The sequence below is a fragment of the Cyprinus carpio genome, chromosome A12 (genome assembly GCF_018340385.1).
Source record: "Cyprinus carpio isolate SPL01 chromosome A12, ASM1834038v1, whole genome shotgun sequence".
In the NCBI taxonomy this organism is placed as follows: domain Eukaryota; kingdom Metazoa; phylum Chordata; class Actinopteri; order Cypriniformes; family Cyprinidae; genus Cyprinus; species Cyprinus carpio.
This window is the reverse complement of record NC_056583.1, coordinates 26,550,475-26,678,937: the sequence shown is the minus strand read 5'-3', so window position 1 is coordinate 26,678,937 and position 128,463 is coordinate 26,550,475. Positions and strand designations below refer to the sequence as shown.

Below are 128,463 nucleotides of genomic sequence, written 5' to 3'. Positions count from 1 at the left end.
GTATGTATGTACAGAGGTCACATGATCAGTGTGCAGAATCTGAAATATTATTGATTTACATCATAATTTACAATTTAATCATTAATGTTTGTTTTACTTTTTTTTCTTCTAAATCCTGAAACTTTTCCAGGTTTAAATTAGATTCTGAATCCTAGATCTTCACTGTGATCTCAGACTTTTGGACTTGCATGATCTAAAATAAACTAATTACACAATAAAAATGCAAATCATGTAGAAGGAAAATATATTCTGATTACATTATCTTCCATGCACCGGCTCAATATCAGAAACAATCCTTGGGTGTAACGCTAAACACACATTGTGGAATTATCCCCCAAATCCCGGATTAGAGTAACTGGAGTGAAAATAGGGCTCAGCAGGGAGAGCTTCTACTAAATTTTTAGCATAATGAGTGAACTGGATTGATCAGAAGCTTGGAGATATCGTTGAAGTCTGAGGAGGCTGTTCGACACTGAGCTGAAAAGACGTCCACTGGACAGGAAGAGAAAAGCAGAAAGAGAGGAAGAGGAGGAGGAGATTCCGGAATGTCCTGGGGGCTCTCATCGCTGACAGAAGCCTCGAATTTCAGAGATTGGTGCCACATGGGGAGCCCCAGAAAGGAGCGGGTTGTGCTTTTTTTTAAGAATGACTTTTGTAGTTTCTTCACCCAATCCCCTGGAGGGCACATCAGATGTGCTCTCGCATACTGATCAGCCCACATTGGCCTCTGTGTTTATCTGCTCGGGGGTTAATATCTCTGGAATCGACATGGGGCTCCAAGTTTTTGCTCTGAACAAACATAACAAAAACGACTGATGGAGACTAAAACTGTTGTTGTCAGCCTGTCCGATGGAAGGCCAAAGAGTACTTGGAACAGGATACATGCTATCTCCTTTTTCGACATCCAAGTCTATCTACTATGTAAGGTGAACAAAACTGACAGCTACTGCACAAATATTTATCTAGATATATAGTATATATTATGATTATATATATATATAATATATATATATTTATATATGATATGTAATGTATATATATATATATAATAAACATGTAACATCATATAACTTACAATAAAAATAAATTACTGAATATACATCCAAGTATAAAAGTCGTAGCATCGAACAAGAACACTAAACGCGACAGATAGTCATAATTTTCCTTTTATTTAGACACAAAAATGGCTAAGTATTACTTTTTTATGTACATACTGTAGCTTTAACTACTGAATCTTGAAGTCCACAGACTAATGTCTATGCGAGAGCAGAATGTATCAGTTGGATTTTAACAGATGAGGCGATTCATATAAGCTGCAAATTTCACAATGTAAGCCTACATGAAATGGACAGCAAGTGCACATTTAATACTAGGTTATACATATAAAAATGACTGCGATATTTGCTCACATATATTAATATAGAGTATTATGTACAAAGAGTACAGTTTTTGCTTATTTTTTTTTATTATTTTTTAAAAATCCCCTGACAGAAGAAAATTGCACAATGAGACAAAGCAATGGAACAGACACAATTTTAAATGACAGAAAGTTAATGAGGTAACAGCAGATATAATATTAAATTGCATTATTGTCCGGTGTGACCCAGTTTGAGTCTATTATTGACATAATTCTATGCTAGTTAATGATTTGCATTAAGCACTAGTAACAAAACAATTGTATTGCATTATTAACTTCAATGTAACGTGTCATTAAATAAATAAATAAATAAATGAATAGATAAATGCAAAACAAATAGTTTTAGCTTATACTCCATTCTGTTAGCACCCTAAAACAGACCTCAAAGTAAATTAATACTAGCCAACAAATTGAGAGAGATGAAAATCTGCTGCTATGTGGACTGGCTCCTGGCCCAGGGTGCCATCTTCTAAATCACTGCATTAACAGAGCTTAATTAAACAGGCAATCTTTTAATGGGGACCCCACTGCGGCGGTCCCCATTGCAAGACAGAGACTTCCATCTCGTCAACTCTTGCAAGCTCACACATTCGCTTAGATGGACTACAAAACTGTCTCCTCAGCAGTCATTTTCAGGCTCAGCACGGTGTTTTCTCTCTCTGCCTGTAAATGCTGGAATTAAATATAAAATGGTGATTGAGTCCTAATATAGCTTGCTCTTAGATTAGTTTAATTGTCTGTGAATAGAGAAGATAGATGGAAAAATGCCTTAGTCAAGAATATGATAGGTTGTCTTGCATGAAAATTAACTCAACTAGATTAATTTTATAGTTCTGCATAGATATTTAACAAGGACAACAGCTTGGTTTATAAGGGCTAAACCTAAACGTGGGTTTAGAACTAACATTAATGTGTGCGGGAGGAGGAAGCACTGAACCCCAATGCATATTGTATATTTCAAAAGGCTCATTAAATCACCACTAGGTAAAACTGCCTTCAGAAAATTTTGTTGAATGCACTAAACTCAGTCAATTAAGAATTGTGTCTCCCACATAAAAATGAAATATGAGGGTCAGAGGGCAGCGTTAAATATCCTCCCGATGTTATGGAAAAAAGGACAGAAAAAAGAAAAAAAAAAAAAGAAAAAGAGGACAAATTTAAACAGCCTCAACAACACACAGCAAAGAGTTATTTTTTTATTGACTTCACCACATTATTTCTGGACCATAATATGCTCTCTCTTCTCTCCTCAGAAAAAGGTTAATATAAACAATTTTTGATTTAAAAGTTTATTATATTCTATTATATATAAAAATGTCACCACATAATATTATTAAGGGGTGTATATTAAGTTTACAAAAGGTAAGGAAGCAACTTGTACTTTGTATGTTTAACACACAGTGGGCAAGTGTTTTCATGTCACACCTGTCTTGCTTTTTCATTTTCAACTTGATACACACCAACAACACATTGTTCAAAAGTCAGACCTAAATAGTAAAAATGTAAAGAAAAATGTTCTTGAATAGAGGACACAAACACCACAAAAGTCAAAATGGTTATTTACAGACAGAGAGCCAGCCAGTGCATGAATAACACTGGTATTCCCATTCCCACAGCGGAGATTTAGCTTTTGCATTTGGGTTTTGGTAACCTTTTGTTTGGATGTTTTCAGAAAACCCATAATCTACACATATCATTTACTCACGTGTGTTCCAAACTGTTTGACTTTTCTTCTTGTTTGACACTAAACGCAAGACATTGCCTGTTTGGGTAGCCAAAGAGTGGCGCGTAGCCATGTGACTTCCATAGTAAGAACAAAAATGCCTCATGGAAGACAATGGCTACCGGACATTGTTTTTTTACCACCTTTCGTCAAAAATATCTTCTTTTTGGTTCAGCAGCAAGAAAAGAAATTTATATTATTTTCCTGTTTGGCTGGAATCTGTCTTTAAACTCCTGTTTTGCTCTGGCACCTGACAGACATTTGGCCGTGATACAGCTCCTACACAATTTGGTGTTTGGCCCCTTTTTTAGATCCAAACGTGAACCGCATGCTGCACGGAGGATGCAGGGACCCTATTTGTTTAGGTGAATATCATTCTGGTTGCGCTGTAGATTTCTCCCTACAACGGTAGAAAAAGCATGGCATCTAATCTACTGGTTTTACAATAGGCTTGCTGTGTTTACACACTCACAGTGGAACTGTGTGTCTAGGGAGGCAGCCAGCAACAGCTATGTTATAATATGAAGCAGACATACCGTCTGTGCCACTGGCTCCATGGCTGGCCTATTGTATCGCCAAATGGGATCATTGGTTATGGACTCAATGCTGTTTATATTTAATCTGTGGCGTAGGTAAATGCGTTGGATGCTGACTCTTTACCCTGGTTTTCTTTCACTTCTTACTATGAACTCATTACCCTTACAATTCATTTGAGGGGTGCTGGCTGCTAATTTACTGGCACGTGTGGTGTGTGGTGGTGTGAGACACGCGGGACCTGATCAACGCCCTGAGGACATAGGAACGAGGGTAGGCGCTATTTTTTCAGCTGGGAGGCTTAACTGCCACCTCCAACTGTTTCTCTCTCATTCTTCCTCTCCATCTTTTCTCAAAGTCCGGGAAGGATCTTATCACAGGCCCTGTAATCAGTGCTGGGCCCTAGGGAATGTTCACCTTGGGGGAAAAATCTCTCATATTAGAGCACAAGTGCTTTCTCCATTGGAGGGCAAAGAATGTTAAGGGAAGCATCTGCCTGGATCTTCTAAAAACAGATAGATATCTCAGATTGAGCGCTTTGTTTGCTAGTTTTTACACTTGGGACATGTGTGTTTTCAATTTTCCGAAAATTTATGTATTACTTTCTAGTACAGGCCATTTTTTTTAAACTTATTAAGGTCGGGTGAATTTATTTGTAATTATAGTAGATTTTATTGTAAATTACTATTTCTTTTCAGCAAAGGACCGCATCACCGATCAAAGTGACGTTCATACCATTAGAACGTAGAACAAATCTATTTCAAATAATTGTTCTGTTTGAATTAATATTCACCAAATGATTATGAAAGGTCACAGTTTCCCACAAACTATTAAGTAGAAACAATGTTTTCAAACAGGATAATAAGAAATGTTACTGGTTATGTTATCAGCATATAGAACGATTTTCTGCCGGATCAGTTGTGGGGGACACGGAAGGACGGAAGTGTGGGTTGCTGAAAAATTTCTGCTTTTAAAAAAATGACTTTTTAAAGTATATAAAATTCAGAAAACAACTGGAATGATATTTCACAATATTACTATTTTAATGCTATTTTTATTATCAAAGCCTTGGTGGCACCGTAAAAACTTGGGCTTTCAAAACTCCTTAGCCAACAACCCCCCCAACTTTTGAATAGTATTGACTACACATATTTATTATATGTCAGGGAGAATCTTTTTCATTGAAATATATTTATTCTTACTCTTGATTCATTAGATACATTTGGTTCTTTCTTAATCTTTCCCTACACTTTAAACATTAAGCTTCACCCAGACTATTAGAATCCTTAGGCTGTGGGGCCTGCTCTCATTACATACATTGTTGGGGTGGACTTGACGCAATAATGTAGTTAAGAGCTATGGCTTATTAACAACTTAACTCAAAAGAAAAATTAATGCTGGGACAGAAACGTATCACTCAAAACTGGTACAATTTTCCCAGGATAGTGGAATGGTTTGATTTTGTTATTTTTCAATCTATGAAATAGCCTACTAGGCACTGTAATATCTCTGTATCTTTTTTGTTGAGCTCAATTTAATTACACGTTATTTTTCAAGCGGACTGTGTCTTCCAAGTGTGATGGAGCATTTAAGCAAATGATCGGTAATTGCTTCCCCTATCATCTCTGTTGTTGTGCAAGTGGGAGTCTGGACATTCATCAGCTAGAGGGTGCAATAGAGTGTGTATTGGGGACGTGTTCTCTCTTTCCACATTCACACACTATGTTATTTACAGGAAAGGCTTTTCTGAGCAGCATAAGCGGCCTTGGGCTCAGTGTCTGCTCTTGTGTGACCTAGCTAACCAGATTAAAACTGACGGAAACCTGGCTGGAGGCCATTCCTCCATTAATACAATGTGCTTTGTATAATAGCAAGGGCAGATTGTTTGCATACAACGTTTTGTATCAAATAGGAATGAAAAGATATGTTCAACATAATAAAATACCTGGGACTAATATCTGTCAGATTATGGTGATTGTTAGAATATTTGTATGTATCTCTCTTGCACTTGTAAATAATCAATTAGATGTGCGTATTAGTAAACTGTAAACCGGATTTGCTCATTATATATTGCTGTGTAAAAAAAATCTTAAACAGTTTTATTATTGTAAATTATTATTCTTATTATTTCTGCTTTAAACATTATAATAGATTCTTTTCTATTTTTTATTTTTACATGTTTTACTTTATTAACAGAATAATATAAGTCATAATATTAAATAAAATAATAATAATAATAATAATTTATTTCTATGTTTACACAAAAAAAAATTTACGACCACACAAATATCACAAATCCCATAATGTGTATCTTCTCGTCCATCTTTGGCAATGGAATATTTTTTCCAACTAGTAAATAATACAACTAAATGACATCAACAACTGCATCCAAATCCCCAAATGACATACAATTGCAATATACCGACCATCACATTGTTCATTGAGTGATAGAAACAATATGTCAACGTTAAAAGAGGGTGTTGGGCGATCCAGAGTCCCACTTACTTGAAATGCCGTCATGAAGGGTCAGAGGTAGGCTAACTATAATTTTTAAAACACCACTACAATATTATTTTGGTAAACATCAAAGACGGCGCTTTTCAAATTAATGTATATATCAGATTTTCCTTTGATATTTATGGAGAAAAAAATAGTCCGGTATATTAAGTAGATCTAGCAGATAGCATTGTGCACAACCTTAGAGGTTTTTCTTTTCATAGTTTTCATTAAATAGCAGGATCTACTTAACTAAAGATCGTGGGGGTGTTCCTGTGGGGCCTTTAAGTGCAAACAAAGACTGCAAAATATAGTATGCGAGTCCTAGCGCGTGATGTTGTTGTTGCTCAAGTTGCTCATTGCTGTGCCACGTCCTGGCCACTCCTGTCTCCACGATAAATCAGCTGAGCTCAGGACCATTAAATTTACAGCGGGACTAAATGAGGAAAAACTCATTGGAACAGGCATCCCCTCTGGCCCCACTCCTCGCTCTGTCACTCAGCCCCTCCCCTACCGGACCACACATTTCAATAAAAACAAAACAGATTCAAAATCCATAGCCAAGCAACAGAAATGCTGGATAACTGCAGGTTGATAAGAAGAGCTTTAGCCCAAATGTGACTGTTCGGGGAAGGTTCGCTAAGACGCCGGAGATTTTTTGCTCCTATCAAATGTAGAGGCATTTTGGGTTGTTTGTTTTGTTTGTTTGTTTGTGTTGGGATGGATTTCCTCTCCTCTAGTAGGGTGTGAAGCGACTGTAACCTCCTCTGTAAAGGCTAGCCTGCAACCATCAAAGATGAAAAACAAAAAGGACCCAATCAGTGTTAAATAGATTCTTTGGGTTTGATGAACAGCTGTTGAAATTTTCTTCCCTTTTGTCTCACTTTGGCCTTATCTGTTTTCAAATTTGGAATGAAATTAAAATGGTGAATTTTAACTCAGGTGGGTTGTCATAGTTCAGAGCATTCATGGATTCAACCGGGTAACGACTAAACATCCCAGGTTATTCATCAGTCCTTTGTATCGAAACCTCTCCATCATGGCGTCGGGGGGGCCCCCCCTTCAGTTTGTTCTGAGTTGAGACATCTAACCCTCACACACCTATTTCTCAGACCTTTCCTTAACCGCGAGTGCAGGCATGACCCTAACTCTGCTCTCGCCAAATACAAAAACTTCAAAAGCCTCTATGGGCCGTTCTACTCAGCTCCGACCCTGTGCCACAATACACACGCCTTAAAAACGTGGCCTGAATTCTGTTCTAACAGAGAGCAAAGCAAACTAAACTTTTTTTCCCCCTCTAACCCTCTGAGGGGCCTCCTTAGTTAAATCCTTTTTACTTCGTGATCTCCTGGTCAACTAATGATTTAATGATAGTCAGTTCATTGCGTCAGCAGGCGCAGTGCAAGTACTGAGAACGAGTTTCCTGCTCCTTTGAGGGTCAGCAACCCGTTTCGGTCCTGGCATCATTGAGCAACGCTGAGTGGCCCACTTCGGCCCCCCTGCGCGCCCTCGTTCGACGGGAGGCAGTGCCGAAGGATATTTGCTATTCCTTAAGTGGTACATTGAAGTCTTGAGAAAGGGAGGAAAAATTTTGGAAAAAAAAAGAAAAAAGAGCGGCAAAAAAAGCAACACAGGCCACAGTTTTTTTATTAGTAAATGAAGAGGAAACAAATGGGTCTTAATTAATGAAAGCTTGTTAGCTAGCGCTGAACCGGGGAATAGTACGGTTTTGAGATTAACACGGAGGTTACTTGGTTAATTCACAGTTCATTTGTCTGTAGGCAGGAGTGTTTTGTCCAATAAGCCTCATGGGCAGGGGAGGTGGGTGTGATGGAAGCTTTTTTTTTGTTCTCTCTTGCCCTTTTTCCCCGGCGTGCTTCCTATGATCGCTCGCCCAGTGGCTGGAATCTCCCTACGGACACGCTGCCGCACGCGCTTGATTAGTCGGTAAAAAAAAATCTTGAGAAAAATCCCGACCAACAGCGCAAAAGAAAAAAAACCATTGCAGAAATCGATCTTTTCTCTTTTGTGTGCAGATAGGAGTTTTAGAATTGTTTCATCTTTTGAATGTTAGCTGCAAAAGCGAGCCTCAAAAAACAAACATTAACGGGGATTAGCGATCCCGCACATTTGCTGATATGCAAAGGACTCGGTCTCCTTTGGAAAGGTCTAAATAGAAGTTGTCAGTATCCTGGCTTGACCCAATGCATTTAATGAGATACCAAAGTGCCAATGAACCATCAACACAAAAAACTGGCACATACACATATATCAGCTGCCTGATCGTCTGAATATATTAACATATATCTATACTCCCTGACATTAATAATACCATTGTGAACAGGGTCCAAATTAACACTTCCAAGCACCCAATTTCAGCCTAAATTGTCTTGTGTAAGAAAATACAACCGCTTCGCGCAGTTGGCCACTAGACATCTGGTAGAATGTTTCCTGATGTAGCTTAAGACAAACAATAGTTAACTATCAAAAAGGTACTGGGCCATCTACCAATAAATAAAGTAACCCAAACATTGTTGTCACTTGCGTTATATTGAATACTGGTTTCTTGTCGTCAGATATTTACTCTGGGATCTTGTTTTCTGGTCTTCACAACTATATAGAGATCTATATATCTATATGCAGTAGAATGTCTGTATACAATAAATCTAAATTATGGCTGGTTATTTTGGACCCTGACTATGAATATTATAATTGAGAATATCAAAGAAATTAGCCACCACCCCAACTAACTATCTTTAGCTCATAGCCCATGCCTTCATAAAGTATTCTAATACTCACACCTTATTCTATTCAGAATTCAGTTACATTTAACAGATGTTTTTTTTTAAACCCCAAAAGTCATATCTTTGAGCATCAGTATGGTTTCACTGGGCTCTGTCTTGCATGTTGTTGGTGTGGCTGCGAGTCTTTGTGGATGTTTAGGGCATGGCATGAATGTTTCATGCAGCATGTTTCTAGACTCACCATAGTGCCCACGCGCTGTACGTGGCTTGCAGGGTCCAATCGATGATTTGTGGTGGATAAGGGTCTGCTGTTGCTAACGGCCTCTGCCATAGCTACAGGGAAAAAAAGGGCAGAAAAGAAACTGAGAAAGGGCATTTGAGCTTCGCTAAGACGGGTATGCTCCAGCGAACGCTGTTCATCTGAACTATATCCATTATCAATACACCCTTTCTCTATCATCCCTTGCCCTCTCTTCTTCTGGTTCTGTCTGATTAAAAATGCAATCACTGGCCTGGCCATACATATACGGTTTAGGACGAGGGTAAGTTTGTTAAGAGTTTAAGTGGTGCTCGTTGTTATTGTTTTGGAGTAGAAGTATTTTATCTTTATGAGGCATTGTGCTTAAAAGTTGTTGTTATGGTCATGCGAGGGACAAGAGAATCTCCGCCGTGTTAGATAAAGAGAAGAACCATGTGAAACCCACGAAATGAAGAACCAAACCGCCGCATTGTGCGGCTCATTTTCACCATTGCAGTCCACTCTTATTTCTTATTTCATACTGGAAATATTGTATAAACTCGACAAATTTTAAACGATCATAAATTATGTTAGTATACTTTATCACAAATCACCAATTAAGTGACCATTTGGTTGTGAATCTAAAACAATGTTATTAACTTTTTGTTGAGATGTATGTTTGCCATTTTTTTAAATAAAATCTGTAATTTTTTCTTTTTTATTTTTTTTCTTATACTTTTTTTCATTTCATCTACTCAAAATGTGGTTGTGTAATTGTTTGTTCTTTATGTTCTCACCGCACTTTTCCCATGTCATAAATTTATATAATTTTATTTTCCATGTTTATAAGCCCCGTTAAAAACTCAAAAGCAACTTCCTTACTGACATGCATCCGCCAGGAATTCACAATTTTGGTTGATGACAAAGCAGAGCAAACAAAATCAATAATTCCTAGCAATGGATCTGAATAAATTCTGTGATGGTTGATTGCTATCCATTAACATTTCTTATTTTGAAACATCATTTACTGAAATAGATATCATAAGTTTCATACATAAAAAAATCACAAACATAGATTAATTCAGTTAGTGTTCAGTGCATGTGTACGCAAGTAAATAATTAAAAGTGTAAAATAATTAAATAAAACATTTTTCTATAAAATCCTACTACTTCCTTAATGGACAACATTAGCAAATTTCAAAACTTTTAACGTTAACAAAGTCCTAAAATGTAATGGCAGAACAGCGCGAGGATCCAGCAAGGAAAGAGATGTTAGGGATGCTTTGGATTTTTTTTTGTGTGGGTGGGCGTGTGCATTAAAAAAGCGAGTGAAGGAGGCAGGGGAGTTGTTTAGTTCACAGCTCTCTTTATCCTTTTCATGCACCTTTGCCCGCTCATTGTTTACCCAGGCGCTGCACTGTAAAGCGCCACAGCCTCTGGTGGCTGCGGAGGCGTTCTCTGGCTCTTTTCATTGGTAACCAATTGGAAACTAAATTCCTCCCAAATGGGCCCTTACTTCTTCCTTACTTTATTTATTAAACCCCAACACTATCCTTCGTCATTGTTTGACTTTCCCTACAAAACACACGCTTGCCATGAGGGCCTGTAGGGAGCAGATAAGGCAGGCTGAGTCGGATGCCTAGGGCACAGACTAGAGAGCGTAGAGAAAAGAGGAAAAGAGGGGGGAAATCCTGGGCCCAGACATACTATTACCATATGGAAATACTATCGGATCTGACCAGGTTTTTGTCGGCCGGATTATTACAACATCAAAGGTCAGGCCAGCTCAGTGGAGTGAGAGAGCCAAGCGGGGAGGATTTTAACTGCTTGTGACAGACAGTGCAGACGAGGATGGCTGGGAATCCCCGTAACACCCCAGCTGGGCCGGGCTACTTAACCTGCAGCTTAACCGGGCCGCGGGAATGACCCACTCCAAAGTAAACCTGGATAGCTAGTTCCAGCTGGACTAAACAATAATGATTTTTCTGCTTTAAAATGGTTTTTCCGTTAGATAATTAAGGGATAGTTCCCTAAAAATGACAATTCTGTCATCCTCACTTTTCAAAATATCTTCCTTTATGTTCCACAGAAAAAAATGTTTTACAGGTTGGAAGAACAAGAGATGAAACTCAAAATGATTCATTTTTGTGTTAACTATCCCTTTGAGCAAATATTTTTTTTTAGAGGACAGCTATGCGCTTCTGTCATCATTCTCTTGCTCCAATCCCACATGACTTTCATTTGTCTGGGGAACACAAAAGAAGATATTTAGAAAGGTGTTACAGTGTTTGATTTTTGTTCATAACAATGAAATCAGTGGGATCTAATGTTGTTCTAAACTCCACCGACTTTGATTGTATAGACAAAAACAGCAGAAAAATTCTTCAAAATATCTTTTTTTTTTGTGTTCCGCAGAAGAAAGAAGTCATGAGCATGAGTAAATGATAACCAGAATTAATACTTCAGGAGTCTGTATCATTTAAACACTTACTTTTAACCCCTCCACCATGACATATCAAATTAGAGTGTGAAAACGCAGAGCTGGCTTTTGTGAAAGCAAGGAGCTGAACGACAAGTGATGCAGAAAGAGAGGGAGAGAGAAAAGAGAGCTGGAGCAAAAAAGGGGATGTTGGAAGGGGGCTGAAATAAGTGCGGTGGAATGCCAGTCTTGTCACCTGCTCTGATGTGGATCTGTGCTTGGCTCTGATAAATCTTACATTATCTGGGCTCTTCAGGCTGGCAGGCAGGGCCATGCCTTATCGGCACCTGACAACGCTCAATCTTGCCTAGATTAAACCAGTGCCTGGCCTGATCCAACCTGACAGGGTCCCCACAGGTCCTGGATAAAATTACTGACAACCCTGCACCACCTTCCTCTTCACACACACACACACACACACACACACACCCAAACACACACACACACACACACACACACACACACACACACACACACACCCACACCACACACACACCACACACACACACACACACACACACACACACACACACACACACACACACACACACACACACACACACACACTAACACAACCCTGTGGCCTGAAGGAGTAAGCTAAGTGGTTACAGAAATTCAGGTTTGAATTTCAAGTTTAAAGGGCGAGAGAGTATCGAAGATAGGAAGCAAAGTCTAAATGATCTAATTTAACCCAGTTTAATAAGAGAGCAGATCTGTAAACACTCATTCCAGGCTTTCAGAGCTGAGGAAACACTTTTCCGAATGACTTCAAAGCTCAGAAACAGTTAAAAGTTGCAGTGCATAAGGCCTTAAAACACATGGTCTGTATACTCATAACCATTATTCTTTGAAATAAGAGAAAGATTAATGTTTTTAATCTTAATTTGTCAAATAATGAGGTAAGACCCAATGAAGTGGCTTGATAAATGCATTTTTTTCTTACAGTATATCGTCATATTTCTTTTTGAGACAGGGCAGGACTTTTTATCTAAAAACACTTATATACTTTCATTTATACTGTGTGAGATAAAATATTAAGTACAATTTAATAAAGATTTTTTCCCAAGACTAAATAAATGGCTTTTTATGCTCTCACTGTGTAGAAAACAAAACAAATTCCTTGTCTACATTCATTTTTTTTTTATTCTTCTTCTTCTTACTTTTTAAAAACTAGGACTGTTTTTTAAAAAGCAGAATGAAAGAATAACATTATCAAATTTGGCAGAAGCATTTAAAAAACATTGTGTTTTTAATTTAAACATTAACTAATGTTGAGTTAACACGTTAACTATGTCAGCCCCACCCAATTTTTGATTTTTATTTCTTAAGTTAACCTGGATAGCTAGCTCCAACCGTATTCAAAAAGTGTGATTTTCCTCACCTCAGATGGTTTCCATCAGTTAATTAAGGGATGGTTCACTTTTTTAGATGCATTCAAAACTCATATACATAGCCACAAATCACTAGTGTTGAGTACATGGGGTCTTTTAAGCATCAACCAATTAACAAAAGACAAACAGAAAGCACAAGACTCTTACCTGTCACTGTAGGCCGCTGCAGCTGCTGCGGCTGGCTGGGCATATCTGTATGCTGCATAGCCACCCTGTCAATTACATAAGGGCATCCGTCAGACACAGGCAAACAGCAGGCGCATCAGTGACATGAAATTTTTAGAACATCTGTCCACAATACAACTGGACTGTTCATATATTAAACCGTCTCTTTTCAGATCCTAACAATGCAGTGAATCCCAAAAGCTTAGTTACAACCTTAAGAGTGCTGCTGAAAGGCCCTGTCAGTGCTCACTAAAATGAACGTTGAGTGATTTAGGTGGTATTTAGTTTGCCAATACAGCTTTTTATGAAGCCTTTTTTGTTTAATGGGGAATTGTCAGATTGACTGCATTAGCTCTTCATATAGATTCTCGGCACAGATGCCTAACAGCGCGAATCCGAAAGTGAACCATCTGAGATTCTTCACTTATGTACGCTGAGTGCACCAATAGCGGTGCAACCAATGGCTTGTCTTCCCAGTGTGCATCAATCCCATCAATTGAAATGGGAGAGCTGGGGCAACTATCGATCAGCATGGTAAGTGGCAATCTGGTATAAACAATTAAAATCAGTCATGTTTGCTTACTGCGAATGAACCAAATGGAAGATTTGGCTGAGCTATTGAAGGGCCTTTTAATTAATGTGGCTGGCCAATACGAGTATCCTGGCTTGATGCCCAGGGGAGCGGTTCTTGACACACACAACGTGCTCATCCCGTGGCTGGAGAACGGCACAAGACAACACTAAATATTGCTTGTATAAGCATAGATGACATCTTACAAAGCTATTAATTGCTCCCTTCAAGCTAGCTATTAATAGCTGCATTGTAAGCAGCATCAAATGACATTAGCCGAGACTGTTAGCCGCAACAACCGAGCGCCGTCTGCTAGTCTTCTCAGGGTGATGTTTTGTGAACGCTTACACTCCAAACATGTCAAGCTTTAAATGACAGGGAATATATTTGCTTTGAGCGAGTATCTAAGTGGCTGGGGTGTTTATTGGAGTGTCTGTTTTAATGAAACGCAGCTCCGCTCTTTTTTAGTTTAGCTCGCTGACATCACTGTTACATTATGTGAATAATCGCGGTGCCAGAGCACGTGCATGACTGAGGCATCGCAGATACAGGACTGCACGCTGAATTATAGATGCTCTCATTTATTTTTCAGCTCGGGATTAATGTTCGATGCTACTCTGCTAAGATCAAATTTTCAACAACTGGAGTCGAAGAAAAATCAGGTCACAGAAGATTGTGTACATGAATTCTGTAGAAGTTACAGCTTCCTAATTCCGGTTGATTCACCGGCTCACACAGATGGATTTAAAGGGATAGATCAACCGAATACGATATTTATGTCATTATTTACTCAGCTTGCTGTTTTTTGTGGAAGGCAAAAAAATTAAAAATAAAAAAGTATGTGGTTGATCTTGAAGATTTTGACCATTGCCTGCCATAAAAACACTAAGTTCTCAAGCTTGACATCATGGCATTCAGTTACGAGACATTTGAAAACCATTAATGTTTAGGTTACTGATGTCCAACCTGCCACCATAAAAGGCATATTTGAGATTCGCAGCCGAATAAAACCAGTGAATAATGACTTAATTTACATATTTTCATTACACAATGCTATTGTATCACTTTGTAAGGCTTATACAGTACAGTTTAAAAGTAAATATTTTTCAATATTTTTGCTAATTAAAAGAACTTTTCTATTCAAATATATTTCAAAATGTAATGTAATCCCTGTGATGGCAAAGCTGAATTTTCAGCAGCTATTACTCCAGTCTTCAGTGTCACATAATCTTTGAAAAAGTCATTCTAATATGCTGATTTGGTGCTCCAGAAACATTATTACCAATATTGAAAACATTAATGTTGTGCTCAATATTTTATGAAACCCGTGATACATTTTTTCAGAATCCTGAAAAAAACTGCATTTATTATTTTTTAAATCTTACTGACCCAAGACTTTAGTGTACTGTATATAGTGCTCCTGTAGCTCAATTGGTAGAGTCATTGCGTTACGAAGCTGCAAGGTTGGGTGTTCGATTCCCTTGAAACACATGGACTAGTAAAAATTTATAGCCCTTAATTCAGGTGTTAAGTCGCACTTGGATAAAACCCGCGTCTGCTAAATGCATAAATTTAATTTACAATTTAATTTTAATTTACTGTAATTACTGAACATGAGTCTTAAGGACTACATTAACAGTGCTCTGTTAAGATTTTTTTGTAGCACCTGATCACTATAAACGGTCCATTGTATGTGACGAAAACTTCAAGTTATATGGTGACGGACCTATTAAATATCAAGCAGACAGGTTTTGGGATGGACATGAGAATGAGTAATCTTTAGTTGTGCAATATTCCTTTATAAGTTATCTAAACTTATAGTGTTACTTGAAAAGTTGATTTGGTAGGTCCCATAAAGTGGATTCTGAACTTTCTTGGCAAGAAAACCAGCTGCTATGTGCATTTGTCCAAAATCTGTTTGACTTTGAGATCTATCTGGGACTGTATCCAGTGGTCTAAGCTTTTTTTGCAACCTTGGCGGCAAACATGCCATTCTGCGTGCCAGGTCAAGGCAATCGCAGTTATGTCCACGCCTCATTTGTCGGATTTTAGATCTAAAATGTTGAATTAATTTTCAATTTTCATGCAATGAAATAATCCTGGGAAAGGTAGGCAGGCTCTCTGACCACCTGACTGCCTACTATTGTCTGAAGGCTTGTAAAAAAACAATAGGGCCGAGGGACAAAAATCTCGGGCTTTAGGACTTTGGGCTATATTTTAATAGAAGCCAAGAGAAAGGCGGATCAAAACAAGTAAACACGCAAAAAACACTGTAATGTTCGCCTTGATCAGAAACTGATTTTGCTTACACTTAGGACGCCGTGGAGAGATAAATGTGGAAGAATGAGCACGTTAACTGCATAGTTGTTGGTTTCAATTCCACACTGTACATGTTAAATGATCCTAACAATCCCATAGGACGATCAACTACAGCCTTAATTAAAGGAAGCCAAGTTGGAAGTGGTTGAACCATGGTGTGAATTTCACTGTGCCATGTACCGTATACACAAGGGATGCCAACAAGGCTTTTAGTACACCACAAACGGCCATCCTGGTGGCTTGGCACATGGTAACCTTAAGCTGACCCTTGGCCTTATGAAAGATTCAGCATCAGCTGTTCAGGTTAGACTCAGCGAACATGAGCAGCGTGAGCTGCCATGTCCTCAACGTTGTATTCAACCCTTCCCTTCTTTTACCAGAAAACAGTGGTGTAAAAAAAAAGCATTGGAATGGAGGAAAAAAAAACGAGTATACTCACATAGATCTCAGCACCGTAGAAGCCATCTTGGTAAACCACACTGCAAAAACACAACAAGAAATAACAAAACACAATACATCAATGCCGAACATCCATAGAGTTTCTTCGCGCTGTATAGAAAAGATTATGTAGCGATGCATTCATTGGGCAGACCAAAACAATGCACTCCAGACTGTGTGGAAGGGGCAAACAATTTAGCAGATTAGGAAAGAGTCCCCATTTTCTGTGCTTAGAGAAAAAACACAATGTTTGCTCTGTCGTTGTCACTGGGGAAAACAGTAAGGCTCGCCATTAGAGTGTAACACAGTTTATAGCCAATCAAAGGGTCATGTGTTGCCGGTTAAGGCTGTAGCACATATAATGCGAAAATGGCCCTTTGATAAACAGTGTTTTAAGTGCTGGGATTTTACCTAATAACAGCCCGGCAGGCTTGGGCGAAAACAAAATGAGCCATTTGTAGATAGTATATGTGTATGTTTTGGGTGAAGGGTTACTCACGCTCCGTAAGCAGGAATGGAGAGGGGGTGGAGGCCCCGCCCTCCCCGGGCGCGAACGTTTGTAGACGGCACGACCTCTGCCTCTCAAGTGGGCAACCCCTGTAAGCCACCGTCGCCCCTCGTGGTGGGATAGGGGAATTATGCCTGTTCACTGGAAGAAAAGGAGAGAAGAAAGAAGGTGACATAAACTTTTGCTTCTAAGAGGTGCACCTGTCACCACCAATTGGCTTTCAGTCGGTAGTGTGACAACACATTGTCATCCTAAAAATGTGATGCTTTTAAAACAACCTCTGATGGATGTCAAACGGTGCGTCATGTTTGGCAAAACACATCTAAGCATGGCAGCATGATACAGCCAGTGATTTCTTCAACTGGTTTTGTTTCAGGACCCAGATTTTGTGGCAACCTGATGCAGTTAAAACTGTAGTTATCCTCCTTTTCAAAGGTAAAAAAAACAATGTCCTTCAAAATCAAATGGGTGATATTTTTAAAGGTGCACTATTGATTCCTGAGATTTCTGACAACATCTTGTGGTTGAATTATAAAATTGCAAGTTACTTGTGGAAGTGAAGCTAATAGCATAAGCAATTATTTAGCTTCATGATATGGCAAGATAACGGATAACAATCAATACTGAAATTACATTAAAACATAAACATTACATGAAATTAAAATATATAAAATTAGTATATTATAAAATAATTAAATAACAAAAATATGTATTACAAATATTAAAAAATAAATATATAACATTAACCCAGCTGATTATTAAGCATTAATCTGAGAGGGTGGAGAATGAAACGGTAACAGGCAAACAAAAAAAAAAAAATCCCTGTCTGGGGAAGCCTCTCTATGGTGGTTTATCCATCTGAAAGCTTGAGCGAGGGGGGTGTGTGTGTGAGAGTGTCTGGCTGCTCTCCCGCTCTGGAGGGGGTGTGTTGCGGGGCAGGGGAGATTGGTGTAGGTTGTTGTAGGTGAGACACAAGGCGAGTGCTGGCACGCGAGGGCTGAGAGAGCAGATGGAGAGGATTTGTTTAGAGTAGCACAATCACTCAAACTCCGGCGGCGGGATATCCCATCCCTAACATCCTTTCCCCCCCCCACACACTTCCCCAGCCTCACGCCACCTCATGTAATGGGGCCAGACCCAGCCTGGAGGAGAGCAGGGAATCACCGTCAGGGTAAGACTGGGAGAGGTTGTTATGGCAGAGAGTTTGAGAGAGAGGTGTCGCCAGAGTCGAGAATCAGCTGTATGCAGAGTTAAGGGAAACATACACGGATGTTGAAATGGAGCGCAAACAGACAGAATGAAACACTTGAAAAACAGCGTGTGTAACATATAAAGCTGGAGAAACTGGGCAACACCGTCCAGGTCACATTTCACACGGTCTCAGCCACAGACACCCACTGACTGCCCGGCAATCCATTAGATGGATATTGCACATAAAAAATGGAAAGCTCTTTCTCAGTCTCACAAACGCTAATCTGACTGGATGACTTTAAGTACAAAAATATATTTTTTTTAAACAGTGTTCATTTCGGACTACATTTTACCCTAAAATCTAAAAGAAAAGTATAAAATATCATATAAATATTATAATATTATTGTATATTATATAATATTTTTTTTTGTTTTGTCATTTTTTCCTTCATAGATGTTGAATCCATGTTTTACTTAATGTGTATGTTTCTACCTTAATTTTTCATTTAATTCAGCATTAATTAATAGCAGGTATATAGCAAATGTATTTTTAATAAGAATGATATTTCTAGTATTACAAAGAATTCAAATGAAAATGCAAAAGTTGTGAGGTTCATTTTGGGGTTGAAACATGACCAAAGATAAAAGAATGTAGGCACATCCAAAAAATAGATTGACTGTGAAGGAGCTGGATGTTGGAAAACATTTACTCTTTATTCAAAACCTGTTTATTGGAATTTTCTAAGTGTGCAGTTCCATTTATTTGCATGGCTTTTTTTTGTGAAATGACCTGGGCAAGTTCTTGAAAGATTTGAGAGTGTGAGATTCACTCAAATAAAATGAAAATGAGAGAATGAGACATTAGAAAAAAAATATTTGAGAATTATAGAAAAAACCTACACAATAAACAAAAAAGAAGATCAGGAAAACTAGTAAAACAGTAAAAAAAAAAAAAGTAAAAATGTCCACCATGTGAAAACAAGTGCATGTTACACCCAAGCCTCTCTTTAACCTTCAATGAGTATGGGCCTGATGAGTCAATGACAGCGTCATAATTACCCATAGTACTGTGCAAGCAAAACACAGCCCAGCAGTGGCGGCCCACTGACTGAGCTCTCTTTCTTCATTTATGCACCAAATGACACAATCGCTGTCTATCCTGCATCTCAGAGGAGCAGGACAGCCCTCTTCAGTTATTTCATGTCCCCAAACAGAACCTGCGCCTCCTCCTGACATCTTACTGTACAGACATCAGCCAAGCAGCACTCAGTTAATAGTCAATATGTGTCAAAGTTACCACTTTTAATGAGGTCAGCTGGGGTTATTTTTGAGCACATATATGCATGTCTATGTAGCATACTGCCTCGGTGTTTAAGACTTTCTTCGATTCACATTCAGCAAACTTTTGGCCCTGGGGTTTTGCAATAATTTTTGGTATAATTTCCCTTTGACTCTGGGATCTCCTCTCAAACAAACAAACAAACAATACAAAAACCGTGGCCCTTCATCAGAAAAGTAAAAGGAAAGACAGATGGCTGAAAGTAAAGGCGGTTTGCTCTTTCATTATGATATAGCGCAGAGCCTTTGACCATTTAATTTGTCCCTTGTCAGCCTGGCTATAGAGTCGGTGTTAATAATGCCAAACAGTGGTCGTCGTGTCTGATATATGCCAGGCCATGGTCAATTTATCCCGAATTCCAGTCATATGGGCAAAGCTCTTAATTTTCTTTGATTTTGTGTGTGTACATTATGTGTGCCATGACGTACACAAATGTAATACTCATAATGAAGCTATGGGTCTGCATGCAGCACCGATTCAGTAATAAGGCCATAAATCATTCCAGCCAGTTATGACACTCCATAAAAGGCCTTAGAAACACACAACGGCAAAAGTGTACATGAGCATAAATCCTTGTAGCCCTCGTGCGCTCCTGTTATTTCAACACGAGAAGGTGGAGAGGGTCGAAACCCTTCAGATCTGCACATCTATAAACCGATCAAGGACACTGACACACTGCTGCATTTATCTGGGTTTACACAGGGGTATCTCTAGTGCTGGAAAGTGTCCCATTGGGCTGTTTGGATGAAGGTGGGGGGGCAATTACATCCGATACACCTTTGGGACTCTTTCATTTACTGCAAGACTGGCTCCTTTAATACGGTGCAGCTGGAAAATCGCCGGGTGAGGTCCTCTCTCAGTCTGTGTGCTATTGTGAAATGTCTTTAATAATCAGACCATCGATAAACCCATATCATGAGGAAAATTACACCATTGCTAGATTAAAGGGAGTTTTTTTCCTCCGCCAATACTTCGAATATTGTAATTAGACTGCTTAATTTCAATTATGGATCTATTTGAGTGGTTTTTGTAATTGAAAAAGCAACACAAAATGCCCACAATGCACTCCAGCTCTTTTAAAGGATTGGTAGTGCAAACCATTAAGTGCATCAATATAAGGCCCCATGTTGCTGTCTGCAACAGAGATGTGAATGCTTGAATATACTTAATACTTTTATACTTCAAGTTGTTGTGTTTTCGGAGTGTAGTTTGTGTAAACTTAGGGGTGCTAAAGTTACCTTTAAATGGTCTATGCCACAGAGTGCTGCAGGGATTACGTTTTTTTTTTTTTTTTTTAGGTGGTAAACCAACTTTGCAGACTACTCTGCTTCCCTTTACAAAACAACACAAAAAAACTAATTTTCCATCGTCTTTTGAAATACTGCAGAAAATAAGCTCTGGGATCATCAAAAGTTTATGACAATTACAAAGTTTGTTTCATCAACATTTTATTTTTATAAATGAATGCAATTTTTATGAATTTCTCAAGCCTAAACATAATCACAGGTAAAAGCTATACCAAGAAAAAAGATATATTTCTAAAATCTGCAAACTGGGAAGTTAGAGAGTTAGAATGTGTGGGTGTTCCTGTGGCTCAGTGATAGAGCATGCTTGCTCATAGCTCATAGCTCTGCCATAACAATAGAAGACTACCTGCTAAACGTAGAAGACGACAGCTAGCTAATACCCACTATATCTCCCTCTTGTGACAAAACTGAGAATGCAGTGCATACTTATGTTTGAAATGAAAATGTCTGGGTTTACGTACTTTAGTGAATAGTAAGCGTTGAGCCAATGATTTTTCTGGATCAGACACACATGGCCTGGAACCAAACATCCCTGAATGTATTTGATCATCTATGTTTTAAAAACATGAAAATTTCTTGCTTGCTCTCTACTTTGCATTTTAACTCTTATTGGCCATGTTTTGTCTTAACCTGGGCCCATGGACCGAATTCACTGGCTGAGAGAGCTGTCAGTCAATCAATATTATGTTTTCCATTCCCTTCATGCACGTGCTGCCTGTACGGATGCAAGCAAGATCGGAAAAACGACCCCAAGATTACACAATTAAGTTTCCCATGCAGTTTGTGCCTCAGCTTTGCGTCTGCATCTCTAATTTGGCTTTGGCTACCGAGTGCTAGTTGAGAGCCTGAGGGAGGAGAGAAGAGACTGAGGGAAGACCGAGAGAAGGAAGATATTGAGATTTAAAGATAGAGTAAGTGAGTAAGAAAAGGGCAGATGGAAAACCACCCCAGGCTTAGATGAAGAGGAGAAATAGAATTTAGCGATATCTGTCGATTCGAGAGAAGGCTGTGAAAATGCTAGCGGAGTGGAGAAATGAGAACCAGGGAGGGAAGTCTTGCGGGGAAGAGAGAGAAGCCAACTTCCCTGGAAAGGTTAAAATGCAGGCAGTCGGCGGCCCCCTCATCAGTCATTCTCCTGAATGGGATTTGAGGAACAATAAACCTGTAGCACCCGGACGGACGAATGGAGACGGAGTGCGCTGTCAGCAGCGCACCGATTTTGATGGTGCCCAATTCCGCTGATCTCCCGCACAGAAAACTCGGGACTGATAAACAGTGAGTTAATCACCTTTACATCCGATTTCAGCGCTGGCCCCTCCCCCAACCAAAAGTACATTAAATGCAGTCATAATTATTTCACGTGAAAGCTTCCCTCTTTTTTAGACAACGGTGGGAGGGAAAACGAGGGGCAACACATGGGCGTCTGTATCGGCCATTCTGGAAGGTTCCTTATTTAGTAAGCGAAAAATCTCTATCTTATTTCCATTTTGTCGCCTCTCCACCGTTGCCCCCTGGGGAACAGTGGAGGCATATTTATGGTGTCATTTAGGCCTGGCAAACTTTAGAGGGCATGTTAAGACGACTTGAAAAATTAGCATCCAATAAATCAAGCGACGCGGGTTCCCAGCTGAGCCAAGCTGCTGAAGTGCCGGACCCACGGTAAATCTTGACTTGATGGGATGTTTTGAGAAGTTGGATGTTCACATGGGAGGCACGGAGGTGTTATTTGTTGCGATTAGAAAAGGAATCACATGCATGTTTCAGAGCATACTTAGGGGTCAAACCATGCATAATACATTTTACATGCACCGGATTGCTAGGCATCTTTGCATTTTTACAAACGCACTACATATGCATATTGTGCACATTCGATCGTGAGGATTCAGTGTAACGGACTGTGTTGGATTGTGCATTTATGCATGCCAGAACCAAGGAAGGAGGGAGGGAGGAAAGGGAGGGGGAAAAAGTCAGATAAAAATGATAAATGACTGCTTTCTGTCACCAATGGTTATTTAGAGTTTTTTTGCTGTAAACTGTCCTAAAATGAACAGATTTTAGTCTAATGAGCAAAAAGGCAGGCCGTTAAAAGAGCTGCTATGTGCTCAGCACTTTTTCTAAATGAAATACTGTAATACCATTTTCCCCTCATTAGGATGCAAAGGGCTCAAAGTACTCACAGCAATAAAGAAATCAAAATTGTACCGAGAGGGGCAAACAACAGCACAAAAGAAGACACCCACAAGTCAGTCAAACAAATAATACGGTTTCTAATCTGCGGGTTCAGAAAACAGTCCGTACCACTGTTTCATCTCAGTGGGAAATGATAGCCTGGCTGATTATTGCATTGTCAAATGCTCTGTTTGGGATGGGAGAACTTTTGGCCATGATTTAAATTGATTTCTTAAGTGTCTCTCTGAAGGGCCTGTGTCTAAATTTATCTCTAAATCAAAGCACATCTGACGAACAGTGAATCAAAGTAAGTATCCGAGTGCAGGCCCTGTGACCACAACACTCAAATGCAGTTTACCTGCATAAAAATTCAGGACCATAGACAGCTCCCACCACTGGATTCAGCTTCAGCCTGTAGAGGAATACACACGGGAAGAGAGGATTAGCTGCGAATGCTTATTCGCCTTGACCTGTGGAGTGTTTGTTTCTCGATCTTCGCCGATTAATTCAAGGGTACTGGCAGAAATTTGAAAAATAAACAGCAAGAGATTTGGTGGAGAAAAGAACAAAACGGAAAAAGGGGGAGGAGTGAGAGGAGGAGATGTGATATGACGGGAAAAATATTTTTAAGATGGACATTAGGGTTTGAAGGAGTTAGGGGGCTGCAATATCGGGGTATTTGGAAGATTGCGAGCGATATAGGATGCGAAAGAGTGAGGGAGAATGAGAGACAGAGAGCAAGAGAGTAGTGAGTGCTGTCCGGTGTGCTGTCAGTGATAGATGGGGGCTGTAGAAATAGCCTCCTCTCACTCCCCATTAGGCTAGTGACTGAAGAGAGCTGGGGGGGGTCTACACTGCTTGCTGCTATATTTGATTCTTTGATTCCCCCTCTCTGTCTCTCTCTCCATTGCACAGTCTGTGAGGGGAAATCAGAGTCAGCGGAGAAACAGCTCAGGACCCCACCCGAGACCCCTGCACTGAATGAGCCACTCTCTTACCTTGAATCCACTATCAGCAGCTAAGCTTTCCCCCCGGAGCTACCAAACAGCATTAGGAGAGCTGGTGTAAAGGAAGAGATCACTCTTTACATTAAGCTGCTTTTAGAGGGAAATAAAGTGAACATTACATCATTCATATTCTTACATGATGACAGCCTTAAAAAGAGCAGTCCTAAAACGATTGTGAGAACTTTAAAACTGTGTAGAGATAACAAAACATCCAAAACAAGTGAGATTTCTGTTTTTAAAGCACTAAAACATTTCACAGAGGTTTTTATTTTATTTTTAAAATACTACAATATTATATATAATATATGATTATAAGTTTATATAATCATATATAAAGAATTGGGTTTTTCAATTATTATAAAAAGTTGATCTTGTCCAAAATGAAGATAAAGAATGAGAATTTTATGGTTTATGACTCATTGTTCATTTGTTCCACTGTTAAATCCGAAACCCAGCAGGATTTACCTTTCAAAGAGCCCACATTAATCAAAAACAAAACATTAGTTAACAAACCATGTTTTATTATTTATTAATTTTTTTAAATAGGAGTAGGTAGGAAAGCTAAATTTGGGTTAAAACATTATAATTATAATTTTATATAATGTCAGTATCTATAAAAATATATAGAAATTGGTGTTTAAATAATTTAAAATCTTAGAAATACTGTTACGGTTCAGGGGACTACGTTTTGGGTATTATTATTATAATTATTATTATTATGTAAATAGTTTATCTAATGAGTATCTAATGTACTCTTAATGTAATACATTTTATGTATGAAATGATGGGGTACATTGATTGAGCCAACAATGAATGTTTTATTACAATAAAAAACAAAAGCTCATATACCTTTGTTGTATATGGGTTGGCCACGTTTTTGTTTGTCCCCCCATTACTCGTGCTCGTTGCCTTATTTACCTGTGAAAAATAAAGTAGATCTGAGACAACAAATCACAAAAAACTATCAGGCACATATGCCAAGCAGACATGAGTGTGACGAAAAATCTGGTTTCATTGCTTCTTCCAGCCAAGTCTAAAAAAGAAAAGAAAAATTCACACATGAGCTCTAAATTATACCAATTGAAATAATGACGAGATGCTAAAAATGGAAAGTGATCCATCAAGCTCTGATCGTAGTTTCGCCTGGATGTAGCCTAAATCACCAGGCTGTTTGTAGAGATTGGATGATGACATCTGAGTCAACATGAATTGAACAGAGCAACTCTAGAAAAGTGCGGCTTTAATGAAACCCAGAGATATTGGAATTACCCACCTAGCCAAGTGAGGGAGATCTGAGATGGCCTAGTCTCCAGCGAATTTATTTAATATGCCGACATGGTACTAGACAGAAGGTTCTAGCATATTCCCAGACACTACCACACCCGTGGGCTGGCAGCTTAGATAATGCACTAATTTCAACTGACTCTGTACGGACAGGAAAGAGCCAGATTGTACAAGTCCTTGTTACATGTAAAACACCAAAAAATGATATGAATTGTAACGCTGAATATGGCGGCTGGTTTGATTGCACCTATTTGTACAAGGCACTTTAAGCTGAACCAGCCAGAAACAACATAGATTCTTTGTGATTGCGTGCATTTTATATTATCATATAACAATATAATTTCCAGAGCACTTGTCCTTTCCCTTTCTCAAGTAAATAGAAGCTGCACTTGGGATGCCTGCTGCCTACACAGAAAATAGATGCTCGGGGATGTTACCAAGATGGCTGCCGAGCAAACTAACTTGCCTTAAAGGGACTTTAGTAACACACAGTGAGACCATGCAGCTTGTTGGGAGGCGCCAAAGGAATACAAACATGGCCGCTGGCAACAGAAGCCATGTTAGTATTTCACCCTCATGTTAATTAGCGTTAATAGCTTTCCGTTCCACAGGGCCCATGGAGGTCATTTAGCTTGAGGAAACAACTGGCCTCGACTCTCCCTTGATATATAGGCCTAGGTATTGTTTGTGCATTACATGAATTATCTTAATTGTCCTATAGAAAATCTTAATAGCCTTGTGGAGAAGAGGGGGAAAAAGAGAGAGAGAAAAAGAGACTGTGTCCTCAAGTAAGACATGTGAAAGAAGAAATACACTGTTTGGGATAAACAAGTGGGATTTAAAGTCACGTTGACAGGCCTTTGATATCTTGAGATGAAAATAAAATGTATATTTTTAGAGATACAGCATTGTTTAAAACCACACTGTAAATGTTGATAAAAAGTTCAAAAGCTTTTTACAGCTGCACATACACATCAAAGCAAAAAGGCATAAATCTGATGGCATGCACATCAAACACACGCACAAAATAATAATCACGTATGTCACAAGTAATTTTTATCCACAAAACCAAAAAGACACATGAAACATGCAGCATGCACACAGCAAGTGAGCATTTGAGATGCAATGCGGTGAAATGAGACGGTGCAAGCATGCTCCATCAAACCGACAGTGCTTATGTTCTCATGGGATGGGGGGGTATTGATAGTTAGATCAAGAAAGCACCTCAATTTTGCGTCCCTCTACGATTGTACCGTTTAATTTCTCCCGTGCACGGTCTGCGTCTGCGCTTGTTTCAAAAGTTACAAAACCAAAACCCTGAGATGATGTGAACATAGAGGATTCCCAGTAAGAGGATGAAGGTGGTTGAAGACTATTTGAGAGGGGCATCAAAATGAAGTGATGGTGAAAAGAAGAAGAGGAAGAAAGAGGTCACAGTCAGCAGGGTTGCAACTTCTAAACATTATAAGAGGGTGACATTAGGACTATAGGGTAGGGCATGCAGGGACATTGGTCCGATGTATTGCCAAAAAGTTAAAATGGTTGTTCGTTAATCACAATTTTTTTCTTTTTATTACATTCATCAGAATTAATGCACTTTCACCTAAGCACCAAATCAAGAGAATGTAAAACTTGCATGGTTTGCATTGCATTATTACTCGCAGCAAACAACTTGTGAAAAAACGTGTTATTATGAACTAACACTTAATGTGAGCGGGCAATATATCAGAAAAGAGATCACCTAAAACTCCGACACAAATTATTGTTTTTGTGCCTGTGTTTTGCAGATTACATCAGCGCCTTTTTGTAATCTCACTGGATGTTGAACCAATCTGGTCAGGAAAAAACATATGGAGATGCCCCGAAAAAAAAGAAAAGATAATTGACTGTGGGATTTAAAAACTTCATGAAGGCTGCAAACTACAACTATTCACAGTCTTTTAGCAATCAAAGGTCCAAAAATGGCACATTAAAATGAAAAACGTTTTCAGGGTTAAAAACACACTGCGTGGCAATTATCGCAGATGAAACTCCTTAACGAATCGAGTAAAAGCAGAAAATCATGATCCCGATAAAAATACAATTTATTATCGTTGCAGCCCTACTTCAGGCTGAGAACTCCAAGGAAAAGAGACACAAGCAATATAGGCTTATCATTAAGCAGTGACAAAAGTCTGGCATATCGTACTATTGAAACATTTGGCATGCATGGATATGTACCATTAGTGCATATCATATCTGTCTTGCCAAGAACATCAGTAAGCATAAAATTCCTTCTTTCATAAATTAACCGGACACTGCCCTCAACTTTAAAATGATATAAACTAATGAAAGGAATGTTTCTCCCACGGGGACCATAATAGGAGCTCAGCGGTTTAATGGCACACAAATCCTGCTCTTTAGCTGGGAAGCGACTGCTCACCTCCCCGCACCCCCACCTCCGCTGTCAGGGACGTGGAGTTATGGCCACATCTGGCAACCCCAAACGCCATATCCGGAACAGATAGTTAGGTATGCACAGCAAACACGAGCGCGGAAACAAGCCCTGGTCTTTTAGTTCATACCCACTTGCGCAAGTACGGCCTGGTAATTGCTTTGGGAGGCCTGTGAGTATGATATGATTACCATGGACACTCAATTTTTTGTGTTCTGGTCTATGAAGAAAAGATCAGAACCCATGAAGTCCTTGGTCCTGAGGAAACAGAAAAAATCAAAAAAGGATGTGCCATGGAGCAGCAAAATTAATCCTTTCGACATTTTGCGCTACCCGTTGTTCAACCTAGCGCTTGGTAGTTTTTAATTTAGCTTACACAGCTCGAAATGGTGAGCCACTGACAGACATACAGTACTTGTTTGTTCTAATACTACAATTGAGCTGCCTCAGAGGCCGTATAGTAAGGGAACTAGGTGCGATGAGTTTGACCTTTCTTAATATGATGCTTGCCTAAAGATACCTTGTTTTTGGACAAATTTGAAGTCAGCATATCAATCGATTTTATAGAAATGTAAAATACTTAACTTCATGAATAAACTAAAATATAAAACTCCTGGCACATGTCTATATACTGTACAATATAATTATATTACAGCAAGTGTTTATTCCACAATTTTTTAATATATTCTATATAATATCTATTATAAACAAGCCGTATTCAAAAAAAAATTATAATAGTAAAATTATCATTCATATAAATATATAATACTATGATATTATTTTTGAATACTTTTCGTATCTATATTTTGACAAAACTTACTTATAATTACATACTATATATACATAAATAATTTATACTCATTATTTATGATAACTACACATCTATCATTTTTTTTAATTGATTTTAAACATTTAAATTGTTCTTGAATACTGAAAGGAAATCAGTATAAAATGTACTTTAGTGTATTTAAAAGTTAATTATTTGGCCCAATAATTGCATGTGCAATGTGATTTTCTGCATAGTATCATATAAACGTGGAATCCATTGTGACTCAAGCCTCCTATATAGATTTTTGCACAGAAGCCCTGTGTAGGAATTCAAGAAGGATAGTAAGGAACCGGTTTATTTGTGACAATCGGCTGATCTTAGAATGTGCGCTGCTTATTTTGAGTACACTGTAACGGGTTTGTTTCACCAGCAGCGATTCACACCTGGGACTCACCTATGAGGAGTTGAAAGAATTTCCTCCAGCACAATGTCACCCGGTCCTTTGACAACAGCAGCGCTGTATGGAAGTATGGCTATATATAACCCATTTTCTAGCGGCAAGACTAGAGACTTACACAACTGAATCTTATTACAGTGGGAACAGTCTCTAAGAGCAGAATCATTAGCGTGTTGGTCAGCACGTTCACTTCTCTAGAATTATATAACTGGGCAAGTTGAACTCGTTCTCAGCTGAAACCGCTCAGTTTGTCTCTTGGCATAGCTATTCCTTTCCAAACGTGTCTCGTCTCAGTAATGAGCGAGTGTGAGAGTGTGACCGTTTGCAGTCACATTTGCGGCCGCTGTGTAAGAGCTGTAATTATTCGGCCTCATGAAGGGTAGCGAGGAGACCTTGTGGGAGGAAAAGTATGAAGTGACAAAGAACTGCTCTTCCATCTGACTCATCCTTTAGAGCCCCAACGCGCACAACCGACATCAGTATAAAATAATTTCCACATCCAAAATTTTACCTCAAATTGCTGTTGGCGATAAAATGAGGTGGGTAGAAAAATGAGTAAAATTCGGAGAGACAGGGGAGAATAGACATAAAGTACAGAGAGAGGGAAAGAGAAGGAGTATTAGAACTCATGCACTTCTAGCAGTTTGTCAGGAAACTGACGCACACTGATTGCACGGAAGCTAAAAAACAGATAAAACCCTGCACTGCGCTTTCTCACTACGAAACACACAAGAAAAAACACCTTCACACAATCTACATTTCCATGACAGAGAAATGAATACTGATGTACACAACTCATCAATAATGTGTTACTTTAAGTTTATAACATTAAACACATTACTCAATATAATAAACATAACCACTTGTTGTTGTCTCCCACTGATTAAAAAGAAGAAGAATTAAGTTTACTTTTTTTGCGTACGCTTACTACTTTTTTTTTCCTTCACGTTAACTGACTAAACTTATGTTTGGGGTGGAATTTTAATTTAACCAACCTTTAAACGCTGCTAAAAGTTTATTGTACATTTTTTATATTTAGTGAAACAGTAGACATAATTCTACAGTAATATATTAAGATATATTATTTAATAGTGAGCATTATTTAATAGCCATTTCAAAACACTAAATCATTCAGGGGAGGCAAAACAAAGTGACTGTTTCTATGAGTGAATCCATAAATCACGCATGTACTAGAAATTGGTTCGCAAAAACAAACTGAGTTAATTTGGGAATGAAAAGATGACTGGTCCTGTTGTTCCGAAAATAATTGCATACTACTACGTGAGTATGTAATAACCTTTTGAACAGTATGATAACTACTATACTTTTTTGTCCCACCGCGTTTAACAACAAAGAAAAAACAACAAAAAGAATTATAGTCAATGAATGTACAGCACACCCATTATACTACATTTGCCTACGATGCTAGTTAAAGAAACAGACGCATCTTTCGAGGTGCACCCACTGTCTTTACGAGTGAGTAAAGATCACTTCCTATCACTCATTTTTTTTACATTTTCTGGGTATTTTTTTTTTTTGTTTTCTTTTTTCTAATGGCCAAAAATAGAATATTAGTCATGGTTGGAATTCCAGCCATGTCTTTATGCGTGAGTCAATCACTCCATTTTGATAAACAAGTGGCTTTCATTAGATTAGTTATTTTATTGTGATTTGTAATGTTTATATTATATGCGAGTTAATTAACTTAAGTCAGCTGAACTGTTCACAAACACTGTTCACTCAGGAAGGAACAATGGACATTTTTTCTAAGTAAAAGAAAAAATGAATTGTTCACTCATATCGATTGATAGTGTTTAAAACACTTAATCATAATCACATGATTGGCAGTCCAATAGAAGCCTGATTATATATCAAGACAATATGACTTTAATAACACACAAGTACAAACAAAAACCCATCTTATATATTTCAACAAAGTAAATTCAGAATTCTATGAATTTAATTTATTGAGGGCTTTATAATTATGTAGCTGCTCTGTCCTAACCAATATAATACTACTGTATAATGAATCCACTCGTCACATCTGGAGACCGGGGGTTCTGGGAATGAGCAAGGACATACTGCTGGATGAGGAGGCAAAACTCAAAAGATCAACAAGCCAAAGCCCACCTGCTGTGGTATGACACCAGTGCACGTAATGACAAAAACAGAATAAGGCTTGTTAATTTTCCTCTGGTGTTTTTTTGACGCTAAAAAGCTAAGTGCCGAAGCCAACAGGGAAGGGTATATCTGGCATTGACACGTAAAACCAATGCATCCAAAAAATCATTAAAACAAAAACAGGATAATGGATTCTAGAGAAAGCAAAATCATTCACGGTTGAAAAAACGCATATATTTGATTTATTATCTCAGTGAGACGAACACCATCGCTTTGTAATATTACCTGCCACTTCAGTTAATTTTTCCAGATATGTTGTGCTATCTTTCTGTGTTTGTTATCTAAATGATATATCATTTCTCATACGCGGCCCTCTGAAAGGGCCAATCTATCATTCTTTAATTAGCATTTAAAAAACACATAGAGGCAAACTGACCACAATCCCTACGAGAGTCCGGCTTATGGATACTGTCATCCTTCTTTTAGAAATCACAGCGATTTGATGCCCGCTGTGCCACTTCGGCGCAAAGAAGACTAACTTTTTTTGGCCCTTTAGACTGAACGAACGCTCCTACCTAGGATGGCCAACAGATTAACCCGAAGAAACATGTGGCAAACCAAAAAAAAAAAAAAAAAAAAAAAAAAAAAAAAAAAAAAAAAAAAATGATTAGCCTTGTGATACACACCACACCCCTCGACTGCACGACAAACACAACGTAAACACTCACACTTATGGCTAAAATCAGAGAGATCACTGGTTAGGGAGTCTCCACAAATTTTAAGACCTTGAACTCAAGCCAGGATATATTTACAATAAATAAATCAACATGCCAACTCATAGCCAACAACGAAGAGTCAACCGAAACTTGCCTCGCCCAAAGAAGGAGACAGCTTCTTAAAGAAAGTCAATTTTTTGGAAACAGGCATGAAATGAAATTGGTTAGATGGAAAGCAGGAATGTCCTCCAAGAGGATGACCCACACTAGAAAATGTAAGACCAGAAAGTACGACATGACGGTTATTTGTGGAAAAGCAATAAGAGCGACAAGCATTAGAGCAACGCACAAATAAAAAGTGACAACATGACTGAATAAAGGTTACTAATGTTTGCATGTCTCTCTTCCAACTTTAGGGAGGATCGCTGGAGAGGAGAACAAAATAGAGAGAGGAAGGTGGTACGGCTGGCCACAAGAGCTCACCCGGAGGAGTATAAAGGATGCTTAAAAGGCGATCCATTTTAAAGGGACTAGATTGACGAGATCGTCACGGAAAATGTGGAGGAAATGAACGCAAACAACCTAAAGTTACCCTAATTGTAAGGAAATGAAAGCAGGTTTTAAAAATTGCGTCTTTAAAATGGCTTGTAGTACTTTCCTTAACCATACTTACCCTAGTCAAAGACCCACCGAGCCAGCCTTCGTCTTCCTTTGCAGCAAAACAGAGGGCGAAATAGGGCCTTCCATGCAACCAGCTACAGTTCATATGGGAAATAAATAGCAGTACGACGGCATGGGTCACTAAATAAGTTTTAAGAAGAGGCCGCCTTTCAATAACCGCCCAGAGCAAGGGGATAAACCCGAGGCAGACTGTACATGTGCAAATTTTTGACAGCGGAAGGATGAAAGGACTGAAGTTGACGCATGTCTGCTCCGGCCACACAGCGGGAAAAAAAAACAAAAAAAAAAAAGAGAATGCATATTGCCATCGCAGTGTCAAATTTATGGAACGGCTGGGTTGCTAAAAAATGAATCTTACTAGAATCATTGGCTTTTTTTCCCAAGCCCAAATAACAAATTCGCACGAGCACAAAACACCCCAAAAAGGCTGAACCCTTACTTGGAGAAATTCCCCGGTGTTCACATCTCTGTCTTCTCTCTGTCTCTCAACATAGTCAGCGATTTGCGTGTATTCAATAAGAGGCTTTTTTCCTAACGCGACAGCGCAAAAATCAAAACGCCAGAGGCATTTGCATAGTCTACAGACAGTGACACTGTTCACGGCTCCAGACATTATCAAGCTCTACAAGTCTGTCTGCGGACAGTTAATGTTTTTAACCCACACCGCACTGGGAGACTTATGGTATATGCGAAGAATATTAACCGGGTTAGTATCACCTAGGGGGAAAACCGAAACTAAGCACAGCTACCAACCAATAAGGCACCCGCGATCCACCCCATGCTAAAAAATGGTCAAGCAGAGAGCTTATAATAAGAGTAGGCCTACATGAAATTGGGATCAATGGAAGAGGATCACAGTGTGAGACTGCTGGTGGTCCACTACACTTGATAGGTTGGGAAAACGCTTCATGAGAGGTCGATTGAAGCGACGTCAGAGCGTTGCTGTGGAAAATGGAGGGAGAGTATAGTTAAAAAAGCAAGTCCGTTTGTTAAACCATGTGTGGATCTGCAATCAAGACGACCAGTTTTTTGTTTGGCAAATCAAGCAGGTCTATCATTATAAACCCCCCTTAGAAAACCATATGGGGAACTTCTGCTTGTTTGAGGTTCTAGGGTAAATCTGTTTGCATTCCCTTGGGTGATCAATATTGTTAGAAGATTCAAACCTCTAGGGAAATACCGAGGGGAACATCCGTCTTATTAAGTTCAGAAGAACACAGGGTACCTGTTTTTAAATCTAACACTACCTCCCCCACACGAGCGCGTGTGGGCCATTTTTATTGCTATATATGCTGCATGCCACTGAAGTGTAGGTTAGAGATCGCTCCATTCACTGCCGATAACCCAACAAATGGGGCAGTATTATGGGAGACAGTCCAGAATTTTTTGCAAGGCACAATTTTGCAATCCTAACATGCGTGGGGAAATCGCCATGGCGGTGTGCATCTGCCTTTTGACTTTTTGCGTTACCAACGTTTTCAAAACAATTTCATACCACTAGCATTCCAACCCCCCCTCTCATACTCCTCTGTAGAATTGCTTGGATGTCTTTTTCCTAATTAGAAATGAGGCTCTCAAATAAGGTTGGGTAATGGAGCTTTTTCAATCGTTCGCTCTTTGTTTGACTACGGCCCAAGCCCAGGTTACCTCGACCGCGAGAAAAAAGGAAAAAGACGCCTACATAAAACTGCAGTTCTCATAATCCGCTATTCCCAAATTGAATTTTTCATCACTGCTAAACTTGATTGAGAATTCAGAAATGGTTTGGAATTTAGAATGCTGTCATTGAATTAAAAGATTAAAGTGAATGTACGAGTGTCCTGTTTATCTACAATAATCAAAATAACCCCTAACATTGAAAGGCATACAAGTAAATTTATTTGGAGGTTTAAATTTGAAATGACTTCTGTCTTGAGATTGTCTGTGAACAATGGGCTCACAAATTAAATCTCAAACAGTTTGTGTTATTAAGGTTATGTTTAAAAAACTAAAACGGTACCTTAAACTCCCAACCAGCATATTTAAATGTTATATTTGTATATCATTTTAATATCTTTTTTTTATATCTACATTTATTGATATTGTATTTGACCAAAACCATACACTAAAAACTAATATTTTGAAGATTGGGTGGTGCACAGTCAGTAAACAACCACCTTGAGTAAGCTTTTTCTCTTAAAGAAAGAGTCGGAAACCATCAGTAGATGGCAATCTTCTCCCCTTGTGCTTCAGTCACTGTTTCTCAGACTTGGACTTTTTGACTTTATATTTTTTTGGGGACTTGAGGTGCGCAGTGCTTGGACTCATCGCATTGATGACCTCTTCCACTAGTCTATCTATGGCACGGGAGATAATTGCAACCCCTGGGTCCCTGAGAGACTTCAACAGCAAGTTGTTTCAAGCCGTCTCCTCAGGACAAAACATACAGGACACTTGAGAGAATCACATATGTGCCCTGTATTCGCATCGGAGACGTCAGTAGCACAACACAAACCCTAAATGACTGAGGATGTAAACTTCTAGTTTTTTTAACCACAGTGAGGAGCGCTATTAATTAGATTGTCTCCACTGGTGGGACCACTGTGTGGCCTCTGCTGCGCATCACATCAATGCTGGGCAGAGCCAGAGCAGTGCTGCCGAAGGGAACAGAGAGGAGCACCTACGAGAGGAGGCAGAGAGAGACAGCCTCTCTTGGGGCTCGCATCCTTGAACAAAGAGCACTGTGAGGAAACAGATGTTCTCAAAGAATCTCAGCAGTCAGGCTGTACCCAGAGTCCTCCACCAGTTTAAGTGTTACTGTTTGCTATACAGTGCCCTTAGTAAACACAGACTCCGGTTTTTAACAAGCTGGGACACAAACAAAAAAAAAAACAATGTTTTCTCCCTCCTTAGGCTTTGCCTGTAGCCTCAATAACAAAATGCCAGTGTTTAATGCCACTCCCTTGCTGGCTTTTATATTCTAGCGCGAGAGTACCTGACATCTAAACACAGTAGTTATGGTCAAAAATGCTTAAAAAAATAATGACCAACCATTACCAAGCCTGATGCTGCTTTCAAGTATAACAATATTTTTGGATTGAATACACCTTGATTAAAAAAAAAAAAAAAAAAAAAAAAAAAAAAAAAAACTTTTTTTTTTTTTTGAATGAATCCCTTGTCCACAAACCTAAATATACAAAATAAAAACTAATATAATGCAGTTACGTCATTTCAGCACTTTGTCATGCAAACTTTCTAGGCTTGGAGGGATAAAAAGGAAAATGTGAAAAATAACTTGAAATAGAAAAAAATACTTTGGTAAGGTTCAAATATTTAGGCTACATATGACTATAGAATTTTAGAATTTTCGTGTCTAAAATTTAGATTCACGTAACTGTACAAAATCACATCAATTTTTAACAAAATAATACATTAATATTAGCTGAGAAAAAGCCTTCATATGACAATTAATTCTGACATTATGTATAAAGTAATAGTCTCTGGCTTCTGGATCCTTTGTAGGATATTATTATTTAAAAATAAAAAATAATAATTGGAAATAATGCAAAAAAAAGTTTTTTTTTTTTTTTATTTTTTTTTTTTTTTTTGTTTTTACATTTTTTTAATGATTTTTTTTTAGAGGTGAAAAATGCAATCACAAAAACTTAGCCTTGTAGCTAATGTTTTAAAATAAATGAAGTATACAAAACACTTAAAATTTTTTTTTTATAAAATACTACTGGCCAAAATGCTAATCTTTAACTAATCTTTAACACCCTGGTCCATATGAAAAAGAGATTTGAAGTCTTAACGATTAGCTATATGTGGTTTGATTTACTAAAAAATGAAAACTGTTTCATTAGAGTAAATTGTTAGAGAAAGAATAGAACTACACAACTGGCTGAACTCTGTGTTGTTTTTTTTTTTAATTAATTTAAAACAAAATGGATCAAATATATGATTAATTTATGATTAATCTGGCTACACTGCACACACTTTACTGTATATTTCTGATTCACTAAAAAAATAAAATATTTCATATCAATTCTTTCACCTAGGAATCGGAATACACTGGTTACACTGTATGCTTTCATTTGTTTAAAAAAATTGAGTCTCTTAAGAATCATTTGTTCAGAAATCAGACTACACTTGTCACACTAGTGTAACTCAATTTAAAAAGTAAAATCGACAGCCCTAGTTTAATCCCACCAATGCCAAAATTTGAAGGAGGGGAAAAAAAAAAAAAAACAGACAGCATACAGTTACAGTATCTAAACAGGTTTTGCACTGTTGTTGCAATCTAAGATCAATGTCCTTGTCAGAGTTGAAACAGGATTGTTAAATCAGGCCTTCCTCTGAGACGAAAACCTACTGCCATCTGGCCAAGGCCCTGAGACATCACCCCGAACATTTGCCGGAGGTCTGGGTCACGGAAAAAGCGGAAGGGAATGTTGGAGACGTGTAACCGTTTGGGCTGCTGCTTCTCCGAAGAGTCTGAAAGCTGGAGCTGAAGCTGCTGAGAGCCGTCTGTCTGTGCCACATCGTTTCCGCATTGCTGAAAAAAGACACACAAGCACAGCCCTGTTAATTCCTACCTCAAATGCGGTCAAAGCCTGGAAAAAGTGCAGCGAGAGCAACGGTTACGGGGCAGTGAAGGGGTGGGTGAGCAGGGGGAGGAGATCAGGGCATGCAGGTGGGCATAATTACAACATTCCCTCTACTCTGCCAACCACTTGTATGTGGCGGTGAAGATTAAAGAAGCTGTCAGGAAGTGTGGATACAGAATTAAAGAAAAAAAAAAAAAACTCTGACATGGGGAGACATGAGAGTGCATTTATTATTGAGCAGCATTGCCCTATAAAGACCTGAGGAGAGAAAGTACAAAGAGAAGGAGAGAGAAAGTAAAAGCGTAAAAAAAAAGATGGTGTGCTCATCTGTCCGTCATGTGGCGGAAATGGTAGTGACACAGATGTGCTCAAGGATGGGACTGCTGTCCATGACACAAATTCATCTTTCACCTCCACAAGCCCTGATGCTACAACCTTCCATCCCATTCTCACTAATTCTCTCGCTGTTCTCTGAGGTTCACAAGACCTCATCTGAACAGACTCCAAAACAACAGGACGGCAGACAGCCAATATTAATGCTGTTAAACATTATTGCAAAAGTATCCAAGATCAGAACAAATTTGTAGTTTTAGTTGTTTGCTTTTTTTGTTAATAAAAAATGTTTATCTACACCCTATAAATCAGAAGAGAGAAGTTATAGACCCTGTAAATTCAATCATATCAAAACTATTATGAAAACAATACAAAAAAGAAATGGTATGAAATAATAAATCAATATCTATAAAGAAAAATATTATCTAACAAAAATGCCCTTGAGGGAAGATCAGGTTAGTGCATAACTGAATAATAATTAATCCAGACGGGATGTGTGATGGCTGGCAGATGCATAAGACATTTTGTGTTGTTAAGAGTTTGTCTTGTTTTCAGCCATTGTGTGCAGACATGTTCAGTGTAGGAAAAAAAAGCATGGTGAGCGCAGCACCAAAAAAAAAAAAAAAAAAAAAAAAAAAAACCCCCCCCCCGAGCGGCAGCCCTTCATGTACATAATGAATTAGAAGAACATGGGAGCACAGATGAAGAGATGATGTCAGCTAAACTTCCCCCGGCTTAGCAGGATCAAAAAGAAAGAAAAGTGCTGAAGGCAGCTACATTTGGCTGGGCCTATAGACAGCTGTATACTATGAGCAGACTCACGCTGTAGAGAGAGAAGAGAAGGGAAACATGAGAGAGGAAAAGAAAAGAAAGAAAAAAAAAGATGCGGTTTTGCTAGGGTGTCTCATGGGTTGCTGGGTGGTTTCTCTATGAAATCTCTATGATTATTCCCGTAAAGTTACAAATGGCTTGGGGTACTTCGTTGTAAGACTATGGGAATTTTCGCCTATTTTCTCATCTGTAAAACACTGTGTCTACACTGGATTGAGAGCGGTGCTGCCTGCGATGCAACAAAAGACAATAGATCCTATTCTGAAGTGTTGCTTGTCTAAACTGGATGTGGCGCGGACGGACGCTGACACAACAAATCCTGACTGTAAAACTGCTGCCTCATTTTATTTATGATGAACTACAAATAGTTTGCAGTGGTCGCTTTGTCGCCGTCCAGTGTTGACAGCCTCAAGAAGCTGCTGCGGTGTGGTGTGGCACAACGAGGGACAACTGTCCCATCGGTGTAGACACAGTGTAATATGAAAATTTGTCTGAAAAATGTCAAGTGCATTAAAAAGTAAAGCAAAAGTAAATTTGCATGATTTGAGGCATCGTTTTAGGTCTGGTCTGCCAAGCACAAACAGTTTAATATTGTAAATATGGTTCTATGAACAACAACTTAAATACTTATTAAAAAAGACTGGAAGTCAATGTAAGTATAAAACCACCACGAAAGCTGACACACTAGAAATATAGTGAAATGGTTAAGTTTGGATTTTATTAAGCTTTCAAAAGACAGAAAATGTAAACTTTTCACGCATAAAAAATGAGCACTAAGGTGAATTAAAACGGAAGTTATAAAAGATTTAAAAACTGAAAAAAAATGAAACTGAAAAACTCATGATTTCTGTGCATCCCTATTGAATAGATTTTTCAATCATTTTACATTCTAAGCTTGCTTTCTTGTATTTTATGTAAACATAGTTAATTATAATAAGTACGGGACTGGAACAAATTCCCCCTCATTAGGCACAAAACACACAAGAGACATGAAATCATAGAAGATGGGGCAAAAATATATCATGTATAATAGGTAATGAAGATATAATGAGATATCTATCACTCCATCCCTTTATCGCTGACACCCTGACAGAGAAAAAAATAGAGGAAAAAGGTGAAGTAAAAAATGCAATTTATGTAGACACAGCTAAAAGAACATAATACCAACATCAAATGCAAAAGATTTGGACCTGCAAGGCATTCATTCATTTTCACTCATTACAGAGAGAAGGTGAAAAAACATGGGACATGGATAAAAATAATATAGCTGAAACCTGAGCGATTTTAAAAGTTTAACTCACTGAAACAAAATCATTATTGCAGAGGACATATGTCTTTACAGGGGAATTTACACCAGTAACATGACAGAAGCGACTTTACATTTCTGTGGGTCTCAGAGATGTATCTTTTATGCAGTTAATAGAAAGATATAATAAATCATGTAAACAAACATCTTTACATCTTCTGCTTCAGCATGATGAGCTCTACCAAAGACAATTTTTTAGGGGAAACAAACATAAACCCCCAAAAATCCCTTTAGATGATTACACTAAATGCTGTGTATAAATGATACTAAACATACACCCTTCACATGGTCAGTCATCAATAACCAGTCTTATTTGGGAACAATGAAGATAAGTTTGAACTCTTGCTACAGGTTATACATTATGACAACAGCGAAACCCTATGAAACCATTAAATGTCGAGGGTCACCAACTTTTGCTTTTTCCATCTGACAACTTCCTCATCTTCTCTAATGCAACCAGTCTCTCCCAATGGGATCTCTGTGAGAGGACACCGTGTTTACCAGCACAATAGCACTATCAATCATTGCAGCTATGTAGACAGTCAAGCCCTGTTAAGATAAAGCACACGGGTCGGCTCTGGATCCACACAGCCTGTCGTCCTGCCCCTTGTGTATGCCGCCCGAGGTCGGTGAGCAGCGGAGGCCCGTAGCCCCTGCCTGATGGTGGGTAGATGGAAAGCCGAGCAGATGGATGGGCAAGCGGAGGTGCAATTACCCCCTGGTGCCCCGGCTCCCTGGGCTGCACCTCTTCCCGCTCCCAATCATCCTCATCCATCATGCCGGGTGCCATCGGTCATTCACATGCTCTGTCTGCAGTCGCTCTGGAGAGAGCCGCACTATCTATCATGTCTAACAGGTGAGCGGTGTGACGGCGTGGACTCACCCATTACCGACCAGCGGAAACGCGTGGCCTCTGAGAGCCTCCAGTTCCTTGCTCTGCCCAAAGAAGTGCTGAAGCAAAGGATGAGGGCTTTGATTTGCTTACTTTATGGAAACACATATTGACTAGGTCCTCTTAGATGTAAGTCATCATGTAGTGATGCAGCACAGTGAGTAACGGTCAATGACAAAAATGAAGAGAAATCACAGGGCTGCTTCGCATTCGTCTTGCACGCTTTGCTTAAAAAGAGGACAATTGTTCCACCATAAGCGCTTTGTAAAACACACAGTCCGGCTCACTTACTCTTGACTAGAACGATATAATCTCTCTGGCTTTATTCAGAGCACTTCCACACTCTGAGGCGTGGCGGCTTGGAGTGCTCTTCTCTGGAGAAGTTGACACCAGGCCAGGAGAGGGAGAGGAGAGGTAACTGTAAGCGTTCGAGACTCTGCACTCCAGGTTTGGATCTAATTATCTCATCGTCACCGCTAAGCAGCCATCTACAGGGGGTACGTCTGCGCAATTTGCCTTTTAATTTGTGTTAATTGCATGTTAATATATTGCAGCTAGCATGGGCTGCATCTGTCTATTTCAGAGACAAGGTTTCAGAGGGCTTTGCGCTCTCAAGTTCCGCAGACGAGGTGAAAAGTAATTAAAAGTGTTTGGCGTTTGCGGCAGGAGAGGCAAACTCCCTGCTCACTCGGGTTGTCAGGTCATCCTCCGGAGGACGTCGTGAGATGTTTAGGAGGAGGATTTGATGTCTTTCTTATAAATGCAGATCGACTATGACCCTCTCTCCAGCACTCCATTTACCAGGATGACAACGGGGAGAAGCTAAGCAACTTGCATTAGGGTCCTCGAATGTAGATCCTGCCAAAAAAGCTAATAGTAAATCCATATGGGAGGATTTTATGGTCAGCTAAGAAAAAAGCTCCCCAAATGAACCCCAAGTAGGTATATTACACCCTCTAAAGGTTTATGACAGCCAATTACCACAAATGAAGTCAGGAATGTTACATAACAATGTTCCATTTGCCAGGGTTTGGGATTAAGCATGCCAAATGATTTACTGAATGACATATGTGGACTATTTATCGCTCTGACATACTCTCTCCAGAACAAATTCCAGTAAACATGCATCATATCAAGCTAAAAATCGATAGTTCCCTGCATGCAACCTGAAAACAAATGCTAACTATGCTAACTGTTTTAAACTCATAGTGTCTGCTGAAAATTTGAAAGTAAAATAAATAAATGAATAAATAATACAATGTATTTTTAGGGCTGACAGAATTAAAGTTTTCATTAAGAAGAGCAACTTCCCTGCACTTCACATTCAGCAAGGAATGGAGCAGCCAAGCAGCACCAAGAAATAATTGCCTGAACATTATCATAGACCACCACATTGGACCTCATCTCCAAGCCCCCTCCCCTACCGCAACGTCACAGAAGGCTGGTGTTTGCACACATTTCGTGCGTGCCTCTGTTTTTATGTGCGGTTGGGTGGGGAATGAGTCCTCCTAAATCGTTTCTATTACCGCACTCATTCAGTGTGTATCTGCAAATCACTTTCAAAGTGCTCAGCTCAGCACTTCCCCCCCTTCAGAATGCCCCTACAACCACATAATTGAAACTATCTGATTGGAAAGCTGCCAAGCAGGTAGATTACATCCGATTAGGGCCAAACCAGTGCTTCACTTAAAGGGATTAGCTTGAGCTGCTTTATATTTTTTTTTGTTCTTCTACACTTCTGCCATTCTCAGATCCCATCATCCTCCCTTCCACAGAGATGCAAATACAAACAGTCACCTGCCATCTAGAAAGAAGACACTGGCCTTTCAGTCTTGTGCAAAGCTCTAATTAATTAGACAAGGTAATGTGACTCACAACAGGTTTTAATAGCGGGGTACGAATACAGAGGCTTAAAGAGCGCTTATACCTGCAGTATTATTATCAATGGCACAGTTAAAACTACTCAGGGAAGGCGGCCAAGAATAAGTGCAGGAATAAATGGCATTCCCTTAATAACATAACATCACGCTCCTTTGAGCAGTACGGCTGTGTTTGAGCACGTTGCAAATCACAGTTTAGACAATCCCACCCAAGGCAATATGACAGTCGTAGTGGAAAACTGTACCCTAAAGAGAGGTAAGTAGTCTTTTATTGCTGAGTTACCGAGCATCTAGTGTCTGTGCTGTTGTGATGATGTGATCTGATATGTGATCTGATGTGATTACCGTCCACTATCTGAGGTGTAGTGTTCCTTCTTTGCTAACGATCCTCCACGGGGAGAAAGAAAAGAGGGAGAGAAAGGGAGAATTTCCCTGCTGGGTTAGGCCGGGAGTGACAGTTTAAGTACATCCCCAATCGAGCCTTAGATTAGCCCAGTCAGAGCTCAGGTGCCTTTACAGGCCTGTCAGCATCGCTTCTCAGTGATCTGCTGAGCGTGGGGATTATAACTACTTCCCCTAGACCACACCACCTCAGAGCTTTACACATATCCCAATCAGAAAGAGAAAAAGATTACATTTTTCATCCGTCATTCCACCTTCCTCCCCCCCAGGCTAGGAAGACCTTCTTCTTTTTGCACTGCAGAAAAAGTTTTATGCTTTTTTTCATTTCTCTTTCCCACCCTTCTCTTATGCCCTTTCACTGGCTGTCTCATTTTACTCCCTTGTTCCCTATGAGATGAATTAGCAAAGGTCTTCACATCATGAAATATAATAAATCCAGCTAATGTTAAATATTTTGAAATAAAGTAGCTTGTTACAATAACAGCAACAGTAACTATTAGATACTGTATTTAGCTGCTTACCTAGATACTTATATTTTGTAGACAAAAGTTTGGGACACATTGGGCCAACATTTCTGACAACATTTCCAGTCACTATAGTGACTCGCCAAAGATCAAATCTCGTATTTTTACAAGGCCCCTGTATAGGGGTCTTGTAAAAGATGCATGTCAAACCCCGAAACCAGCCCTTTATATAACATCTAATAAAATCTAAGTGATAAAATAAAATAAAAATAACATCTCAGATTCATCTACCCTTCTGCTTTTTCCCTTTATTTCCTCCAAGTGTAAGTGTATGTGTTAATCAAAGGTCTATAGGAACCAAGAAAGGGTAGCACAAAACAGACAAGACACAACTTACCCACGGGACCCGGTCTAAGGAGACTCTCTCCTCTTAGAGTTTCTTTTTATTTCATCATGTACTTGTCATATGCTCAGATAGAGCACTTGGGCAGCATTCATTAAGTGGTCCATTGAGACGTTTGTGATATTGTTAGCCATGGTGAATGGCTCCATGGGGTTTAAGATATGGAGCCATGTGAATGCCATGGATTAAAGCTTGATAAAATGGAGAGAGAAAAAGCAGACGAACTCTTTAAATGGAGAAGGATGATTTTTCTCTCAACTTCTCTTATTTTGTCCTATGCTTTTATCTTGGCTTGCACTAGCTTCTCTTCATTCCAAACTCTTCTATTTCCTAGCCCCAATTTCTCTTTATCTCAGTCTGTCTGAAAGTAGAAATGTTAGAAATTGGATGTTGTAGTCTGATTCTGACAATAAAAAAATGTAAGATGTAAAAAGTAATTCAAAAATGAATAAAAATGTCCTGTTCATGGGGTACTAATTTTTGGCACATGCTAATGGTTTATAAAACTGTAATTTGCATTTTTTTTAAATAGAAAAATATATTTTTGTCTCAGTGGGATGACTTTTTGTGAAATATCAACACCTTACACTAGATAAGACATGATTACATTGTGATTTTGTCACTCGTATGACTCACATGGAATTCTAAGTAAAGTAAAAAAATAAAATAAATATTTCATGCCTGCATGCAGCATGTGCACTCACTGGTATGCTGCTATTCCCTGTGAGGGACGGTGTGCTGCTGTCAGTGCCAGGTGGCTCGCTGTGCGTCTGTGTGGGTGTGTGTAGATAGTGAGGGCTGCGGCATGCTCAGGGACCGGACTGGGCCCCGTGTAGTCCTGCCCAGGGTGGGTGTATTCGCCAGGCAACCCGTTCTGAGGTGGAGGGGGAGGATACTGCGGTGGAGCATACGGCTGAGCCATGGCTTCTGGGGGAGCTGGGGCCTCCTGGTTACCCTGGAAAGAGAGGAGGAAGGAGATTTTATCAGTTTTATTCTTACATATCTCATACTAATCCAGTTTTCCTGGCTCTTCAAGGAACAATGCCTGCAATGAGACGTGACAAGAGCGATCATCACAACAGCCCTGTATGCCTGGGTCGTGATAACACTTGATAGGAGAGAATGGGACCTAATTCCATGATAATGGCAGAACAACTACTGTACCTGACAATCTGAACCTGAATCATATACCACGATAAGCCTCAGATATTAAAACCACTTATAGTGATTAAATCCAAGCACTGATATGGATCCCTGTTCCTGCTGCTCAGAGGAATCAGCCCCATACACTTTTTTCACCTTTAATAGTACGACTAATATATGTTATTCAAATTTGTTAAGTGTTACAAGAAGAAATATTGAAGAATATTCAAATATTTTTATACAGCAGCAGTTCATAGTGGCTACTGTAAATCTTTCAAACTCAAAAAAATAGCCAAACACCAGCATAATAACACTATAAAAATAGCCCAAATTACTCTGTATTCAAAGTCTTCTAAAGCCATACAATAGATTGTTTAAAATATTTGCTGATAATTTGACCTCCAGAACTCCGGCTCTTTTGCCTCTTTGACCGAAATCAGTGAGTTGAACCTGAGAATCATCTCTGTGAATGATACGTTCTTTTAAATGATTTGGACTGATTCTGTTCTCAAGTTCAGCTCACTCAATAATCCTCACTGGAGAGAAAGTTTTATCAGCGAATAACAACATTTCTGTGTGTTCCTTACATAAAATCTGTCTCAGTGAACATATGTCACAGGGCTTTTTTTATGGAGGTCTTTGGAACGATTGGGTGGCTACGAACTGCAACTGTATGGAAAGAAATATTGCATGAAGATTCATCAAAATTCTCCTTTTGTGTTAAAACAGACAGAAAAAGGTATTTGCAACAAGACTAGGGTGACTAAATGATTGAATTGTTATATTTGGCTGAACTGTTCCTTCAAGTGAAGCTGAAGCATATTTTTCTTTGTCTTATCAAAGAAAAGCAGCAGCATCTGAGATGTGTGGGGTCCCCGCTGCTGAATGGCTTTGTCTGGGCCCTATCATATCAGGCTCTCAGAAAACATTAGAGGACTGCTTGATCATTACAGGGCAAACAAACTTACTTTATAGAGCAGCGCTCGATAGATTTACAGCCCGAGTGACAGGGTTCTAAATTCTGCTCTCTTGGCAAGCAGCATGTGTGAGATCAATTAACTGATAAATTTTTGATTATAACCTTTGATTTAAATTACAGGTTTCTAATACAAGCTGCGGTTTCCTGTGTTCATGGCCTCTCGCGTCTTTTCCTTCATATTCACCTCCCTCTGTTTCACTCATTCTGTCTCACTTATGTGCTTTCTCTTGCTCTCTGTCTCCACTCTGGAATTAAATGAGTATCTACCCCCTCATTTAGGTCTCTGTGTGAAGAGGTGTCTTTCTTTTGCTCTGTGTATCAGCATGTAAATGAATGTGCTTTTTCTTTCGTATCCATTTCTCTCCACTGAAGAGGATGCAAATGAGATTCTTTACTCTGTTGCTTTCTCGTTCATTTTGAGTCACCGAAGAACACAATGTTTTCTAATCTTATCAGTGAACATTAGGATGTGGCATGCGTCATTTTTTCTCTCTTTCTCTGACAGGTGTCATCATTTGTGCCAGTGGAGACTGGCTCAGTGACTGTTCTTGAAGTGCAGCTTAAATGAACAAAGCTGCTTGGTGGGCACAGTTTTGTGTCCGAGTTGACGTATTTCCTCTTCAGACAGGACGTTTGGGCGGGACATATAGAAGGGATTTGAACTTTGTCAGAAAGTCATTAAAAAATTATTAGTATACAAAATAATATAATCATAATAAATTTTGGGTATTTAATTTGGGTCTGTAAAATAGTGTTTTTGCGCATTGCGCATAAAAGTTGAATTGATACTACAGATGGTCAGATGGCTTATTTTAGGGAGTGTGTGTGTTGTGAGATGATGAGCGATGAGAAGTACTCATTTGGACATAATGCAGGTCTGTTAGTGTGTTGATGTACAAGGGTTAATCTCTAAGGCAGTGTACTGTGTGTGTGTGTGTGTGTGTGTCTGTGTGTTTGTGTGTGTGTCTGTGTTATGACAGATGAGGGCTGAGGGGCAGAGTGCTGTTGTCAGCACAGGTGCAACTGGGTCATCAGTACAAAGTATATTGTGTGTTTTGGGGTAAATGTGTGTTTGTGTATTGTACATGTCTGAATCTTGCTATATAAAAGCTGCTTACCCCAAGGGACTCATATCAACATATTAATCTTATACAAATTTATGACCTTGGAGTTTGACCCCGTCCTGAGAGCTTATGGTAAAGAGAGGCAATAACAGCTCCTTTAACCAACCTTTGGGTAATGGGATCTCTATTGCACTTACTGTGCCTGCTCCTTAATTAATCAAAATCTTATGAGCTTAAAAAAACAACAACAAAACAACAAAAAAAACCACCAGGCCCCCCTGGACACAAAACGACTTCTTGTTTGGAACCACGCAAGTATTTGCACAAACGATAACATTCCTAAATAATACTGAGTATGAATAGAAAAAGCAAAACAAAAATGCAGAATTGCATTTTAATTTAATAGAATTAAAATGAATTGAAATTGTGAAAAAAACAGGCTAATTCTTTCTTTGAATTATTTTATAAAAATAAATTTTATTAAAAATTATTATAATAGAATTATTAAAATTAATAAAAAATATAAATCTGTGGTGCTTGAAAGCTGTTGGCTCTTGAGGACCCATGTTTGAGTACATCCTATGGTCATTTCCCAATCCATTCCCTCAAACTTTCCTGTCTTTCTCAATTGTCCTATAATATGGGCTAAAAAGCCCATAAATAAAATTACAAAAAGAGGAAAATATCAGCAGAATTTCATCTCCTCCGCCTTTTCAAACACTGTCCATTATAGAAGGCCAATGAAGAGTCATAGGAAACTCAGACCCTTTCTTTCCCATTTCTGCTTGATTGTTATTAACCTTTTTTCACTGACTAAGCAGCATTAGGCAGCAGCAGCAGCAGCTTTGGCTGGGGAAGGATGCAGTTTAATAGAAGTGGGGAGAAATGCATTAATGTAAATGTAGTGGAAACAATGAGAGGCCTGGCCATTGACATGTTGGCAAACAAATGAGGCTGTCCTCTCAATTAGAGTCACTGCTCCATTATCCAAATGAAAAACGCACTCATCCATGGCTGAACGCATGACGAACAGGCGTGAAGGGGCGTGAGAAGGAGTGAGGAATAAGAAAGGTGGAATTTTATTACTTCTCAGTTCTTTCTATCTGTTTGCACTTTCTTACACGTGTCTTGAAGTTCCAGGAGCTCAAACGAGACACTGACGCAACATGCGGTGTGCTAAGCATCGATGTACAGTTTCGTTTTGATGAAACATGTACAGTTTGATACACAAACACACAAGCCTGTACATGCAACTTCAGTTACATGGGGCACTGAACTTAAGTTTTGACAAGTGCAGGTGTTCTATTGATTAGATGTGGAAGTTTGTCTCTCTCTGTCTGCATGTCCATCCATCTAACACTGCATCTCTTGCTTTCATCTCACTCCTCAAGCTGCACCACCCAGGCCATGTCTGACTCTCTCCTAGTCAGACTGAGGAAAAAGAGTGAGGCAGTTCATATCCTGGGGTGGATATTGTAATTCACTAAAACATTAAGCAGTATTGATGCAGCCCCCCATCTCAAAGCGCCAGTCGGGGTGAGGTCTGTCCAGCGGCCTGAAAAAACAGTAGATAAGTCTGACAGGGAGGGGTGGTCTTCAGTCTATACTGGAATGTGGGCAGAAAGCAAGGTGGGGGGATCCAGGTGAGTCCACCGGAAATGGCTTTTGCTTGAAATCACCTTATTATTACCGTGTTATTGACTCCGTGCTATGAAATATTCAGTGAGCTAAATGGACGAGTAAGCCACATTTTCCAAAGATAAAATGAAGGATAGAGAGCAGCTTCCTTTGCATCTGGCAGGCTATGAGGCGGATGAAACAGTCAATAATCCAGCCTCAAATTTTCTACGTGTTTTTTTTCCGGCTCCTGCACCTGCAAACAACATAATGTGCTTTGTTTTCTCCGTTTTACACCTGTGCTGAAGGGGTTTGGTCTCTAAACCTGCCTGGCCTCTGTTTTTTTGTTGTTTCTATGTGCATTAGTTTTTTTTTTTTTTCTGGAAGGTTAAGCGAAAATGACCTAAGAGAGCTGACGCCCGATTAGCTCCCATTAGATCCGCCTGCGGTCACAGAGAGCTTGAGTGATGACCTGAGCTTGTACCTACTACACACAGACACTGAGAGGATGTGCGGTAAAACTGAACCTCTGGGACGGTCCATCACGCAGCATTCAGAGAGTGACCACTACATGATGTGAGGTTACGGAAAGAGGAGAGAGACAGATGAGAGAGAGAGAGAGAGTTGTGGTGAAATGTCTGAAGTCAGTTGAAAGAGTTCCTCAGAACTTGATTCAGTTGAGAAGCCTTTTAAATTCTAATGGAATTCCTGCTAATAGGATTAATTTACTTTAACTTACAAATGCAGAATTTAAGATCATCCAGTAACAGCCAAGTCTTGTACTTAATATTATGTTTTATAATATTATATCTTATATTTAACTTGAAATGGAAAGTTTGTCAAGATAAACTTTGAATCTTGCTGTGATAAGGTTGTTCGAAAAGTTTAAAAAGCCTTGAAGTTTGAAGGTTATAAGGGAAGACAGATAGATAGATAGATAGATAATATAATATAATATAATATAAAAGCTTATTTTCCTTTAAACTGAAATGAGACAGACAGCCATTATCATGTTAAAATAATATGAATTTCAGTTGAGTAAATTTCTATTTCTGTCAATTCAATGAATTCAAATTGAGAGTTTCTTAAATTCTTAAATTCTGATTTTGTTCAACTCTACTGTACATTACAGCAGTGCTGAAAAACCGTCAGCACCATGGACAGCTCCCATGCTGCACTGGGTGAGAGGGAACAAATGCTTGCTGTAACATCAGAGATCTGAACTCTCTGTCTCTTATCACACATTTAATATCCGTATACAAGCCTATACACTAAATAACACAAAATTCTGTTCACATATCTCAGCCTCGATCATATAGTCAAACCTGACATGATTTAAAAATAGCATTACTGTTTTGAGAAGTGCCAAACCACACAGGAAATACATACAGGCTTCATATAGGGAAGCCAAAACAAACAGTTCATCCTTCATCTTACATGGGCAGACTGTGAGACTGAACTGAGAACAATGCAGGGCCATGAAGCAGAGAAACATCACTGGCTATGTGGTTTGTTTTTGATAAACTTAAATCAGAAATTGATATTTAATACAGCTCTCCACTGCGGCAGCTTTTATTTAATCAGTGCCTCTTTCCACATTGTTCTGTAGAATGAGACTCCAATAGCTTATAAATGTGAAAGACAGAAACGAGTGGAGAGCGAGTGTGAGAGAGAACCGAAGGAGGAGAGAGAAAGATCTCCATCAATATGACTGAAGCCATGCCACACTAAAAAACATCCCTCGATCCTTGTCGTCAAAATTGCACCCGTAAATGATTTCTGAGATGAGCTAAATGGTATTATCCACCCCCAGCCCCTATTCCTCCACCCTCCACCAGCCTCAGAGCCCCAGCCAATGCTCACTAAATGAATTTATTTCCTTCCCAATGGGCAGAGGTGAGTGGGGCTATCCTAGTCATTCAATCCAGGATTTAACCCTTAGCCTTACCACCGGGATCACAAACAGCCACTCCACAGGTTGCAAGACGAAAGGATGGAGCCCAAGATTGGCAATAACTCAAGGACCCTTCATCAGTTTCAAAGGGAAGCCTTAATGCAATTTTTGATCAACGCTGTTGGTAAATGCTTGCGAAAGCTCGACACAAACATGGGAAGGAATAGAAATCCTCAGTGGAGCAAATCACGGATGCTCAGAGCTCTTCTTGAAGTTTGAGATGTTTTGCGACCGTGAGTTGGACAGGCGTGTAAGCGACTGTCACCAGACCAGCGAGGATAGAATACGCCACTACATCAAAAACAAACAAAACTAATGTGACCACAGAACAAAACAGGACAACACACACACACACACACACAAACACACACACACACACACACACACACACACACACACACACACACACACACACACACACACACACACACACACACACACACACACACACACTGACATCAAAGTTACTGATTTCATATTAATGGGGAACAAACAAACAAAAAGAAAAAAAAAACAACAACAACAACAACAACTAAATATATTATATATTACAAGACTTTTAGACATTTTTTTATAATACTTAACAGAATCCTGTCATAGAAAAGTTGAATTTTCCGGAGCCATTACTCCAGTCTTTTCTTCAGTGCTCAAAAAAAATTTATTATTGTCAATATTATTATCAAAATAGTTGTGCTGATTCATATTTTTGTGGAAACCGTGATGCATGTTTTTCAGGATTCTTTGACAAATAAAAAGGTCACAAGATCTGTATGTGAAATATAAATGATTTGAGACAACTAATCATGTGTACCAGAGGAAAATGCTATTGCTAGTTAAACAAAATAAAACTATATCTAAACTTTATAAAAACAACAAATTTATTAGAGAAACAAAATTAGTTTTCTAAATATTATTTTCCTTATCTCATTGGTAAAGAGTTTTTTTTTTCTTGTTTTAAGTATTAATCTAATAAAAACTGAATGAGATTTATAGTATAACAACAACAACAATTTGCCAGTGAGGTAAGAAATAATACATAATATTAAATTAATAATACATTTTAATGTTATTTTCATCACCCTTACAGCCACCCTCTTTGGTGTATTGATGCTTTGGCAATATTGTATGTAAAACCATCATCCCAATAAAGTACTTTGAAATTGAAATTGAGTGAAGGGTGGATTTGGGCCGGTCGGGGCCAGCCGGTATCGATCTTCTCTCAGCAGAGCACTTCCATAGCCGCAAGCCTCGTGCCACGCCTCCAGCCTGATTACTGAGAAGCACTCTGCTGGTGCAAATTGGATTGAAAAGCCCCTCCCAAGCGTACTTAGGAAATCATTTCCAAAGCTAGGCTGCTGCTTGTATCGTGTCGGCCAAGCACAGGGTCCTTCCCGGTGCCCCCCGAATGTTTTGGGAACAGACCTTGTGAGAGCTTGTGTACTGTGTGCGTGTTTGTTTGGGTACTGCTAGAATCCCCCCTCTAATCTATTTTAATCTGTGAGTCATAGGGTCCATTTCCCTCCCAGCCATTACGCAAATGTATTCATTCTCTTTTCTACTACACACACACACACACACACACACACACACAACACACACACACACACACACACACACACACACACACACACACACACACACACACACACACACACCCACTAGCACTCCTTATTGAGTGTGTGTGAGCTCAAGCGTAAGAATGAGAGCTGCTGTGGTGTGTCTGTTTCACCTAGTTGTAACACCATGACATAAAGCAGGTTTGAAGGGTGAAATTTAGCGCTGTGAGTGAGTAGCGGTCTCTGAGTGTGTTTTAAAATGGTGAGCACAGCAGCGCAGGAATGCAATTTTTTTTTCCAGATGATAAAATCCTCTGGTGACAGCAGTGTGTGATGTGTGAGTGATTTCCCGCAAAAAACGGCAGACGGGACATGGGATCAACAGAAGCCCAAAGGTCTGCTGCATTCTAGGGAAGAGCAGGCACAGAGGAGAAGTTGCTTGTAAGTTTGGAGAGTGAGAATGTTTTATTATTATGTAACTGTATTTCTCAGAGTTGACTAACACTGACCTAATCAAGTATTAATCTAACAAAATTTTATGAGATTTATGGTTAATAAAACAACAATTTGCCAATGAGGTAAGAAAAACAACATTTATTTAAACCCTGAAATAGATAGACAGACAGACAGACAGACAGACAGACATATAGACAGATAGATAGATAGATAGATAGATAGATAGATAGATACTATAGATAGATAGATAGATAGATAGATAGATAGATAGATAGATAGATAGATAGATAGATAGATAGATAGAATGATACATTCACAGACACAAATACTGTTCGCAGACAATCAGTGTTTAACATTCAGTTATGTGGAACAGAAGCAACGTCACAAATGTCACAAAATGTTTTGTCGTGGTTGGTTAGGACAAAAATGATGAGGGAGGGACATTATTACGCAGAGAACCAACAACTCACACATGCATGCGCACTAAACCACACATGCACCTATAGATTTCTCTCTGTAAAACCCTGTGGTGATGTGCACAAGAGAACATCTTAGATATGCAGACATTCAACATTAAAGACAGCACTGCCTCTCTATATCAAACAGTAAGGACGTAGCATTGCACCCGCAGGACCCGAGCACATGTCTCTATGCCCCCTAAAGCTCCCAGTCAAAGACTAATACAGGGAAGGGGGGCACTTCAAAAGCAGTAAACAAGTATTTCTCATATATTCCTCCCTCGGAGCTAGTGTGGATAGTAATATATAAATAAGCTGCTTTTATATTCTTTGAACTCCAATAAAAGTAAAAAATCTGGGATATTAAATCAAAAGAAGTACATGACGGTTCTGTATTAACATCAGGTTTTCCCTGTAGGTTTAAAAAGATTAGAACCACCCCATTTTTATTCAGATTGTTATAGTTCTAACATACAAAAGTGTGCGGGGATAACATACACACATACACTGTGATTAGACATTGTAAACAGGAAGCGCATCCTCTTTTGCTATGGTTAATATGAATGGTATTTTCCAGAATTCAGACATAGGGAGACACTAGGGGATGATTTTCCCAAAAACACAGCATACATTTAGTCAGTAAACAAAAATATTGGCGGTCTAGTAGGATCCATTTTAATTAGATGCAGCACACCAATTTCATTTCTCTATGCTTTCTCCTTTCCCATTCGCTCGTTTGAAATTTTTTAAGCTTGCGCTAATCATAGACTCTCGGGGCTATTCACTCCCTGCGCCCACTGCATGGAATGAGAAAAAAACTCATTTAAAAGACTCAAAATTTGACTCAAAATTTGTTCTTCTCATCTCTAATAAAACAGAAAACACAAAAGCTGCCTAGTGCAAGTCAATAATACACTTTCAGGAATCCATGACAAAACCTAGAGAGAAGGAACAGAGAGAGTTACCTTGGGTTTAGTGATGACATCCTACTGTTCTGTTTGGGGCCTAAGAGATTTTCATTTATTACCTCAATCTTAACATTGAACTATCAGGGCTACGTTTTAACAAAAGCACTGTGAGGTGCTTTTTGAAAACGCAGCCCAGGCTATATTACTCAGGTTCTCAGAAAGAAGGATAAGGATAGTTCAAGTTGATATAGCCATTGACTTCCATAGTATGGAAAAAAAATACATGGAAGTCAATGGTCAATACCAACATTCTTAAAAACATCTTCTGTGTACAGCAGAAGAAAGAAACTCATACAGGTTTGGAACAAATGGAGGGTGAGTAAATGATATTTTTTTTGGGTGAACTATCCCTTTTAATAAGATCCGTTTACTGAGTTTTGATTAGGTAAGAGGAAACAAGCTCTAAAGAAGCAAATCTAAAATTTAATAACATTATTTTATATTCTTATTTTATTTTATGTATATCATTTGGGGCACCAAACATAAAAACAACAGTCAATTCCAACAGAACATGAAGGTTAAATTGGAACATGGACAAAAACTGGAAAAAAAGGGGAAGAAATAAGAGGTTTAATAACTTTTATTAATTAGGGCTGTCCTATGGCCTAAAATATTATTTTATTCAGGGTACATTAGGCTGTCTGTTACCCCTGTGAAGTGTGTGTGAAAGAGAAGAAACTGCTTCAGTGAATGACGGTATACATCAATTCTGAAGTGACAAAATCTGCAGCCCTTACACATTTTCTCTGCCGATTCTAGAGGGAAAACTCTGTTCAAATCATCTTAAAAAAATAGTTTAGAGAACCCATTCATGCACAAAGGCTTATTTGCACACACATAATCATAGTATGGCTCATAATTAACAAAGTGAATCGCATTTCAGGCATTACCCCTTAATGAAATTACATTCTCTTGCTGAAAATCCAGTATGGACCTGTTCTAATCATAACTTTCTGCAAGACTGTGTTTGTTCCTTTGGCTGATTTAAATTTCTTACAATGCTCATCAACGCAGTGTTTAAGTAACTCTGTAATTGAACTGTAGAACAAGAGCCCAAAAACATTGTCTGTACCAACATGGGATTCAACACATGATGCCACAAGCTGTCTTCAGCTCACCTCAGTGATATCAGATGTCATAATGCTGTACAAGAAATCACTCGCAATGAAGAAGACAGAGATTTGCAGGCATTATACTCCCTTACGTGAAGTGGATCTGATGGTCTCAGAACATGAGACGGTGTGTGTTGCTTCACCACAGGGGATGAACTGTTCTAGAACACTAAATTGGTATCAATGGCAGGGGCATGGTGTAATAAGAACTTCTGGTCTCAAAGTTCACATCATTCTGCCATCAGTTGACTGAACTGTTGAAGTAAATGAGTCCGTGTTCAGGAACAGTATTGCACAACTTGCAGGAAACAAATGCTTTCAGAACTTTTCACCTGAACGGATTTTGAATGCAACTTCCAAAACAAGAGATCTTTGATAGTTATTAAATGAATTATTAAAAAAAGGTCCTTCAACATGAAAGGCATACAGACTCCAACCCCCCCCCCCCAATATCTAGAAAATGTCTGCATTATTTTCCAACAAAAATCAATGGTGATCACTTCCTGTCAAGACAGAACTTAGAAATAAAAAACTAAAAAAATAATAATAATTTAAAAAGTAAATTTAGGATTTTAACCTGGATCTCATTGCACACTAACTGCCTGTTATATATATATATATATATATATATATATATATATATATATATATATATATATATACACACACACACCATTCAAAAGTTTGGGGTCGGTAAGATTATATTTTATTATTATTTTTAACGTAGGCTGCATTATTTTATCAAAAGTAAGGTAAAACTGTATCGTGAAGAATTATCATTGAAAATAACAGTTTTCTATTTTCATTTATTTTATAACCAATTTATTCCTGTGATCTTCTATGCTGATATTTTGAAATTCTTCTATGCTGATCCTTCAAAAATAATTTTAATATGCCAATTTGGTGCTCAAGAAAAATTTATTGTTATTATCAATGTTGAAAACAGTTGTGCTGCTTAATATATTTGTGGATACAGTGATATATTTATCTATAGTATTATTTAATTAATAGAAGGACCAATATTTGTTTGAATTTTTTTTTTTAGCAATATTGTCTTTGACTGTAATCACTTTTGATCAATTTAATGCTTCCTTGCTGCATTAAAGTATTAACTTGTTTAAAAATAGATAAATAATAAAATAAATAAATAGAAAGCTTACTGACCTCAAACCCCAGACTAACACATTTTACAATTAAATAATGAAATATTATTATGATTATGATTTTTTTTTTTTTTTTTAAACAGTTTGGTCACATCTTGCCAAATGTTATTAATGTTATAATTGTCTGTGCACATGAATTTTGCTATTCCAATGCTCTGGTTGGTCACGATGCACCTTTGAGTCTGATGAGTGTGCAACTAATAGTCCTATTACAAATATCAAAATGCCTAACATCATTGTGCTAAAGGACATGCAGAGGAATCTAATTTAACAGCTGACTGAGTAGCGATCAGCCAATGTTCCCTTGCACACACACACACACACACACACACACACACACACACACACACACACACACACACACACACACACACACACACACACACACACACACACACACACACACACACTCCACAAACACTGACCAGAGGTTCTGGGAACCTGACGCTGAGAAAGAGAGCGGTAGACCCCTAGATTCAGACCAGAGACCACATAGAGAGGCAAACAAGAGAGAACAAAACCAGAGAGAAGAAGCAAGAGAACGAGCACTATATACTAATAACCACAGATATTCTTGAAGCAGAGAGAGATGAAAAGCAGCAGAGGGAAGCTGAGAGATAGATAGGGAGAGATCAGCGTTTGAGAGTATTGGACGGATGAAACGGGAGCGAGCGAGCGAAGCAGAGCTGCTTGTAATTCCAGGCAAGTCTTCACTCGGGCTGGTCGCAGCTCCCACTAGACCTGTTACATGATATTCACTAACCCCAGTAACAATGGCAAACATATGTAAATCAGACACAGTGCCGGATCCAATCAGGGCTCATCACAAAGCCACTGACACACTCTTCACAGACAGAAAAGGCCACAGCGCACACTGTCTCACTCTCTCGGCTCAGAGTCCCTGTCTCTCAGCTTGTCTCTGGTTCATTTCTGCGCTACATCATGTTGCTTTGTTTATACCATTGATGTCTTACGTTGTCTTTTTCAGCGACATTGTCACAGTCTCACAATTACTTCTTTCCTTTCAGCCCTTCTTTTCTTTCACTCCATTCATTCTCTCGCTCTTTCCACGAAGAAATTTAAAACAAACATGAGCATCACAGGACAGCTGAAGCTAATTAAATTGCTTATCGATTCTAATTTATAAAGATTTCTACTAAAGAAACTGCAACCAGTCAAAGAACACATTTTCTGAACGTACATTAAAAATGTCTTTGTTATCTGTATTGCATTTTTGCTCTCATTTCAGAGGAAAGAGGCGTAAGCTATCAGTACTAATGATCCATGAATTTAATATTTTTAATGAAAGGGGGTGACTAACTAAATCCACCATTCGAAAACTTCCTCCAGCAAAACAATTGTACAGAAGTCATGTGAAAGAGAACTGAGTGGATGGACAGAGCAGTAACTGATGAATTGATGGAGATCACAAGCAGATGGCTGTTTGAAAGAGAAGTCTCGATTACCCACTTGTCTCTGTGAACAGAGAGAACAGAGGAGCTGGAGATCAATACATTGATAGGTATCTGTCAAACAAGCCTGCTTCACTGAACAGTGATGGTTAATAGTTATATGTATTCTGATTAAAAAGCGTGCGTCCAGTTTATAGCTGGACAGGGAGCTGCTGATGAGGTGTAATTTGGAGGACGATCATCGATGCACTTACGCTGCTTATTAACCGCATTAATTTCAGAGCTCCTGAAAACAACCAAAGAAAGCTATAAGCTTGTCAGTATTGAGAAAGTCCCTGCTGAAAAGTCCAGCTGAGACCAGCATGAATTTCCATTCTGGGCTAGGCTGGCTTACCTTGGTGTGCTGGTTTGGAACACACAAAGGGAATCAAAAGATGTGTCTCTTCTTATATGCATCTATTGTCCAAAAAGTGTATATAGCTATTTATTTATTTGTAAAAAATTGTGATATATATATATATATATATATATATATATATATATATATATATATATATATATATATATATACATACATAAATTATAAGATAATAATAAAATAAAATAATTTTAATCCCATATATATAAAAAATACTGGATGGAATAAACAAACAAACAAATATAATATAATATAATATAATATAATATAATATAATAATAAATATAATATAATATAATATAATATAATATAATATAATATAATATAATATAATATAATATAATATAATAATGATATATGATGATATATGATGATATATGTTATGATATGACCAGCCATGCTGATCTTCCTACAGGGCTGACATACAGATTGCTATTGAACTGTAGCTTGAAAACATGCTTACAACCCCCCTGTTGTTTTGTCTAAGATATTAGCATAGTGAATCAATTTATTTGTTACCTTAACGTCTGTAGAAACCTCTTGGCTAGACGTTCTCTCAAGAACTCGGCTAGGTGTAAAGTTTTCTCTGCGTGAGCCGTTTCTTCCATATGGCTCCCTTATATCGTTATCAGCAGAGTTTTTTCTATATAGCTATGTGAAGTTTTGTCTTCATTTTAACATCTGATGGCCCCAGTAGAGTTTGGTCATGTGAGACTATAGGATGTGTGTGATGTTTGATCTAAAAAAAAAAATCTATTGGAGTTACTTCACACGTGTATTTCATGTTCTAAAAATGTTATGAAGAATGCACTCATTGGTGAATACTGCTTCTATCTCCCTCTATCTTTTAAAATCTTTCTTCCCTCTCCAGTCTGTCTGTGCCTCTCCCGCTCTTTCACCTTCCTCTTCTAGCACACTCTCTCTGGCCCCTGGTCCTTATTAAAGGTGATTCCCGGGCGTGGAGAGTCGCTGGCAGGGCCGTGGCCACCTCTTTAATGGAGACAAGCTGGTAAATCTTTCATGCTTTAAGACCGTTTCATTGTAAAAGGGAACCGGCTGCAGCATGATAACAATGGTGCATTATTCATAGGCTTCCAGGCTCAGACGGCCCAAAGCTGACTCTTTCCTCTACTGCTGGAGGGATAGTGTGTGTGTGTGTGTGTGTGTGTGTGTAAAAGAGAGAGAGAGAGAAAGAAAGAGAAAAAGATGCCGAAGCAGTGACAGAGTGTCTGCAATCATTGGTACCTAAACCATCATTTCTTTTTCCAGTCAAAGTTATGTCCTTATACAGTGACATCTGACAAGTATATCCATCATTTTATTTGAATACTTGTCTTAAAAATTTTTATGGCAAAGACAGCTGGCAAAGATAGCTCCATGAATAGTTTTTTTTTTTTTTCTCAACAAATGCTTGGTGAAAGATGTTTAACCTTCAGAAAATGATGATCGCTAACCTCAAGAGTTCAAACTAAATATTATACGAGTATATTGAGCTGTTCGATTGTTATTAATTTTCAATGAGGTTTTAAATTTTTATAGCCCTAAAGTATTAAAGCAATAAAGTTTAATTAAACTAAATTTTATATATAAAATTATATACATACTCTCTCTCTCTCTACTTTGTTACTAATTTGTTAAAAATTATTAATTACTAAAAATTACATTTGTTCAATAGTAAACGGATAATTTATGATATTGCTGCATGATTAAAGGAGGGAAACAAATATTAATGTGCTTAAAAACAAGTTACCTTTCAAGCTAGGCTAAGTTTATCTTTACACAAAATATGGGATTTGTACCGTCAATGCTTCAAGAAAAACCATGGGTTTTCAAACCGTACTGCATTTATGGAATACACCAGCTACATTGCTGTATTTCATTGCATTTGTGTCATTTATGGTGGGGAGTTTTTGCTGTATCCACTTTAACTGAAGTGTATCAACACAGCAAGTGAATTTGTAATGCTCTATATTATATATGTACGTCACAACCAGCCCATCGGCACAAAACATCTGCAAAACCACCAGTGTGATTGTCACCACCACTTTTTCAAAACAAAGTGACACCCAGACTACACTGATAAAAAGAGAAGTCAAAAGAAAGTCGAAGCTAAACTAATCACCAAAGTTAAGCTGAGGAGACTGGAGGTAAGGGGAGGAATGATTCACTCCAGTTTAAATGTTTTAATTGGATCAAGCGGCCAGCCACCTGGTCTCAGTGTCTGGTTTGCACCAATCCATTCTGATCAATGGCTCAGTGAAGCTGAGAACCTTGTTCAGGTAAGCGGGATGCAAATTACAGTGTTTAAAAAGTTTCTCTGCCACCTCCTGATTTCACCCAGATCAATTTATTACTAGTCTGATCTTGTTTTTCCTTAAGGCAATCCAAATTTCCCAATAGACAGCTGTGAAAAAACGCATTGAAGTGTTCAAAGACAGAAAGCACTTCTTCATGCGTATCTGTATCTATACAGGAATACGGGTCTATGCACAATGCTGCACTTGGTGGTCATTCTGCATTTGTACTCTCTCTATGACACACACAGGACAACTACCACTACTACTTGATGTCTGTTTTCTGCAAGCATGACAAATGGGCAAGTAGCAGAACACTGCATCAGTATCTCAAAAAAAAAAGATTGACACAATTATGACTTTCACTTAAAGGGATTGCTCAACCCCTCAAACGAAATCTTTTCTCACCCTTATGTCATTCTAAACATTTATTTCACAATTATTATTATTATTTAAATTTATGAGGTCAAATATTTTAGTCACCACTGACTAACATAGGAGCAAAAACATATTCTTCAACATATCTTTGTGGTTATTAGAAAAAAAGGGCATACAGATTCAAAACTTGAGAGTGAGTAAACAATGACAGAATCTACATAGATTCTGAATGAAAAGCACTTCAAGTTACTAAAACCCCTGGTTATAAAAGAAAATCACAAAAGTTGACACTCGTGTTGGACTTGAATCTCAAGTTCAGCATGAATCTTTTATAAGCACAAAAGGAAGGGAGAGGGGAAAAAAGAAGTACTGTACACTTACAGTGTCTTTGATTTGGAAATACTGTTTTTTATTGATATTAAATTGAATGTGTTGTAGTCTGAGGTACAACAGTCTTATCAGAGTCGGCTGAGTTGAAAGGGTGTCTGTGCTTCCAGGGAAATCCATGTTTTCTTTTCAGGCTGAGTATATAGATTACACTCACTGAGCCATGCTGCACAGGGGAGGATTGTATTTTTTTCTCTCCCGATTGTGATTTCTGGAGTGCGCTTATCTGTTCGCCACGAGAGGAGAGAGCCTAGTGCTGTCTGTTTCCCAGCATTCCCTGATCCAAGACCTTGCCAGCTCTTATCGATGCTGCTACCGAACAGTGCTACACTGCTCCGGGCACCTTCCATACTCCAGGTAGGAGGGGGTGACGGGGGGTTGGCAAATGCCCTCGGAACCCAGAGATAACAAAGGAGGAGACAGAAGCCAAACACACCCTGTATGAGTACCCCACTCCCACCTGTCCCGTATCCGTGCTGTGATGCGGATATGCAGGGACAGATCTCAGCAGCTCCATGGGGTTGAAGGTCAGCTTTTAATTGAGTGTAAAGAGGAGATGGAGAGCAGGGAGGGCGTCTATCATTCCCTCAGCCACTAATGTGAATTCACCTGGGGTCGGGACTGCTGATGCTGGCACAATTGCACTGAAGAGTGTTTTTTTTTTTTGTATTTTGAACACTAATATGGAGTGTAACACATGCCTTTAAAGGATGTCCCTATCTCCTTTGACCACAGCTGGCTAATAAGAAACATAGCCTGTTGCTCCACTAGGGACAATTCATCATGTCAGATATTCATATCCTTAAAGGTCAATCGAAGTCATGAAAGAGGAAAATATGCTTTCTTAAACTTTTTTCCCCTTACAATTTTTCCCTGTCATCATTTTTTGCTAACCTTATCATATAAACAGACGCCAGACTGACCCGAGTGGGGCTTTGGAGGCGGACTTTCAAAAAATGATTGATAACTACAATTACGAAAGCCAACAAGTTTCATTTCATCAGACACTTAGTGCGACAAACCTCACAAACAAGTCTTAGATTCATGAGTGCAGATGGAGCACTGCAGTTTTCCTGCGGAGGGCGAAAAAAGAGAAGGTTTTGGATGTTCACAAAGTCCTCATAATTAAGTCAGGATGTAACAAATTACAGATTTAAGACGAGACTTGCCAAATATAAGCAGAGATGAAAATCCATCTTCCACTATCTCATTACATCGTAAAAGTGATGAGAAGGTTACGGCTGCATTTGCATAGACGCTGGGAAGAGCCCCTTTCGCCGTCATTAGCTATTCCATCTTGTGCTAAATCTATAGCCGCTCTGAATTTTTTAACAGATAGAAACAAGAGCCAGCAGAAGAGACAGCGGTGACTACATGAATTAAACCCAGCTTACATATGTTAATGCTGTCCGACGTCCTCGGAGAGACACTTTTCAAAGAGATTCTGAAGGATGTGCAGGGAAATCATGGCGATAAATAAGGAAAAGGGTAATTGCGAAGGTACAAAATGGAAACGAGCGAGGGAAGGGAGATGGGGGTGGGGAACGGCTGAGACAGACTCTAAACGCTAGCTGCTGTCAGTAGAAAGTGCAGCGCTTGTGGTTCGATCCAGCCTTCCTCTGCCACTAATGACTGTCAACATGGCGAGAAGGGCTCTGAAGGAGGAGAAAATTACTGGCTGAAAAGCAATTGACTGATCCCCATCATTTCTCAGGGAAGCAGTGACCTGTGAATATTTCATTATGGGGAAAAGTCATGCGGTCCATACCAATGCCCGCAGTGGAGCGAGTGATGTGGGGGGTGAAACACTGGCCACATTTCCCCTTCCTCCTGAGCCCTGTCACCAGCAGGTAAGAAACAGCTCCGGAGCCTATAGCTGTAAACTAGCACTTTTCCGCTATGGGACCAGCATCAATTGAAAAGACTGCTGATCCATGGACAACATAAGCAATAGGAGTTTACTGCGATGCAACATCAGGTAAACTCACCAGAGCCTCAGTTTACCCCTGAATCATGCCGTTCTGCCTCAGACTGACCTTAGAACGCCATCACCTTTGAAACTGACATATGATGACAAGTTTGGTCCCAAATCCTGTTTTTATGCTTTATTAATAACCTTATTAAGCACGCCGCATGATGATAACTTGGCAAAGCATCACGTCTCTGTACTTAGGAGCTACGCTAAAAGCTAATTACCGCTAATTTGACCAGTTGTCCTCTGGTGGTACAAAAGTGCTGAAACAGGAAGAGCAGGGTGGAAAGAAGTACACGCAGGCACTAATACCTCATTTTCAGACATTGCTAAATACATCCCTGCTGCCAGAGACTATCGATGAGTGGAGACAGATGGATTTGACGGGCCTTTCATAAGCAAAAGATCAACAAGATCAATGGGCTGTTTTGTACACGCCACAAGCTAAATACACAGCCACCTTTCACACAAACTTCTGTGACAAACACAAGAACGGCTTTAGGAAACATATGTGCTCTGAAAGATGGAAAAGTGTAATGTTAAGCAAGCAGGATAAACCTACTGGACAAATATCTCTATCAACACAAAAAAAACATTTTGCTTGTTACTTTAAGAATGGAATAATCTTTTTTTTGCACATTATTTTTCTCTAAACTAAATACACAAATGGAAATTTTTCTTTTCTCTCAAAATCATACTTTAAGTTAAATGTATCTGATAATATGGAATTCCAAGAGCAGACATTAATGCACATCTAAAAGTATGGACATCTGTGATTAATATGAAAACATCATTATTTGGATTTATATATAATATTTCTCTGTCAGGAAATGCTATGACACAAGAAAACACTATAGAAAGGAAAATAAAATATTGATTTACAAAAAGATCTTTTATATATCTCATGCATCTATGTAAATTAATCATTTTCTTTCCTTTCTATAATGTTTTTACAAAGTTCTCATAAAATGTTTTCACATTCTCCAATATAAAAAATTATCCATTTGAGTGAATTCTTAAAAACCGAATCAATTATAAATGACACCAGGGGTGGACATTAGCATTGGCCTTACTCAGTAAAGTTCACGAAATAGAACAATTTATTTTTCTTTTAAAGCACCGTCCACCAGCTGACTGAGAAATGATTTGGAGTTATACATTCACTGAAGATATTTAATATATCAGTTATATTGCATATAAAAATACATATACCACAGATACAGTACTTCTCAGGAAAATGAAGAATTAATGGTTAATTAAAAGATGTCAGCAATTTTAATGGTACAAAAGGAGAAGGCACTAAATAAATCATGTCAGCCATTGAACAGATACAATTAATCCATGACAGCTCAAGAAATTATATTTTCAGTGTGATTGATGGCTCTGTTGAACTAATGTTGAATGAAAACTTATTACAACTGAAAAATCAGCATTAATAATGTACCAAATCTCAGCAGCTTTACTGTCCACTGAGCTTTTACAGGCACGAATCGGCCCACTAATAAGGACTTACCTGAAATCTATGGTGTCTTTTCACTATTGACTCACTCTTAAATTGCATGCAAAACACCAGTGTCAAGACTGATTAGTTTCTTTCTTTCTTTTAATTTCTTTCTCTCTCTCTCTCTCTCCCTCTCTCTCACATGACAAGAAGCAAAGGACACACAGGGGTTGAAGGTGGGAGTACAATAGTGCTGATTCTATGAAAAAAGATTTAATACATAAAAAGCAAAAAATAAACAAAAGCTGATTCCAGTCGGATTGTTGGGAAATATTCAGGAGTTGATGCGTATGTGTGTTTGACAACACACACACAGCTGACTGGGCAGCTGATGAAAGAATCATTCATGTCATGTCAACTCTAAAACTGACAACCCAACGCAGTTAAAATATGAAGCCAAACACAGTCGGCAGCTTTTATTTTTTGAAGGGTTTCGCATGTGAATCTGCAGACTTGCACTACTGAAATATTTATGAATAATATAAAAAAGTGATTCTGATTCGTTATCTTAAAAATTGATGTTATTATTTTAACTTCGAATTGTTGTATTTTTTGTTATATTATTTTAGCTACTTAAATATTGATGTACTACTAAATACCATTTTTTTCTAATTAATGTCTTATTTTTCCTGCTTTGGTTGTGCAGACTGTTATATTTATCACAGGTTCAAATACCAGTCTTACTTAGACAGACAGACAGATAGATAGATAGATAGATAGATGATAGATAGATAGATAGGATATATAAGATTTTTATCTTTGTTTTGATGTCCCTCACGTATCATGCATGCGCACACCATAGGATGCAAGCATGTGCCTGTATGCACACACACAAAAACACACACGCTCACCTTCCCTGTTCCTGTAAGATATACTTCTTAATCAGCAGGATATATGTGAGCAAATGAATGGCTGAGTGGGAGAAAATTCAGCGAGGGAAGTATCAATTATTCAAAAGAGAACATTTTGCACTTATTACTTAACTAAATCCAGCGGCTCCAACGACAGCTTCTGGGAATGAATCATTTTGGTCCAGTCTCCTCGCAGACTGCACTCCTATATATTTTCTCGACCCCCATGTATGCGGACAAACACACACAAACATCCGCACCTGCCTAGGTCTCTTACTGTGCTGTCATATCTGAACATTACCCACAGATGGAGCTGATGTGCCCCACCTCACATGGTCAGTAAAGGCTGCAGTGCGTTATGTAACGTCCCACATAAAAGAACTGATGAACAATCACACAGGTATGTCCTGGCATGTGGTTCTTGCTGGTGTGCTTTTAAAATTATTTAAAATAGCTCTGTTACAAAACATCCAAACTGCCTATGAAGTTTGCTGCCTTCTACGGCAGTGTCCTAATAGAAACACAACCAAATAAATGATCAGTTTGGATACTCTGCATAGGCGGGAACCATGCATAAAAATAAAAATTTAACTCTGCACATGAGCAATAGTGACAGGCGGCAATGTTTTTAGCATGAATGTACACAGAACACACAAATAGTGGGTAAAAAAGAATGTTTTAAATGATTCATATTAATTAAATATGCAAATACCAATATTAAAATATAAAAATTATTGATGCTTTATTAAAATATTATTATTAAGTTATTTAATTGATTATTTATAGTATTATATGGTTATACTCAGAACAAATTGTGGGTATAGTACATTTTTAATATATACAGTAATTATTAATATTTAAAATATGCAAATATTACTATTATTAACATAATTAACATTATTCATTATGATTGATAATACTTTATTTTATTTATAATTATTTATTTGATAAATAATTTTATAATAATTGAAAATAATAATTTTAATTTTTTTTTAGCATTCAAATTCTGAGTATAGTTTAATTGAAATTTTAGATATTAAGTAATTATAAGTAACATTTCTCTTCACCATCTTGGAGACACAATGCATTCTGGGATTGTTTTGTACATGAAAGATGAGATGCTGCCTTAGAATAAAAACAAAGTATATATAAGAAAACAGAATAACTGTATTGAACTATAACTACAATTGCGCCGCAAACCTTTTTGAACAGGCTTCAAGTCAATTCCACACTTAAAATGAAGCCGCTCACTACATTCTGGAACAGAGAAACTGAGTGAGTCATCTTTATAGTGGAATGAGCTTCAAACCTCCCCTGTAAGACCACCACAGGCTACTTCTCTGCAGTTATACTTCTGCTCTATCTTGTAATGCTCTGCTTTACTGTTGAAACCCACTATTGCTGTATTGGTAATATTGCTGGGTGCCGTATGATAAATTGCTTGTGCTTTTCCTAATTTGTAAGGTGCTTTGGATAAAAGCGTCTGCTAAATGATTAAATGTAAATGAGTGAATCTCCAATGCAAGAAGTCTTCAGACATCCAGTCTCTCATCCACGGCTTTGCTGGCCGAGCACCAGAGTCAGAAATAGATGCTCACTCCATACTGCGTGCTCACGGTGTACTTTGGAATTGCACAAAGCAGGAAAAGGTAACAGATTGTCCGAATGGCTTGTTGCCTGTGTATAAAACCTATTTTTTCTCTCCCATGGCTCAGTCATAGCCGGACGAAGCCACCTCCCATTCTGCACACTAAGATGAGTGCCACCCATAAAACAAATGAAAGAAAAAAAATTGCCTCCCTTTTGCCGTTTCCGCCTTTGTCACTTCTTCCCAATAATATTTGTCAGCCCTTAAGGTTCCTGAAGTGGAAAATGGACTTTATTTTTATGATGTGGCAAATTAAAAAAAAAAACTTCTGAGCTCCAGCCCATTTCACAGGAGGCTCTGCGAGGTGACTGGAGTAACCATGGTGATAAGATGTTGCCCCCCTCTGCCGTGTCTTAGCCCACTAAAACTCAGCGTCTGTCGCCCATTCAGTCCAATTGCATTCCAACAACATGATTGGGGGTGTTTCGCTAGGTATAAAATCATCATTGTTTTGCATATAAACTGCAACCTCGATGAACATTCCCATAAATACATGATGCTGAAAAAGTAAAATAGTTTCATCCTCCTTGAAGGGATAGTTCACCAAAAAATTCTGTCAACAACTTATGTTACATTTCTTTTTTCAGCAGAACACAATTATGAAGATGTACAGTGTTCCACTTCCAAACAACAGTGACCCCACTGATCTTCGTTGTAAAAAGGTCTTCGCACTTTTGAAATTGTTGGATTTTTTAATTATGAATAAAATAATATTATATTCTAATATACTATCTAAATGTATAATATAATATATAAATATTATTTTATATTATATTATATTATAATGTACATTTTTAATTTTAATTGTTTTTGTCTTCATTTGTTGGCAATTGTATATTGTGCGAAGTTTTTTTTTTCACTTTTGAAATTATTGGATTTTTTTATTATAAATAAAATAATATTACATTATAATATAATATCTAAATGCATTATATTATATATAAATATTTATATTATATTTATTTAAAATATTATATATTATATTATAACTTTTTTTTAGAATTTTCTTTTTTTTGGCAATCATAAAAGTGTGTTTTTCAGATTTTTCACTTCACTTTTGAAATTATTGTAATTCTTTATTATAAATGAAATAATATTGTATTATAACATAATATATAATATAATAATTAAATGTAATATAAAAAATCTATACATATTTAAAATATATATTATATTATTGAAATATCACATATATATATATATTCTGTTGGCATTTGTTAGCAATTTATAGTTTGTATTTTTGTACAAAAGTGTTTTCTTATTTGTAGATTTTTTTTATTTGTGATGAATTTTTCATGAAATCTTAAAATGTACACATCAATTTAGTTATAAGCAACATACATGCAACTGTTCCATGTATGTTGCAGGGAACAAAACTGATGTGTATATTTAAAATATATGGTAAAATATATTTAATTTATTTGTCTTTGTTCCAAAAAAAAAAAAAAGTATGTATATAAAATAGTTAATTTGGCGTTAACCTTTAACAAGCTAATTTTATAAATTGGGCATCTCTAAGTGGCCAAAGTCCAAAATCTGCCCACAAACCTGCTGCTAAAATGACAAAAGGTGTTTCCTTTTTAAACTGACAGAGTGGCAAGGCCACACTGTGTCTCAATGAATCCGTTCTCCCCCCAGTCCACTGGCATGCAGGCTCTCATTTCTTAACCAGCCTCCTCTGTGCCCAACTAGACCCTCTGGAACAGGAAAACAGCTTGGTCCCCCTTCCTGCCTCACAGCGGTCTATGTGGACCTGGTCCGGCGGGGTCGCAGTGGGGACCGGGCCTCTTCCATATCTCTCCGTTCCCCTGGTTTCCGCTCTGACAGCTGTGGGTTTGTTACCAGGAGCAGATCCATAAACCACACACTCTCTACAGCCTTCCACCACTCCTATTAAATATATATGCTCCAAACCATTAGGCTGCCTGTCTGCCTTGCAGCACCCTGGCAGAGCTAGTACGTGCACGCACACACACACACACACACACACACACACACACACACACACACACACACACACACACACACACACACACACTCATCTCTTCAAAAGCAAAGTAGGAAAGCAACACAAGATTAGGTTATTTATTTTCGAACTGTATGATACATCAACCATAAAACTGATTAAAGCATCACCCTACATGGCCACGGTTGCAGTGACCCTGGGTACGCTCTGTACACACGCCGAGGCGAGAGAGAGACATTGTGGACACGGGTGGGCTGGAGCTCCAGGCTACACTAAAGATGGCTGCACTACAAAGCCCACTCAAGAGATTACTCAGTGCATGGAGGTCAAAACTCAAAAAGCCTCTGAGGTACAGTATGCGTCACATTCAAAAGCCTACACTGTGAGCCAGATACTTTCTCCCTCCCTTGCTTTCTCTCTCTGGGGTGGGGGATGATCAATATGGTGCTTTGCTCCTTGAACAAATTAGAATATGCAATGGGCTGGATCGAGACAAGTTCTCCACTGCTCTATTAAAGAAGCGGCTTTTCACTGCACATGCTGCAGCCAAATAAAAACTGCAACTGTGTTGAATTAACAGAAGCATGAATGGACTTATGAAAGTAGAAAGAGCAAACTCTTGACCCCTAAAATGTCTTCTCATTTATGCCCAAACTCCGTTACTTGTCCCCATGATTTTTTTTTTTTTTAACCAGTCACCCATTCAGAATGCACTATAATGACCAACAGCAGGACTCAGGTCTGGCTCAATAGGCAATATAAGAGAAAGTGAGCAGTTGCTATGGGCTTAAATGATGAAAACTATTGTGTTCAGAAAGAATCAATCAGGGCTTTTCAGAGTAATTCGATTCTATTCACAAAGGAGTAGGAAGCAATTTGAAAATGGAAATGCCACTTGACTTTCAAAGGAAGGGAGGAGGAGGAAAAATGAGGAGAGTCGGTAATGCAGGAGTATGCATAGCAAATAAAAAACAAAGAAAAAAACATTCCTGCACAAACAGAAACTCTCTCTCTCTCTATATATACTGTGTCTCACACACAAAATACATTGGGTGCAACTTAAAGTACATCAACGGGTCAGTGGTAGGTTGGTTTTGCCAACCTTAGCTAGCTGCTATACTTGAAAAAAAAATGTTTTTATGAGTATTTTTGTCTTATCTTCTAGTTAAAATTATGGGTGTGCACAAATAGTTGAATATTCAGTCTTTAATTATTATTCGAAAAATAAAAACACTATTCGAATTGTCCAATGTGTTGTTTTGCTAGCCGTAAATGCAGGGAATCCATGATAAATCCTAAGCAAGCAAACTAAAAGTCAGTTAGAACTAAATGCACTGGGTGGTACTGTGGAGCGTGTTAAGTTTTATGTCATAATCTGCCTTGCGAAGTTTGGAATTACTTTGATCCAAATGATCTTACTTAATGACATTACAAAAATGGAATTTCTTTTGATCAAATGAATCAGTCAAACTGAGTTATCATAATATCACCACTACAATGAGAAAATCACATGAAATCCAAACACCAGTGGACTGAGGAAGGACAGCTGTCCATCACTGCATTCACGACTCCAGCTAAGAGAAGAGAACTTATCTGATAGCAAAATGCTAGGGGGTGCATAATTTGGCAAGGGTGCAGAATTCGGCATAAAACCGGTCCTGGCCAAACTTCCATAGACAATGTGTGTCCTGAGCGAGATCTACTGTAGTTCACAGACCAAAAGCATGTTTAAACTGTATTGAGATCGGGACATATCAACCAATAATTTTTATTTCCAGTAATGGACGGTAGAAACTTCAAGGATGAATGGTATATGATTTATGACAGAATACAGTCCCACAACTGATCGTTTTATTTTTTCTTCTCACCTTTGGTAACAATGATTCAAAATAGACACATTTCAAGTGACAGAAAACTTAAATGAACATCAGAAAAGGAGCGTGCACATATCTGGTTAAAAATGAAAGGCCATCAACTGACACTTAAAGTGAGAAGCATCGCCATTCAAATCAGCGGCAAGAGTCAAATCTAGTCCACAGTTTAGTAAATGCTGACAGACAGACAGACAGATAGATAGACAGATAGGTAGACATTTACATTATTAAAATAAATAAATTTCAATTAAATGTTTTTTTTCTTTGAACTTTCTAGAATGGATCATGGGACACTGAAGACTGATGTAATGACTGCTGAAAATTCAGCTTTGCCATCACATGAATATATTACATTTTAAAATATATTACAAACGAAACAAAACAGTTCCCCCCATCCCTTCAAACACCCAACCTCTTTAAAAACCCCGCCCTTCTAGGTCTGTCATAGACACCGGTGTGATTATTCAAGACACCTTTTTGTGATTTACAACTTTTATTTGCGATATTCCAAAAATAAAAGAAAAAAGCTACTTTAATGTGGTCTTTAAAAAAGCTTGTCGATGATAAATGAATTGATAACAGGCTACACGGTATGTGCTCCATCATCTCATTTCAATGGTCAGGAATAAGGAACTAATTAAGTGCTAACTAACCGCTAATTAGACCTCAATTAATCACATATTAGCGAGCTGTTGGAGGGAGAGAGGAAAATGTATGACTCTGCATATACACTATTAAGCTTTGTCAAGACGTCTATAAAATAAAATAAAAAATCAGTAAAGAGGTTCAATCTTCAATTCAGGCACAGCTTAAACTAATTTCACAGCCTCATAGAACACATCAGGTGATTGATCATGAATATTAGCCACAGTTTGCTTTGATTTTTTCACAACGAGCTCCAGTGGGAAATGGTTGGTTAGACACAGCAGTTATAAACAGTTTGATCTTTAGGTCATGCACTCAATCAAACACAATGAGTGAAATTAGCGGTCTACAAGCTTAAAATAAAAGGAGTTGATGGGTAGATAAGCAACGGGGTCTCTAAGTTTGCGTATGTAGATGGGTCTCAGTGTCGGCTCCAAAGCAGATGGCACATCTTCTCTTATGTGCCTCTGAGAGATGCGGCCAGTACAGTGTCAGACTGCAAACCGCTATCTGTGTGTGTGTGTGTCCTCCTAAAGGCCGGAGTCTATACCTAGAAGGGTCCCAAGTGCGTGAACCAGTCGGACCCCAAGGGAGATAAGGTTTCTGCCTCAGACCAGGAGTGCTGGCAGGGCAGTTACAGAGCCCCTAGTGCTCCCCTGTCCTGTTGAATCATTGATGGATTGAGTCAGCATTCCCCATAAACACACACACACACTCTCACATCCATCCTGAGACACACACACTCACAGTGGTGTATAACCCCAATCTTTCCCTCACTTTGGAGGAGGGTTTTGTTAAAATTCAAGTACTATTCTGGGATTAATGGGAGACATTCTCTCCCAGGAAGGTGGTTGAACAAAATAAACACAAAGCAGCGACGCACAGAAACCGTCCAGTTAAGATTGAGGCTTATTCTCTTCACTCCTCCCTCTCTCTTTCTCTCTATTCAGCATGCTTCTTCATGGAGCAGCGGTCAATAAACCCAGATGGTCAAGCCCCAGGATAGGGTGCAGCCTGGCCTGCCAGCACCACCCCCGCCCCACACACACAAACACACATACCAGCTGATTCCATTGAGAAGGTGAGATCATCCTCAAAGAAGATCTCAAGGTCAGGTACGTGTATTGTATGTTTACTTCATGTTTATCTTTGTTTGGGAGGGTGGTGTCGGGAGTAACCCAGCATGCCGCTCTCCAGGATTTGGGCATCCTGAAAACACACACACACACACATAGGAACAGAGACAAGGGACTCCACTGCTTCTTGACAAGCAGCCAAATAGCCCTCACATCCTCATATGTGAGGAAAGCACAGACGGAGAACGATGAAGGGACTTAGCCATCTTATTATAATCTCGATGCAAGAAAATGCCGCCAACATCTAAGATTCAACAATCTGTGGAGGGCAATTAAGGATCTCGGTGGAGGTAAAAAACCTGACAAATACACTACATGGGCAAAATTAATGGGTTTGGCTATGGTGATTAATTCCAGGGAAGGCTAAATTTAATTCTGGACATTCTAGAGATTTGTGTGCGTCAAAGTTTGTTATAATAGTCTGGGATTCTTTTATTTTCTAGCATCACAATATCCATGTGCACTAAGTGAGGTCCATAAAGAAATTATTTACTATGCCTGGTGTGGAAGACCTTGACTGGACAGACTTGAACCCAACCGAACGCATTTGAGATGGGTTTTAACACCTGAGCCTGACTTCACTGATGTTCTAGTGTCTGAATATGACAAAACCCTTTTTCCAATATTTAGTGGAAAACATTTCCAAAAGAATGTTACTCCCTAAATTCCAAAATAAATGAAATGCTCAACAAGCACATATATAGTAGATGCAAAAGTTTGGGGTTAGCAAGAATTATTAATTTTTTATTTTAGTTATTTATTTATTTATTTATTTTTTTTACATCAAATACAGTACAAACTATTTCTATGTCAAATAAATTCAGTTCTTTTTAACTTTCTATTTATCAAAGAATCATGACCAAAGCTTCCACAAAAAATCATAATCATAACAAATTTTTTCACAAATAAAAAAAATCACACCAATCATAAGAAACATAAAACTTAAATAACAAAACTCCCAAAATTCATAAAAAATAAAAAATCTTACTGACCAAAACTTCTGAATGGTATTATACTTTTAGCCATATTATGCAGTGTCTAACAAAAATTACAATATTTCCACTTGCCCAATAACTATCCAAATTTATTTTAGCAATGATTAATTACAATTATAAAATTGTAATTACATTTGATCAAATCTTGTTCAACTTTTACAAAAAAAAACAATAAAATAAGTATTGATTTATAAGTATTTCTAATATAAATAGGCTATATCATTTGCATGTACAATATTAATAAGCTATACAGATATAATGTAACTTCAAAAGTTTATAAAATAATTTTTACTGCAAAATGATGCAAATATAATGCAAATGATTGGTAAGTTGTTTACCAGGTGACAAATCAGCAGAATTAGCAAGAAACATGAAGAAAACGTAAAACAAAACACATATTTAAGTTTGCAAAGCATAAAAATCTTATATTTATGATCAATGAAAATGAAAAGAAACAAAAGGAGTACAGGCCCGAATAGACAAGCGACTGTTTATGTGTGAAACTCTTCCACACAGGCCATCCCTATTGAGCCCTGATTGTGTATCTGAGGATGAAACCCTACTGAAGCTCACTTATCAAAAGTGTCTCTTTTCTGTGTGAGAAACAAATAAAAAAATAAATCACACAGCCGCATACACAGACTGTTGCACGCTTCTGCTTGGGGATGAACACAGACAGACACGTACACACGTGCATGCACGCACACACTGAGAAAGCCAGAGGGGCTACTGGTGTGAGTGGCTCAGCAGAGGCCAGGGCCGAGACTGAGGAATTAATTGAGGTAGTTTGTTTCACACCGGGGAGTCTATTAAATGCCATGTCACCGCAATGCCATAGGGAGTAACAGGCAAACAGTACCCAAAGTGTGCGGAAAGAAAGGCTGCAGAGAGCGAGAAGGAGAGAGAGATAAAGGCTCGGTGAAGTGGTGGCGTTCTGCTGTCTGCCGTCGCCTAATCAGCAGCCTTCAGCTCCCCAAAACCCCCCTCGATTTCTGCCTCTCTCGCCATCGATCGTCCACGCTGCCATTCCGGACCCCATTCAGAAGGCACGCTGGGGAGCCAAGGCTATCATGGCTCTCCATTGTCTTTTTATTGTCCTGCTGTTTTACATTAGGGCTTGTCCTACCAGAGAAAGACGGCTTCCCAGTGTTCCTCAGCCTCTGGTGTCTGATTCGGGCCTGTAGCCGGAGTTGAGTGTCCGTGACAGCCTTATCACCTCCGCTGTGAACACACACACTTTTCTGTCCGCTGGACACAATCCATTGGCCGCAGCGGCCCACAGTGCACTGCAGGGCCTGAAACACTTCAGCAGATCACCTTTAGAGACAGTAATTATCCACCGCTGGCTCTGTACAAAGAAGTGAACTAGAAACAGAGAGGCTAACAACTTTGCATTTCACTCAAAAAAGGTCACACGATCAATACAAAATAGGTTTGCATAACTGTCAATTTGTGATTTAACCATGGAATGTGCTGTTTAATATTTGATTAAGTTTTAAACTGATCCACCTATCCAGCCACTGACTGTTTTGCACATAAAAAAATCCAAATACATATTTTTAGCCAATTGTCTTACATTACTAATTTATGTTTACAAGTTTCAACTTTGCACATTTTTTAAATCAGTATTTTTTTTGTCTTTTTTAGAGTCAATATAGGCCTATCTAAACATCCTTAAACAAGATAAAAGTTACAAAACTGCTTAAGAAACTTACATAATACAGTTTTGTTTTTAGTTCAGTTTATTAGTTCTCACCCCACTGGCATTGTTTTATATAATTCTGATTGCTTTGGGCAACTTTCAAGAGTTCAAAGTTTTTCACACAGAGCTAAATATTGTTTACAATTTATCAGCTTTGCATAATTTTTAATCAGTATTTTTGTCAGAATATACCTTATCCTTAAACAAGAAAAAAATAAAATATACTGTATAAGATACTTGGAAAAGACATGCCTTAAAAAAAAAAAAAAAAAAGAAAAAATCATTTTCAGTTTATTAGTACTCGTTAAATTTAAAATTACATTTATTATAAAAGCATTATATTTAAGTAATTTATTTAGTTTTAAGGTATAATTGACGTTACCAATTATTACTATTAATTATTATTTTTATATTTCTACTGGGAAAATTAGACAAAGTTTAGTGGCCTCAAATGAAATACTTAGTAGCAAGTTAAAAAGATATCCATGTTGTATACAGTATTGTGATATAATCTATTTCTGATAAAACCTTCCCTAAACAGCAAACTGTGGTCACTTATTGTGTCAATTAAATTGTCTGTCTGAGTGGGTGGTTTCTAGCTAGAATAAGTTACAATGAGGAGACTTTATGCTGAAAAGAAAGTCGAAACACTGGGTGTGTGAGACTATGGTTGATGAACATTTGATATCAAGTATTTGTATAAAAACGAACTGTTCTCCTCTAGACAGCACTCCAGTGTATACAGGTCATACAACCCCCGGGAGTCCCACACAATACCCCCCCACACACTCTGGACTGCCTCCAGTTTACTGTCTGAAGACTTTCTGTAGACCCCGAAACATTTCAGCAACTTCAGCCTAAAATACTGACTGGCAAGCTTTCCGGCCAATCAAATTAATTTCCTGTAAGAAATGCCAAAGGTGACACTTTAGAAAATGGAAGTGGATATTGCAGAGGTACATGACTAGGGAGGAAGATATAGAGAGGGAGAGAATAGCAAAGAGTCTTGGAAGAATGAACAAAAATTGCCTTGTGCACTTCATCTATATAAAAAGGCACCTATTATGGACCTCTGCTCTTGTCGATTCAAAAGAAATAAACCATAATATGCAGGGAGTAACTGATGAAGGAAGGGCATGACACACTCACTCATTCAGAGAAAACAAACAGCCCTCTCTTCTGGTCGATCTACACATTCCTGCTGATGTTTATGAACCTGCCTTACCATCCCTCTTTCCTTAAAGAAACAATTCAGCCCAAAATGTTGTCATTATTTACTCACCCTTATGACATTTTGATGCAGCTCTTTTCAATGCAGTTATAATAACTGGATACTGGAGCTTTTAAGCTTTACAATGGATGCACCATAAACATAACATAAAAGTGGTTCATACTGTAGGATTTGGGCACTTTATTTCAAATTATGTCACGTCATATGATAACCTTGTGTTAGAAACTGACTGAATTTTATTCATTAGTCATTATTCACTGATATTCAATTATACGATTACAAATCAGACTGTTCAACTCACTCACTCAGTGTTCAAACCATGAAAATTATGAGTGTAATAAGTCTGTTTCTCACACAAAGATATCAAAAAGCTTCAGAAACCTTAAAATAAAATGCACAAGCCATATGGAATAATTTTATGGCATGCACGTTCACATCATTTTTGAAGCTTAAAAGCTCCAGTACTTATTCATTGCAATTGCACAGAAAAAAGCAACCAGTTTATTATTCAAAATTGATCTCATTGTGTTCCACAGAAAAAGTATGCACACTAAATATAAGGGTTTGGAATGACATGAGGGTAAGAAAATTCATTTTTGGGTGAACTGTTCCTTTAAGTGTGTTTATGTTATGTTTCAATCTCTCACATACTCTGTCTATGTCTCTATCTCCCTCTTTCTTTCTACTGTTTACCAACACACATTCTCACTCACTCATTAGTACGGCATCCTCTGCCTCAGTGCTGCTGTCTTACTCCTGGAACAAGTCACAGTGCATCTGCTGGGGAGAGAAAGACTGACAGAGACTCACTCAAATGGCAGCGTTTCTTACAGAATTGCACCAACTCTACTGAAAGTGCAGACAGCACTGCGATGACTGGAGGTGACAAGCCAAGTGCGAGCTACGGTGAGGTACAAAAAAAAGAGGTAACTCATGAATATCATAATGGGAACGAGCAGGCAAAACTGCTCAGTTTATTTGCAAGATGTAGAGTGACTGAAAAAGAATTCTATAGGAACTTAGTAAGAACCCACATAAAAGAAATAAATCTAAAGGCATGAATAAAAAAATAACAAAATGCCCTGAAGATCCTGGAAGACAAAACAAACCTTTCACATACTGTTTAGTATACTGTACTTATGTAATTAGATGTAGGTTATTTTTGCATTTCTAAATTTAAACATATTTAAAACTGTTAATTACAAATGTTAAAGGAATAGTTCACCCCAAAATTAAAATGTATCATTATTCATTCATCATTATTGAATAAAACAAAAAAAAATAAACTTATAATTAATTTTGAAGACCATTCAACAAGATTCCTACCAATAAAATATAAAATATAAAATATAAAATAGAACAAAAAAAAAAAAAATAAACAAAAAGTAAGTAGTAGTAAGTTAGCACTAAGTTAACATTTTACTAAACAATTAATTTGAGTGTGATAAAAAGATCATCTTGCGAACCTTTCAGGTACCAGCCAAGATCATATGGTCCTTTGCAAATTTAACATAATCTGTGCTTCACTTGGGTCACACTGTCATATGTCTTGGTAACAAGAACAGGAAGTGCAAACAACATGCGACCAACCAGAGACTCAATAGACACACCTGCGAGAAAATCCGCTCTGTCTCCTGCTGCGGCTTCAAATGTTTGCACCTAGTTTAGCACAAAATAAAATATTCATCCATTAAGTAGTACAGCATTTTGCGCTTGTAGCACCATATGAATATTTTAGACTATTATTAAAAAAGGACAGAAACAGTCAGAGGGAGGGGTTTCAAACTGAAGGACAGGAGCAGAGCTCTGTGTGTGTGTGTGTGTGTGTAAGATAGAGCATGTGTGTACAGAACTGTTTTATGATGTCGCAGAGTGCATGGGGAGAAGTGTGTGTCAGAGCTGGGGTTTGTACAGGTGTAAAGACAGCCATTAGAAAGCTGTGCAGTTTTGTAATGGGATGAGGAGCAGATGTGACACACTTGCTAAAAGCCTGACAGCCACACACACACACACACACACATACACACAATACCAGCGACCCCGCAGCATATGGATGTTTACTCTCCTTGCAAACACAATCGGGCTACAGGTTCCTGGCGAAGAAATGCTAACCTAAAAATCTACATAAATAAGTCTGCTAAACTTCAAAAACTGTCAACTCCAGACCAGTGCTCATATGAGATGAGCATGACAATGTTTTCAGAACCTCCACACTTATTGGCTTTATTAAATTCAACATTTATATGGTTTTCTCGCCAGCGGCGCAATAATTGACCTCACCAAAAAAAAAAATTTATACGCCTACTTTAAAAAAAAAAAAAACATTTTTATTTGAGAGCACAAAACAATTCTTTCATTCTTGCTCTCTGATCCAAAAGTGATTTGAAAAATCATGTGGTGCACTGGCCTTCCCCATGTGTCCTGAGATGGTCCAACTTCCCCCGTCCTCTTTGACCATTAAAGCACAAGCAAATAAAGCCCTTCCTCAGATAAAACCCACATTTATTCCTCGGCCCTGCTTTCTCGGCCATAAACTACACTCATTTGGCGTCTGATTGTTGGTGGCAGCTGTTTGATGGGGTAAATAAAAATGCTGTAAATAATAGATGGCTCAGATCCTTTGTTTGTTTGGTGCCTGAGCGAAGCGGTGCAGGGCAAACGCTGGTTTAGACGCATATGCAGATATACGCTGTGCCGGCATGCATGCAAATATGCAACCTAATGCAAAACGCACAACGTTAAATCTTATGACATTTCACAACACATTACACCACCTCCAACTGACACAGAACAAATACCAAATACACTATTTAATCATAAAAACTTAAAAATGGCTTTTTGGTTTGTGGCTTGTTTAAATGCAGAATGAATACTCTTGAATGCATCCTTCTGATCCAGACGGATACATAAACGCCCAGATCTGCCATATATAATGGTGAGATGCCCAATAAACTCCTTTTGTTAGCTTCAGTGCCTAATTGATTTGGATCCATTTAGAAAGGACGATAAAAAAGAGGGGTATTTGGTGTAAAATGGAATGGGGTGAGGCATCTGTTCCCCGGAAACTGTTCCCCATCAGCCAAGTTCCATTACTGGGCCTATTCACCGCAGTATTAACCCTGTCAATGGATCGGTCCAGCCGGCAGAATGCCCCCCATCTCCCACCCTCACCACCCAGCTTGCCGGGCCCAAGCCCTCGCTCACCATCCACCACCGCCATTTTTTTCAGCCTGATAAATGCTCATTTCCCACCGAGCGGACGTAATTCCTGAATCCCCTTTTGCTTAGTTAATTTACAGCCCTGCACAGGCAATTTTCCTCTGTGCCATATGAGGCGAGCTTCGCCTTCTCTCAATTACCGTTAATTGTCTGCTAGCGCAAGGGGCTGTGAGACATGAACAGAGAGGGCTGGAGGTGATTGGTTGAAAGAGGGTGGGTGAGGAGCTCATTTTTCCAGAGCAGGGCGGGGGGGAACGGGCCGGTCTGGCCAAGCATGGCCGGCGTGTAGTGGACTGTCGCTCGCACTGAGGTGAAGCTGATGGCTAATTTACAGAAGGGCCCCCCAAACCCTTCGTGGTCTGTGCCCCGTAGCCAAAGCCAGTGAATAGCTGACCTCTTTATACTGTGTATGATATACGTTGCAGGTGCATGCAGGGTTATCTATTATGAATGAGACATGTATTGCTTGAAGCATTAGTAATGTATGAGCTGGGCTTTGGTGGAGCGCGGCTATGGGTCCTTGCAGCAGTCTTCGGTCCCTGCCTTGCCTTCCCTATCTCCCTCTCATACACTCACACAGTGCTTCTGATAGCAGCACTAACTCATGTTACAAGCCATAGCACCTGACAGCTCCTGCACATTCAGCACCGCCTGTCCGATTTGGATGCTGGGAGTTCTGCCTCAGGGGCCACACTCTACTCTCTGAGGAGAAAAGAGAGGAGAGGAGGAGAGCTGCTTTGACCAGCCCCTCCCTCGCCAACTCTGCCTGTCTATATTTAATCTGTCTGACTATAAGCACATCTGGATCCAAAGCCCTGCCTCCTCTAGTTGTTTCTGCCGATGTTGTACTGAATCCTACTGCCCCTGTATAAATCGCACACATACTGCACCCCAAAATATAGTAAGCCTGATAAAAAAAAAAAAAAGCCTGTAGTTATGGAGATATTTTGGCTAACAGCCATTTGCAAATTGTTTAAACAAGAGTTGAAAAATATATTTTAATCACCTTTTAATTTTCACCATATAGTCAGATTAAAACCTTTGATTACCCAAAGAATGATCTGTCTCAGGTTGTCAGCTTATGAAATATATGTATAAAATATACAGTATATACATATAAAATAATGATAAAAAAGTAATATTTTGTGTTTTTTCTATAATTTATAATATAAACTGGCATAATGATTAAGACAACATATAATAAAAAATATATTTTACAATTTTCAGCTTGATTAAAACTTAACTTTGTCTTGTGGGCAGAAGTGGGGTTGGGGACAGGCATGACAGTGGAACACTTGGCCCTTTCTGGATTTCACTCAGTGGCATTTATATGTTCGGTCTGTCTGTGTTCATCTGTTCACCTGGACAACACTAGGGAAAAGCACATTATATTCCACACCAGTAAGCCACAAAAAACGCCCAAAAAATGTTGCCCACTTCCATAATTGATGAAGTTAGGTGGGCTCTCAAGACTTTGGCTCTGCAGACTTGCTACAGCCCGCTCTATTCCACCACCAAACTTTTGAGAGTGTGGCGGTCTTCAACCAGCAGTCTCTCCCCTCCATTCAGATGAATTAGTAAAACTTCCATTAATAATGCAGGCGTGTTTGAAGCCACAAAACCAGAGATAGAGAGCGACTGAACAATCGAGCATAGGTAGAGAGAGCGAGGGGAACAAGGAGAAACTCGGCTTCTCTCAGATATCATGTTATAAACGTGAGAGGAAATCTCATCATACATAATCTGTGCGGCGGTGGACCGCCGGAGAGGAGTAGTTGAAAAAGACGAGAAGGGGCTATGATTATGACAGGAGGCATCACTCAGCAGCTGTTTAGAGGGTGGAAAAGGGGCCATAAATCAATTTCACACCGATTATGACACAATGCAGAACTGCGTGAGCTCCGCGGAATTAGCTGTGCACACCGAGGATCATGTTGGGCTAAATTGATCCTTGTAAAAGAAAAAAAGGAGAAGAACTGGCACTACAGAGGGACAGAAAGAAAGACAGAGGGAGAGAGAGGAAACCAGCTATGAGGCTTTAAAAGATGAGAGATTACAAGGAACAGGGTGGGAGGAACAAAAGTGAAGACAGATTAGTGGAGAGAGAAAGAAAGCTGTAGATGAAGAGGTGCGAGGAGGGCGAGTGGCAGCGGGTCGCTTCTGGTCAGTGTTATTGTGGTACTGACTATCGAACTGATGGCGAGCGAAACTCACACACCGCTGAGATGCAGGAAATCATATGAATCACAGTCTAGATTGTGACAAAAACCTTTTAAACCTACCGACACAATCGTATGCAAACAGACATGGAGCAAAAAGTCTGAGATCTTTTTTTCCCATTTATAATAACAGTGGAAATAACCAATGCTGTTTGGGGAAAAAAATCTGATAAAAGATTCCAGTCAAGGAGAAGATGCTGTTTGGATAATTTTCACAAACTTGTAGCATTCATGCAGTTCAAGTGCTGCTGTCATTTAAACAACAGACAATTTATTCATTTTTTTTATTTTTTTTATTAAACTTTTCACTTTTCAATTATGTCGATCATATAATTTGTAATGAAACTGAAAATATGCAAAACAAGCTTTTTCACTAGTGGTCCCTTTTGTACATGTAAATCAAAAAAATCTTAAAGGGATAGTTCATCCAACATTCTTCAAAATTTTCTTTTGTTTTCAACAGCTGAAAGAACTTTATACATGTTTGGAACAACTTACGGGTAAGTAAATGACGACAATTTTCATTTTTGGGCGAACTATCCCTTTAAGAAAATTCAAAAGACCGAAACCATAAGTTCCCAAAGCGCAAAGACATTAAAGAGTGAAAATCAAGGGCAGCTCTGTAAATGCAAACATGTAAAGCATTCACACACACACACACACACACACACACACACACACACACACACACACACACACACACACACACACACACACACACACACACACACACACACACACACAGAAGTCTGTAATCAGCATGCATGGCACACCTGGACATCAAATGGCAATTTGACTCATTTGATTCATTTTAACACAGACACTTGACATGACGTGCTACCACTGCAAATTCTTCCATGTGCCCTCTATGCCAATAACCTTCCCTATCTTAACAGACAAACAACTCCAACCATGAAAATAAACAAAGAGGTCTGTGCACGACGGGAAGCTCTTGTTGTAGGGGTACATGCTTAGAAAGCATGTGGAAGACCAGTTGTACTTGTGCCACAGCTGAAGAAAAGAAAAGAAAAGAAGCCAATCCTTAAGCCCTCTTTGCCTCCTTCAGAGTCAGTCTTTGAATTTTTTGGCCCATTTTGAACACCACAAAAGTTAGAATTGATTAGGATGAGAGGTGAATTTGAATTTTCAGCAAGATTACAGTCAAAACCAACACGCAGTCCAACTACACTTATTTGAACAGACAGAACTTTAAAGACTACAAGGGGATTGGGATGTTCCTTCTCAGTATAAACAGAGTTCCTGTAGGGTGGAGACCATCTTTAACCGCTGATAACTTTCCAATTCCACATGCTGTAAGAAACCCAGTGGATGTACTTGAAAGTGCATATCTCACGGTCATATACATGATTCATTCATTTACATGATCTTTCTCACCCGTCAGTGCAGTTTAGAGGATGACGCTCACTGTGTGTCATAGTATGTGAGTGGACTCCTTTTTGAAGCCCATGGATCGTGATAATCACAAGCGTGTGATTGGAGGTAAATCGGTCCGGTAATGATGTTGATGTATCATGCTAGTAAGAACAGGAGCACAAGCAGCCTCTTAAGCAATTATGTTAACATTAAATAATCATTATGCAACCTCATCAGGAAACCGGCATATTCAACGATAGGGGAGAGAAAGAAAGTGAGAGAGGAAGAGCTGCGTGATTTCTAGAGGAAAAATGAAGTTCTGGACTGATGAATATTGAGCAGCATCAGGTGCTTTGATAAGGCCCTTTCTAATGAGGAATGGCCTGTTTTAAACACATTTAAAGAAAGGGTGAGCTGAGAAACACACACGCACAGGATGAAAAAGTATTTAGAAAGAATAAATGGCCTTACAGAAAAATGGAGTTTCATCTTAGGCTGTTTAAACGCTTGATTTAAATGTTTGAATCGAACCCATTTTCGATTTCACCCAACTCACATTGCACTTTTGGTCAGAAACTGCAGTATGTTTGCATCATCAATGCAAGTGCTAACGGCAGCTGTTTACCCCTGTAGCTATGTAACGTTTTACACACAAGATGCAAAATGATTAATTCACTTTCACAAGACAGGATGAATTTCTACTTTACTATTGTGAACTGTAACAGGGATCTAACCTAGATCTAATTTCAGCCAAATGAACTGAACTTTCATGTCGAAACAACTCACTGTTTGTAAAATATAAATAACATTTTAAACAAAAAACTTGTTTTTTAAACACCAACATAATACTGTGAAATAAAAATATAGCCACTGAAAATGCATCAAATACACAAGAGAGAAACATACCTACAAGAAAAATAATGAATCTGTGGGTTCATTTTCAATCTCTTTTGTTTGTAATTTAAAGTACTGTAATGTATTGTAATAAACTAACCCCCCCCCACAAAAATAAAAAAATAAATAAAATAATAATAAAAAAATAATAATTTAAAGAAATGTGTTACGTTTAGACAACCTGTCACTTTATTGTCTCCATGAACTGTATAGGATAAATAGAATTAAATGAAATAAAATAAAATAAAATAGATTTATGCATTTAAAACATTGATACAATTTTGGAAGAAAAAAAACCCCAATATATTAATATGTAACTGTATCAATGAAGCCCTAAAAACATAAAATCTCATGTCAGCAAATCTCAGTCTTGTGTTTTTGAGGTCCAAAGAGTAAACGTAAGTTATCAAGATGTAAAACGCTGTATGATGCTTATAATGGGCTACAAAGTGACAGGGGATGAAAATGACCTAATATTTTCAATGGAAGTGAATTAATGGATTTTCATTCTCTCCAAAGTACTGCACGTGTAATTAAGGAGGACTGGCCAGCCGGGGGCTTCCACGGTGCTTAGCAAACCGTGGCTGTCTCCGAGTGACTATGACGCAGCGCTGTACTGTGTGTGTGTGTGCGTGTGTACGTACATGGTTTTTAGTGTATAAGAATATGTTTATCTCAGAGTCTGCAGTGCATGATGGAGTGTGACGCTGAGGTAAGTCGGGGTGCACGAGGTACGTCTCCCACACGCAGCGTTATATTAATTCGACTGGTACAGATGAAGTAATATCTGGAGGGTAGTGTAATTAGTTCAAATTCAATTGGATTCAAATACTTCATTATATACCTGCCAACAACACCAGGGATTGATAGCCATGGTTTCTTTTTCAATTTCCTTTTTTTCCTTCATTAATGGCTTGGAATTAATGGAATGACATGGTCGAGTCAGGGGATGCTAGAGGAGAGCATTACAGCACCAGAACTGTATCATGGGGTTATCGGAGGCTTGGCAAGCATTATAACAAATTGTTTCTTGCAAGTATTCATTTGCAAGTACATAAAAAGTAACAGCCAGGGTTTTTGTAGTTAGCTACAACTAAAATCATAAAAAAGGAAAGAAAACTGAAAAAAAATTATAAAAACTATTTAGACATTTAAAAACAATACAAAACTAATAATGAAAATGACTAAAAATGTAAAATGAAAACAGAAAACATAAAAATAAAATATAATTCAAAATATTACCTAAAACTATAATAGTATCTCAGTGACACTAAAATACCACTGACAACATCTAAATTGAATAAATTAATGTAAAATATAAAAGTAAATAAATATGTTATATATAAACATTAATTACATAATAATGCATACAAAGAGGTACTGGGACATGTTTTTTCCGTCTTAACAAAAAAACAACAAAAAAGCACATTCCTTGTTGACAGTCTCCTACATTTCCCATAACCCCCTGGAATTTTCCACTTCCTGTCTGTAAAACCCCATATGAACACTGAACATTAAAGATACTTATTAAAGATATACACTCTAACAAAAATAGTGCAAATCACATTAATTTTTTTCTCTTTTTTTTGTCAGTCCTGCCTGGACAATGCCTTATTTCCTATATTTTACACTTACATTCGGAATTGTGAATGTAATCATAAAGATATTCAGCACAAACACATTCATATAAACTAATGCCCCAACCTCAATGCTGTTGTCTTATTGAAATATTTGTTCGCAACTTCGCACGGCTCAGTGGCCTTTAATCTTCCAGAAATCCGAGTTTCTATTTGTCTTCGGTGGATTTACTCCCTAACTCTGCCTCTGTTTACCCAGTGTAATTGACAAGCCACTTAGAGGAATGGGAAAAGCAAAGTGGGACGGCATGCCCTGTGCATCAGCATGCCTCCTCCAGTCCGTCAATGTGTGACTGTATGTTTGTTTAGCATCTGCTATACTTGTCTAAAAACACTTGCCTGATGCACAGGGGACATCAGTTCTCTCTCTCTCTGCTGTCTGTTGACCTGTGGCTGACACAATCAGCTTATCACTGCATGTAATAAAGGCAGGAGATATTCTGAACTTCCTGTTTCTACTTTTAGCATTTGAAGGGTGCTGAAAATGTTTGCCGGCCTTCATATGCCACAAATTACTTGACAGAAGTTGACAAGTTAATGAGAACATAAATGTCAAATTCGGTGAGTTAGTGAGACAGAAATGCAATACTAGAAACATTTTCCAATTTAATGCCACATTCTTTAATTAGGAAAAACATGTTAATTTGAGTTTTTGTTTTTTGGTCAAAATGTTATAAAAGTTCAGAATAAAACAGACAAAGCTATGTATTAAACCATAAAGTGCAGCCCAATTTAAAACGTACCAGTTTCATCATATTAAATGCAAAATATTACACATTTGCTAACAAATTAAATATTTTTAATTTTCATAATTTTTTTTTTTGTGTGTGTGTGTGCAAATGCTGTTAACTAACAAGGTGATTTTTAGTGAATGTATGAAGTTAGTTTTCCTCAAGTTCCCACAGGTTATTTACAATCTTTCAAAGAAACCATTAGAAAAAAAATTAAGGTGTAAGGTTGCAAGGATAACATTATAAATATTTAAAAAACATACAAATAATTAAAAATGTATATAAACAACACAATATAATATTATGATATTATCATTAAATTATTATTAAAATATATTTGTAAATAAAATAAATTCCATATTGATATTTTGCTACATAACACAAAGACACTTTTATTTTGGACACCTATAACATTTTGTGGGACCACTGTAAGAATGCCTTTTGTAAAATAACCAGCAAACAAAATGCACCGTGTTTGTGCAGAAGAGTAAATAAATAAAACAGAAGCTATTCTTTTTTCTTTTGTAAATGTACCGGTTATTTGTTGCTATCTGCCCTGTAGTTGAAAGGTTAAAGCTACAAAGAAGGTCTGATGTTGCATGCAGGTTTTAGTGCCAACCTTGGAATGAGGTTTTGAAATCTTGCAACAACAGTTCAATACCCATCCAGGGGAGCCTCCATCGCCCGTGTTTGACGGGGGAGCAGGCAAAAAGACGAGCCTCGGCACCTGGTGTCTGAAAACCCTCGTGAGGGTTGCTCTCAGCTGGTGGGGAGGAGGTTCTGGCTGATGGTAAAAGCTATCTATGATCTGATCTAAAAAAGCTGAAGGCTCTGGAAGGGTGCACTTTGCCATTATTCATGGGAACTTCAAAGCCTTAGTAATTAAATTGGAAGAATACCTAACAAAGAAACAGCCACAACGGAAAACTAAAGAGAGAGTGAGAGAGTTGAAAAAAAGGAGAAGGAGAACAAATACTGGCGCCAAAGCGAAGTCATGTTGGGTGATGTCAGGAAAGATCCTGAGGAATGTTGGGTAGTGGTGCAACCCCGGAGCACAGATGGATCTCTGGGGAGGGAGATCTGGAGCGGCGAATCACTCATCTCTCCCCTCCGCCCTCTCCTGGAACAGCTACAGGCTAGCGTACGGATCGCTATGAAGAGGGCTATGGCTGACCGCTGTCTACACTCCGTTTGTTCTACCAGACTGGTCTGTAGGGGCTGCAATCCTGCTAGATACCACCTCTAGGCCCCTAAAATTACCCCTCCAATCCATCATCTATCGCAGATATGACCTAATCGATAGGTGGGCTCCCGCTGCTGCCAATGTCAGGGATTTTTTTCTCCTCTGTCAGAAGTTCTGTGAAGGTAGGAGTGAGGTCGGAAAAGTGCCGGGGAAAGTGCTGAGTGGCCTGCAGCCCACAGACTTTATTCATCTTATTAAATTACAGCTGCCTCAATAACCATCTCGTGGGACTCGAGACTGAAGAACAAGATTTCGCAATATTTCCAGTCCTTGCTTGATTTCATTGTTTTTTCTGACGAATGGTGAACACAGAGTGCATGAATGTTGAAAGGTGCCAAAAAGAGGATGCTGATTCACTAAAGCAGTCATCTACAACCGCAAACAAATTTCATAAACCTTACTAACGCTAAACTCAGTCCTGGATTGAGAAGATTCACATGCAGTTATAAAAACACTCTAATATTATTCTTGATGTTGTGATTCAATTTTTTTTTTTTTTTTTGGTGAACCATCACTTTAAACAATAATAAAAAACATGTTTTTTCCTTATTTTATAAATACACTGTAAAAAGCAAAACTTTTCAACCTTAAGGAGTCACAGAATTTCAACCTGATCTGACCTTTCTTGTTGATTCAGTCATTATTACCCCATCAACCACATAAACAAATTTTTAGGCTAATTTATTATAATTATAATTATTTATTTTTCTTTTTTTACATTATCAAAGGAATCTACATAAACATTTTCACATTTGTATAACTTTTGTTTGCTGTTCTGTCATTCCATAGTTTGCTAGGATACAAATGGCATCATAAAGACCTTCACCTGGTTTCGTACGCATCTCTGAAGGCACTCCGAGTCGAGTCTCTCAAGTTCAGTGTAAACAGCTCGAGTGATTAGAGTAATTACTTATGACAGAAAACGCGGAGCTGCTAGCATCCAAAGCATCCCTCGGCCCGGCCTGTTTTCATTACACCACATCTCACTCACACACACAATACTAGTGATCAACCTCAACAGCAATCATCTTAATTTCTAATTATCTAATTATTTCTAATTATCTAATTATAATTAATGTATGCAAATGGGGTTAATTCAAACTTATTGAAACGATTTCGAAAGCTGTGCAATCAGTGAGCAGCTCCATCAATTAACATCAATATTTGTCTTGCTTTTATTATTTAATTTTCCCATGGTAATGGCCACAATTAGCAGTAATTAAGAGTTTCCGTATGCGAGAGGAACCGAGCTGTAGATTAGAAGCATATTGAAAGGTGCCAAAGCTGAATCCCTCCCTTCCAGTTCCTCTTCCCTCGTGGGAAAAAAAATGGGCAAACAGAGAAAAAAAGAAAATTTAATCAAAATGAAGCAACATGAAACTGATCGACAAACTTGTGTGGAAAAAATACACAAATACTGTCAGCAAAGATTACTACAGTCTGTCGAGACTATCAAAAGAAAAAAAAAGAGGGTGATTAGTTTTGAACGTAAAGGCTATGTACTGCAATGCATGCTGGGTAAATGTTCTGTGACATATATACAAAATGGAGTTTCAACAATCAATTTGCAGCAGTCACAAAGGAGACGATATGTCAGCGTGCATTTCATTAAATTTTTCTGCTTCTTTGTTTCTCTATGGTACGCAATGAAAGGCTCTGTTAATCAGAGGCATATGTTGGATTATTTATTGCAAGCATGATAATGTCATTATTGTGCATGCAGGGCCACAGGGACCGGCTCACTTTTTGCTGTGCGTGTGTAGAACAGCCCGCAGATAATGCATTCAGCAGAATTACACTAATACCAGCAAACATAAAAATTCAGTTGAACAAAACTCCAAATAATTTCTGCTAGCTGGCCCTACAGGTTAATATTATTGTGCCTGACAGCAGGTAGAGACCTGAACGAAATGAAAATATATTGCAATTAGAGTAAGATTGATTAATAAACGGCCCGATATTAAACTATGCTTGACTAAGCTATACATAATTCACCAGCTGTTTTACTGAGCTTTGCTTTAGTATTGGACTGAAAATGGCTGCAGGGTTTATGTAGCGCTAATTGTTCAGCAGGTGAGCGTCTGCGCTAACAACACTGTATTACCCTTCGGAACGCTGCAAATGAACTCATTCATTTACAGACCACAAGAGTACAGGCTAGCTAACTAAAACCATCTTGTAAACACATGAAACTGTCAGCAATTAGGTCTAGCAATGTGAAAAAAACACCATGCTGCTGAGGTCAAAGGCTACTGAACTTCAAATGTCAACAACAAATGTCCCTTGCTAAGCTAATTCTACGCTATTGGTGTCAGAATGTTGTCTTTTTTGACAGCTGACTGATGCACAGGGGCGAACGCTAAGGTAATTACTGAGGGGAACCACAACGCTAGTACCTTCTAACTACTGTAAACTTTCTGAATGTCAGGTTGAAGACCCCGTCGTACTGTCTATGATCCTTGCTTTGGAGGACCTCTTGCAGGCACTGCATGTACAAAGTGAGGCACGCTAATTAAAAACACGTTTTCACGCTAACCTTTAAAACGCGAACCCCTGCTTTAAATGGCCTTTAGATAACGTGGTATCTGTGCTATCAGGGCTGCGCACCTATGTCGATCCTCACCTCACCTTTACATAGCTCTCTTTCAATTAGAGATAGCGAGAGCGAGAGCGAAAGAGGGGGGAGAGAGATGACTAGCGTCTCATTTTTATGTGAGCGGAGACTTGAGGGAAGCTGTCTATAGGCCCTTAATTTATGGCGGAGCAAAAGTGGCTAAGCAGATGGAGACAGATACAGTGGGACACAAACTTCTCGTACACACACACACACACACACACACACACACACACACACACACACAGACACGTGCATGCAGCTTCTGTCGTAAATTATGCTGAGCAGTGGAGAATTTATGGGGCACAAATATCTCAGTACCAGCCTATCATTTCCTAAGCACTGTCAGTGTAATTCTTTCCTTGCCTGTCTAAACACACAGATAAAGCTGGTCTTGACTACAGCAGAGACTGAGAAGAGACAGATAGACATGGTTAGGGATGGGGAGGTGGCGGCGAGAAAAAAAAAAATGTGTGAGAGAGAAGAAAGAAGTGACATATGTTTGCTAGTGTGTTAAAGAGGGGCGTTTAAATTCAAATATCACATATGCAGCTGTGACGCATTACTGTCGACGTGTTTGTTTTTAAAGGAATATGCCGGGTTTCAGTACAAGGTAAGCTCGAACAACAGCACTTGTGGCATAACACTGAATACAGCCAATTAATCCTCCTTTTCATTTAGTGAGACACTTACATTGGAGTCAATCTGTAAACATTAAAAAAAAAAAACAATACTTTTAATAGTACAGCTACAAGAGGCACACAATTTAATATAATTGTTCAACCATTTAATGATGAAAACAAATTTATAGCTTATATAAGATAAAACTTATATAAAAAATACATGTAAACTGCCTTGGGATCAGTTTTTTTTTTTTTAAATATTGTATTTCTGATCAGATAAAATGCAGCCTTGGTGAGAATAAGGACTTACTACCTGAAATCTTACTGACCCCAAAATTTTGAATAGCAGTAAGGGTGCTTTGATAAAATTCTAAGCTTTACATTTATGCTTTTAAATCCTTCAAAAAATGGACCAACTTTAAATGCCTCACAATAACCTTGATTATCAACATTATCCCAAAAATGCTGTCAACTGAACCCAGTGTAACCCAAAATGTGCATAAACAACAACAACAAAAAAAAAACATTTAGAAAGCAGAAAACCAAGCAAACAAACAAACACAAAAGTGAAAAAGCCTCTTTTAAGTATTCTTCTCATACGTACCAAAGACTCCACTGATGCCAAGGTCCGTACACCCAATAAAAAGAGTCTCTCTCAACAAACTAGGTATGGCTGAGAGAAAAGAGAATCTTTTGAACCAGTACAGCAAAGAAATAGCAAAGGAGATGAAGGGGTGGCATTATAAATTCAGCTCCAACTTTACAATGTGAGAGATATACTCCGGGTGACCCAGCGCCGAGATTGCTTAGCTTATAGAGGCTTAATGGGAAAGGTGGTCGGGGCTGGTGTATGGCGTGTGCCCTTTTGCTACCCTCGAAGATCTGGCCATGAGCAGCGTGCAAAGTACACATTCTTTGATAAAACAGCATCCAATTTACCCAGCCATTCTCCCCTTGCTCACAAAGGAGCTGAAGTACTTTGCGTGTCTGCTGAGGAAATGAAACTACCTCAACACAGTTAATTAACTCGTCTTGGAGCAGCAACAGAGAGGAGACTCCAGTTGGATCGCCTCAAAAAGTCATTCAGTTGAGTTGATCTGGGGGGAGGATGATGAGAACAGGCTGTCTGAGTGAGAATAGTGGTGTCCTGAGCTGCATAAGTGATTAAAAGAAACATAAATAAAAAACATAAAAAGGAGAATGAATGACTGTGAATACACCACTAAAAATGTATTTCTAAATGCATTATAGCAATGCTCTAATATCATGTAGGATAAATTAGACACAAGTTGACATTAAAAATCAAAACATACTTCTATGTAGATAATTGTTTAATAATACTTTAAATTTTTTTAAAGATTTTTTTACAGTCAACCTGCTAAATGTGACATAAAAATATATTTAATTTTATCTACACATTTCACGTTTAAACACCGTAAAGACACGTTTAGTGGACCACACTCCTCTGAGGAAATGCTCCTGCTTGTTCTTTCTCTGACTGCACAGTTCGCATGAATAAAAGACATCAGCAAGTGGAATATGCTTTTAAAGACATACTTCTATCTTTTATAAGAATTTGCACCTACATGACAGTCACATGCGAAACTAAAGCACTTTGTAAGTTGCTCTTCATGAGAACATCTGCTAAATGGGGTACATATAAATTATTTTTCATACATGCCTCCGCTGTATGGCTCATGCAGAGAATTTAGACCTGAATAGGTGAATAACACCTACAGTATGTGGGCACGAATTGATCTGCGCAGCATATCTGCACTGATACACAGATAACTAACTGCACTCCAGCCTGAAGTCTTCTAAGCATCACAGGGTCTTCAGAGATTTATTAAGATCCACCCAATGGATCTAGAAGACCCTGGAGATCTAGAAGACCCTGGAGGGACCCAACCTTCCCATAATTCTCACCTCTAGAGGATAACCATGGTGCAAAGCCAGTGGCGGCCCAGCGTGCATTGCAGCAAAGCACAGAAACATCAATACCGATGCACACTCTCAACACTGGGGCTTGTGGGGAACATCACACCATCTGTAGACATCTAATGCAGACGCACTCACACACATGCCACAGCTCTGATGTTTCTCTCTTAATTCCACTCAAAGCAGACACAGCGGCATGATGTTTTTGATTAGTTGTAGTTTTACAACTTCTACATATTAGGGACATAATCAAACCTGAGAATTCGGTTGTTGAATTAAAAATCTTTTTTGTTTTTACATTTAAAACATCAATCATTAATTATATCAGCACAATCAACAAGTTTCTTTTTAAAATGTTTTTTATTTTTTAAGGTTTTTAGCTTATGATCTATATATATATATATAGAATTGATCAGAATCTACAAACTGAAAGTAAAGAAAAGACAATTGATTATATCATTAAATTATCAAAGTATTTAAAAAATAAATTGAGTGTAATTTTTTACTACTACTACTACTACTAATAATAATAATTGGTACAGTTAACATAAATACTACTATAAGTAAGTTTAATAACCTAAGAAATATACATTTTGAGTGACTTCAGAGCTAAGCCTAACCTATAACAGGGCATTCCATGACTAAATATAAAGGTCTTAAACATGATTAAACAACTAAATAGAGATATATAAAGCATTTAGTCAAATGGTTAATCATCAGCTCCGAAAAAAGAAGCTTAGAGTAAAAATGACTAATTTCTATTGTGTGCCCAATTATGGAGGAAGATAAATATGGGGTTGGCTAAATAGATGCCGATACGGTGGCCTAATAAATAACAATACAATGCATCATTAACACTAGGGCACAGTGAAGGAGAGGGCTTTTGTGAATTAGCTGCATGAACTAAATAATGCAGTGCAAAAATTCAAAGAAACTTTTTTTTGTTGATTGTGCTGATGCGATTTAAAAGCCCACAAAAATAATTACGCCTTTGATTAAATCACCAGCACAGACCACAAATACTTTAGGCTATAGAATTACTACAAAATTCACTTGAGTGCTGAAGTCATTGTGTTTTTGGAATCCGCAGGTTTTATTTCAGAAACTCGATCCCTGGAAATGATTAGCCTCATAATATGAATAATGTGATGATCCAAACAATGACATGAAAAATCTGTCTTTCTTTCCTAACTGTTTCAGAATCCATAACTAATGCAGCACTAATGCACACTTCATTTTTATGCATACAAAATACATTCCTTCAATTTAAGATGCGCAAGATTGTAGGGATGACAAGACAGAGACAAATGTTGGTATTGTAATCAATAATTTAGTGGAGCTGTTAGAAACAATATTTTAATAAAAACCAGAGCACTTCATATAACACAGAAAACCCATGGAGAGCGTTTCCATTTAGTATTAACATGAAAATGCTATGTTCACTTTACATCAATGCAGAGCAACGGTAGTCTGGGGAAAACACTCACCTTATTGTGTATGTGTGTGTGTGTGTGTGTGTGTGTGTGTGTATATATATGTATATATATATAATCTCAGGAGTATGTGTGTTGCACCACTGCACTACGATGCTGTCAGATCACATACTTACTTCCTATAATAACCTGCTTTTAATCTCAGGAGTATTTAAACTTTGCTTTGATTAGTCGTCAATGCTGATGAGATATCCATTTCACTGGTCAAGATTTTTTTTTTTTAAACCATGCATGCCACAAATTATTAACTCTCATTTCTGGCGGGACTCTAATGAGTAAAACTAATTTTGTGCAAGTTGACATAAAAGGATCCCTTGAATTCAAAAACAAAATGCATTTCTTTTCAAGCACAATCTCATCTGAGTGACCGGCTCATTAATTTTATCTCATCAGATGTGTTTAAGAGTAGAAACAGGCTAACTACAATACCGTTAGCAAAACAATTACCTATTGATATGCAGTATTGATACAAATGGCTATACAGATTCATCCTCATTGTGGCTGTCGTTAATTTCCACTATACCTGTTTCTAGACAAACCAGAAAGAAAACTACACTAACATCTGTTTTAGTGCAATGGACATCAGCTGATCTGTATTCCCCGGGGTTTCGCTTCCATTTCCAACCCATTATGTCATCGCTATTGATAAGCGAGTGTATACTGAGTTACGCTCACACTGAGAGTTTGAGTGAGTCTGATGTGCGCGCACACACGCGCGGGGTGAACGTGTGTTTCAAATATCTGATCATTGTTAGCAGGGGTCGGTGTCACTCAGCAGGAAGTCTTCAGGGGGGAATGAGCTCTGACTATCTCTCCTGCATAGCACAGAAAAAGAAACAGCTTCAACCACTCCCTACATTTCTTTGACTCTCCTTCCTGCTCACACTAGCCCACCCGTCCCAATTATATCTCATTGTGGCTGAGCATTCATATCCCTCTCAATCCTCTTTCATTCATGGATTTCATTTTCCCACACCTTCCTCTTCCTCTCTTTAATGTTTTCCATCCTTGTTATTTCACCTACCTCTTCTCTGGCTGTTTTCAAAGCTGGCTTTATTCCTCTCTATAGCTCTAGACCCGAGCGAGAGACCACCTGCAGCAGAGCAGGTGAAGCTTTTGTGCTGACAAATCAACATGTGAAATACACAATTTTTTTTTTTTTTTACATACGTGTGCGTTATTTGGAGTTATACTTGCAAAATGACTTCGACCACTGCTAGAAAATGACTAAAAACTCACTGGAGAATAAGCTTCTAATATTCAGCTTCCATGGCTCAGGAGAAAATCATACAATAGCGAGAATTGTTTAAACTATCCTGAGCATGGGTAAAGATTTTCGGTCCTCTAGGAAGGAGAGATGCTTGCACAAGCAGATTTACTGGTCCGTATTGACTCAAGACTTGAGAACCAGCCTCTGCTGCATAAAAGGAGAGGGAGGGAATCGTATTATACAGCCAAATTTAAATTAAATGTAGATAGAGGTCATGTTTGCTAAAAAAAAAAAAAAAAAAAGAAAGAATGTAATGGAGAATTTTTTTTTTCATATCTCTGAGGATCTTTTTTTTTTTTTTTTAAACGCTTGCTTGACATTACTGTCTGGACATTCCTTTTTTTATTTCAATACCAGACCTTATCAAAACGACAGTGGTTTGTTGTTAAAAAAGAGGTTACAGATCAAGCTGCTGAACTGGAAACATGTTCTGCCTCTTGCAATGGTTTTGTTCTGCAACTCCACACAGTGTGAGAAAAAAACTGTGTTTGCTAAAAAAGAAGCTATGGCTCAAACTTTTTCTATTAAATGGAAAACAAAAGCTGTGTGCTTCCCTAGTTAATTCCTAATCCAGCAAAAACAGACAGTAATGCAGCTAAACAGCATTCAGCAGCGCTAGTTCATGCAGTCAGCGGCCAAAGCGCACAAACACACACACACACACACACACACACACACACACACACACACACACCACACCACAGAATGCATTGCATGACACACAAATTAACTTAACAGGCATGCTTTACATCATGTGAAAATCAAGAACATTCTACACTGTTATCACTTAAAAAAATAATTGTGTTCTCACATGCTTGTAGACATTAAAATGTTTTGAAGTGAATTGTATGAGAGACATTTGATTTAGGAAATGTGTCTATTTGCATACACATTAAATTACAATTTTTGTAAAAATACATTAGACTTTGGATATAACTGTAAAACACTTGTTTATTTTGTGAGTAAAAACACACTTTCCTTTCACTATATTGTTTTTTGAAGCACACAAAGCTGTTTCCTTTAACTATTTTTTATTACAGACCAGAGTCTGAGTTGAGACACAAGTGTGGAATCCTGTGAACAAAAAACAACAACCAACAACAACAACAACAATAAAAAAAATACAAAGAAACACATCTTATTACAATTCACTATCTACAAGATGTGCCCGTGCCATGTATGGCTACCATTTCAGCAGGTGAATAAAAACAAAGAATAGCAAAAGGACCATCAATGAATGGGATCCTGTAGAATCCTGAGGGTCTTTTTCTTTGTGATAACTCTTCTGAATCTGTCTGTATTATTTGGAAGCGAAGTCATACTAAATTTGATAGATGGGAACAAGTCTGCGATTCTTTTTTTTTTTTACTCTACACACAGCAAACCGAATTTGGGGGGAAAAAATCTGAAAATCGCTGTAACAAAATAGCAAATATGAAATGAAAACAAACCCCAGCTAGCGCCTCAAATGCAACAAGCCCATTATGGCAGATATTTGAGAGACGTTTCTCAAGCTAATCAATTATACGAGTGTACAAAAAAAACAAAGCCCTGACATTCTTGTCAATGACATCTGTTCAAAATCAGATGAGGACTTATTTAAGGACGCTCAAATGCGCAAGCATTTACAGGATGAATTCTTAAATACACCTTATTTGTATGCACAGACACACATGTATGTACACACACAGTGAACGGCGTTGGGACAGCAGAGGCACCGGACAGCTGGTGTTGTGTCTGTGTGTTTTTCCGGGACAGCAACTGTTAAGGTGATGAGTGAGGAAGCGATTTGGTAGCAGCATGAGGCAGGTTATCTCTCAACAGCCTTATCATTCTTTATATCTGAGCAAAACACACAACGTCTAGAGGAAAGCAGCAGCCTGCCATCGCACACGCCGCCCATAGTAAACACACACATGGCCAAAAACAATCACAGCAGCCCCTCATGTGCCACACAATTTCCAAGCACCTTCAGAAAAGTCCAGCCAATCCCCATTTACTAGAACGGACTAATTCAGTGACATCTGTCTACATTTGGCCAGTGAGTAGCTCACAAAAAGCAGAGACCGATCACACAACTTCTGAAACAGAGAGTATTCAATACAATTTAAAACAAGAAGGACTTCAATACAGCTAAATTACAGTCCTGGGGTTTTAAAAACCTTTCGGACAAAATGGAGTGAATTCTTGAATGAAAAAAACACAATTTGAATAGAGGTAAGGGATGTGTGATTGACTCTGGATACAATTGGGGTGTTTATATATATATATATCTATATATATAAACATAAAAATAAAAGAATAAAAATAGACTGTTTATAAAAAATATGTAAAAACCTCAATTAACACTTACGGACACTTAATGTAGGTATACAATAAAAAATGAAATAAAGATAAGCAAAAACAGTTTGAATAGTGTAATAGTATAAAAGCAAATTGACACTGCAAAAACTCACATCCAGAATGAAAAGACGGGAGCAGAGAACAGGATGACCCCTGCCGAGGGCTTTGAGGGAGGAGGGATAGGAGGAGGAGGGGAGTGAACACAATGCCGTAGCACGTGTCACCGCAAGTAGCAGAAGAAGAAGAAGAGGATGGAAAAAAGAGCGAGCGCAAGACGGAGGCATGGGGATTGCCTTTCCTCAGGTAGGTAGAGGAACGCCGGGGGACACTGGAGAGTTAGAGAGTGAGTTAGCATCCTGAGCCGGAGAGCAGAAGACAGCCTGTGTTGGCCATTGAGCACAGGCATGTGGTAGCCGGGATGTTTTGCGCATTAAGCTGGGAGATCCTCTCTCTGCGCTATCTCTCCCTCTCTCTCTCTCCTCTCTCTCTCTCTCTGAAACCTCACCCTCTGCCTCTATTCCTTTTTCTTCTTTGTTTTGTGCAGAAGTCTTTTTGATTTTATCTGCTTCTATTTTGCTGTTCTTTACTCTAGACTGTTTTCTTTTTCTCAAGTGTTCTGGAGGTGGGCTGAAAAACGGGCGTGCGAGTCGTCGAATGGTCCTGGGCCCTCTGTCAGTCAAGGCTCGGCTGCGCACTTTTCACTTACACTCTTACACACGCACACACACATTACGGAAGCCAAATGTGAGCCCTCGGAGAGAAAAGGGGAGGTTCTGCCAGAGCGAGGGAGAGCCAGGAGGCAGGAGGAGGAAGGGAGAGATGCTGAGAGGGAGGAGCAGGAGTTCCCGGGGGTATTCAAAGATCAAACAGACCCACTGTAGAAAATGAAGGGAATGTATAAGGACATCACAACAGCTGATCTCGGCCATTAATTGCAGATCTCTGCAACCACGCGTGAGACAGACCAGTCGCAAACATTTGATTTGCTTTTGATTATCTTTTCATTAATTACACTTCACTTTAATCATCAGACTTCTGAAAGGATAAAAATAAACTGACACCTGAATATTCGACTTTTGTTTTTTAAAGGGGTTTTTCATTAGTAAACAATTCTAAATTAACAATTACTCAATAATTCAAGGTTGATCAAAGGTGATGGCCACCGAAGCCAGAGTCTTTTCCAAATGTTGGGTAGGAGTGAGACAGCCTAGGCTGGACTGGGGATATGGGTGTGGTTCATTTAGGGTCTTTGGGGGGGGTTGATCTATTTCCCTTTGGATAAGACCCACCAGATGTGCCCCCATTATGGGGAGCAAAACCCCCACCGATGCACTGCACAAACAGCCGCCAAAAAACAACCACACAACCCATCCGCAACGTACCTTGGGTGGACCTTTATTGCTTTTAATAGGGTCTTTTTTTAGTTTGGAAGGAAATGTAGAGGTGTTTTTGAATGATGTAAACAACAGAAGGGGGGAAAAATCCTTTAGCTTTTTTCAGCGAAAGGAGGAAGAGACGAGCACAGCTTTAATTCACTTTGATTATTCTTTTGATTTTAACATAACAATACACAACTATGACCGTTACTCTGGATCTGGTGAATTTATTGATCTCTCACCTAAGCGTATATATGTGTGGTTTGTACAGTTCAAGTCTGCTTTAGTTTTCTTTTTAGTAATTAAATGATAAAATTATGTTGTACAACGCGCTGTACAATTTCGGGTGCTTGAAAGTGACCCACCTTCAGGAGCACAAACACTGAATATGATTTAAACCATAGAACATTTACTAATGCTATTTAATTAAAATGACTGTTAATTTCCCCGTCCCTCTCTTTCCCTCCCTTAAAACGAAACTCCCTAAAAAAAAAAACAAAAAAAAAAAAACCCTCCCCTCCTCCTCTTTCCCCCTTTGAAACCAAAAAAAAAAAAAAAAAAACTCCCCTAAACAAACACAAAAGAAAAAAAAAAAAACTCCTCCCCCCTTCACAAAAAAAAAAAAACAAAAAAAAAAAAAAAAAAACATAAAATCCTCTTAAAAAAAAAAACAAAAAAAACACCAAAAAAAAAAAAACAAAAAACACAAAAAAAAAAAACCATATTAAATCCTTCCCCCTCTCACCAAAAAAAAAAAAAAAAAAAAACAAAAAAAAAAAAAAACAACAAAAAAAAAAAAAAAAAAAAAACCTTCCCCTCGCCCCCTTCTCCTTAAACAATTCTCCCCCTCTTCCTCTCTCCCTTTTTAAAATTGTCCCTCCCCCTTCTAACAACAAAACTCTAAACAAAAAAAAAAAAAAAAAAAAAAAAAAAAAACGTCTAAAAAAAAAAAAAAAAAAAACTACTCCCTCTCTAAAAAACACAAAATAAAACTAGTTTTGTCTATATGTAAAAGTTATAACAACAACAACAAAGAATAAATAAAAACATAATTTCATCAACTAAACATTCACAGTGTAATTACATTAAAGAAATGTTTAGTCAAATTTATGTCCACCTAACAGTTGGACAAATTTGCAAAAAATGCTGCTATTCAATCGAACGAGTTATTTAAGAGATGAACAGGATTTTTTAAACATTGGTTTTGCTGACAAATCATTGTAGTCTGCAAATAACTTCCATCTGCACCAATAAGATAAAATTTTGGGGAACTAACATCAACACTATGTTAACCTTTAACTTATATTTCTTTAATAATACACTAGCTTACAAGCCCATCATGCCAACTTCACCTATCTTCCACAAAAAAAACAAACAAAAAAAAAATACTTTTATACAAGCCATTTTTTTATTAAATTAATCTCCACGTAACAGTTCACATAATTTGCAAATGATATATATAAATATATTATATATATATCTATATATTATATATCTATCTATATAACTATATAGATTTTATGAAGTATGACATTTTTTTCCTATTATTTGAGAGCCATTTTTCTGACAAATCAGATAGTCGGCAAAATGTTGGTTCAATCTTTACAAAAGGACACATTTGTACCTAAGTGGGTAAAGTGGTGATTAAAAACGCCTGTCAGATCTTGATAAAAAATGTGTAGTATATCATACTTTGAAGTATATACTATATCCTGGTGTGTAAAGCAAACTTGAACGTATAGCATAATTTAACATGGATTGAGAAGTCTGAGATATTAAGCTATTCTCTAATGACTCTGGCTATAAATTCGCTTGTACGTAAGATGCAGTGGACGTGGTCATCTTTATCACAGAAAAGTGCTAGCATGGGTGGAAGTGTGCATAAGTCTTATGTGAACAAACCTAAATTAGGTGTGCTTGTATAATTTCACCAACATTTTGCAAATTTAAGGTGCAGAAACAAATCTTGTTCTGCTCTTAGTCTTAGTGTGTGTGCTGTCACTACCCGTTAACAGTGCTAATAGAAACTGATGAGACATCAGCTTTAATGAGCTGAGTGAGCTAAAGAAATAAAGATGAGTTCAATAGACAAACATTTTCACTAAAGCTAACTCATGAACATAATACCAGTGGACAACCGCAAACACTCATTAGTATTCTAAAGGTCTCTTATGTCAATTTCTAGTTCACCACTCATAATGGTCAAAGTACTACAGTGCACTAAAGGAGAGATTTACAGTCTAATACAGCAAGACAATAAGAAAAAACTGACAGCAAATATATAAAACTCAAATAAAACCTTCTTGACCAGAATCTAAACTGCTGCTCACCTTGTGAAATTATGATTTTTTTTGCTGCATGACTGAAAAAATACATTTGCAGTATTCTAAAACAAAGAACACACTGCTAAAATTGATCTCCCCACAAATGATGGATACACATACTCACGAAAACTGAAGTAAAACTTGAATATGTTAGAACATGGATTTTCAACTGCCGTTTCTAAACAGGCCCCATTTGCAGCCGTATAGACACTCAATCAGCGGGGGACAACTGTAAGATCCCTGTTGGGCACAGAAACATCAGTGCGGTAAATGAGCATAATGACATAACGATTTCAGACTGGTATCAATCAAACCACACACCACTACTTCAAAAGCCATGAGGTGCTGTGACTACCCCTAAAACACACCTTCCACCAATTACAACAAATCACCTTGCAACTACACAGAAAGTAGATTGTGGATGGTGAGCCAGGATGGTTATGTTGTGGGGTTCGATTCGCTTTCCTCTTAACATTATGAATCCATAACATCCACAGGAAATAAAACCACACAGATGAAAACTTTTAAATAGGGATATTCACCCAAAAATGAATTCTGTCATGATCTACTCACCCTAAACCTACGCGTATGATATTCCAGACAACATTTGGACCACAGTGACCTCATTGTATGGACTAAATAAATCAAATAAATAAATAATATATCTTCTTTTGTGCTCCACAATAATAAAGAGTCATTTTCACTTTTGGTTGAAACTAACCCTTTCATTTGTTTGAACAGCATAACTTTTCTACAAATGTCTCAATGTGCCAAAATTCAAAAGGTCTGCAACAAAAGTAGTGTATGTGGTTTTCAACATAAAACAATTTCTCATAAAGAAAGCTATGACACATTTCTCAGGAAGTTCATCGCAAGAAACAAATGATCTAAGCTTGTTCTACCATACATACTCTCACTAGCTCATCTTTTACTGTCTGACGACAATTGTCCTCATTTGCTTCGGATTGTTTATTTCGGTTTTCATAAAAAACATCCAAAACAAAGCTGTCATTCAAATCAAACATAACCAAGATGTCCTCCAAGTCTCCTGAGCTATAAAGAGTAACCCCTCGGAGCATAATAAAACCTCTCCCCCCTGAGGATTGCATCTTGGCGGATATCTCTCAGATAAAAGATCTTCATAATCAATATTTAGTCATACACATTATATGTTCGATCAATGGCGATGTTGGTCATATCCTTGGGCAATTTTCCGGTGGTATCCTGTGCAAATGAAGGACAGAGGAATTTTATCATGTCTGTCATGTCATTTTCATCTCTGTAAAAGATGCCTTCTTCGAAGTTCACCGGGAAGTCTGAGATTTTTCAGACTTTTGTTTTTCCCCCAACTCATCTTTTATGAGAAATTAAATGCCCTGTGACATTGAGGAACTGTCAAAGCAGCACTGCTTGTAACTTCAAAGATGGTTGATGACTCTTGTTTTTTCATGCCTCCCCATGACAAGCAGAACGTCTTGTAAATTATATGATCACAATACAAAAAAGCCCAGCACAACAATATGGGCTTGAGGGGGGGTGTTTGGGCGAACATTGGGGCCAAAAAGGTGGTACGTGCGTACAGTTGTCGAGGGATGTGGAGGAATGAGAGTGGGAGGGTGGGGAAGAGCATGTCTTGATGCATTCAAAACAAAAACCAGGTCCCCTTGAAAAGCCTATCAAGTCTCCAGGGAGTTGCGGTGGCGCACGGAAAAATAAGTGCATGCAAAAAGCCGTGGTAGTCTATGGAAAGTGGACTTTCACATGAGTCGTCGGTCTGGGCTGGTACAGCCGCCGTGTGTGGAAAAAAGGGGAATCAAAGGGGTTGAATCCTGACTAGGGGCTGCCACATTAGGCATACTTCTCACCCTCGTCCCCTATAGGTCTTATCCTTTGCAAAGTGGAACAATAGCAAAACATGAAAGTCAAATGTGTCTCCTCAGTCTTGATGGTGATTGCACAGCGATTACATTTATTACAAAAGCGGTCGTGTTTTTAACACAGGATTCAGTGTGTCCATCGTTCAAATGGTAATCAACCCATCAATATCCCCCCCCCACACACAACACCTCACAGTCCCCTATATCATCCATGAAGCTGTAAATAAATAAATAAAAATAGTATAAACACACACTGTAATAAAACTATCTGTAAACAAGGCAACAATGCACTGTATTCATTTGAAGGATTTTTTTGTTTAAACCCGGTCTTTCCCCTGAATTGTGTTTGAATAAAGTTAAAAGTGTTTATAAAGTGTTAAACAGACAAAAATTAAAATTAATGGATAGATAGGTCCAGGCATGAAGCTCGGATTAGACTAGACATTAATATATATATATAGAGTATATATATATATGAATATATATTTATGTATATTAATATATATATATTATATAATTATATCATAATATATATATAATTATTTGAAACAAATGTAAAATCATAATAATCTGAAGAAATCCTGTGTGACAGAAAGGTACAGAAGTTAAAGGTTCTTTAAGGATACATAGACCGCCACCTTTATTTACCGTGTGTGAAAAAAGGATATATTTGCTTGGGCCACAATCCGTCTATTAGAGGCTCTTGAATTATTCAACAATAAAACTAATTACTTGGAAGTTAGTCAATTAACAAATGAACAGTGTGTGTGATTGAAGAATTGGGATATTATGTTACACATTTGATAGATAGATAGACAGACAGATAGATAGATAGATAGATAGATCGATAGAATATAGAGATTTTTTTGTTTGTTTGTTTGACCTACCTACATTTTAGAAATTAATACACGGCATTGTATTGTTTTATATATTTATATATTTTTAAGGAAAATGCCCGTAACCTGCTTCCCAGAAAAGGTGGTCCTTTTTCTGGCCAGGGGAAAAAATCAAATCTATCCTTACAAAACACGTTTTAAAAATGCATTAGTTAAAAATGATTCTTAAAAGACAGGAATGTTCCCCCTAACTGAAGAAATCACACAAAAATGATGTTAATAGAGAACAGCGCGAGATCAGTTAGTTTTTAACCAGTTCACTTGAAACTGTTTAAAAAACAGTGATTCAACAGAAAAGAGTTCAGACTTGCCCATTACTAGTAGGAAACAAAGAATCGGTGTTCATTCATGTTTGGTGGGGTATCCAATAGAAATTAGAGCTCGGGGTTAGTCAGTCCCAGCAAAACGTCAGTAAATCAGGTGCTTGTCCACGAGTTCCACAATTTTGGCCCTCTCCTGTACTTCAGTTGAGTTTTTCAATAGCAGCCAGTTCACATGGAGGTCATGAGCATTGCATAAGGCAATGACTGTCCAACCATCATTACCCTGCAAACAGTTCCATAACAAAGCTGAACATCTTACAGGGTGATGCAATAATCTGTCTGTTTCCACTTGCAACATGAAAAAGCACAGTCCTATTGACGGACTGGGTGGAAGTTTCATCATCGATATACAACAAACCATTATATAGCTTTGCTTATGACTAGCCGTGAGGTCGCGCTAGTCTAATCTCAGACTGCTGGGTAAACTTATTGTCTCACATCGTTGTCTGAACAGCATGGGTGTCCACAATGAATAAAACATCTGGCATGATGAATCGAGAGCATGTGCTTATTTTTTTCATTTCACTGGCAAGACAAATTGGAATTTGTGCACTTCCACAGCTGCGTGCGCGCATATTGCCATGTGAGCGCATAAGGGTACTGGTTGTGAATTACCCAGAGTACAATGGGTTTTATTAGGGCATAATTGAGAAATATATGTGTAGAGCTAAGTAAAGCTTGGTCTGCACTATTGTGCGAGTGTATTTTGAAGCAATTAGAAGCTGAGATCGGGGCTGTGGCTAGTGAGGGTCGAACCTGAAGGAGGCTAATTATTGGATTTGGGAAACCTTACCGCATTTGGCACTTCCGATGTGAACCTGGGAAGTCAGGAATAAAGTGAAAAAAAAAGGAAAAATAATGACCAACAGGTTTTCATGCATAGCTAGGGTCAACAGAACCACCGACATTGTGTCAACAGTGCGGAGGCAACTGTTAGCCTATAGGAAAGTCGAAACTCAGACAGAGCAGTGTCTACATTTTAAAATACCATTGAATGACCAGACAGAATTGAGTGAACTAGCATGTAACGTGTCCCCTCAGGTCATTAGATCTGCGATGTGCAAAGGTGTGAAGTGTTGGTGTCCAGGGTTAGACAGTAAGGTCTCCAGCACAACCAGCGAATAGAATTAGGTTACAATAGAGCACCAGAGGGACAGGGCAAATTAAGGAAGAGCAAACCCAGGGCGAATTATATGCTAATGAATCTCTAAAATAATATCACTTTTGCCACAATGGCTCTCTGTTCACCCCCTCAACTGAAAATATTGGTATGGTCGCCTGCTGTTACGGGCGATGGGGGGGGGCTGCAAAACTTCCAAAAGTTAGCACCGATAAACAGAGTCCATGGCATCACGCGGCACTATTTCTCAATCTCTCCACACCCCTCCTCCACCCCACTCGTCTTCCAGGATTGCCTTACAGGCCCAGGGGCCTACACGACCCCTTTTAATGTGAGCCAAACATTGTTCGCAAAAGTTCATCCAGCATTTCAGCGCAGCGCACCTGAGACCAGCCGCATCCTTCGGCCTCCTCTGGCTGCTCCTATTACATGAATCTACCAAACACAACGCTCTTTCCTTTTCTCATCGCCTCGCAAAAAAAAAAAAAAAAACTTCAGAGACTCTGCATGCCTTGGGAGGTTGAGGACAGAGAATGGCGAACATGCACAGCCTATGAGTGGCATACAATATCTTAACCTAGTTTCTAAAGTGACTACAAACCTTCGGGATTTGTTTTGAAGAGGTACAGTAGAGCTCTTCTGACATCATGTGGAAATTGCAATTCACCAAAGCAATCTGGCTTGTTCTGGTTTTACTTCTCTCTGACAACCGAGGTACAATATATGCTGATGAAATTGAAACTTTACCTCCACCTAGCATTGATTTCTGTGGACCAAATGGTGTTTTGTGATGTATTTATTGGAGGCGTGGCACCAAGGAAACTCGCTTGGCAGAAACGCAATTTTACCATAATAGTCAACCTGCTCCGGACAGGGATGTTTCAATCTGCAAGAACTAGAGGGAAAATACCACGCTTTGGTTAAATTGTCCAACACATCTCAAGATGATTGCTAAGTGCACTTAAGAGTATTATAGCGTTTGCGTTTAGTGCCTTACAATTTTTTACGTAATACAAATCAATTCTAAATTGTATTCACATACAGTAGGATTTGATTTGAATTTAATTGTATGCTATTATTTTTTCAGATATAAGCTAACCATGTTCGAAGTATATTCATCTTCTGCTCTACTATGTACTGTAGAACTATATTTTGGTGACGCATTTATAAAGGTGGTATACGGTACAGTCATTTAATGGTGTATGCGTACTTGCCAATTACCTATTTTAATTTAGTTTATATCTACTTTTTGATATGAAAAAGGGGTTGAAAGTAAGATGTTAATTTGGAAATCACTATTATTATTTTTTTCATGTAAACTCTCTGAGACCCCAGTCAATCTCAACAGACCATGACTGTTGAAGTTGATCTCTGAGGCTGTAAAAAGTATGAAAACTGTGTGAAAAAGAAGAGTGAATGAACAGACAGAGGGTAATCAGGTGGAAATGGATTAGAGAGGAGCGAATAGGTGGAGATTGGAAGTGATGAGAGGGATAAGACGCGAGAGCCAAAAGAAGGAGCACCAGTCGGAATCAATGCACCTGGCCTGCCTGACATAGCCCTATTACCATAAACTGATTTTCTCCTGAAAACATCAGTAAATAATAGCGGGAAATAATTGTGAACAAACCCATCCAGTGTTTACGATGAGAAACTGTGAAGAGAGGAGGAGGAGACGAGGAACGGCGGCGCGCTGAAGGGAATCCGGCACAGAGGAGATGCTCGTACAATCAGCACCTCTAAAAATCAATCAAGACCATGACGCTTACTAAATTTGTTCTTCTTTGTGCTAGTGACTTGATTTATACCTATCCGCTTTCGCATGGTAATTCAGCTTCCCTCAGAGACCACGCGACACTGGTGTAGCTGTTCCTGGGAGGAATAGCTTAGTCCTTTAGCACCCTCCTGTTCTCAAGGTCTACATATGAAAAAAAGAAGTGTTAGGTTTACAATGGACTTCTCTCACTTCAGCGTAGTTGAAAAAATTCTACAAGTGATTCTGAGGACTGTATTATAGATGTACTAAGGGCAAAGTTAAGTGATGTATACATGTGAAGGAAAGTAATATTTGTTTTCAATTGCGTTACATCACCAATAGAGCATAGTAAAGCAACAAATATGTAGGTGGTGGAGGCATATGCTTGAGGAGCTCCATGCTGCAGTTGGAATGCCCGGCGCGGAGGCACGAGGTGCTCTCTCACGAGGGAGATGAGTGCGTAATAGGTAGCTATTGGCACAGCCTGTGCAGATAGCGGGCGGCCGCAACAGCATGGGGCACGTGGCGCTCAGCACGTCTGAGCGCTACGGGTAAAACAGCTGGTACATTGGTGGGGCGGGATACAGACAGGGGGTGGAGTGTGTGATGGGTGTTTTATGGAGGTTTGGGGCAGAAGGCCGCATTGCTGGCCTCCTGCTACATCTGAGGCGGGTTCTGAACGTCCATCCCGGTACCAGCGCAGCGCTATGTAACCAGCAACGGCACATTCAGTCTGGACAACAAACGACCCTCCCTCACTTATTCTCGCTGTCTCACGGCATACAAATCCAAAACTCTCGCTGGTTCATGTCCACCATTTAGTCACTTACCCATACTAGAATGTCCAACAGTAAAGATAGTTTTTGGCACATGCGTGGATGCTGATATAAACAAATCATGTTGAGCGCAGTCCACTGGCATTTAAAGATGAATTAAAATGACAAACAAAATCTAAGACCTGCTGCCTCTACTGTTTACTTTAAAGTCCCCATAATTAGAATCATTTTTGGTATTACGCGTTTATAACGTGTGAAGCAACAATAGCGTGACAAAAAAATACACATTGGTAACGGCAGTGTCGATATACTATTTTTGTTCTATCAAGATGGACAATAGCAGTCCGGTTCGGTTTGGGCTGCACTTATCTCTGGGGTTCCTAGAGTTATATGAGCCAACCCACCAAAGGTGGGCGAAAAAAGTTTTATAGCAAACGGCAGTACTTTCAAAACTGAACCTTTTTGGCGCTTTGTCTGCCTTGTATTCCTTGTAAGGTTGTATTGTCTTGCTGGTGCTGTGCGGCCTTTTCGCCCTGTGATGCTTCCTTCGTACACTTCTCCTTCTTCGCTTCCTCCGTCTCCTTCTTTTTCTGCATGTTGTGCTTTGTCTTGTTCCTTTACCTGTCTGTCCTATCCGTTTTTTGGATTTCCTTGTGTCCGGTGGCCAATAGCGTGTCCTCTATTCTCCGTAATGCTGTGCATGACGTTTTACATACTTCTGCTCACGGCCTTCCTTGCCCCTGTAGCCCTAGTGGCCTTCCTTAACCTTGTGGGATCCTTTCTTGCTTACGTTTCTCTTTAAAGTTATTTCAGTTGTCTCTTTTTTCAATCCCACCCCCCCCCAATGTTTTCCTCCTTTCCTTCTAGCCTTTCATTTCCCTTGTCCCTTTATTCCCATTTGGCATGCATTTTTTGCCTTTTCTCTTCTTTCTCTTCCAGCCTTCCGTTCACCCTTTTTTTCCTTCCTTTTATCTTATCTTAAATTTCATTCCTTTCTTTTTTTCCCTTTTCCTAAATGTTTACTTCCTGATTTCATTCCTTTTCCCCCCTTCTTTTCCTTCCTGCCTTACTTTCTTTTGTCCTAGTTGCCTTCCTTGGAAGCAGGAAGCATTGCTTCACCTCTTACTGCTTTTCTTTTAGCCATCCTTCCCTTTTTTTTCTTTTTGAAAAACAAAAAACATTTCTTTCTTTTCTCCCTGTAGTGAACCTGACAGCCAGTGATCACCATGCATCTTGTATGTAAAAGACAAAAAAAAAAAAAAAATGAAATAAATAAATAAATAACAATGCAAAAAGAGTCAACATTGAAGGAATGCCACATGATGTTAATGGGCATTTTTTTTTGTCAGTTTCAAAGTCTAGAAAGTTGACTCACCTTATCAAATTTAGACAATGCAGAATTCTTTTTTTTTCCATTCTTTTTTTATACCTACAATATAGTTTTAAATATAAAAAATGGGGTGTGGAGCATGTCCCCGGGGGGCGTCAGTTCGAATTTAAACACAAAGCTAGAAAGCTAATTGCATCTGGGGCTGCACAGATCGACATTGTGTAGATCTATGGGACGACTACCACAGGTATAAAAAAGTCATTAAAACGTGTTTTGCGGTAATTGGTTGAGTGAGCCAGGAGCTAGAAATACGCGACATGTGAGGAATGGAGAATGCTGGTCATGTCCCATAGTGCGACATTGGTTAATAAAAAGACTCGTGTCACTGCAGGCTACCGGCAATGTGTGTTTCACCCTCCAAAGGTTTAGTGCACCAGCAATTTATCGGCCGCAAGGCAAAAGCCACTCAGTATTACCAGCCTCCCGCACCACCGATCCCAGCCTCCCTCTATCTAAATGAATGGCATGCAATCCATCGCTTCGGATCCATTCAATTTCACGAGGGTTTTCAAGCGCAAGTCATTTTTTCTCTGTCACTTAATATCACACGAATGAATGTTCCGGAGAGACGAAGGAAAGAGAGGGAATGGGGGAAGGGAGAAAATTTGGAATGTTATGTGAAGATTGACATGAAAGATTAATCTTTGATGGTGTCAGAACATATCAAATTACCTCTAGCACACCTGGATACAAAAAAATGCAGCGTTTATTGGTTTTGATCACGTCAGGGATCCACCTCTAAAGACAATTTCACAGGGTTCATGCTAATCCTGCATGTTTGGACTGGTTGAGCCCATAATACAAAGATACAATCTCCACACAAGCATAAGACTAAATTACTTCCAGCCAGATGATTATTAAAAACAAGTCTGCCTCCCCTGGATCAGACTTTATCTCCTCCGGCTAAAATAGACAGTTGTCATCTCGGGAAATTATATGAAAATGAGGCGAGATAGCGACTGTTTGATCCAGCTTCCACAAGCTGTTAGAGCAGTAATTCCTGCCCCAAAAGAAGGCTTGTTTACCACACATTACAGGAATGAGGAATGAATGGCAAATTAGCTGTGTGAAAAATGAAAATAAGACATTAACAGTGTGAGGATTATGGCACGGCGTATACATATGTAATGATTACAAAATTAAAGGCTTTTCTGCTTTCCCAGAGTCCCAAATGTAGTTATTTCAATGAAATGCATTATGAAATTGAATATTAGTCAGGCGCACACACACAAATGAACACACACACTAAAGTATCACTCCACGACCTCTTGGCGAAGTCCTCTCAGAGACTTTGTGACGGCGCGAGGGGGACAGAGGGAGGTCTTAAAGGGCGACTTTAAACAAGGTCTTGTAGCTGCATTAGAATTCTAAGTATTTAAGTAGTGAGTATAAAGGAGGGTCCCGCGAGCCTGATCTCTCTAATCTACAAATGGCTCCTTGCTATTAAACTGCTAATTCTGGGGATTAAGTTATCCCTGAGAACACAATCCCCTTTCCCACTTTTTTGTGAGTTTGCTGAAGGTGTGGGTTTAAATATTAATGAGCCGGGAAAGGAAAGGTGGGGGAGCAGAAATTAGAGGTGTGGAATTTCACTGGGAAAAATCTGAATGCTGTTTTCCTCCCGTAACGCGCATTATGTATGGGATCTGGATGTAAAGAGTCTGTTAATTAAACACAGTATCAAACAAAACACTCACTTGTATGCAGTTATAAGCATGATTTAACAGTCAAAACACAGCAAACCAAGCACAGGCACTAGAATGATGATGGGCTGAATTCTAACAACAAACAAACCGTGTCCACTGCACCGAGAGCGGTCCTGCATTGCTGGCAGCTCAGAGAAGCAACAGCATTAAAATTTAAATAGCTAGAATGATGATGGGCTGAATTCTAACAGTTGCATAGCACAGCAAAATGATTGCTGCTTCTTTCTATTTGTTTCTGGTCAGCTGCTCTTCCCTGGGTTGCTGCGGTGGGTCCCTGAACGTACACTGAGGTCTGTCTGCCTCCCCCACACACGCCGAAAAGGTCAGGTGCGTTCCAGACTAGCATCTTTAACTTGGGAACAAGCGCTCGCTGATTTCCTGTCCTCTCACTGCCATTTCTAAACAAAAACTGGGAAAGAAAGAAAGAAAGAAAGAAAGAAAGAAAGAAAAAGAAAAGAAAGCGAAAGAAAGGAAGAAAAAAAGACTGAAGGAAGGAAATGAAAATGAAAAATATACATTGTGTCATACTGTCAATGAACTATTGAATACCACACCACAACACCAAAAACAGAAAAAAAAACAAAACCTTTCAAAACACGAAAAGAAATAATAAAAATAATAATAATAATAATAATAATAATAAAAACTAGATTTGCATTTCCTAAAGGAAAAACTAGTGCTTGCAAAGCAGGAAAAAAATTGCATTAAAGTTTTAGGCTTTGCTTCTCCATAAATGAAATGCTGCTTTGCTGTTATAATGACAGTCAGCAAGTGTCTTGTTTTATTTCGTCTGTGTTTGAGCAACCAACACACAACACAACACTGTATTAACAGTGTAAAGGCGGAGAGAGATGATTAGAAAGAAAAACATTCACAATTCAGTATGCAAATATACTTAAGACCAATCACAATTCATCATGCAAATAATATTATTTAGTTACCGCTACTTCCATTTTAACAAGTAAATACACTAAGCAAATATAAAGTTTGCAAATATAACAGCTGGAATGATTTACAAAGCAAAGTTAAGCAGTTTGGGCTGAAATCCAACTGAAGAAAAGTCATTGCATGGGTTGCTAAAATGTTTAAGGAATATTAATGCAGTTCTGCCTTGCAAGCACTGTTAAAAAAAATTGCATTCTCTATATATCTATTTGTTTTAAGCATGTTGTGCAGTAAAAACAGGCAATAAATCGCAAGAGAAATATTTCTAATAAGACTGCATTATATATCAACTGTGTTTTGTTGTGTGCCTAATAACAGAATAGTGGAAGGTTAAAATTACAACTCACACACACACACACACACACACACACACACACACACACACACACTTCAAAAAATATTAAATATAAAAAAAATAAATAAAAAGGTAAAACAAATTGTGGTGTTTGTAAAGCAGTTCTAATAAGGTAAAACAGCCATTTCCCTGATTGTCTATCACACAATGTCACAAGCTGTGATAGAGCGCAGAGTCGGCGCGCTCTTTGGAGGTCCCATGATCAAAGAATGACCCCATATAGAGCCTATTCATTAGGACGGCCTCTCCACCTTATCCAGTGTGCCAACACTGCTTCATGTTCTAATACTGAATTTCTATGCTGCTGGTTTTTCCTCATTACAAGTGCTATTATGAGGTATCTTTGCTTTGGAATCCAATTACTACACATGACATTAATTCCGACATAATTACCTGTGAGGTGCAGGCAGGGCACATTGAGGTGCAGTCGAAAGAACGGGTAGCGAATGAGGGTTCGTGTCTAATAGGACAATCATTTGGACTAAATCTCATTATTGAATTAATGGAAGACGCTTGTTTTCAATCAGGCAAGAACAACAGGGTACGTGCTTTAATTCAATTAGATGTGCTTATGGGTGAAAAGATCCTCCACTCTTTAAAAGCCGCTCCAATAATCATTAAATCAAGCGTTTTTCCATTCACTTTTCTGTTTTGCACAATTTTAAAAGGCACTTGGAGAATCCTTAAATTCAAACAGTGAAAAAAGTGTTTTTTAAACAGAAGGGGAAAGGTGATGTGCACATAGCCGCATCATTCTGTCAGAGACATGGGGAGGATGGGAAAACGGCAGGACCGCTTCCATAAAACCAGACCTATCGAGTAATCAATAGATCTCCAATAGTAAAAGTATGTTCTGCTTGAATCTGCGTGAAAGTTTTGGGCATTTACGAAAGTTCAAACTGATATGATGATGATGGATAGCGGAAGAGCAGGTACTGGCTGATCAAAATGGGAATGTGTCTGTTTTATGCAATGGTTAAAAAGACAGATCTGACCCACAAAGTATCAGCGTTAGATCAGAAATGCTGTCAATCAGCCGTGATGTACAATAAACGGTGACTATGATGTGAGGAAAAACACCTGTCTGTCTATTTAGGCTGTGTTATGACAGGCTGACATTTTCCTCATTTCAAAGATATGAGGGAAAAGAAGGGTTTATTCAGTTTTTTAACCCTTTTTAAAATTGACCGCTGAAAATGTTATTTCTCAAGGCCTGAGCAATGTTTAAAACAAGATTTTGAAATGAAACAATGCTTTCTTTTGCACTGAATCCAAAATAACTCACAGTAGGTCAATGTTTTATTGTTTGGTTCCTGGAAAAAAATTGTAAAAAAATCACGATTTTATGTCATTAAGTGAAGTTGAATATGGTGTTGAAAATATTTAGCAAAAACAAATAAAAAGATGACTCCCAGTGGACTCACCACAGCAACGGTGTAGCACGAGATGCTAGTAAGCACAATTTACAATCCAAATAAATCAACAAAAGTAAATAGTGGCTCTTCAAGATCATCACCGATCAGCTGCAAACCCTTAAAATTAAATTAAAAGAGAAATGTAAGAGGAAGCATAGAAAGGCTGATGTAAGACCTACAGGATTCCCATACTTTTTGACTGATGAATTTGCATTTCTTTTTCATTACTCTCCTCTAATGCTGGATTTCTTTTAATATAGAGTATTCAAAATTTCTAGCCTATATCATATATTTTAGAGCTAAAAAAAAAGACTGAAAAAAAATAAAATAACTCCCTGATACTGCCTTACAGTTCTCTTCACTAGTCTTGCTCTTTAAAATCCACAAAGGACTCACAAAGCAGAACAAGATCGCAAGAAACTGATATCACTGAAAAATATCCTCTAACAATTTGTAACAATTAGTCTAAGCTGAGAAAAACAAACTTGGCATTGTGCATTTCTCTTTGACCTGTTTCCTTCAGCTCCTTCCTTAAACCCTCTAGCATCAGCCCTGTTGGTTCCCGCTTGCTTCCTGCTCCCAAAAACTAAATGGTAGGACATTTTAAAGGCTTTTAGACAAACATACCCAAACTGAAGGCCTGCAGATAGACCCCATTAGGCCAGTGGAGCAGCCAGCTGGAAAAAAGAAAACCTCAGTTGGCCTTGTGAGACCTTTTGAGTGTGGTGAACTGGTGAGCTCAGTGGCAAGCACTAAAAGTGACAAATAGTGGCCTTTCTATTTGCACTTGGCTAAATGACAGCGGAGGGTATTTTACACTGCATTGCGTGTTTCTCCGAATGAATCCAGACATTTGTAACCATAATTTAGAGACTGACCATCTAAAAAGGCATTTTCAGTAAAAGTTCTTTTCCAACAGCACATACATCTTACACTAAACAGACACTGTCATCGGTATAAAAGTTCTACTATTTCCCTAGAATTTACAACTACATTACCATTCAAAAGTTTGGGGTGAAATAAGTCATGATGGCAAATTTTCAGCAGCCATTTCTTTCCTTCAGAAATCCTTCTAACATGCTGATCTGGTGATCAAGAAACATTTCTTATAATTATCATCGCTGAACTGACAATGTTGGTTGGAAAATGTCATATCTTTTTTTTATCAGCATTTTTTGATGAAGAACAGTTTAATGTTGCATTTGCAATGTTGCATTTTCTCCCTGGCTTTATATTTATATAAAATTTGTCATAGTGATAGACTTACATCACAGTGACCTGTAGACTGTGTCTCCAAAAATCCATCAAATACATCTATTGAGTTGAATTGCATTGCACCAAAAGCTTTCCAGAGTTCACTTGATCGAGAGACCGTGACTGTTTTGGTGTGAATCCAAGAGCGACTGCCACTTAATGATCGTTGATATAGCCTATACAAACTGGACAAAGGGAGAAAACACACCAGGTTCTGCGCAATCATTAACATTACTGGAAACAGGTCTGTATTGCAACATAGATCTGAATGAAGAAAGAAAAATATAGGGTGTTCATTCATTTTGTTGTTGATTTGATAGAGATGTGGGCATTTCACACGTTTGAAAGTGTAAAATGCTTTCTATTTGACATTTTGATTAAACATTACGAGAAAAAAAAAATTAATGAATTGTTCATAATAAGATTGAAAACATGCATTTAGAAAAGAAATGGAGAACTTCACACTGACTTTAAAAAATATTTAGTAAGATTACTTTACCATTAATTTAAGCTTTTAAATTAAATAAGAACTAAAATTACATTCAGATATCTTAAAAATAAATAAAATACATTTTTTAATTAAAATGACAAATTTAAAAATTCAGGCAACTTTAATGTGACAATAAAGAAATTACATCCAAAACTATATTCTACATTTTAAATTATAGGAAAAAAGGGAGAGAAAAAAGATAAGCAACCAGATTCTGTCACTTCAGAAGATTAGATAATTGTTATATTCATAGCACAATAATACACAAAACATAATCACATGAACACTTCAAATAACACATATCTTAAGTCCACACACACACGCACATTTGCACACAGGCTGTGAACTGAGACATGTCAAGCTGTGGGAGACCTGGGAACAAAGGGGCAGGGAATAAAAGAGCCAACACAATTCAAACAGCACATCCCTTTCTGCATGACCTGTACACACCAGAGAGCAAAGACAGCGAGGATGTGAGCGAGAGATGGGAGGGAAGGTGATAGAGGGAAAAGCATGTGAGAACTGCCGGCGGGAGTTGAGGTTTTCTCTCGAGCGTCATCTTGTAAAATTCACGGGGAACTGATTGTGAGTTCGGTGCTTGTGCTCTGAGTGGGCACAGGGTGTGAAAACGCTCTTATTTCTCCCATTCCCTTTGACACTGTCGCTTGATTTGCACCATAAATCCCCTCAGATGGGTCAATAACCTATAACGCTAATGTCAGTGTCCTGCCATTAGTTTTACTGTCTGTGTGTCCCCTCTGTATCTTAATGACCCATGGCTGGCAGAGCAACAGCTGTACCTGGCTCTGTACTAAACTCAACACCCCCCAAGAGAGTTTCCTGATTCGTCCCTCACCCTGAGATGTCCAGAAATGTCATGTCACTCAAACTGAAGAGGAATGTAGCCCTTTAAATGCTTGAGCTATGTGGATTTTCAATGCAATGTACAAAAAAAAGAATATATATATATACTTTCTTAAATTACATAAAATGTAATTTCATGTTTTTGAAAGAAGAATGTTCTTCTCTTATGCTCACAAAGGCTGCATTTATTTAATCAAACACAGTAAAATACAGTAAAACAGTAATATTTAGTCTCACATTATCCTTCAGAAATGTTTTAAAACATTTTTTTGTTGAATTTTTTTATTTCAGAATTATTTGTTCAGTGGAAAATTCAATAGCATTTATTTGAAAAACAAATATTTTGTAACATTATAAATGCCTTTACTGCCACTTGTTGAATAAAATTATGCATTTCTTTATTTTCTTCTTTTCTTTTCTTTATTTAATCTTACTTACCCCAAACTTTTAAATGGTAGTGTATCATGCTTTCCACAAAAATATTACGCAGCAAAAACTATTTTCAACATTGATAAGAGGAAATGTTTCTTGAGCATCATATTAGAATGATTTAAAAGTAATCATGTGACACTGAAAACTGGCAAAATGACAGATGAAAATGCAGTTTTTTTTAAATAGTAAAAATATTTCACAATAATAGAAGAGTTCTTTCAAAAACATTAAAATATCTTAATTATTCCAAACTTTTGATCGGTAGTGTACATTCTTCTGAATCCAAAAACAACAATGGATGCCAATGACTTTCATTGTATGAACAAAATAGAAAATAACATTTTCCAAAATATCTTAATTTGTGTTGCACAGAATAAAGATCACCATACACTAAAAGTTCAGAATTGACAGTGTGTGTAAATGATGACAAAATTTTTCTTTCTTTCTAGATGAACTATTTCTTTTAGTTTCACTATTATTGAAGGTAAAATAGAGATTAACAAACTACACCTTCACTAAACTTCTTCTGCTCACATTTACTACTAGAGGATGTGCCCTCGGAAGACGCGATAGCCAACATCCCCCCTAATAAGTCAGCTGTCTACACTTGCTGATTCGGGAACTCTTTGAGTAATTATGCTCATCATTTTATGTTCATTTCACGGTCAGCCTCTCTCTCAGTGCACTGCTTGGCTCAGTGGCCGGAGGATGCAGAAGCCCTCCACGTGACCTGACTCCTCCGTTCCTGGGCCTGACCACAGCGCTATCGATACGTAGATCTGAATCTCTGCATGCTGCGTCTGGAGCCGACGGGATCTGCAGGGGGCCACTGATCTCCTGCACTTCACCTCTCATTCCCACAGACCATTACAAAGGTGTCAGTCATTAAACTGTGAAGGGGATAATGCCTTAAACTCTCACCTTCAGAAGGAAGGAGAATGGAGAAATTCAAAAGAGAGAGCAAGATAATGGAGCGTCCCTGTAATGACCTTTTTCTTGGGAAACCCTGTGTAAACATAGCTAATGTAATAACAAAAAGTGATAAGCTTGAGCCACCGCGCCTCTTTCTGTTTCTCCTTTCTCTTTCTCTGTACTATCTGCAGAACAGCATGATTCTCTTTGGCTCACGGATCCCTTTTGTAGTCAGGGGAGAAATCCCTCTCCTGCTCTGCTGTTTAATGGTCTTATCTCCAGCGAGGAGAAGATTAGGCCGTGATGGGTGTGTAAGAGAGCGTGTGGCGATGGGATTACACATGACTGAGGGAGGAGCTGGGAGGAGCAGCAGGGACCCATGTGCCGCTAGTGAGGCCCCCAGGAACTCGCTGTGGTCGATGGGAGGTTCTAGCTGATCCCGATCACCTGACCATTGCAATGCGTATCTTACCATGATGCTACTGCTTCACATATTTAATGACAGATGAAAGGGAAGCTAGAGAGTGGCAAGGCCAAAAAGCGCCAAGTGCGTGGATCTGTATTCTGTGTTTATTTTCAAAGGCAATAAAGCATTTTACCCTCCTTTGTTTAGACCATATGAGGCAGTTTAGCTACACAGATTAATGTGTAACTATATGATTTTTTAAAGAAAAAAAAACAAAAAAAATGTTTTTTCTTTAAATATATTCCTCAAAATTTTAGCATTTCAGTGTTATTTTAATATTGTTGCCCATATTTGCTCTTGCCCCTGGGTGAAAGAAAAGCCCCTTTCACACTGCACATTGGACCCGGAAAATTGCCGGAACATTGACGGGTCACCTTCTGTGTGAATGCGGGATTCTAGGATTGATCCCGGGTTGGGGACCTAGTAACATTGTCAGGTTCAGTCCCAGGATTGAGTGCTGTGTGAACAAAAGCCAGAACTAATGGTGTAAAGGGTGTGTCGTAGTGATGACGCACGTTATCGCGTGACTCTTTTAGCGGGTGTTTTGAAGGCAGATCAACGTTCTCGACGAAACAAATATGTGCAAACTGTAACGAAGCAGAGATCAGTTAGTTCCTCACTTTCTGCGCTGAAGCTGAAGATCGTTCGCCAGCTTAAGTGAAAGTTAACGTGCTTAGCGTTTTCGACTCGTACATTATACGTCACTCCCTGATATCACGTGTCTTCACGGGACCTTTACGGGTTGTGTTAACGCACGCACATATTCCGGGTAATCACTGGCACTGTGAAAGGGGCAAAATCTAGCGACCCGGGAACGATTGCCGGGACACATTACACATTTTCCGGAATCGCAGTGTGAAAGGGGCTAAAGAGAGAAAGGACAGAAGGAAGTGAGATGAAGAAAGTGATGGAGTGAAGGAAGGATGAGGTGAGAGCGGATTGCATTGGATGCTGAGCTGTTGGCAACTGAGGTGACAATATTGCACTCGACTTTAAAACACAAACAGCCAAGGGGTCAACAATAATGATTTTACAGAAACCAAGACTTGCTCGGCATGCATTTGTAAATGTCACGGCTGAAAATAGCTGCTCTATACAGAAAAAAAAGAAAGGAAAAGAACAAAGGATTAAAAAAAAGAAAAGAAATCGTGCTACTGTAGGTCACTCTGTTGGAGCTACTGTCCTGGCTCCTACACTAGATTGAATAAGACTTTTTCTGGCTGTCAGACAGCAGCTGGATGAAATGAACACACAATAAATGTTACAGGACCCACAGTATGCAACTAGAGAACACAGATCAATTAAAGTGGTGACAAATTAGCGCAAGCATTTCATTTAGCAACATGACACCGTCGGCAGCCGCTCTCCACTCCGAATTACATGGCTGAGTGACACTGCTTCCGAAAGTCACCGCTTAATCACGCAACACTCTGAAGTCAAGCATGATTTTTACATGGTTAATACATTCTACAGTATATCAACATAAACAGGCATAAACTGGCTTTCTTTTTTATTATTGCAAATTTTTAGCTAATGTGCTTTTACTATTGTTTAGCATTTGAAAACATGGAATCAGAGGAAGAAGACGTGTGGGCATTTCAAAAAGGGAAAAACCAATTACTTTTGGCAGGGAAATATGATTTATGTGATGGGATAAAATCAAAGCATGTACACCCACCCTATAGATGTAAAAATACCAGTAGTTTGGAACCAAGTCACTAAAATAAAATACAAATAATGTTTTGTTTACAAACAGCAAACATGAGTTGTTAATTATTTTCCATTAATATTATTAAATTATATTTTATTACTATTTAAATATGTTATTTGTGTTGTGTTTTTTAGAAAGATATTGTGGTATTATGACCACCCTACAGAAAACAACAAGCTTGTGAAACACACAATCCTATAGCAATAGCACAGATCATTAAAAGTAAATTGCAAAGGTTTGTTTTGTGCTAGGCCTGACTTGGGGGGCATAAAAACAGGCCAGTGTGCTGTTTCAAACCAGGTATAAGCTCTATGCTCTTCCATCTCTACACATGCTCACTGAAAAACAAGTCCCTCGCTATGAGCTCTCAATTATTTATTACTGAACAGAAAGAGCAGCACTTCTCCCCCGTCTTCCTCTGCTTATTTTCATTTCCATGCCACTGTAATATTCTCATTAAATCCGTAACTGTTCAGTAAATTCACAATCATGTCCTTATTGAAGGAGTGAGAAAAACTTGTCCACACATATTCACACCCTTCTATCGAGTCTGAGCTCAGAATTTGGAATAATAATAATCTTCTGGAAAGCACACACACAAAGCAGCAAACACACACGAAGAGCTATCTGTCATCAGAAATAAGCGTCAGTCTGCCTGTGTGAGCTAATCAGTTACAGGATGTCTGACAGGGGTAAATTTTATCTCTCTTCTCACTCGGGCCATCAGAAAGTGAGCTCAGATTAGATTAAGCACATCTGTGAGTTGGATTCTGAGAGAACGGGCCCCTGTGGCCCCCGTGACACAGCCTGTACATCTGCGTGAGGGCGCGTGGCAGCCACGGAGGCCCTCTGCCCTGCGCTAGGCCGGATGAGACTGGAGTGATGAAGGGGAATGATTAATGGGCAGTCGGCGCTATCAAAGAGCACAGCCAGCTCAAAAGATGAGAGATTGCTTTCTGACGATCATTAAATCCTGGTTGCCACATCTATGAGCGCGCACTTTTCATCTGGACCCTGAAGGGGAGTGAGAGAACGGGATGCAGGACGGGACACAGGTTTATGGCGAATAAGGGTTTCCATAAGCTAAAAGCCCATTTTCAGCACAGTCTGACATTGCCAGAATAATTCGTAATGTTGTTTCTTCCCCTCACCTCCTCATTATTTTTTAGAGGTGCAAGTAAGAGGCTGTTCAGAATGAGGGAGCCATGTTTTTAAGATATTGAAGTTGTTTTTACTGGACTCAAGATGTTGAAATGATCAATGAGCATGAGTGAAATTATAATTTTTTTGAGAAACTATTCCTTTAAAAGTTAAACATGTTACATGGCACAAGATACTAAAAGCAAAGAAACCTATAAGAATGGTCAAAGCTCTCTGTCCAGTGCACATTTAGGCGCTTACAACACATTACTCACTGAACATTTGGATAAAACGTACCCAAGTTAAGTTTAAATGACATCCGCAAGTGCTGTGAAGAACTTTCAAACTACATCAAAACATATAAATGGGGAAAACACCTAAATACATTTAAACAAAGCATTTAAACTCTTCTATATGGACTTAATAAAGCAGCGGTGAACATGCATCCACTTTTCGCTGTGTGAGTTTGACACACTCCTCATCAGTGAGCTGAGAAATTACCATAGCTATGCAGAAATCAGGTCATATGATCCTCTGTCCTCAAAAGAGCATCAATACAATCCATTCTGAACAGCTACGGCTGAATACTCATCTCCTTCAGGACCAGCACTGCGGAACAAGGCCCTTTGGAGTGGAGGAAAATTAAACACTGCTCCGACTGAAAGCAAATAAATGCAAAGCAGTAACTGAGTGAGTTGAAAAATATGTCTATGTATTTAGGTGGGAGAGATAAACTTAGAGGAAGTGTAGGAAAAGAGAGAACGAGATAAAAGAGGAGACAGGCTTATCGCATGCTACAAGCACACCGTCTTATCCCAGCAGGTCCAGGGTTGAAAAACAATGGCATAAAGGCCAACCTGATGGACGACAGAGGCGTTACTCACCCAAAAGTACATCATCATTTCGGCCAGGAGCAGGTGGGCACTAACAGATGGAAAACGGGCGAAGGGTGGGCGCAGAGCTAGCTGTGTGGGTTTGATTCTTGGTGCTTGAAAGTCCTTTGCTCTTCCCAGATCAGTCCAGAAAGAAAATAAAACAAGCACAATACAACAACAAAAAAAAAAAAATCCGACTAATAAAAAAAAAAAAAATCAGAAAAAGAAAAAAAATCTAGTTGACAAGAAAAAAGAGGAATAGGCGAAGGCGCTGCTGTCTCTGCTCTTCAGTTTCCTTTTACTTTCCACTCTTGCTTTTTTCTTCCTATAACCACATAAGTGGCTTTCTTCACGTCACTCACTCTGCACGTCTTCTGCCCTGTGTCGTTCTGTTCAGGGTCTTATTGGCGAGTGGGAGAGTTCTAGAGCAGGCACTCCAGGAGGTGTTTGGCAGCTGTTCCCAGCATTCCTTTAGTGAGGCTGTGCTCCTCCGCAGGGAGGGGAGTCCATTGACACTTCAGGCACTGATACAGCCACGGAGCAGCTCAGCATCCGAGCGCAGAGGGGAGGGGAGGGGAAGAGAGGAGCGTCTGCTCTCCTGGCTGCTGCTACTGCGGCGGCTGCCGAGGGAAGCCGGCCGGTGGTGGGGATCGACAAGACCGTAGGAGCAATTCTTTCCCCTCTCTCAGTCTCGATGCTCAGCAGATGTACATGAAAAGTCGTGCAACGTAACGATGAGGCAACAAAGACCCGCCGGAGGGGGCAGACAGGGGGTAAAGGCGTAAGTAAACTAGGTAGGGCGAGTCAGCGTGCAATGTAATGCCTTTTCTCTTTCTTGTGTCCGTCTTTCCTTTCTTTCTTTTTTTCTCACCAATCTTTTTCTCAGTGATAGTGAGGGAGTGGAGGCTGGGGTTTCAGTGGGAGAGGGGCTTGCAGGATTCCGGCTGTGCTTTCAGCCAATCAGAAGTCAGAGTGCGCCGGTGGAGAGCATGGGGAATCGCTTGACAGGTTATGTGCCTTGAGAACGAGGCTGCTCTTTCGGTAGCGTTTTTGGTGCGTGTGTGAGTGCAAAACTTGTGTGTGTGTGTGTGTGTGGTTTGAGTGTCTAAGTGCATGCGTACACAGCCATGCGCCTTTCAGGAGAGCTGATGGTGTGTGTGTGTGTGGGGGGGGGAGGAGGTTACACTGCCGTTTAACATCTCAGCTGTCTCAGCAATTTCAAACCAACACTGCCAACAGGCAGCTACAGCTATCGTAAATATTAACCTCTGTGCTGTAGCATGTTCGTATTTAAATTTGAATGCTAATTTGGCTTTATTTTGTTTTAGGTTTATTTTGATTAGAACAAAGCATGTCAGGAGTGATGATGTCTGACATACCTCCCTCTGTAAAATTCATATAACCCTTGCACAATCAAATGGTTACATACAAGATCATTAGAAGCTTTATTTTTTAAAGTACTGCCCTAAAGAAGCTGCATTAATGATAATGTAGGATATTCCACAAGACAAAATATTTAATTCACACACACACACACACACACACACACACACACACACACACACACACACACACACACACACACACACACCACACACACACACACACACACACACACACACACACACACACACACACACACACACACACACACACACAGAGATCATGTTAAAAAGATTGCATACATTTGACAATATACAATATTAAGAACAAAAGAAAAGTGGAAACTTTTAAACGGGGTAATTCATGTAATTACAGTTATTATTCTTGTTGAATATATGTATATATATTTTGTTAAATAGTTAAATAAGTACAGAATTTAATAAAAGATAACCACAATTTTTATATTTGCTTCTTTTTTCCGCAAGGAATATGTAAACTTATGAGCAGGATTGTAATCTAAAAACATGTGAACCTCAATCAGTTTCTTTTTCTTACGGAGTTTTCACAGTGAAGCAATAAAATAATTTCATTCTTCTAAGTTGCATTAAAGAAGTTGCATGTCTTATCAAATCCTGAAGTCTATTTCAAGTCAGTATCATAAATAAGTCAAAAAAGTGATGACTGATCTGTACTGTTCTCTGTTTTTTTAACAATATGAAGAGGGTGGAAAAAAATGGCTGAAAGACAAAAATAATTTAGGAGCTTGAGCAGGTTTGAGCATCACACAGTCCTTTAAAAATGTCTTTAAGTTAATGTCACTAGCAAATGCAAATGATCTTTGGACATAGTGATATAGTGTAGTGGGGATATAGTGAGACAGGCTAGTTGTTACATTTTACACAGTCAGTAATTATCAGTGTAGGTTTATTTTCTATTAAGGCACAACATATTTGCTAACTAAATGTTTGAAGCCAACATACAAAACCACTTCTAGAGAAAAAACACATAAACGTGCAAATTTGTGTAATTGGACTTCTGACTCAAAACCCTAGTTACTGAAATTCAGCCGTGTGACAACTAGCTCGAGTCTCCCCTACTGTTGTTGTTCTTCTTGTAATATTCCTGTCCACTCCATTGCTATTCTGTTGTCTCTCACTCTCTCTCTCTCTCTCTCTCTCAAACCCAAAACAGTCTTTCTCTGTCTCTCCATTCCTTCTCTGCCACTATCTGCACTGTTTTTCCCCAGCATGCCGAGGGTGCTGCTTGTTCGGGTTAAGCACTCGGAGGACGACTGGCCCTGGGGACGTCATTTTCCATTACAGAGACAAGAAACCTTTTTTCTCAGATGAAGAAGGAGGGAAAAAGTCAGAGCCCTGAATTGGTTATGCTACTTGTCGTGTTCTCTTACTCCCCCGACTCGCGATTCATTTAGTCAATATTTAATGCCGGTGTTGTGCAGTTGTCTGTTGGCCCGATTCATGGGTTTGATCTCCATGTCTTGCCTGATCTTTCTCCAGGCTTATAGGTTTGTGACGAGATGTGACGCAGAGTCTAAAAATGTGGCACAAGCTTGTTAACGGTTACACACTTTTTTTCTGATGTGGTGCAAAGAATAAAGAAAAAAAAAAACAGATCCATTACATGCATTTAGCACAACTGCTCACTTTATCCACACACAGTCATGCACATCTCACCCTGCCTGCAGCAACTAACGCTCTCTACGCCCCACCTGTGTATAGATGTCAAGCGGCGTGAAGTGTAAAGGTGGTATTTTTCTTCTTTAAGCAGGGCAGATGGGCAAGGTTTGGTCTGAGCAGGTCCAGGCTGAGCCAGTGGCCAATCCAGACTGTCTAATTAGGAGCTGGCTGCTGCCAACGGCAGGTGAACACATCTGGGACGCCATAATGGCCGCAAGCGCAGCAGGTCTTGGAAATAGTGCAAGCCTTGGAATATTCGATGGGAGCAGAAACGAGCGATTCCCCCTTTTTTTAACCCCCATACTACAGCCCAAAAGTGAGCAGCAATACATCTACATGCCACAAAGAGTCAAGCTTCCACACTGCGTGTGCATGCCAGTTATTAAAAGTCTCTGTCTTTGGAGGTTTGCGTTCGTTTTGCGTGCTGCCAAGGCCCAAGCAGCCCCAGAGTGCTATCAATTACACACATTCTGCTGAAAAGCTGAAATTCAGCTCTGAGCGCAGTCTGACAGGATTCAGCAGTATGTGCACGTCTGTGTGATGGCTATCCTTTGTCCCCTGTACCTGCCCTCCACTGCCTTTGTTTGGAAAGAAGATGACACAATCACAGCGTGTCGCACTTAAAGTACCTTATAATGAAGTTGAGTCCTCCCTTCTGTGCAGATACACACACACAAACACACACACCATCAGGCATGTTCGCCCCACTGAGCTATACCTTCCTCATCAGTGCTTTACTTAACGTCATCATTTCTGCCTCTATAAACTCAATGGAGCTGTATGCCCCTCTCCTTCTCTCTCAAAGCACTCCCTTCCCATTACCGTGCTAGTTCATTTATTCATTAACCCCGCAAAGAAAATCAAGGGAGACCTAATTCAAAAACAACCGCCCTCCATTTCTCTCCATCTGGTGGGGAGGCTCGATTGTCCAAACACGTTCAAACGACTTAATCTGGTTAAGGTGCAGTTTAGCATCTGCAGCGGAGTTTGTGGGGGGATTGAGGAACGGATTGCCATGCCAGACAATTTTCATTAAAAGCACATTCCAATGACCAAACTGTTACAGGAAGTGACATGCATGGACGTATGGACTAATCAAAAAACAAGCTGATAAAAGGAAAGGTGCCGTTGTGCTTGATTACAGAGGTATTGACTAATTTACTTAATTTGTCAAAAAGGAATGTGGTTTGGAACTGATGTAGAACTAATTTACAGGGATTTGAGTGGTAGCATGCTGGTGCACTTAAATGTTAAACGTGCTTTAGCTATTTGAAGCATTGTATTTCCAAATGCCATTAGCAGAATTTCTTATCTCCAAAAATGGAGAGTAAAATTAAAGTTTGGGAAAAGTAAAAGTTGGGAAATGTAATTGCTTTGAGCCTTCCAGCTACGGCAACCAACATTCAAATCTAAATTAAGTAAATATTGTAAAGCCAAATTAGGCACTGGATTATAAATGATTACTACGTTAAATAGATTCAACAAAAAATGAATCTTTTCTGTTTGTGCTTGCCAAAAAGCCAGTAGAATTTAGAAATGTTTTCTGTCAGGAATGTCACTCATGGAGTTCTAAAATAGTCTTATTCACACAGCATAAAAGACACAATGGGTCACACTTTATTTTAAGGTCCAATTCTTGCTAAATGTAATTAAAATTATATATTAGCAAAATAATTCATTTAGTAATTATACATTGCTACTTTAAGCTAATGTCTCTCAAGGGTTTTTGCCCACAGAACAGAATAGTGCACCAGCAAGGCTAGAAGGGCTGTGACTAACTAGCAACAAACCCCTGACCCCTTAGTAAGGACAAACTGAAGTTTCCAGCTGTGTGAAACACCTTAAAATTCAAAAGAACTGAGACGCAAACTAGCAGATTTAACAATCTCATATTGTCAATGAATATTTCTCATAAAGACCAGTATTTCTGTTCATGTGTGGGAAAGAACTGTGTGAAATGTGTGCAAGTTTGTTTTTTTGGCCATAATTTTAAGACAACCATAAAAAATAATGATAATATTGATATATGGGGAAACTCTCAACATTCTGACCAGAATCAAATGATACTACAGTCTCCCAGTAGAAAACAGTTGAGCTACATCCCAATTCTGTGGCTAAAGTTTTTGTTTGAAACACATCTACATGCTCAATTGGGAAAGCAATGAAAAATGTATACTTCTGATCCTTCAAATCATTTTTTTTATTTTATTTGAGCACAAGGCAGTAAATTGCTCCAGCTCTGCCTCCCCCCTGTCCCTTCCCTGCCTGTATGCTAATATTGTTTGACATATTTAGGAGTAAGATGGAGTATCAATATTTATCAATTCCAAATAAGATAGAGGCACTGACATGCGCTAAGATTACAGTTTAATTAAAACTTGTGTAACCAACTAATATTCAGTTCTTAAAAAGACACATCATATGCCAATGCATTATCTACTCATTAGATCTTGCTCAGTGAGAAAGAAGGCGACTGGGAAATCAGGAAGGAGAACATGACATGCGGCTGCAAGATCATCCCCATTCTCTTTCTACTGCTGTTCTCTGTGTTTGGGCGTAGCTGTCGGAGCAGAAGCTAAAATAAACCTAGCCACACTGGTCTGTATAAAAAATGGATACCTCTGGCTCAAGTCCTGCCCAGCCAAAACAACAACTGATTGCCGGCAGAATTCCCCCTGCCAGCAGGAGATCCTGAGGTGGCAAAGGGCGAACAGAGAGGCAGTGCCAACCATGCCACCAATCTGGCACAACCCAAAGAAGCATCCACTTACCAGTCTTGTGACAAGGGCACCCCGAAAATGCCAGAAGTGATCGTTTTAGTAGCCCACTATACACTACGTTTCCAAAGAGAGCAATGCTTCCTGTTTTACACACCCCTTCCCCTTTTATATTCTCTATAAAAAGAAA

At 38.6% G+C, this 128,463-nt stretch overlaps 1 pseudogene; it reads right to left on the bottom strand.

The window, feature by feature from the left end:
* Nucleotides 1-9,228: 9,228 nt before the first annotated feature.
* LOC122147069 lies at nt 9,229-122,649 on the bottom strand (annotated as a pseudogene).
* Between the last annotated feature and the right edge of the window lie 5,814 nt (nt 122,650-128,463).